At 50.5% G+C, this 134,513-nt stretch overlaps 11 protein-coding genes across 17 annotated transcripts; 5 read left to right on the top strand and 6 right to left on the bottom strand.

The window, feature by feature from the left end:
• Positions 1–465: 465 nt before the first annotated feature.
• On the top strand, positions 466–4,340 carry DIO1 (iodothyronine deiodinase 1; the record flags this gene model as incomplete). The annotated part of the gene is made up of 4 exons (XM_079536037.1): positions 466–796; positions 2,464–2,607; positions 3,595–3,794; positions 4,275–4,340. The coding sequence occupies 4 exons, from the start codon at positions 466–468 to the stop codon at positions 4,338–4,340; spliced, it is 741 nt and encodes a 246-aa protein (XP_079392163.1).
• Positions 4,341–5,385: 1,045 nt separating this feature from the next.
• IFT25 (intraflagellar transport 25) lies at positions 5,386–8,389 on the bottom strand (the record flags this gene model as incomplete). The annotated part of the gene is made up of 5 exons (XM_079536047.1): positions 5,386–5,493; positions 5,947–5,990; positions 7,059–7,127; positions 7,911–8,017; positions 8,292–8,389. The coding sequence occupies 5 exons, from the start codon at positions 8,387–8,389 to the stop codon at positions 5,386–5,388; spliced, it is 426 nt and encodes a 141-aa protein (XP_079392173.1).
• Positions 8,390–8,491: 102 nt separating this feature from the next.
• On the top strand, positions 8,492–14,350 carry LRRC42 (leucine rich repeat containing 42; the record flags this gene model as incomplete). The annotated part of the gene is made up of 8 exons (XM_079535174.1): positions 8,492–8,610; positions 8,890–9,365; positions 11,736–11,867; positions 12,914–13,032; positions 13,418–13,506; positions 13,584–13,697; positions 13,852–13,936; positions 14,094–14,350. Exons 2-8 carry the CDS (start codon positions 8,905–8,907, stop codon positions 14,348–14,350), a joined length of 1,257 nt encoding a protein of 418 aa, XP_079391300.1. The 5' UTR covers positions 8,492–8,610; positions 8,890–8,904.
• A 2,745-nt stretch (positions 14,351–17,095) lies between these two features.
• On the bottom strand, positions 17,096–19,886 carry LDLRAD1 (low density lipoprotein receptor class A domain containing 1; the record flags this gene model as incomplete). The annotated part of the gene is made up of 6 exons (XM_079536156.1): positions 17,096–17,241; positions 18,052–18,180; positions 18,339–18,476; positions 18,594–18,725; positions 19,408–19,459; positions 19,866–19,886. 6 exons carry the CDS (start codon positions 19,884–19,886, stop codon positions 17,096–17,098), a joined length of 618 nt encoding a protein of 205 aa, XP_079392282.1.
• A 4,441-nt stretch (positions 19,887–24,327) lies between these two features.
• TMEM59 (transmembrane protein 59) lies at positions 24,328–31,775 on the bottom strand (the record flags this gene model as incomplete). Its single annotated transcript, XM_079536585.1, has 8 exons — positions 24,328–24,483; positions 25,149–25,257; positions 26,056–26,140; positions 26,442–26,526; positions 26,797–26,949; positions 27,144–27,238; positions 29,060–29,165; positions 31,587–31,775. The coding sequence occupies 8 exons, from the start codon at positions 31,773–31,775 to the stop codon at positions 24,328–24,330; spliced, it is 978 nt and encodes a 325-aa protein (XP_079392711.1).
• Positions 31,776–31,965: 190 nt separating this feature from the next.
• TCEANC2 (transcription elongation factor A N-terminal and central domain containing 2) lies at positions 31,966–34,998 on the top strand (the record flags this gene model as incomplete). The annotated part of the gene is made up of 4 exons (XM_079535675.1): positions 31,966–32,067; positions 32,183–32,324; positions 32,793–32,986; positions 34,810–34,998. The coding sequence occupies 4 exons, from the start codon at positions 31,966–31,968 to the stop codon at positions 34,996–34,998; spliced, it is 627 nt and encodes a 208-aa protein (XP_079391801.1).
• Positions 34,999–39,892: 4,894 nt separating this feature from the next.
• On the bottom strand, positions 39,893–43,827 carry CDCP2 (CUB domain containing protein 2; the record flags this gene model as incomplete). The annotated part of the gene is given in 6 exon segments (XM_079535473.1): positions 39,893–40,207; positions 40,724–40,902; positions 42,234–42,587; positions 42,903–43,241; positions 43,323–43,716; positions 43,720–43,827. Coding segments are annotated over 6 exon segments (1,689 nt in total).
• A 6,003-nt stretch (positions 43,828–49,830) lies between these two features.
• On the bottom strand, positions 49,831–58,305 carry CYB5RL (cytochrome b5 reductase like; the record flags this gene model as incomplete). The annotated part of the gene is made up of 6 exons (XM_079535650.1): positions 49,831–50,034; positions 51,640–51,843; positions 53,253–53,357; positions 56,499–56,586; positions 57,747–57,895; positions 58,126–58,305. 6 exons carry the CDS (start codon positions 58,303–58,305, stop codon positions 49,831–49,833), a joined length of 930 nt encoding a protein of 309 aa, XP_079391776.1.
• Positions 58,306–58,537: 232 nt separating this feature from the next.
• On the top strand, positions 58,538–62,959 carry MRPL37 (mitochondrial ribosomal protein L37; the record flags this gene model as incomplete). The annotated part of the gene is made up of 7 exons (XM_079536604.1): positions 58,538–58,919; positions 59,691–59,874; positions 60,335–60,450; positions 60,952–61,137; positions 61,371–61,528; positions 62,066–62,269; positions 62,882–62,959. 7 exons carry the CDS (start codon positions 58,538–58,540, stop codon positions 62,957–62,959), a joined length of 1,308 nt encoding a protein of 435 aa, XP_079392730.1.
• Positions 62,960–68,103: 5,144 nt separating this feature from the next.
• On the bottom strand, positions 68,104–117,379 carry SSBP3 (single stranded DNA binding protein 3; the record flags this gene model as incomplete). Of its 7 annotated transcripts, XM_079536165.1 has the most annotated exons (18): positions 68,104–68,133; positions 68,773–68,874; positions 68,984–69,012; positions 69,137–69,215; positions 69,782–69,852; positions 70,387–70,441; positions 70,657–70,692; positions 70,838–70,886; positions 71,022–71,086; positions 74,289–74,365; positions 74,466–74,532; positions 76,409–76,468; positions 77,167–77,247; positions 84,346–84,435; positions 116,706–116,790; positions 116,903–116,964; positions 117,111–117,183; positions 117,324–117,379. In XM_079536165.1, the coding sequence occupies 18 exons, from the start codon at positions 117,377–117,379 to the stop codon at positions 68,104–68,106; spliced, it is 1,167 nt and encodes a 388-aa protein (XP_079392291.1). The 7 variants fall into 7 exon arrangements, with proteins under 7 accessions (XP_079392291.1, XP_079392293.1, XP_079392292.1 ...); XM_079536167.1 differs by lacking the exon at positions 76,409–76,468; XM_079536166.1 differs by lacking the exon at positions 77,167–77,247 and having other exon boundaries at positions 71,022–71,110.
• Positions 117,380–124,871: 7,492 nt separating this feature from the next.
• ACOT11 (acyl-CoA thioesterase 11) lies at positions 124,872–133,610 on the top strand (the record flags this gene model as incomplete). The annotated part of the gene is made up of 17 exons (XM_079535784.1): positions 124,872–124,894; positions 127,682–127,757; positions 128,742–128,931; positions 129,703–129,772; positions 130,108–130,168; positions 130,614–130,715; positions 130,968–131,103; positions 131,181–131,337; positions 131,572–131,691; positions 131,768–131,912; positions 132,197–132,252; positions 132,386–132,452; positions 132,531–132,614; positions 132,711–132,844; positions 133,042–133,173; positions 133,245–133,371; positions 133,455–133,610. The coding sequence occupies 17 exons, from the start codon at positions 124,872–124,874 to the stop codon at positions 133,608–133,610; spliced, it is 1,836 nt and encodes a 611-aa protein (XP_079391910.1).
• Positions 133,611–134,513: the final 903 nt, after the last annotated feature.

The following is a 134,513-nucleotide window of genomic DNA, read 5'->3' as shown; positions in this document are numbered from 1 at the left end:
AGGAAAGGGTTAAGGGCTGCGGCGTCTGTGTAGTAAGTGCGTACGTACCTGCGCGTATGGCTTACAGAGCTACGAGAACGTAGATGTACGTTTCAGTGCACCATATAAAAATAAACATGACACATATACACGTGCGTGCATATATAATTTGTACATAATTCGTACGTATGATCCAATTCTTACTTTTAACCGGGGAAAGCACCCCGCTTCATTAATGATGTACACACCTGTGAGCTGCACCAGGAACCTCTGCCTTGCTGCCTTGCTGTGAATGGGGGCAGTGCAGCTGCGGGCTCCTCGCTCAGGCAGGCGCTGGAGCCCACTTAAAAGTGAAGAACAGTTCGAGACGAGGCAGAAATTCAGCCAAACACTAGAAATTTCTCCCTGCCCCCTTTCCCACCTCACACTACCTTTGCCCTCGCTGTCACGCTTTGGTCACTTTGAAGCAGCCAGACCTCAGGCACGATGTTCAGCATCAGGGTGCTACTACAGAAACTCCTGATTCTTTTGCAGGTTACTCTGTCTGTTGTTGTTGGTAAAACCATGATGATCCTGTTCCCCGACACCATGAAAAGATACATCCTAAAGCTGGGAGAAAAGAGCAGAATGAATCAGAACCCAAAGTTCAGCTACGAAAACTGGGGTCCGACTTTTTTCAGCTTCCAGTATTTGCTCTTTGTGCTGAAAGTGAAGTGGAGAAGGCTGGAGGACGAAGCCTACGAGGGACACCCTGCTCCCAACACACCGGTGGTGGCTCTAAATGGGGAGATCCGGCAGCTCTTGAGTTTCATGCAAGGTCAGTACGTCACCCTTGTACCGGTTTGGGGTTGTTAGAAGGATATATGAGGACAAGAGGCTGCCGAGGGGTCGGGGACAAGCAGTGCATTTCTGCCTTCAAATGAATGCTGTTACCTTGGGCTGCTGTGCCATGCACTCTCAGCTCTCTGCCTCTTGATCCCTTGAAGTAACCAGCTCATTGTCCCACATACAATATCCCTGCATGCCAGTGAGCTCATAGAGATCTTGCAAAAGCCTGTCCCTTCCTAGAAATCCTGAAAGCCAAGATAATTGTTTCTCTTCAGAAGATAAGACCCAGAATCAGAACCATATGCAGTGAGTCACGACCGTTGGCTGGCATTGCCTGCACATAAGGAAAGTCCCAGAAGCCAGGCTAAAGCCTAGAAAGCACAGGGTGTTTTTGCAGATTTAAAGGAGCTAGAAATTAAGCAGAAGTTGCTTTGTACTTTGTCCTCTGCCTCCCACTGAAATCTCTGTAGAGCGTGGAATTAATCATTAAGCTGCAGTCTCTGTCTCCATGGGAGGGATTAAATCCTTCTCCAACTCTGCTTTTCTAATTTATATGTGTATATATAAAGACAGACAGAGAAATAAAATAGAGTTGCAAGATAGAAATAGCAGTACATACACAGTCCCTACAGGAAGGCACCCTGTTTTTCAGCTTCTTTAAGATGCAAATCTATGCTAGCAGCAGCTTGTGAAGCTAAACTCAGCCAGAAGGAACATCTTGAACGCACTTGAGATAATCTAGCATGACCACAGACTAAAAATCCTGCAAGTTTTCTTAAACTGAACCCTGCAATGAACAGATGCTCGCAAATGTGGGTATGCATGTGCTAAGTTGTAAGCAACTGCATAGATACTTCTGCCCCAGGCTTGGGTAGCATTAGTTTGATAAATATATAAGCAAAGTTCTGTTTGGACAGGAAATTGCAGAAATACATTGAAAGCATGCAAGCCTGTGATGCATGACTGAGAGGGCTGCAGCTTTCACTCAGCTCAGCTACAAATGACACCACAAAAAAATGTCTGGAAGGTTCATTAAAAGAATTCATAATTTGTGCTTAGACATCCATCTCTGAATCAGTGTCCTTCAAGAAACTTTCCAGAATGATCACATGTAATACTTTTTAAAATTCCTTCACATGAAGGATGTCAAGGAGGCTGTGAGGTGCCACATCCTGTACATCCATTTTTGATCCCTAAGCCAAAATGCTGGTAGCTTGAGAAACGGTTCTTGTGATGATAACACAAGGGAAGACATCTGTCTATAGGGTGTCTACGTTCATACATATATACATGTCTATATATACACACATATATATATACATATATATATATACATATATGTCTACATTCTGCCTTTGCCAGGTGTTACACAGGAAAGGATGCTCCCTGGTTAAGCTCACTATTGGATGGAACCTGCACCAGTCAGGTTCAGCTTAAGGAAAAGCAAGCATCCTTATGCTTGTTTTGTAGAGAAACCTGGTGATACAGATGTTCTGCTATCAGTTTCAATGTCCTAGGAAGAAAGTTACGTGACAAGTGATTTAGTCACACAGGAAACACTGTGGCAGAGGCTCTACTCAGTATATTAATTTAGTTCTGTCCGTCCTTCCTCCCTCCATCGATGTAACCACAAAGTGTCCTACGATTTTCTTCCAGATAACCGACCTTTAATCCTCAATTTTGGAAGCTGCACCTGACCTTCATTTATGTTACACTTTGATGAGTTCAACAAACTTGTCAAAGATTTCAGCTCTGTAGCAGATTTCCTTATCATCTACGTTGAAGAAGCTCACGCAGTAGGTACAGTACAAATAATCACATCACCTACCAAAACTTTTGATATATAACATTCCCTTTAGGAAGAAAAGTAATTTAGCAGAGGAGGGAACTGCAAACAATCAAGAATCAAAGACGGTAACATTGAATCTAGGCAGCAATTTTTGCCCTTGATTCCCCAAGGACTTCACTCACACATCTGACTCGAGGCGCTGCCACTGAAGACGCTCATCTCTGTAAAGGAAAGCACACAGTTAAAGCTGTGCAAAACATCCTCCCGGTCTTAGTACAGCTCCTTTGGGGAAAAAATAAAGAGAATAGAGCATACACGTATTTATCTACACTGAGCTAAGACACTGGCAGAGATTTTTAGCCCATGATTGAGGTGGTTTTCTAAAACGTCACTTTTTTAACAACACGTTATTTACAGTAGTTGAGATGCAAACTCCAGTCATTAAAATGGTTTACATGTTTCTCCTTTCCTAGGAACTTGTATGCAAATGTGTATCTGAATATTTCCGAAGAAGGAGAATGTGCCTTCTACCCAGTGTATTTATCCCAGATTGGAATTGTTTTTTTTTTATAGGCTTAAATGGTGGAGTCAAGCTGAATGAATGGTGCTGTTGCTGAAACTGTGCTAAGTGAGCAGGGAGCAGCTAATATCATGACTTCTTATTTAAAAACCCCCTTCTCTGCAGCACTAATTTTGGCAAACTTTATCCAGGTGGGCTATAGCTCCCATACCTGGTATCCTTCTGGGCTTAGGTGGGAAAATTTCAGCTAAAACACACCTAGAGTTTCTGAATCCAGGACAAATGGGAATACTGTTTGTTCAGAGTAAAGAAGCTTGGGATCATTTATTTTCAAAGCTGTACCATTCTCACACTCTAAGAAGGACTTCTCATTTCATAGCAAATTTTGTTGTCAGCATTAAACTGCAATACATGACACAGTACATCTCTACCCCAACACCTGAACTGCATTGCTAAATACCTTTCTCATTTGCTTTAGATGGATGGGCCTTCAAAAACAATGCTGTTATTAAAAATCACAGAAGCCTTGAGGATCGAAAAACTGCAGCACAGTTCCTTCAGCAGAAGAATCCCTTATGTCCAGTGGTTTTAGACACAATGGAAAACCTGAGCAGTTCAAAATATGCGGCACTGCCAGAAAGACTGTATGTACTTCAAGCAGGGAATGTTATCTACAAGGTAAAAACCACCAACAATAACGAGCACAACATACTGAGATCCTCAACTGTTAAAATAAAAATGTCTTACATTCTATTCAGCAGTCAGTATTTCACTCTGTTTCATAGCTAGTCGTTTCACAATTCATTGTAACCATAGGGGAAAAAAAGGACTTGCAGCAAAACCAGTCTGGGCCTTCACAATGTACATATTTAATGTACACCTCAGTCCTGCTCAAATATTTATCTTGTGGCTTATTAGAAAACCTAGCTACATCTAAATGCAAGATCCAGGCACACTCCCCAGCTCCAGGAGCCAGACACGGGCCCTGTCCCAGTTACACAGCAGGGTGTGACTTGTGCACACACCATCTCCTGCACAACGGCTGCCAAGCAAAGGAAGCCCAAGCACAGCCACCCGCCGTTCTGATTTAAGCACTGAGCTATAAAGGCTTCTGCTCTGTGTGTTTGAGCTTCACTGTATAACTTATTGCCTTTGCAGGGAGGAGTGGGGCCTTGGAATTACCACCCCCAGGAAATACGCACCGTCCTGGAAAAACTGAAATAGAAAAAGAAGAGGACATCAGAGCAAAGACTATCTGGATGTAAAAGCTCAATGGATCAGTTTTCATAGACCTAAGAGTTAAAAACCCAAAATCTCAAGATACTAGAAACAACTAGAAAGAGAATAATGTACGTGCATTTGAAGACCACCTGTAACGTGGTTCATCATCCGTGTGTCTGGAGATGTTCAGGTCTGTCACAGCCACCTTAGCTGCTGTGCTTATGTCCATCTTCCTGCGCCATTGGAATCCACTGAGCTGTTATGACTGGATGCCAACACCCACATTCCTATGGTGCAGGACAAGCCTTAGGGGTGGTGCCATTTGCAAGAGCCAATTTCATGCAAAACAACTGATTTCACATTATTAAGTTTCTCTCTCTTGTATACACACCATTTTTCTAAACACTCAGTTTCACTCACTTCAGAAGGCTTCTGAATGAGACAATCTCTTGACATTTGTTTCTATAATATTTGTTATGACGGTCACAGCATAAAGCACAGACAGCTGTGACCTGATTTTATAAAATATTTTTAGAAGCAAAGGATTGGTCTCAATCATGGAAACAAATAAACAAACAAACCTTTCAGACCACCGTGGTTCTCGCTTGTTTTTTTCCTCCTGGTTATTTACAAGCACTAGTAGCTTCCATTCATCCTATTAAACAGTTTGAGTTGATGAGAAAATTTCCAATTTAAGAACTTCTGAAGAGCTTCTTTGACATTTAAGGTTTTCGCACCTTTTCTACTCAGAATGCAAGGGAAACATCTCACAGAAAAATGAGTTTTAATTCATGTATTAAGAAAGCGTGAGCTAAACACAGTTATTTAAATCAGTCTGGTTACATTCAAGTTTTTTTAACACTCCAGGTTATAAAATCTGTTACTACAATTAATGAGAGCACTGTGTTCAATATAATAAACTGATGGTTAACACGTACTACCTCTGTATCTTCAAAAACACTTTAATACTAGCTTGTAATAAATATTTCCTTTGACAGAGATATCAAAATATAAAACCAAAAAGATGAGGTACAAATTTAAGCCAGACTTAAGTGTCTTCTGCTGTGCCCTCTGCCATCACCCTGTGCACCGATACAAAGTGATCGAAGGCAGATTTGATGATGAATCGCAAATAAGTGGCCTGGAAATCAGGAAGCTGTAAAGAAAAAACACAACGTCAGCTCATTCCCAGTAGTAACGGAACTATCAAACTACTTGCAGAAGCATGTTACAAAGATAGAGATGTTTATTTCCTAAATGTCAGGTAAGTTCTTCTAGTACATGCAGCTTCAGAGCTTCTTCAGACAAGAGCAATTCCAAACAGCTGTCCCTTCCCACCCTTAATACTGCAGCCCTCAAGACAACAGCTGAGGGAGGACACACTGCCACTCTTCTGGAGAGAGCTCTGTCACTCACTTAGGAGCAGAATGCAGGTGCAATTTCACACCATAGTCAACAGAGAAGCAGCAGCGAAGGCAATGACATTCCACAACTGATAAATCCCTACATCTCATGTCAGCTTGGCAACGATCGCGTTTTCGTCATAGCTTACACCCAGCTTAGACATTCTATCCCATGAAGCACCATGGTGTATCCCGTGTATACTCACTGGAAACTCTTCCATTTGAAGCTGTCCTTCTGTGTGTTGCAAATCTAGAAAATACATTTTTTTTTTTCAGCAAATAATAAGGAACAGGGTGCAGTGCTGTGAAAAATGTCCACCAGAATAAGAGTCCATGAGAATGTAAGGACCGTGAACTGATACAACACACAGCAATTGTTCTTTACAAGGTGATTTAAGAGAACAAATACTTTCTGCAATATCCCAGTGTAAAAATACAACTCATTACACTGTTTTGTAGGACATCACCCAAGGGGCATTTAAAAGAATACATAACAAAGCAGGAAAAGGCACTCTATTATACTATATGAGTCTGGTTTCAATTTTTTAAATGAAAGAGTGTGCAAGTAATGCCTGTAACCCTTGTACAGCATTCTACATCTCCAAACAGCTCAGCAGCCTATCAGCGTTTGTAAAATGTACTTAAATGTCTATTAAATTAACTTCTAACAAAATAATCAAGCCTGATACAAACGCCCAACAAACACACATGGAGCTGAAAGGACTCACTGAAAAATTAAAAGTGCTTCAGTAACAATAAACAGGGTAGTTTCATCTGTACGGATCAACAGAACCTCCCTAAAATCTAAGCAGCATAATTTTATATGCTGCATTTTTAATCAAAGGCATAAAATTAAGACTTGACCTTACAAGAAAGCAAAAAATGCACTGTTACCCAGTACATTTGTTAACCATTAGCCATCTGAAAAGGCAGTTTTCAAGCTGAGAAAATGGCACTGCACAGCATGAGGCTACATGAGAGGAAGCCCGGCTATTTTCCAGCATCCATGTTTTCAGTGGATGTTTGAGGATACAGATGGGGAACTCCAAAAATGTGACACTGTTCAGCGAGAAGAGACAAATCCCTCCAGTCAGCACCAAAGTGTTTCAGGCAACTGTTGTCAAAACATAAATACCTGACTGCAAGGACTACCCCGCAGTATGATGTCACCAAGAACTTCTGCAAGGAAAGTGGGATTCCTGTGAAATACATCATAGAAAAGACTAACTGAAAATAACAAAAGAAATGTAGGGGACAAGGCTCTACCAAAGCATGACACTGTTCTGGGGCTGGAACCACTTCAGGCCCAGAACCTTACCTTTTTCAATGCACTCTTCAAAGTCTACTGGGTCTTTTGATACGCTTCTTTCAATCCTTAAGGTCCGCACTAAAATACATATGCATTTAAAATATCAACATAAACCCTGAGGCTCACCGATCTTTAAGTTTATTGCATGATGTTTCATCTACAAAGCATCTTACAATTAATTCCTGCTCTAACATAGGGCACAGGACTATGAGACAAACACCACGCTCACGTTTGAGGGCAGACAACCAATGACAAGTTGCCAGCTGATGGCCAAGCGCCCGTCCCCATGCTCTGACCTCAGGTCAGTCCTTTTGGTCTTTACTTTAAGAAGTAAAATTATAAAAGTCAATGCTCAGAATTAATCATTAAAACAGTAAGTATTGCAGTTCTGTCTATAAAATGGATCAGACATCACTGTGCTACAGAAGATAACCTTAAGGTGCTGCAATAATACAGTATGCAGGTGGGGCCGATTTTCCATCTTTTCTGAAACATCTACAGAAGCAAAACAGATGTGGAGGACAACTGTTTTGTTAAGCTGTATCTTTATTATTCAGGGGAGGTTCAGGTTGGGTGTCAGGAGATATTTCTTCTTAGGAAGAGCAGTGATGCTCAGCTGCCCAGGGAGCGGTGAGGGGTCACCCTCCATGAGGTGTTCCAGAGCCGTGGGGATGTGGCACTGAGGGACGTGGGCAAAGGGGGGGTGGGGATCTGAAAGGTTTTTTCCCGCCTTAATGGTTCTGTGATGTATTAGTGTGCTAAATGTGACTGTTCAATAATAAGACAGCGCTTTGAGGAGGTATAGCTGAGCAGACATGTGTGCCCTGAACGTGAGCCACTTGCTGCTCCAGGAGCCCTTACCCAGGTAGCACTGGATCGCCACTTTGCTGACGGTCACACGTTTGGGAAAGCCAATGATGAACTCCTGTGGGAACATCCCTGTTGTCGTCCAGAACGTTTCGGAACTTCTGTGGAGAGAACAGCACAAAACCACCCCTTGTGGCTCTTTGCTTACGGCCATCTTCCAAGAGATCTCCCCCCTCGAGAAACGGAACAAAGAACGGGAAAGCCTCTTTCTTTGGGGTGCTGTAACCCCAAATCGGGCTGCGTGACAGCGGGGCCGCAGAATTCAGGTCACAGAAGGGCGACACGAACACCGTACAGCGCTACCACGCACGGCTCACAGCGATGCGGCTCTCCGCGCCCGCAGGGGCCCGGCCGGCCGCAGCCCGCAGCCCTCACCCGTCCGCCACGTTTCCGGCCGGGTGCCGCGGATCGCTGGAGGTGGCCATGACGAGGGCAGCGCCCGCCGCGCTCAGGCACCAGTCGGCGGCCGGCATCCTCGCCAGGGAGCGGAGAAAAAGAAGGGAAACCCGAGGGCAGGGCCCCGCGCGGAGCCGCCGGCACAGTGCCACGGCGCGGCTCCGCCTCCCGCTCCCCGCTCCCCGCCCCCGGCGCGGCCCCGCCTCGCCCGCAGCCGCCGGCGCCGCGGGATGGGCGGCGGGAACGGGCGGTGCGGCCCGGGAGGGTGACGGCGCGTCGGGGCGGCCCCGCGGGGCAGGTGGGCGGGGGTCGGGATCCGCGGGAAGCGATCGCCCCCCGTGCCACTCGGCAGCCTCCGGGCACGGCGCGGAGCGGAGCCCCCGGCGCTCCTCCCGCAGCCTCCGGCTGCCTCCCGCTCGGCCCTGCCTCCCTTCTCCCCCCCCCCCTTTGCTCCCCGCCGTTCCCGGTGGCGGCCGGGCCCCGCACCTGCTCGCACTCGGGGCTCCCGGGATCGCCGCGAGGCCTTTCCCGAGCCTCCCCGGCAGCGCTTTGCCCACCTCCGGCTTCTTTTTTGCAGAACGGCACGAGGGGAATGTCGTACTGGCTCCGCTCGGAAAGCCACGCGGATGCCGGGCCGATCTACGTGCGTGAACGTGGGCAGCTGCACGTGGTGAGCCCGGCTGCGGGCGGCGTCCGGAACGCGCGGCCTCTCAGGCTGTTCTCCGGGGGGTTCTCTGTGGAGCTCTGTCTGAACGGGGAGGACGACAGGGCGAGGAGGCCGAGGACCGATCACTTCATCTTCACGTACACCAAGGAGGGCAACCTCCGCTACTCGGCCAAGTCCCTCTTCAGCCTGGTGTTGGGCTACATCTCCGACAACGTTGACCACGTCGACTCGCTGGTCGGTTTCCCAGAGCAGATTGCTGAAAAGCTCTTTTCAGCCGCAGAAGCAAGGCAGAAGTTCACAGAGCCTGTGACGGGACTGCGAGCTCTGCAGAAGTTCACTGAAGCGTACGGCAGCTTGGTGCTGTGCTCCCTGTGTTTGCGGAACAGGTACGTGCATTCCGTGACGCATCAGCATCTGCTGAGCTTTTTGCTGGCTTGCTTCAAGTTCTCTTATATTCTCTCAACCACAAATTTATTCTCCAGGGCCACATGGTGCCACCTAATTTTGAGCCTTGCTTTGTCTAACACTGCTTGCTTCCTTTTGTACCATTCCTTTCAAGTGCCTCCTTAGATACTTCATGGGATGTTTCTGTAGCTGCTGCTTATGAGCATTTCATAGTTATGTGACTGCGCACACCTTTGCAGACCATCTGGGTTTATTCACACAGAATCACAGAATGGCCACAGAATGGCCAGGGTTGGAAGGGACCTCAAGCATCATCAATCTCCAACCCCCCCTGCCACATGCAGGGCCACCAACCTCCCCATTTGATACCAGACCAGGCTGCCCAGGCCCCATCCAACCTGGCCTTGAACACCTCCAGGGATGGGGCGTCCACAACCTCTCTGGGCAGCTGTCAGCACCTCACCACTCTCTCTGTAAAGAACTTCCCCCTGACATCCAACCTAAATCTTCCCTTTCTCAGCTTCAAACCATTTCCCCTTGTCCTGCAGTTATCAACCCTTTCAAAGAGTTCATTCCCCTCCTGTCTGTAGGCTCCCTTTAGGTACTGAAAGGCTGCAGTGAGGTCACCCGCAGCCTTCTTTTCTCCATGCTGAACAAGCCCAGCTCCCTCAGCCTGTCTTTGTAGTGGAGGTGCTCCCGTCCCCTGATCATCTTTGTGGCCCTCCTGGATCCTCTCCAATCCTGTTTCATTTTCTAGCTCATTTCATTTTCAGCAGAAGATGCAATTTTGTAGTGAGGTACAGCCTTTGTAGTCGGGCAGGCTTTACCTTAGTGATAATTGTGATTCTGTCCCCATACTCAACATACTTTAATGGTGTTCTGATTAGAATACAGCACCGTTTTTTCCACCTTGTCAATGTCCCCAGTTTCTTTTACTACTAGAGTGTCTCAAGAAGCTTAAAACTGGACATGCTTTTAAAGCTTTGCTCCTACTGAAGTCTTGGATAGTGATATAACGAGTCTGCCTTCTATCTTTGCATTTTAAAAAAGGGTGGTTTATTCAGTTTAAAATCAAAGGACAGGCACATTTATCTGAAGTGCCAAGGGTGCTTTAAGCACAGCAGGAAAGTTTGAGCAGAGGTCAATTACCTTGTTTTATCCCTTCAACGGAACTCCCTCTTTATTTTTAGTGCAGGTACTTTTTACGAGCTTCATTCAGAAATGGAATTACCTCTGGCATATTTTACCATTACAAAAAGATCAGTTAAATATAAAATCCTTGAAATCCAGAAAGTAAGACACTAAGACATTTTTTATGAGTCTTATTTCTAAGAGCCCACTCTTAGTAAGCCCTCTAGCTTGTATTACCTATCAAGAACTGTCTTGCATTCTAACTGCACGTGCTGCCTCCCACCTAGCTGAGTTGTGTGGCAAAGGGATTTGGTGGAGTGCTCTAACATGGATACCAGCACAGAGAAAATGCTCTTACTTGCATCGGCAAAAAGGTTTCAGGGATCATAGTTAGCACCCCTGATTTCACCACTCAAAATGTTATCCTCAGGGATTGCCTTGACATGGGGGCTATGAGGTAAATACAGGAGATATTAATGAATTGAGGGATTATCTTGCCATAAATGCAGGAGAGATGGGGTAACTCATATTGCTATGTATTCGTGCATGCCATTCTTCAGTGCATTCCCATCTCTAAATCTGCTGAATAGTTCCAGCGCAGATGCTTGCGTGGCTGCAGAGTGAATCACATCAGGGAACCAACACAGCTAAAAAAAACCCAAAACTCACTGTGTAAGTGCTGCCTGGGGTGTAGCCACAACTCTGGTTGGAGGCAGCCCTGTGGGTGTCACGATGGAGTCCAGCTAGTGAACTGCTTTACTTCTTTAGTGAAGTACTTTGTGTATGAAAAAAATAGCATTTTTATCATTTGGCAAGCCATTCTGATGCATCTGGAACAGATTTTATACCTGTTGGTTTGTCTATACACTTTCTGGATGCTAAGGAAGAGCAGTTTGTGAAGTTGATTTAAGGTAATCTATGTTATCCTGAAATTATATGGTAATGATCTGTAAATAAGCCTCTAATAACGATGCTTACAAGTTGAAGTCTTAATCGTTAGTCTGGGACATTGTCAAAGAAAGTGTGATATTAGTTGAAGGAGAAGGCTGGGAGCTCAAGTGTGTTGTAAGCAGAATGCAGTGTTCAAAGGTAGTTTCAGCAGCTGACTAACTTCTGTCAACTTCTACACAGATGTGTGAGAAATAACTGCATTGTGCTTGCATTTGAGAACCCAGGACCCTTGTTGTTCCTCAACAGTGATAGCTTTTTTGTTCTTACAGATACCTGGTTATCTCTGAAAAGCTGGAAGAAATCAAGTCTTTCCGGGAGCTGACGTGTTTGGATCTTTCCTGTTGTAAACTTGGAGATGAACATGAACTTTTGGAACACCTCACTAAAGAGGCTCTGTCCAGGTATTAATTGCTTGACATGTATCAAGAAATGACATTTGCTTTTGCTACTACTAAACAGTGCCAAGTATCAGGCTGTGACTCTAAAGGAAAGTTTCACAGGCAGCAGCACTTGAGTCTGAAGATTTGGGTTGTTGATAAAACCTGCACGTGAGGTAAACAAAATACAGAATTTAATGCACACAAAGCACATGATCCAAAGGGGACACTGAATCTCAGAGGTCCTACCAATGTGCAAGTTAAGTGACTGCTCATGTTTAAATCAACTTCTTGTAAATTTCAGTTGTCAGCTAAAATAAATGCACCTTGTGCATTTGGAACAGCTTCACACAGTTATTTCCTTCTTTAAAGGGAGAACTTTAATCAGCCAAATTTTTAACCAGTGTGCCAGATGGAGAATCCTGCAAGCACTAAACCTAATATTTCATTAATTGACAGTTTAGTATCAAACAGTATTGCAGAACTTATTTTCTAAAGATTAGAAAGTAGAAGACTTGGGAAATCAGAAGGCAGAAAAGCCACTGATGAAGGATATTGTATTAGTGTAAAAACTTCAGTGTATTTAGAGGCAAGATTTTATCTTGAAGTGCTCTGAAGAATGTTCTAAGGCTGTGGTTTTCCCTGAGTTGATCTGTGGTAATACCACATTGTTCACTTAAACATCATGACTATCTCCCTTAACAAATCTGTCCTCTTCCATTTCAGCAAGCACTTTTCTTTTCACAGTCTCGAGTGGAGATTGGCAGCCCTAATTTAAATAACTCCAATTAACAAACAACCTTCTTGTCTCTAGTAGTAAATACTCATGCTGTAGGGCTGGCTTGTTGCTGGAGCTCTGGGAGTAGCTGGTCAAGTGCTTCTATTGAGCTAGCAGAAGGAATGCGGCAATATTTGTTTCCCCCACCAACGCATGCTTCTTTCTTACTATTTTAATTATTATTAAGTTTTGATCATCTACTGAAGAGCTTTCCACATAGACTTTAAGACAATTGGTGAAACTGTCTAAATAACATGACTATAAACTGTATTTATTGTACTTCTCCTCTCAGTGTGAAACAACTCCTCCTGAAAGACAACGCTCTGTCAGACACGGGCCTTCGCAGAATGACGGCACCAGTACGAGTACTGAAAAAGGGACTTCAGAACCTTCTGGTGTTAGACTTGTCCTGTAAGTGCTTTGTGGTGTGGTAGTAGTAGCAAAACGTGTCTGATTTGGCAAAGAATTTCTGCTTAGTATTGATGGAATACATATAATTTAGCAATTCCCACAGGCCAAGTACCCAACCCCAGATTTCAGCAGTAACATTCCACGTGAGGTCATACCTCTAAGTGCAGCCATTTGCCACTTCACATGCTTAAAGATATTTACGTTAAGTAGTATTGTAAAACCTGTCTTTTGATTATTAGAGGGAAAATACCAGATTTGACTCAGTTTCCAAATAACAAGAAAAAAAAGGCCAAGAATGCTCAAATATTAGTTTTTGAACAAGTAGCTTCTTGGTGTTCTGACCATAACTCTCCACCTACTGCAACTTAACTAATTAACCTTACAGGTAACCCTAGAATCACAGATGTGGGAATTGGATACCTTCTTTGTTTCAAGAAGTTGAACTGTTTGGACATTTCTGGGACAGGCCTCAAGGTGAGAGAGCTTAATTTATTGGACAGGTGCAATCAAATGCTCCCCCCCTCTGACTGCTTTATTTCCTTATTCACTAGGATGTGAATGCTGTTGTTAAGCGGATGCAAACGCAGATGGGCTTAGTTCAATCAAAAGTGCCTCTGAAAGAATTTGATCATAGTAACTGCAAAACAGAGGGATGGGCAGAACAGGTATGGAGCTTTAAATCTATCTTACTCCGTGGAAATTGTCCTAACTTAATACCTGTGGGATATTAAATCACTGAATAGAATATTGCAAGGGATAGAGTAGTTCTTGGTGATATTTCCATGAACATTACAGCGACTCCTTCAAATCTTATTTCAGACAGTTCTGCAGTGGGAGCAGGCAGTTATGGAGGCCACGAAGCCACAAGAAGACTTGAGTTCCAGAACAGCAGCTCAGCGCTTCTGTACGTAACTGCATAGAGACCACATCATTTAATCGTTGTCTATGAGCACTCAGTATTCCAGGTTGGCTTAGCCAGAATAATTTGCAACATAAGTGTGTATTTTACAGCATAATCCTAATTTTCCCTAAATCTAAACTTTTATTTTCCCCCTCTCTAGATGGCAAGACACACAGAATAGAGGAAGTGGTCAAACGTAAGTTGGTGGAAGCAGAAACAAAAGTATCTGGAAACTTACAGTTTTATAAGGAAGACGTTCAAAATTGCCATTTACCTTTGAAAAAGGATGTTGCAGGCAGCCATGAATTAAAGAACAATAAAAAGAGAGCTTTGGCAGAACAAGAGAGAGAAAGGACTTCTAAACAGAAACATCTGTGCCTCACCGTGGAGGACTGGGATTTGTTAAATACCTACTGAGTCAGAAAGAACAGGGTCTTTTGTTTGTTGTTTTCTTGCTGATGACAGAGTTTAGATACATCCAAAGGCAGTAACAAAGGAGAGCAGTATTGTTACATCTGGTTGTTGTGATAGGCTTGTGGGTTAACCTATGCTTGGGGAGGAAGGGGCAGGGTCAATGAAGAGAATGGTGATTCTACTGTATATTTTCAATACATAATTTTTTTCAAATAAAGTTTTTAGTGTCATCCTTAACTCATTTTTCTGACACAGACGTTCACAAAATGCTGCTCCAATTCCTTCACCCCTCTTGTTACCTTAGGGTCAGAAGACTAATCAACCTAGCTGAAATAAAGGTGCACTATGCATGTTAAGTGCAGCGGGCCTTTAATAGTGCTGGTAGTACAGAAAGCTCAGCCTGTAAGCATGAAGCTGTGCTTGACAGCTCTGACAAAGGGAGGAAGCAAACAGGATAAGCACAGGCCGCAGGGGAGGGAACAAAGCAGAGACAGTAACCCCCCTTGGTTATGTAGTTACTGCAGAAATCCAAACAGAAGTCCCCTGTATCCCTCCTTTTAATCCTCAGAATCATTTTGCATTAGTGTGCACAAAGGCAGGAGTAGAGCTGTAGAGCTGTAACGCTACAGGTTTGTCACAGAAACACACAGGAATCAAATCAAAACTGAGTAAAATACACAGTGGCTGTGAACTGAGCCTGAGAGCTTCCTTGTGTTCTTTAAGGCTGAGAACTTAAACAGGTTTCCTCTACTGGTGCTTAGTTAGAGGATCTCTTACACAGCCTTTATCAGAGTAAGTGACAAAAGCAGCACATCATTGGAAATGGTAAAGATGCAGAGAAAGGGAACTTTGCCTCTAGAGTGCAGAGAGATGAGAGAAGAGCCTTTCTCACTTTGCTCCATTAGTGCTGAAGTTTCTTCAAAAAAGGACTGCAAACAAACAAGCATACTTATATTCAGGCCCTACATTTTTTCCCAGAAACTCAAAACTATTTATAGCGTCCACTGAAGACATCAGCCCTCATCTGAGGCAAATAACAGCACAAACAGTGACTTAGCAGAACAGCTTGACAGGCTGTGATGCTCAGGCCCAGCGCTGCTCCTGCAGCTGCAGTTTGGTGCATCAGCCAGCACGGATTATTTTTGCTTTGCTAGACCTTCCACAATTACCATCTGCTACTGTCACCATGAAGAGATGCCCACCTCTCAGAACTGTGTGCACCGCCTCACCTCAGTCAAGCAGCTGGGAGCTAGGGCTCTGACACACCAAATAGGCACGTTGTGACTTGGCATGGAGAGCCTGTCAGGTCACAGGAACAATAAAACAATACAGTATAGCCTCACTTTTCAAAAGAGGTGTTTTAAAGCACTGTGCTTGTGTTCTCCATCCCTGATAAAATTAGCCCTTTCCTTAGCTCTGCGTGCTGACTGGCAGACTTCCCCTTTTCAACACACCCTTGTGCACATTTTATCCAAGAATGACTCAAGCACGCTTACTGCTGTCCTCAACATCTCACTTTAGAGCTCTAAGGCACAGATCCACCACCAAAGAGGGGAGCTGCTGCACCAACTGACAAACATGCACTGGGAAATCCAGCAGCGCCACGTGGGCCAGCCTGACCAGCATCCTCCTCCCAACCACAGTGACTACAAGAAGCCAGGATTTACCAACCCCAAATCAGCCTTGTTGCAATGTTAGATGCCAGTGATTTTTCTAGCAAAAATGTGCAGCTCTCTTTTTTTTTTTTGACAGGATGGTAGCCTGAATGTGAGAAACATTTACCTAAGATACTTCCAACCACTCTTTGAGCTGCAGCACTGAGCAAACTGCAGTGATGTTGTACCAACACAGAGAAAGCAAGCCAGCCGTCCTACGTGGCATGGAAACGGACAGGTTATTAAACATGGCTCTAAACATCTCCACAGTACCATTGTGCTGAGTTCTGCCGTTTCATTCTAGGTAAAAGCATGAGTCAGAACACAGTGCAGCTATTTTTAAAGGATCTTTCAGAGCTATGGCTGTATCCCAGCTACAAATTAGAACAAACATTCACTATTTATACAAGTCATGGAGAGATGCCGAGTTACAGATCACAGGACAGAGAAGAAATGAGTGAACCGGGATTTATTTTTGAAGATCTATGAGCTGGCATGCAGGAAGAATAGTGCCCAGTGGTTTTTTGGGGCCTGGAACACTAGATCTGGGATTGATGTTTCAGATACAGGCAAGGTTTTCAAAAGAAGAGAGAAAGACCACAGCTTTCTTACATTTCAATGACACATCTGTACCTACGTGTCGTGGGTGCTGTGAAGGCAGCTGGCTGGTCCTGCAGCACTGGCAGAGGAGCAAACTGAGCAGATCCCATGTCATCCCATGGCCTGGCAGCAGCTCTTGGTTTTCCTCTGCTCGCAGCTCCAAGGATGCAACAGACTTCGTTTCCCTCCTTTTTTACTTTCTAACTGCTCTACAACACATCTCAGTCCAACAGCTGCTCATTAAGCACCAAGCTGCCACTCTGCACCCTCAGAGTCCCAGGAGGTGCTCAGGAGAACCCACGGAGGTGTCCCACAGCTGATGCCCGGCCTGCAGCACCGGGATGCCAGCAGCACAGCACCCATCTCTGCTGCAGGCCTTTTGGAGCTGCTCACCTGGGCCTGCCTGTGCCAGAATTTCCAGGGTGGTGGCACAGCAGGAAGTGACAGTGCAGGAAGCACCTCGCCATGTCAAACACTTCTTGGTGCCCAGACCTCACGGCCTGCAGAGGTACTCATCCGACCAGCTCACGCAGTGCTGCACACCATCCCGACACAGTGCCCTGGGCACACAGGAGCAGTACTTGTAGTGAACAGGGCTGCAGCTCCACCACGCTGGGCCGCAGGGAGGGCAGGCAGCCACTGCGGGGACAAGAAACCAGGAAGAAAAATGCTGCTGCACTCACAGGCACCTTCTCCCTTACACCATTTAACTCCACAGCTGCTACTGAGGAGCCACCAGGGATGACCCTGAGTCTATGAATCGACCAGAAAGACACTGCGATGACCTCTGTGGCAGAGATGGCATCCTGGGAGCAATGACCAGCTGCGATTTGTTTGTTTAGCAAGCCACCCTAGAGAAAGGTGCTGTCTGAGGTTCAAAATCTCAGGGGTGATTTAGGAACAAACCTGCTACTCGAGTTTGAGCGGAGCTGGATTTAAATCACAGAGGTGCACACTCAGTCCCCCTCGGTCTTACAGACAAACTTATCTCCTGACCAAAGATCAGTTTTGAATAATTGGTGCTGCCTACAGATCCACATTGAGATGAAATTGCTTGGTGCTCAGCAAGTCACAAAGATGGAATGACTTTTGGGGCTGGGAACAAATAATCAAAAAATCATCTAGGTTGAAAAAGGCCTTAAAGATTACCAAGTCATGTCAACCTGATAAGTCCCACCACTACACCATGTGCCTTAAGCATCACAGCCACAGAATCATAGTGCCATTTAGACTGGAAAAGCCTTTTGAAGCATGGAGTCTCTCCCCTCTCAACTGCCTCCAGCCTTTGGCCACAGATGTGAAGAAGCCCACGCGTTTTGTCTCTATTTTGTGTTTCAGAGAACACCAGCCTCCAGACTTTTCCAGGAGCACCAGTGAGCACCAACCCCAGAAAACCTCTTCAAGCTATCAGCAGATCTTTCACTAAGCACAGCCCAAAGGCAGACTTACAGCTCCCCATCTCATCGGAGCAGTCTCCACAGTCGTTCATCCCATTACACCTCTGGTCAGCATAGACCCAGTGCTCAGGGTTACCGCAGTGGAAAACCAGGTATGCCGGCAGGCTGCGGGGCAGGTCACCTGCAAGGGCAGAGGCTGAGCTCCTGCAGGTACAGATGTACCTGTCGGAACAGGGACAGGCAGCACCAAAGCGCTTCACGAATGGCCCCGTAGGTGAGGCAGATCTTTGGAGATCAATAGGAAGACCAGTATGGGAGGATCATAACAGAACAGCTCACCACAGAGTTTCTCCTGCTCATCCTCTCCATTTCTACAGTCGGCAGTTCCATCACAGACCTGGCTGGCTGGGATGCAGGTCACTCTGTCATTGCACAAGAAGCCTGTCCAGTTATGGGTGGCTACACAGGGGCGGTTCACTGAAAGGAAAGCAAGAAATACTATCTTCTGACACTGCCATGTTCACTGGTATGGGGAACAACCCCCATAGCAACAGGCCTCCTTCACTGTGCTAATAATGACTCTTGGGGACCAACCCGGTGCACGTAGCTGCAGTCCCAGTGCGATTGCCAGGCCCACGATGGCTGCTATGGCAGCCACGAGCAGCAGCACAACGCAGGCCCGTCTCGGTGGGCAGCACAGGTGGGCACAGCATGGCCGGCAGCAGCCTGTTGGGAGGCAAAGGTGGGAGGCAACAAGCTTTGATCTAAAAGCCAGGATTTCTTAGCTGTACCTCATGTACTTAATTGCTATGTGTTGTACGAGTGTAAGACACACCATTTGCTCAACTGCAAAGGGATTCAAAGAAGCAGTAACCATCCCCCACATCAAACACAAGTAAGAATCAAAGGCAGAACACTGCAGCTTAAAAGGCAAGTGGTAGACACAGACATGCTGCAGTTCACAGGACAATACCTTTGACCAGTAGGCAGAATGGCTGCAAATAGGCACGAGTATAAATTAATGGTAGTGAGGAAATGCTGTTGCAAGCCAATCTGCAGACTTATTATCAACTGCATGTGATCTCACTTTCTTCTTAAATAAAATTTGCTGAAGCCTAGCTATTAAAACATATAGAAAGCCTGTAGAAATTCCATAATGAGCCTCTTTCGTAAAAGGTAAGAATACATATCATGATGCTATACATAAGTCTGCCACCTCCAGGCCAGCAAAAAGCATCTTAAGTCTATTAATTTTATAGTCAAGATGTTTAACTACAGAGGGCTGGGGAAAAGAAAAAACACAACAATCTCAACACACCATAAATACTTCCTGCATTTTACATTACAGAGATAGGCTCCACTGATTTAGAATTCAATAACAAAAATGTTAAGCTCGGCATTTTGTTACCTTGTTCTTCAGAGGACTTGGCTGAATCAAAAGTAGTTACATCACCATTTCTCTAGAAGTGAAAGAATAAAACACCATTTCCAGACGTAGCACGTGAGCACACCATGGTTGCTTTTCTGGTTCTGGTACCATTTCATCCAGGAATGGACAAGGATAAGTACTGATATACATATTTTACATACAAACAAAAGTTGGCTTAGTGGAAACACAGCCTGCATTTGGTTCACAGAGCAATCAGATTGCTTTTCAGATTTCAGTAACCCATTAGCACAACAAACACTGAGGCAAGTCCAGCACTTGATGCCAGTAAAGCTGTACCAATACCCTTTCATATCAAATTAGGTGAAGTAGACAGGACTGGAAAACTTAGAAGCCACTGATAGAGAGATCAGACAAACAACATTATCAAGAACACGTGAATTTTAGAGAACACAAGATGTTCATGAAGAGGCCCGTACCTGGGGGTGAGTTTTGTTCATTCCTCCTGGAGCTACAGCCTTCAGAGCAGCTCAGAGGATCACAGAAAGCTTTCTGCACCCTAAAATGCAGCCATGTTACCAACATATACGGTCTCTAACATAAGCAACGTTACCAGGACACAAAAAGCAACAGAGGGAGGGAAGCAAGAAGCACTGTGCTGCCCAGGCATGTGGACAGGAGGACAGGGCTGGCAGGCTGAGCCCCTTCTCTGGTTGGAAGCAGGGCTTCTTTTGCTTCTCCCTCCTCCCAGCTTCACCTTGGCTTCATGACAGGGTATGAGGCAAACGGGAACTTCCCATGCTGACAACCCCACTGCTGTCCTGCCATGTGGAAGATGAATGCCCACCACCCAGCTGACACAGCTTGCACTCACCTTAATGCCAGCCAGGTACTGAAGAGAATGAACTGAAAGCCTGAGGAAATGGAGTCGGATCACCCTCACCCAAAACACCTTTCCCCAGCTCCTTCCCAAACCAGGGCTATAACCCACTAGTGTTGTAGTAACATAACCCCAGGCTGCTGCAAGAGCAGGACAGGATATACCCATAGGCTTTGGGGGTTGGACTCGATGATCTCAGGAGGTCCCTTCCAACCCCTACAGTTCTGTGATTCTGTGATTCTGTGAACCATTAACTTTGCAGTTTTAAGGACAAAATAGCATCGGTTCATGTCCCACTTGCTGACAGAAGAATTCGCTCCTGCATTGGAGACTCAAGCACTCTGAATTATTGCCACCCTGGAAGCAACATGCCTCCCCCATCCTCAGCCCAAGCACTCAAAGAACTACTTTACCATGACTTGGGAGAAATTGGCAGCTGTTATTACCTAAAAGCTGGCACCAAGACAGTCTCACTAAATTAACTGATTCAAAACAACAAATGATGCCTGACACAGCAACAATTGTTGCTACTTCCTTCTGCATCCCCAAACACACAAATTATTCCTGACTGAGTTATTACATGTTTCCTGACAACACCTGCCAACCCCATACACACCCACTCAGAGAACTTCCAAAATCAAACACAACCTTGTGGACCTCTTCCTCCAACGTGGCAACGCTCACTTGTCCCAGTTTCTCACAGGAAAGTATCACTGCTAAACTCCGTGCCAGGAAGCTCTCCTGTTCAGAGGGGATTCTGAGTACACCAGGCCTGCAACTCTAGGCACCCACACCATGGAACAATACTAGATAAAAGGTTAAAAGTGCTATCAAATTCCAGATCTGCTTCTCTCTACGGAGAAAGTTCAAATTCCCAATCATCACTATAGAATGAATATTTTAAGCCTTAAAATAGCTTTTTAGGTGATAATGAGCTTGGTTGGAGTCACACGTAACAACCAGACCAACCAGGCTTCCCATGCACACCCCACAAAACAATCTGTAATGAAAATGTTGAAGACATGGAGTAAACCAGCTTTCAGAGGGAAATGCCTGTGAGACCAGACACCCACCATGACCTATTTCCTACACGAAGGTTATCAAGCTCAGCTGTAACCAAGCAGGTAGTTGGGTTTAGAGCAGTTACACCACATCCGACCATGAGTTCAAGAATTTAACGAGAACACGCTAACGAACACAAGCAAGACTTTCTGAAGTTGAAGATCTTTGCCAAAGATCAGGGAGGCTGACAGGGGAACAAAGATGAACATACCATGCATGATGTAAGACTATTGCTGATTCCATCACCTAAACCACAAAACCTAACCCCCTCCCCAAAACGTACCGTAGCTGTTTCTTGCAGCAATTAATTGCACATGTTGAGATAGATGCCTTTGCTCATGTCAAGATGACTGAATTTAAGAGCTGAAGCAAGTTCAATGGAACGTATGCCTAAAGAGAACAGAAAATGCTTTCCTCCTGCAATTTCAATCATTTAAGGCCCTTCATTTAAATAGTGGTCTTGGGCAGAGATCAAACCCAAATTGCAGCCTCTAAGAACGAAGACGTTAGGAACTTAAACAAAAAAAAATAAAAATAGGACAAGCTGTTTTGCAAAGTCCAACACTAAAACAGCTTAAATACTCCATTTAGATTCAAAATCTTGAGAAACAGCTCCATTACTGCAACCTAATGGTAGTATCCAATAATACTAAAGGAATATGCTTTGACACGAGCTTACAAATCCTCTTAACAATTTCTTTAGACCTGGTGCACTTGGCAAGCAGCAATGCTAAATGTCAGACTGTACAGGCACAGCTTCCTGTACCTAACAGCACATTACTGAATCATGGGTGACACTGTGCACACTACTGAAATGCCATTAAACAGCCAACAAAAGACAAAACACACAGAACTTTTATTTGATCTATTTGTTGAGTTTTCTCCCTTTGTTGTGGACCTGTAGGCAGACACAATGCCAAATGAAAGCAGAATTTGTTTAATTCAAACCTAGGAATGTAAGCAATAAAGTCAGACATTTTGGAACAGGAGGGAAAGTTTCATGATCATGAGAAGAAATCATCAAGGTAACAGAGGCTGTAATGTACATATTTAAAACACATAAATAGCCATGGATTAGTGAAGCCATAACACTCCCTCTGCAACTACATGCAACAGTAAGTTCAAATATTTTAACAGACTCAAACACATCTATATGTCACTTACTCAATTACAAGAACTAAAGGGATTGCTAAAGGCTTTCCAGAACAAAGTATTGCTGAGAACACGGGCTACAATCACCAAGCCCATGCTTACAGGTTGTTAAACAGCCATTTGCACACATCACACCTGATCCCACCGGCAGCAGAACGCTGGCACTCAGTAGTGACACAGGGCTGCATTCTGAGGCTGTGTGTCTCAGCCCAGTCACTACAGCAGGGATTTCCCACTGCTGTTACGCAGTGGAACAGCATTCTGAACACACACATGGTTTTCAGAACAGGAGGGTTTGAGGCCTTATCGTAATGCCACCAACACACAAAGAAAGGTACACGTCCATGGCTGCCCACACTCAGTTTTCAGGGCTGCAATGTTGCTCACTGAAGAATTTAACATGCAGAGGTACTACTAAGTTAAGACTTCAAATTACAGTTACTACACCCATATGTGCCTGTTTAAAACAAACCTCTGCGTACTCTTATAATTCACTGACAGAAAATTTGCTTCAGTGCACCCAGGACACAACTTCCAGCAGCACTGTATAGGCAGCCACCACGTTCCTGCACGGATCATTACCTGCAGCTCACACAACCAGCAGCCACATCAGCCATGGCTACTGAACTAGATCTAACAGAAAGGGAACAATGGACTGCACTCCCCGGAATCTCAGATTTTCACCAGAACTCAAAACTTGAAGACAGCTGTTTGTTTGCTTGTTTTTACACTTTCACCAGAGTTGGTACAACCAACAAACCATGCTGATGAGATGGGCATCATGCATTCTAGTCAGTTTTCAAATGCTTACAAAGAGACCTTAAAATAAATCATATATCTGCTATAGTCAAATCCTCAAAGAAAAGAATGGTAACAAAATACATTAGAAACGTGAAGGACACTGTTAGGTGTTGTATTAGTGAATCACACACAGCAAAATCAGCTCACATTGCCAACGGGAGGAAATCAGCCTTTCAGATGGAGTAAAGCAATAACGAACCACAGCAAAAGGCTGTACAGTCAGTAATTCCTATACAGTCGTTTTTATTCATCTGTTCTCATTTCTCAGGAATCACCTTGTTTCTGTAAATGAAGTTACAAGACTAGAATAGTTGATCAAGAACAGAAAGTAGAATTCCTTCGGAAAACACAGGCTCTAACTTTACAAGCAATTTGAGATGTAAAGGCTACAGTCTGACATTTAATTAGCCATGTAATGTTCTGTCTGTGAAAGCATATGCCCACATGTTTTTAACACATCTTCCACCTTCCACAAACTGAGTTCTAGCCTACAGTACTTCACAAATGCTTTCCATCCTGGATATTGCCACACGGTAGAAAAAATAGATTTCTGTTCTTGGAGAAAGGGTTGTTTGTGCAGGAACATTCACAAGTACCCCCCACCCCCCAAAAAAAGAACAGCAGATAATTTTATAATATTTTCTCTTAACTACAACAGAAAGTGCAACACTAAAAAGGCATCTCCTGCCTACTTAAAATTTCTTATATCTTTACAGAGCTAACTCTTGAATGTACACAGTATATCCTAGAATACACAAATAAGTTTGAAAGTGTCATGGCAGAAATATGGAAAGCGTGCTTACAGCTTCTGTAAGCAAAAAGACACAGAGCAAACACCAGTGGAAGGTGATTATGTCTGGAAACAAATTCAAGGTGTCTGAATCTTCACTACTAGAGGGGAAAAAAAACCATGACATCTGTTGATTCTGTAATTTTATCTGCATTTAAAGACTTGCTGCTAAGCTTCTTATCTGAAGAACCACCACAAACAATCAGGAGTTGCTAGCACAGTTAGAATTAGTCTATTCAATCCAATGGAGGCTTATTTAAATTGCTGATTGAGCCAGATTAACTTTTGTAGGAAGAGGTCCTGCTTCTTCATGTTCCTCAGTCTTGCATCTAACCACAACAAGTGCAGAGGATGGATATCTGTTCAGTTTTTGTTCATTCATGTATTCCAGATCTCCATAGATGCTCAGTTTCTGAAATATTTAAATGAACTACTTTAAGATAAAGACTCTTCATATATGAATCAATTGCATTTTGTTACACAACTACCCTCTTTCATGGCTGCAGCTCTTCAACGCAAGCTAACTCACACTTTCTGCAGCATCTGAAATTCATGGCTGAGACTAGATTTAAGTCCAAATAAATGCATTTCATCTGCCAGAGGAAAAAAACAGTACATGCAGTGCTTGTGTACCAAACTCTTTAGCTTGCAAACACTGCAAGCCTTGCTCTCTTTGGGCTGTAGGAATGCTAGTTCAGTTGGTTCCCCTTCATACAGACTTTCTGCAGTCACCAACAACACGCTGTCACTTCTCTTCTCACCACTGATGCTCCTGAATTAAATCCCTACCAGTTGCCACCTGCCCCATCCAATTCTCAGGGAAACCAGAAGCAACCTCCATTTGTGAAGAGTAACCCAGAGGTTGCTAAGAAGGCAGGGCTATAAGCCAGAAGACAGCATCTGTGCTTACTGAGCAAGGCTCAGAGCATCTATCAGCCACAGGGACGGACAGACGTTCAGCTAGAAAATCATTCAAACAACAATTTGTTTGCTAACCACATCTGCAAAATAAAAAACTCTAATTGACCCCCCATGATGCTTATGATTCTGTAGAAAGCTGTAACATAATAGAGTTACCTCAGATGGAACATACTGCTCTACAGCTGTAGCTACAGTTGCACAACAAATCCAGAGGAGCACCAGCACCGACAGGACAAGTGTAGTGGTTAAAATCCAACTGGAATTTCTGAAATGAAACGGATGTTACTAGATTTCATATACCAGAATACAAAATAACGGGTCTAGAAAAGGTTGTGCCCAATTTTGACTGTATTTCATGCTTGTTCACTAGTCTCTCCCCCAGCTGCACAGCCTAATTCTGACACCTGTGTATATAACATAGCATCTAACACTTAGTATCTAACTTGAAAGATACTAAAAGACTACTGGATCCTGGTTTGGGGCCCTGAACTTCCTCCCACTTAAGACGGTAAGAACAGATTTTTGTTATGCACGTAAGGTGCAGTTCACTGATCCACCACATCTAAGCTTTTAAGGAAACAGTCATCAGTGACTGAAAGAAGAAAGAGGCAAGATGCTGATATGCAGCAAAACTTCAATATATACTGGGCATTTCCAGGCTAGACACGAGACACAACATTGTCTTTTGCATTTAAAAATACAAGTGTTTTGTCCTGAAACATATCTAGAGCTACAGAACAGGCAAAACACAGAACTGATGGAACAGTTTGCTGAATATACTCAAAAAACGAGTATAAACATCATGTTCCACATAAAAAAATAACCGTAGGAAATTATCAGTATCACAGTTAACTAAAATGGGAAAGAGAATGAAAGTTGGCAGGACAGCCCATAGATAACACAGGGCAAGCAGGGAACGCAGCAATAGCAAATGGTCAGATACAGAAACTTGGCTGCTTTTCTATCTGAACCTAAAGGACTCGTAACACTGATTCCCTCCCACAGGGCCACCACACACGTAGGAAACACCACTGTGCCCTGTTCCAGATACTGACATACATACATGGAAAGACACTTGAAAAAGCTCTCGTTGCCTTGCTCTTCAAATAGTCCTCGGTACGTCTGTGAGCTTGCTGGCTGTGGGTCTGCTGAAATTGAACAGCAGAAATAGCTGTCAGAAAAGCAGTAAAGGTAGAAAACCCAAACTTTATCCAGTTTGTCCACAGAAAGCATGAAAAGAATCTTTCACAGTGGCCCTAGCTTGCATGCTTCTATTTCCAGGAGAGCTTGCTACTACCACACACCTTGCTAATACCCATTGCAACCAATTACACTTCAGCTTTCTAAAAACTTGCTTTCATATATCACCTGCAACTTTGGCTCTGTTGGTTTTTTTGTTTGTTTGTTTTTTTCCTTGCATGCTCCTCCAAACCAGAAAGAAAAACTTACAAGCTGTTTTACTCAGGGACAAGGATCCTCTTGTACCTTCAGTCTCCTGATCAAGCTGTGGAACATACTGCACTTCTGGCCTCGACTAAAACAAAACAAACATTAAGAGATCCTGTTAGCAAGCTTCCACTAATCTTGATCGTCCGCATTTTCAGAATTAATATGGAAGCTGATCATAAGACATGCTCCATTCACATAATTTTATTCATTTATTACCCCTGTAATGGCACTAAATGCAGCAAAATGCTACCAAAAACTCAACACTTCTGACAGCGACCCACGACCATTTTCTGAGACTGGAAGGAGCACAGATAAGTATTCAGCACCCAGGACATCTCAACAAAAAGGCAGGCACCTGGAATATGACAATTTTGCCATCATCTGCTTGAAGGTAGAACGTCCATGAGGATGTTATGAAGCTCTGAGCTGAATCCATCACATCACTCCAGAAGGATCTCACCAGCGTCAGAGGAAAGAGGAGATGAATTCTTGGCATCAGGGACATTAACTGCAAATACAACATTAACTGGCTTTCAGTTTGTTTTCATATGGAGAGGGTAGAACTTATGTTCTTGCTCACTCATTTCCCCATGTCTATATTTCAGTTCTTAAAAAGATTTCATTTGAAGAATTTTAAAAAAGAGAAGACGTGCTGAACAGAAAACAAGTAGGTGGTATTTGAAAAACATGTCATGTACTTACTTGCTCTTGTCTTAACTCAGCAAATGGCAATTGGTTCTGGCATCCAAGATGGCAAGCATATTGTTCATCAGACTGGGAGTACGCCTCAGTACAGGCTGCAAGAAAAGTTCCCAAAATGAGAAGATAAATTCTGCATTTTAGTTAAGAAAACGTTTTCAACATAAGTTGGATCAGAAACAAAGCAGCAGTTAAAAGATTGACAATCCCATTTGTAGGGAAAGACACAAATATCATTCCAAGGTTAGCATTTGGTGCCAGGTCTAACGGAGGTTAAGGAATTGGAGCTCACACAAATCACATATTTTAAATCTGAATGCTGTCAGAGCAACCGATCAGAAATGTTAGACTGGGCAAACTCAAGGTTGCAAGTTTTCACTGATTCTCCTGCAGCCACTGCATTTTTTCCTCTACAGATCATGTAAAACATTTTTACTACTTTATCCTAGAGAACAAAGCTGGAATACTAAACAAATAGAGGCCACAGATGTAGTGAACCTCTCAGAGGTAACAGTAGAAATCATGGTATTCCTTAGGAAGACCTAAGGAACATTTTCCTGCTAGCACAGTAAGTAACTGTGTTGAAAGCACTGATAATTTTGAACAAGAATTAAATGAAGCCAACTCTTTATTTACATGTATCTTCTATTAATTGTTCACTAGAAACCTTGAAGACCAAGAAATCTAAACTATTCATGTTTATACATGGAGAACTCAGGTGGACAATACATGGGCATAGCTCTTTCCCAAAATACTAGAGCTGAGATGGATGATGTTACAGCTCTACTCCACCTAAAGCCTCCACTTAAGCAGCAACACGGAGTGCAGCAGCTCTCCCAGTTTTCCTACAGGAATAAATGCACCTTCAGAGAGGCTGGAAAGCTGGCAATTCACACAGCATCAGCAGCTAAACATTGGAGTATTTGGCTCACAGCACCTGAACAGCAATTCTACAGCAAAAGTGCCACCAAGCTAGTGTTAGGAGACATGCAGAGACATCAGGAGACAGAATTCAGCAAGTCAGCCAAGGTACATCCTGCCTGAGTAACTAGTCAGGGAACCAACCAGTGCAACAGATTACAGAACATAAGCCAGCAAAAGACAACAGCCTCAGAAAGGAGTTAAATCAGAAAGTAAGCAACTGTTCAATTACCTCTACGTGTGCCTGCTGCTACATCACCCTTTTTATGGCACGCTTTCTTGTATGGTTTGACAACTAGACTGACATGCTGTATCACAGCAGTACACACTGTATGACAGACTAGAGCACTAGCCCATTTCTAGAGCATTTAATACGGCTTTGTATCGCTGTAACATCTTTGCATTTCAGGCTTTCTCCTTGTGTATCTTCCAGCAGCTCCCCAAGCTAACCACTAGCCCTCTTGTTTTTATGAATTACTGAGAAGACAAAAGCCTCCTCTGAGAGCTGATGTTGTCCTCATTGTATTTCAGAAACAGAAGGGAGCTACTCTGCTGATTTTCCTGCTTTGGCTGGTTACATCCCACTTCATCTCTGAACAAAACTGTTAAGCAGCCACCTCAGCATTATTACATAGAAGTTCTGTACAACTGCAGAAACTGTGTTAATTGGCTACAGCATTTATATATTTCACCTTCACTATGAGATTATCCCTCTAACACAGATCTGAGACAATTAGTGGTAAGTATTTAGATCCCTATTTCAAACAAAACGTAATTATTGCTGTGTTGAGAGTTTAGCTTAGACCACAAGTTACAGGGCAGACGTTCATTGTGATAGTTGCTCTTCATCTGAACAATTCACTTCTATAAATGAGCCTGAAGTTGCATGGAAGCAATTGAAATAATCCCACCATTTTAACAACATCCTTCAGATGCTGCTGCCGTTCCCTGCATGCATCTCCACATTAAGGGATGTTAAAGGAGTTCTGAATTCTTACCAGAATCACATTCCAGTTTGGTTCGATTCAGATCGATGCCATCATCCACAAACTGACAAATGGAAAACAGTCTGCAGCCTCGCTGGCATGCATACAGTTCCTCTTCCTGGGGAGGCACAAGAGAAGACTTACATTCATTTCTCCATTCAAGAATAAATAGACCAAAAAAAAAAAAAAAGAAACCAAAACCCCACAACTTTTTTTTCAGAAGTGCTACAAAAAGGCACCCAGCAGAGCACCGCAATCCTTCCCTCCACCAGACTTAGAAGTCAGAGAAACACGACAGTCTGGATCATCTGGAATAAAACACAGCCACAGTTCTGTAACACTGTGATGCAGCCTGATCCATCTCAGACAGAGCTCTCAGTCCTGGGGTAAGCCAGACCTGGAACAGCAAATTCCGTTCTGCAATTCTGTTCCTACAAGTCACAGCAAAGCCACGCTGCACTTCTGAAAAAGCACAGGCCTTAAAAATAAGAGGTAACATTGCAAAAGATTTAACTGACATTAACCACAGAACGACTACACCGTCATCCACTTCAGAACTTCAACAGAACCCAGTGGGTGAAGATCAAAACAGACTTTGTTGTGTTTTTTTGCCGTTTGTTTTTTACACTGTGTTACAACGTACTCACCAGTCTCTAATTAGAACTCCATCAGAATCGCCAAAATAAATGATTAACTTCTGATTAATTTCTTTAGCAATACCACTGCCAATCGTTTACCTGCCCAACTAGTTCCACAAAACCACATTTTTATAGCACTGCAGAATGGTGCTTTCTCAGTGCTGCTACAACACAGATGGTACACTATACACCCATAACCCAGTATTTCTTCTGACCACAGCACAGAGGGGTGGAGGTGCACTTTCCACATATGCTGGTCTCCATGTTGCAGAGTTACAGCCAGCCTCCTTTAAGTCAATCAGATCCACCAAGCCTGGTACCTACACAGCCACCAATGTGATGGCAGCCACTTTCTTCACAGGGGGAAAACAGACTCTAAATTAACTGCACCAAAAACAAACACACCACACCTTACTGTACAATCTACTGTAAGTGCACTGTCATTGTTTGAGAGCACAAGTTCACATGCTTTAAAAGCAGCTAAGCTGAAAACACAGATAAAACTTAACACTTAACACAGACAGAATGGCTAAAACAGTTATGCTGTTACAGAAAATATGTGCTGTCCGTTAATATCACACAGAACTGGCTGTAGCAAATGGATTTCTGTGGCATCCTTCCACAGAAGCCTTAGTAAAAATCAACTTACTCTCCAACTAAAACAATTTCCTTCCATTCACCTGGTGGTTTTGTGAGAAATCAAACAAACTGTGACAAAACAGGTGGTTGTATTATTCAACATTCCCAGCAACACAAAATGAGTTCACAGGCAGATTAAAAATCACAGAAGCATCAGCTTTACCTGAAGTGCCAGCACAGTATGGACTTTCTCCTATTTTAGGAGAACGTTTAGCCTAAATTTCCCAGGTTCAGGTCTTTCTCCTCACTATCATCACACATAGGCACCAAAACACATCACACATCCAGATCTAATTTTACTGTGCTCCACACAGCTCCCCATTACTTCCCTGTAGAGATACCAGAATCAGGTGCTGCACCGCAAGCACCAATTTTAATTTCATATGAAAGCAGACAAAGCCCTGCTACCTCATATTAGCACCACTTCCTTCCATTTGCCTGCTGCCCTGGCAATCTCAGGAACAAGAGAACTCCCATCATTCAGAGTTCAAGCTGCTATACAGCTGCAGTTAGCAATGAAAAACATTCCCAGTGAAAGAAAAAAAAAAAAAAACAGGATCACACAGAATGGCCCAGGCTGGAAGGAACCTCAAGGATCATGAAGCTCCAACCCTGCTGCCACAGGCAGGGCCACCAGCCTCCCCATTTAATACCAGACCAGGCTGCCTAGGGCCTCATCCATCCTCCCCTTGAACACCTCCAGAGATGGGGCATCCACAACCCTTCTGGGCAGCAAACGTTACATTTAAATTCTGAGCTGTGCAAACCTTTGAACCAATAGCAAACTCCTGAATATGTAATTATATCCCTGTTAGATATTATTTGACTATCCTGAGATGGACATTTTCTATGCAAGTGAATCTAAACATCACTGGCAGCTCTGTTAGGCCACTCGCTTGCCATCTTTGATGCTTCATCCCCCACAGTTCGAGCACCATGTCGCGTCTTGGCCCAGGCCCCTTGGCTATGGACACAGCACAGCGTTAGTCCCCAAAACACGGAGAGTCCCAACGCAAATAACAGCTGCCTCTTCAGGAATAGAAGGAAAGGAGAAGCAACCCCCAACCCCACGGAACTGCCACCACTAAAACGTAAATACTCTTTGAAAGCTGTATTTGCCACAGCCTAACAGCCAGTTCAAAGAAGAAGCACGTCTCTGTACGAAGCACCGCGCTCCGTGCTTCAGGAGGTGACAACGTCAGGCGGGCCGGGAGGAAGGAGAGGGGCTCGGGGCCGAGCCGCGAGGCGGGGCTCAGCCGTACCTTGGGGTAGGTGTGCAGGGAGTAGGTCAGCTGGCAGGCGCGGTGGCAGGAAGCCGTGTTGCCCAACACGGAGTCAAAGGCCTCGGAGGAGCTGGCGGGCACGGCTCCTGCAGCCCGAGCGCGGCCTCCCGCCCACAGCAGCAGCAGGGCCGCAGGCAGGCAGAGCAGGCCGGCCCGCCGCGCCGCCATCTTCCTCCTCTGACGGGACCGGCCGCCGGTAGCCTCTCGCGAGATGATCCCTCGAGATCGCAGCTCTCCTCCGCGCGGTGCCTGCCGGGAGCTGTAGTCCGCGCCGCCTGACGGGCCCTACCGGCCGTATCCGGCGGCGGGAACTACGCAGCGCGCAGGGCGGGGCGGGGTGGCGGCTTCCGGCGGGAGGATGGAGCGGTTCGTGGTGCGCCGGGCCCGCTCACCGCAGAGCCCCCGCCGGGTCCGGTCGGAGCCCCGCGCCTACCGGCAGGCCACACTCGAGTCCCTGAAGGCGAGTCCCCGTGCTGTGCGCGCCGGTTCACGTAGCCTACGGCGCGTCGGTAGCGGCCCCGTTAGCTGCGGGGAAGCCTCGTTCATAAGAGTATTTCCCATTGGCTTTTTTCCAGAGGGTGGTCGTGGTGGAAGACATAAAGCGCTGGAAGGCGATGCTCGAGCTCCCCGGGCAGCCTAAAGAAAACCTGATGGAAGCTTTGGGGGAACTGAAGAAGAAAATCCCTTCCAAGGAAGTGTTACTGTCCACAAAAATAGGTACCGCGGTCGCAGAAGCCGCACAGCGCCACCTGGTGGCCAACGGTGCTGCCGGGCGGGGAGCGGCGCGCTGGCTGCGCTCCCAAAGGAATCTGTCTGCTTAGCAGGTCCGCGTGCAGGGCAGGAGCTCTGCGTCCTCCTCTAAAGGGTTTCCAGTTTAAAAAAAAAAGAAGCAGCACATGTAGGCCAATTATACAAGCTTTCACTAGACCCAGTATGTCTCCGTACTTGAGAAAATAATTTTCAAGTGTTTAGCTTCATTCCTTGCTAATTTCTCTAGCAAAATCCCTGCGGGAGTCCAGGAGTGTGAAGTTCAGGCTTCATTCTGAGTAATTTTATGCTTACATTTGTTCCAATACTCTGACACTGCCTGAATGTGATGTGATCTGATGATGTGTCTGGCTGCCGAGCACCAATGTATGTTTTGTCCACTTACCAAAACTGTGTGACTTGTTGCCTTTTTTTCAGGTCACACTGTGAACAGGATGCGCAAACATTCCGATCATGATGTGGCCAGCCTTGCCAAAGATGTTTACATGGAATGGAGAACTTTCATCAAACACCACTCAAATAGGCCTTCAATAGAAGTCAAGAGTGATCCCAAGACTGAGGCTTTCAGAAAGAATGCACGGAAGCTGCTTTGTGAAGCCCTGGATCTAGAGGTAGTGTTCATCTCCACCTCAAAGAGTAGCTGCTCATAGGCACAGGTTAGATAAGCCTTCGTTGGCTTACCCTAAAACTGGTCCTAGCAGCAGAGTGGGGACAAAAGTTCCTGTTTACAGTGATGTATCTCGCCATTTGTCAGTAGCTTTGTGTTAAAGGTAGATTTGTGGGGTTTTTTTGTTATTAAACAAGTAAACACGCTAATTGTACATTGTACATGTGATCTCATTTACATCACCAGCCAATAGAGTAGCTGTGTATGTACTGTAGTTGGGTTGGGTAAGAGAAGGAGGAAGTTAGTAGAACATAAAGTTTTGACTATTAGTTGTCAGCAGTTAAAGCAACACTGGGACCTTTGGGCATTTCATATTTAAGTAATTAAACATTTGTAAATTGAAATCTATTGCAAAAACATAGAGGCAAGTTTGACAGTATGTAAAATGGCAATAATTACTAGATCCCTCTGGTGTCTTTAAGTAAATGAACAGAGTTTTGCTGTGAGGCTGAACAACTTGCTTGCTTGGTCTATGAAACACTGTAATAATTATCTCTTTAATTTATTCATTAGTTGTCCTTTAAACAGCAAGAAAAGTGATAAGCACTCAAGAATTTCACAGCTATGTGTTTGCCAGCTATGAGAACAACCTCTCCAACTTCCCATCCATCTGGGCTGGGGCAGAGCAAAAAGGTCATTTAGTGTGAGGGTGCTTTGGGATGATTATGTGAGGAGCTCCCTCTTGGGTCAAGCACAGCAATAAGGCTGGCGGTCAATTTCGAGCCTAGGAGACATGAAGGCTACAAAGCCACCCTCAAATAGGGGGTACTGGGTAAGGTAGGACAAGGCAGAATTAATTCTGAAGGGGACTTACCTGAAAGTACGGCAAGGAAATCTACCCTTGTGGCTTGCAGCTGCCATTGCATCTACAAGTAGAGCTTGTACCTGGAGGATGGACAATTTTTAGAGGTAGGGGAGCCACAGAGGTTAAGCAAGTGGAAAGCAGGCTGATTAGAAGGGGAGAATGGGGCTGAATGGATACAATAGGGCTCCAAGTGCTTTCCAGCAGAGGGGTAATTTAGTTTTGGGTAGCAAAAAGAGAGTGAAAGTGGTGAGCAAAGGACTTGGAGGAGTATGGGTTGACACACTGGAATCTCCTGTATGAGCAGCATGGGAGATTCCCTGTCACAAAAAGCAGAAGTGAAATTAAAACCATTTCTTGATGGGCAGGCTGTTTTTTTTTTTCCTAAGCTCTTCTAAATTACAGGTTTTGGCACATGTTGAAGCAATAACTACGTAATTAACATTTAGTAAATCCCTTTCTGCATTCTTAATTATACCTCCTTTTACACACGCAGAGCCTGCATCTCCCTTTATAGCACCAAGCAGAGTTGCCAAGTGTTTGGCATGTCTTATAGTTGCTATTGGAATTGAGTTTAAAATAGCATCCGAGGTGCCTTATATCAGCAGGATCAAAAAGTGAGCTTCACAGAGACAGCACAACACACAGAGCACATCATAGCTTCTAATTGTGGTTCCACTTGGAACCCAAGGCGAGTTGCAGATTAGTTTCCTGTCGTGATGGCAAAGCACTGCCGCCCAGCTGGACGTGTGAATATGTTCCCTGCTACTGACCATGCTGCCTTGCTCCTTAATTGCTAGGGTAGAATTAAATTGTTCTTCCTGTTGCACTTGTGATGAGAAGTAGATTTCCTTGAATCTACGCTGATTAATGAAGAAACACCGAAAAGCACCAAACTCCAATTTCAATCAGTTGGTCTCCTTATTAAATGTAAAGATCTAATTTTATACTTTGCTGTTTTTCAGATTGATCACCCACTGGCTGAAAATATTGAGCGAGAAGCTTTTCATCTCTCTTCACGTCTCATTAGCGCGCCGTATCGCAGAATGGTGCGAGCTCTTGTCTTCTCATTAAAGCACAAACCTGAAACCCGAGCAGAAGTCAAGGCTGGCACGCTCACCGTCCCCGCGTTTGTGCAGAGCCATAAAAAGTGAGGTGTCGTGCTCAGTGCCGAGCGAGAACTTCATGTGCCTGCGTCTCTGCGGAACTGGGAGCCCTTTCTGTCACAAGGGGATTGCCGAAGTGCTGACAGCGTGACTCACTTGGCTGAGGACAGGAACTTCTAGTGATGAAAGCAGTGCTTTAAATCTGCGTGGGGTTGCTGCACAAAAAAGTTTCTTCTGCTCTGCTGTGTATTTTCCTGGTCTAAAGCCGCCCCCGTTCACTCACCTCTTTCTGTTGTCAGTTTGTCATACCTCGGTTCAGCTCCATCTCTGTTGTGGATCTTCAGGTGTAATTAGCTGAATGGCATAAAGGACCATCTCTGTGCTGGTGAGAAATAGTGGAAAATCGGGCCGATTGCTTCATGGGAGGAGGTTCCTAATGGATAACTGCAAACCCTCATTGATCCTAAATCAGCCAAGTCTGCTGTGGCTGAGCCCTGTTTAGCCAAGCCAGGTGATTTCCCCTGCATCCACAGTGGGATACAAAATGAGTTTTGATGATTTTGTTGTGGATGCCCCATCCCTGGATGCATCCAAGGCCAGGCTGGATGTGACTCTGGGCAGCCTGGTCTGGTGGTTGGTGACCCTGCACATAGCAGGGGGGTTGAAGCTGGACGATCACTGTGGTCTTTTTCAACCCAGGCCATTCTGTGATTCTGTTTTCTATCCATCCTTCCATAGGCTCAGTCATCCTTCCATAGGCTCAGTGGTGGGCATTTTCTGAAACCCTGGGGTGACAACCGAAACGCCCTGGGGTAAAGGTGCTATTTAATACCTCTGCTTAATGAGCAGCTCGTTCTGACTTCCATACCTCACTCATGATTGAAATGTGGTGCTTATTCTTAGTGTAACGTTAAAAAATAAACCCCACCTTGAAATGAATTTTTAAGATACAATTATGTTGTGAGGAAAACATTCCACATCCAGGCTTTTTTTCTCTGTAAAGAGCATGTTTCAGAATGATGGTGTAAATAGATTTAAGTAACAAACCATTGTTTGAATTGCTGCTAGTTATTAAAACCTGGAAACCTTGCCTTTCGTATTCTGGTTTCTTTAGTGCCACAAGTCATCTTGCTCTCTCTATGCTGTTATTAAGGCTGTGTGACAGGCACAGTCTTTCTCTAGTGGTGGAGAATAAAGTGCTCTCTGTTCTCTGTGCATGTACAAAGCACTGGTCACAATCCATTTTCTGAGTTAGCGGGGTTGAAAGAGTCAAGTGCTGGGATGAGTGAAACCTGCTTGTTCACAGGCATGGGAACTGAAGGGTAATGCAGCGTAAGGAGGTGTGCTTTGATCAGTCGTGGTCAACGCTGACCTCAGGGGAGTCCCTTAAGAACAAATAACGTGGTGTGAAAGTGATGCAGTATTCAGATCTTCATCTTAAAACAGGACTGGGTGTCAGTAAGTGGGTCTGCTAAATACTCCTTTGGACACTACGACATCCAAAGCATGGGTAGGTGTGTTGGATACAGAACCTGGCAGATGTGAGTGGTGACTGAGGACAATGCATCAGCAAAGACCTGACACTTTATGACCAGTCTGGAGCAAGAGATGTGAAAACCTTCAATTTCTTACAAGTAATCAGATCCATTTCCCACTTAGCTTCAGGCTGTAATTGAATTCACCCACCTCGGACTGTCACAAAAGGAGTTCAGGATCAATGAGTGTCGTAGGTTTTGTTTCCATAGCTGCAATGCCAATACCTGCCACATAGAGGAAAGAGATGTGGATGCTTACCAGATGCTATCCGTAGTAGTGCTGTAAAATTTGAAAACAAGGTCACATAGACATGAACAGGGCTGTACATGGCCAACTCTTCTGGGTGACTTTATCTACATCTCTCTTGGCCCCTGACACCTTTCTTTTCTGAACACACTTGAGGGAGAAGCAGTTGTTGTTCCATCTATTTTGGATGCCTTTCAGCTCTTTGAAGCACACGTTGCAGAGAAGATATTTTTTGGCCTCATTCTCAGTACATGCTGAGTATTTCTCTTTTGGGAATTAACTCCAGGAGTGCAGAGTTACTGCACACCAGTAAACTCGAATAAATTTGGTCTATTTTATGGCTAATACTTTCACAACAATTTTTCCAAGGGACCCAAGCGCAGAGCTCTGGGTCCAGCTCTTGCAGGGTGATGTTAAAGCTGCAGGGACACGTGGGATGAAGATTCACTGAGCGGGGGAATTGGGAGAGCTCCCCAAGAGCTGGGCTGGGGGCTGCAGCAAGCAGGAAGCACAGACAACAGGGGAATGGTTTAAGGACTTCTGAAGAGCAAACCCACAGGTTTAGGAGGCAGCAGTGAAGGAAAGCCTCACAGTGCTGCAAATTGCTGGGGCGAAAGAAGAAGGGAGCAGGTGAGACCCTTCCCTTCCTTCCTGAAAAAGAGAGTGCAGTGCCTCAGCCTTGCTTGTCTTTTAAGAGGCTCTTCAAAGGTTTCTCCACAAAGAACCCAAACTTTTAGATCTCTCTCGCTGTGATCCGAATGCTTTGCTGAGCTGGCCCTGGAAGAAGAGATGCTGAGACAAGGAGCAGCCCCAGATGCTCTCTCTCAGCCCCCAGGGCCCCAGCTGCTTCTGGGGGCTGCAGAACCACAGCCCCAGTGTTGCACCAACCTTCCACTGCAGTACTGCCAGGGTGGCAAACCCAATGCTTGGCTTATAGAACCAAAAAGGAGCTGTGAAGACCCAGCCAGGTGGCTCCTGAACACCCAGCACCCAGATTCAGGGGAAACTGAGGCACAGAGGAGCTCAGGCATCCTGAGGGATGTCACCAGGGGAAGGGCATGCCAGGGTTATACTGCAATTAGCACTGCTCTAAATTCTTCTGCTGGCAACATTTATGGTCCCTGTCAATTAGACTAGATTACAGGATAATCCTTGCTAATTATATATTATTATACACCAAGCAGTTATCTCCCTATAAAAGGTGCCCCTATCATGGACAGGCGCTCTTCCCGCAGCACAGCCTGCCCAAACAGCAGGATTGCTTTTGTGCAGCCACTGGTTTGCCTAAACTGAAATTTTCACATTGTGACACCAATGGAGGGAGGAGGAGAAGGACGATGCCTCAAGCCCAGACCTCCCAAACCCACCACAGTGCTGGCTTTGGGAGAGAGCTCCTCCCACAGCCAGAGCCCAGGAGATGCTTGGATAGGGCTGCGGGCAGCACAGATTTAGAGTGATCCTTAAGGCAACACCATCCTTTGAACGTAGCAGCTTCCCGTGTTCCCTGATGCCCCGTTTCATCTCTGCACACCCAATCCCCAGGAGCACGGGGAGGATGACCTCACTGTCCTCTGGGCTGCGACGACCGAGAAATGGGAGAGATGGATGCTTAAAATAAGCTGGGAAACAACAGCTCCCTGCAAACGCTGTCCTTGCATTTTTAATCGCCCATATGCTGGATCCATTATGCTTCCCCAGCTGGCGGGGCTGGTGGCTGCTGCCTGCTCAGCTGTGCTCCATCGGGTACCTGCAGGGTGGTAAAGGGGTGGCAGTGGGCTGCGGGGTGTGCAGGGAGCACAGATTACAGGAGCAGAGCTGCCTCACTCCAGGCATTACGTGAGAGAGAAGAAAAATAATGTAAGGAGTTAAAGCAGGTTCAGAGCTGGACTTCATGGCCTCCGAGCAGGACATGACCTTGCTGGGGCCACAGTGTACAAACCCTGAACATGTCCCATTTGGGAACACCTGCATCTGCCCCACCTTTGAGGAGCATTTCCTCTAACAAGCACCTCATCCCTGAAGCAGACTGCTTTCAGCCACGGGATGTGATGGAGAGAGAAGAAAACAGCCCTGGAGGGAGTCACTGAAGCAGTGGGGTCTGCACCCAGTCCACTGAAGGAATAAGCTCAGTGCTCAATATGGCATCCCAGGGGTGGGACATGCACGTTTCTCTGGACAGCAGTGCCAGAGCCTCACCCCCTTAGTGAAGAGACGAACACAACATTCTTATCAGAATTAACTTACAAGAGCAGCACAGCTCCAGCCCCCAGTTACACCTCTCCTTTCTCCTGCCAGCCCTCTCTGTTAGCTCTCTGTATAGCTCACGTACTGCACTGCATCACTTGTTGCAGTGATGAGCAAACCCCCAGCACCACCATCACCCTCACAGCTCAGTGAGCACGGCACACACAGAGCCCCATTGATGGAAAAGGTTGCCCGAGGCCAGGAGGGTGGCAGAGAGCCCAGCACCCAGGCAGCTACAAGGGACTTTTGTCCAGCCTCGAAAGCACTGCATGTGACCTGCAGCATCCCATGGACAGGGAGGTGTTCCAGAACCATGCGGATGTGGCACTGAGGAACATGGGCAGTGGGCATGGTGGGGTGGGTTGGATCTCAAAGGTCTTTTCCAGCCCTAATGATCCTTTGAGATATGGTGTAAGGGCATGTAGAAACACCACCCAAAAGCACCCACGTGTGCTGTACCCATCACCGCACACTGAGGGGAGATGCTGATGTCTGCAGTACAGATCCACAGTACCCACACCAGTACAGATGGGGAACAAGGAGAACGTTTGTTACAAATATTGCTGTATTTGGGGGTAGTTGCTATGTTCAGGAATTCAGCAGTTGACAGGATTACTTCCAGCCATCAGCAAACAGCATTACTTTCCCGAAAGTAGAGGCACCAGCGGGAAAACAAATTGAAGCAGGTGTGGGAATAGTTACAGAGCATAAGAAGTGCATTCCTGAGCCAAATGGACAGATTGAGAGACAGAGGAAAACTGATGGGAAGGAAAATGGCTGCCTACCACCCAGATCTCAGGCGTGGGAGGTGGAGGTTGGTTCAGGCTTTGTTTCACCATCTCCATTTCAGCAGTTGTGTTAGCACTAAACTTGGGGCAAGGGTGGTTTTGGAGACCACGTTTCCAACTTGAGTTTGCTACAGCAGCACAAGCCCAACTACAGCAATGACCATAAGCAGCCCAGCCAAAATGCAGATGCTGATGAAGACGATGTCACTGGTGTCCTGGCTCTTGGTTTCGTGGGCATCCATCGCTCCCACCCCTCTCTGCTTCACGTCCACCATATTTTCTGCCTGGCTCAGCCTGTGTGGGTCAGGGCCAGCAATGAGGGACACGGAGGCTTCCTTCCTCTTGGGCTCACACTGCACCTCGTACCGGTGGATGTCCTCCTGGTCACCCACCGAGAAGTCGATGTAGAGCGTGCTGACAATGATGGATGTGTTGTTTCGTCTCTGCAAGGCAAGGCTTGAGACTCCTCAGGGCTCATCTCCACAGGCTTGTGGAGACAGCTCTGAACATCCAGCTGGCAGCAAAGCCCAGCATCCACTGGGAGCATGGGAAAGAGGCCAGCAACTCCTTCCCACAGCTGGTGTTACCAACAAAATGTTATGGAATCACATAATCATTAAGGTTGAGAAAGACCTCCAAGATCACCCAGTCCAACCCCAACCCCTCCCCACCAACCATGTCCCTCAGGGCCACATCAGTTCTGCAACACCTGCAGGGATGCTGACTCAACCACTCCCTGGGCAGCCAGGGCATCACTGCTCTTGCTGAGAATTTTTTCCCTGTATCCAACCTGAACCCCACCCCCAGCACAATTTGAGGCCATCAGCTCTCATCCTACTAGCAGTTAGCTGGGAGAAGAGACTGACCCCAGCTCACTATAACCACCTTTCAGAGAGCTTAGGAAGAGATGTCAGCCCACTGCCCAGCTTGCTTTGCAGGAAGGTTTGCCAAATCTTTACCTGAGACTCAGCGCCGCATGTGTCAAACCGGGTGTGTATCCTGAAGTGTGAACCGACCACTTGAGCCATGCAGGAGGGCATCCCCAAGTACACCTTGCTCCTCTGCAGCTGGGCCAGGGCCTGCACGGGGATCTGGATGTGGAAGTCTGTCCGCGTGCAGCTGATGTTCATGGGTACGACTGTCAGAACCGAAAAGGAGACACGGGCGAGCTGTCATCACTGCCACCTCTTGAGCTTGCTGTCCCCGTGACACACGCAGCTGGTGGTGGTGGGGACAGCAGGGACTCCAGCCTCATGGCTGCTATGCATCGTGCCACAGCCGTGGCTTGGGGACTGATGTGACAAGTTGTGTTTTCAGGAGGAAAAAAGAGAGCTGTTTCATACAGCAGTGGTTTAGCCCTGCCTGCACTGGGTCTGCATACTGTGGGTTCCCAGGTACTGGACAAACCCCATCTCTTTGAGCAGAAAGCAATGGATGCAGGAAGGAATCAGGGAGGAAAAAATGCCCCTCTCCTTTGAAATTCATCCTCGCTGAGCTCAAACCAAGCACTTGGACAGTAATGAATTATTGAATTATTCCAACTCCCTCCGAATCTCAGCCTTATGAAACTGGTAAGATGCAATAAAATCAATATGAAAAAACAGTGTCAGTTTGCTACACTTAGTGCATTATAAAAACCATTAGAAGATTTACCAAATAACTAAAGTGCATTAGATGAAGAAGAGGAGGAGGAGAAAATGGATCCTCTCTCCTTGCATGAAGGCTCTCATTCCAGTGGCTGTAAATCACACAAACCCCACCCAAGTCACCTCGTGGGCCCAGACAAAAGGAAAATATCTGCAGGAATGAAGAGTTACGAAAATTGAGAGATGCCCCTCTCTCATGTTTCTGTGGTCCTGGGAATGAAACATTGCTTACTGAGTGCCTGGTACAAACCTTACCCCTCCCCAGCCTGTAAAGGCTTAGGATATAGCTCCATCCCCTCTCACTGCCATGGCTACTTTCTCCAAAATCCCTTCTGCTGCTCTTCCTATGACGTATGATTCTGCTGCTGAGGGATTAAAGCTCCTGCACCCAGCTCAGCTGCTGCAGCTCCAGTGCTGCAGTACCAGCAGCTCTGCAGGCAGGGTGCTGGGCTGGGCTGCACACAGATGCTGCAGCTGCTCCTGCATTCCACAACCCCAGGCTCATCCTGTGCTGAGTGCAGGCATGAATTATGCCCGATACGTGGGTCAGCTCAAACGTAATTATCCTGAAATACAGCAAACGTGGCACTGAGGTGTGATGGCACCAACACAAAATGACTGAGTTATGGAAAGTGGTTTTGATGCATGAGAGGGTACCCAAATGCCTGGCCATCTCTCTTCAGACTTTCATCCCTTTGTCCCCATTCACTGCAGGGGAGTTGGACTAGATGACCTTTAAAGGTCCCTTCCAACCCAAACAATTCTATGATTCAGCAAAAAATCCCATGGTTCTTACACTCACTGGGACGAGTGGATGCCTTACCTCCAACGTAGGCAAGGGAGAAGCCCCGCTTGGCCGTGCTGCGGTCTGTGTGGAGCACCAGCAGCAGCTGATGGCTGCGGGAGGTGAGAGGCGCTGGGCTCTCCCTCCCACACCATGTCCCCAGCAGGGAAGCGTTCTCAGCTCCACCATCAAAGGCATCCAGGCGGTCATAGTCACAGCCACTGGTCAGGCTGCTCCGAGCCTCCAGCTCCAGGTCCAAGAAGAAGACTTTGATCCGGTAGCCTGGGGGTAGCTGGATGCTCCACTGACACTGGAGGTTGTTGGGGTAGAAGTTGGGGTACTGAGGGCTGGAGAAATTTCCCTTGATGGTGGTGTAGACTTCCTGGCATTCACCTGCTTGGGGAAAAAGCAGAGAGGGGAGAGAAAAGGATAACTGAAGTCTCCTGGCTGATGAGTGCTCATCTATTTTGCTGCTAAAGCTTGATCTGCCCTCTGTCTCACTGCTACTTAGTGTCTGGCCAATGTTCATCCAAAGGTTTTAAGGAACGGCAGCATCTGAGGAGACCAAGGCCATAGACTTAGAACATCCTAAGTTGGAAGGGACCCATGAGGATCACAGAGCCCAGTTCCTGGCTCTGCACCCAAACTCTATGTCTGAGAGCAACACCACACCTCCACACCCTTCCCGCCACCCCCCAAACCTTGCACCTGAGTAGAAACGGGCCTTGAAGCCCCTGCCCACGATGTTGAAGTCCGATTTGAAGAGGATGAAGAGATGTTGGGTAGAGGAGATGACGCGGGGCGGGCGGGTGCTACCGCAGTAGCGACCCAGGTGGGGAGCAGCAGCGGTGGGACCATCAAAAAGAGCCACATAATCAAAGCCACAGCCTTGGCCACCCTCTACTTGGAAGTCAGCAAAGATCAGAGTGAGGGGGCCATCAGTTGCCCTGATGCTCCAGCGGCATTCTGCATCATTGGGGTAGCTCTCGGGGTACTGCGGGCTGGCGATCTCCCCAGACAGCCCCGTCAGTTGCCCACCACATGCATCTGCAAGGAGGTACAGCCATCGAGGTCAGTGAGTGGATGGGCACGGATGGACACCCTCATGGCCACCCCCTTCCCCACTACCTTTGTGGTAGGTGGCAGCAAAGCCACGCTTGGCCACGTGCCGGTCAGAGCGGAAGACCACAGCCATGACGTGCCAGGCAGAAGCAAAAGGTGGTGGGGCACTGCGGCCACAGAAGGTGCCCAGAAGGTTGCCCTGGTCCCGGGATGCCCCATTGTAGACTTGGAGATAATCGTAAGCGCAGGCGGTGTGGTACTCCAGCTCAAAGTGGCTGAAGGAGAGCAGGACGGAGGAGCCCTCGGCCACCACGATCAGCCAGGTGCACTCCGTCTCGTAGGGGTATGGCCCCGGGAAATTGGGGCTGGAGAAGTTGCCAGAGGGTGCTGAGAGCACCCCGCCACATTTGATGCCTGATGACAGGAAAGAAGGGTGGGAGGCAGATGTGATGAATCCCTTCTAGGACACACCTAAAAAGATGGTGGGCAGTGGGACAGAACTATAGGGGAGGCACTTCCTCCTCCACCCCCCTGCAGCCCTGCTGAATGGTGGATTCCCACACTTGACCATTTCCATGAGCTCGTCCCACTGGTCCACCTACAGCTCAGTGGCAGTATCTGTTTCTTGCTGGGAAAAAGTAAAAAGTAAGTTTCAAGAGAGCAGTGGTTACACCCTGGCTGGTCCTCAGCCAGGAATATACTTTCCTTTTCCTAAAAGCTGCAGGGGGGGGAAATGTAGCACCTGCAGGTAAGGCAGCATGGCTAAGGCAGCCCCATCCTCAGTCCTGTGCCAGGAGGCAGCTGCAGCATGCTGCCCCACACAGCCTCTAGGGGTGCTCCTCAGCTCCCCGATTACAGGGGCTCTAAAGACAGATATTAAATGTAGGGTTAAGCCCATGGGCAGCCCATCCCTTCAGCTTTTTGACACCTGCTCAAAACATTCCCTGCATATGAAGGTGGTATTGGTGAATTCAGGCTAGGAGATATAGGGATGAAGGGTTCAATGTGCTTCACAACGAGTAGTGCATGTAGGGATTGATTTTCTAATGAAATCATTATAGTGAGACATGGTTATAATGAAACAAGGCAGGGAGGGAGCCAGGACTGGGTGCATATGCTGCACAGCGGGCACAGACATCATATCTGGGAGGGGAGCAGGCTCTGTGCAGCCTATGGGGAACACGTGCTGGATCCCAAATATGGCTGCATGCTCACTGCCATCAATCTGGGTGAAGCATGTGCAAATCAATACTCAGCCATTGCATACTGCTGTCCATTATGCTTGTCAGTGTGGTGACCTGGCAAGAGAGGGAGCTGAGGACATGCACAGTGCTGCACTGTGAGCAGATCTGGTGTGCATGTGTGCAAGAGCAGCAATGCTGGTGGATCTCCGCACCTTGCTAATTACCAGCGATAGGCAATCAAGCCATACAGGACTGTGCTAAAAGCCTGATGTTACTGGAATTCGTATCCAAGAGGGAATCCTGCAGGAGGGGTGGGTCACTGAGGATGGGGTGCCTGGGCTGCTCCGCATTTTGGGGAGGGATATTGCCAGCTGCCTGAAACAACTGGCTGAGCTGTCCCACCCCAATCCCATGGAATACTGTGGCCCACGCCCAGGGTCACACTGTACAGATAACATGTGGGTTTTATCACACACAGCAAGCTGCACATACATACATACAAACACATACGTGTATACTGGTGCATATGTACATATATATGCACATAGAACTGCAGAAATTAACAAACCCTTCAACAAAGTGCCTATAACCACAAGACAGTGCCTACCTACCACCTAAAACAAGCGTGACCTAGGACTCACCACCCCACGTACCTGCACGCCCAGTGCTGCTGAGCCATCCCCAACCCCCGCCATGCACAGAACCTTACCTCCGCTCGGGGCCACCCTGAGCACCATGCAGAGCAGGGCCAGAACCGACGTGCAGCCCGTGGCCCTGTGCCCCATCCTGCTGTCACCACCACCCGAGCATCTCTCTGGAGCTGTCTGTCCAGGAGGGAAAAAATAAATACGGGGAGAAATAAATAAAAAGCAGGAGGGCTGCAGAATTAATAGTGGAATGAATAATTCATCGCTTGTTTGAATTAAGAGCAGCAAGCAACTTGATCTATTCCTCCCTTCCTTCACTCGGTTTTAATGATCTGGATCAAATGTCCCAAGGATTTACACTATAGCAGATACCTTGTCAATACACTATATTTAGAAGAGATATTAATGCTTCAGATATGGTGTATAATGGCAGTAAGTCTGGGCTGACAATATGCCCTTAAGGGGCTATGAAAATAATTTAGTTCACCAGGCAAGACAGCAAACCAAAATGGGAATTTCAGGCTCACCACGGAAAAGTACCTCAGGAATTAACGTGATTTATACTGGAGCACAAGCCAACTGTTGATAAAAGCTGGAGACACCGGCAGCATCCCAGCATTGGGCTTCTTGCTGCCTGCCCAACAGCACAGTGCCTTCACAGCCCGTGCTGCACACAGCCGCAGAGGCCTGGCAAAATAAAGCCAGGCGTGGGAGAAACCTCTGCTTGAAAAAGGCACCTTCCAGGCGGTGGGGAAAGAAGCAGCCAGCATCTCCAAACCTCAGCCACGGAGATGAGTTGCGTTTATTAATTAAGCAATGAGGATCGATGCCTGAGACATTTCCTGTGGATTAATGATGGGCTGGGAGGAGCCGTTGGCCCGAGGTGCTGCTAAGGACCATTAACGCCAACTGGCCATTAATTCCCAGGAAACGCTCCATGCCAATGTCATTAAGTGCCTGTATTTACGTATGGGTAATAACAATAATGTTTGGCTGGGCTCTCTGCCCCTGCCCAGCCTCATTGGAGCCATGCAGAGCTGGTTGGCACCAGACATACATCCCACTGATGGCACATCCACCTCCTTGGAGCTCAATTAGCTGGTGCCAAATGAGCTGGGATAGAAAAGATCTGTCCCCACGCTGTATCAAGGTGTCATCAGGACCAAGACCCCAGCCAGGACAGTTCTCTTGTCTCAGAAAGCCCACAGGTCCACCAAGAAAGGAGTTCACGGCTTATCCAGCACAGTCACACCAGGCTCCTTCCACCGCCATCCTCAGCTCTCTGACACCTACGTGACCGCTCATCTCCATCCCTCCAGCTGCGCTCCGTGTCAGCAGTACCCCCAGGAGACGGGGGCCAGGGCTGTGCAGCACACCAGCTGTGACCCCATCCTGGGGAAAGGCATCCATCAGCCTCGGGCACATTCACCCTCTCCTGACCTGGGGATGGCAATTCCCCGGCCGGGCCGAGCCCAGGCAACACCATCAGTCAGCAGAGCAGAGGGGATGGGGGGAGGATGAGAACAGCAGTAATGCTGATGAGAAGCTAGGCAGCCCTTCACAAATGGCTCTGGCTCAGGCCGGAGACATCATGGGGTGCTGTTTTCTGGTGGGTTTTTTTTTTTTGAGGCTGCTGAATCAGGGCTCCCCGAACTCCTTGGTGGGAAGATCTATAAATCATGAGTCAAAAAGGCATTTGATCCATTTAAGCAGAAAGGATGTGCTCAGGACCGCGAGTCGTCAAGAGGAGATCAAAGTTTTAAACACGGTCCCCCAGGAAGAAGTGGAATTATTTAGGCAGGGAATAATGAGATGAAATTAAGAAGGTATTTGGGCTGCCCACGAGGAAGAGAGGAAGCAAAGCTCCTCTCCCTGGCACAGCACTGCAGGGGTCTCATGGGGGACTCAGTGTCCCTGTGACCCTCGCTGGGGTGGCCAAAGCAGCCGAGCACCCCGCAGGACAGGCAGCAGCCTGCCTTCTCCTTGGGGTGGGCAAGGACCTTCCAGAGCCCTCCATCCCACTGCTGCCTAGCAGTGCCCTCTGCACTGGGCTGTCCCCATGAGCCAGGAAGAGGGACCCATGGCACATGACATCCAGCATGAAAAATGACAAAAGGACAGTGGGGAAGGGGGAGGGAAGAAAAAGAAGGGCAGAAAACGCAGAACAAAGCACCGAGGGCTGTTTAAAGGCTCCTTTGAGTTCATCACGCCAAGGACTCGGTCTCCCCTATGGAGAATTTCTCACAGCCCCCATCCCCTCCGGCACAGCAAATCGGGCTGTCGGCTGCATGTCGTCTCCTCCCGCTGCCCTGCAGGCTGCCTTTGCAGGATTGCAACCCGCAGCACTCACAGCTTGCTCTGTCTCTCACCACCCTCCCTTTTAGCCACGAACAAAGACAGGAGGCTTCGCAGCAGAATGGCCAGACCAGCTGGGTAAGGTTTAACCATCGTGGCCCATATGTGCTGAAATACCCAGACATATTGGGGTTGAGCTTAAAGGAACAGTCCCAGCTTTTGCTTGAAAACGCGCTGCTTTTCCGAAGCAAGCGTGAAGTTTTACCTCAGGCCTTTGCTAAAAGGCTTTGTGGGTTTTTAGCAGCATCTCCAAAAGGCAGGATGCTTAAAGCAAGAGGTATATAAATATGGCTTTCAGAGTACGTAACATCAGAGGAAAATATTTCCTGCATTCCCAGCCAGGAACAAAATAGTGAGAGCAACCAGAGATGGCAGCTGTTTATTTTATCAGCCCCACGCTGCATAGAAGCACCTCCACTACAGTGTGGGTTATGGTGGCTAAAACACAGTTTGAAGAGGCACTAAGGATTTGCCTTGGACCCTAATGTGGGCAACATCACTGCATCCACCTGCAGTAAAAGCCAGAACTCTAGGCTATGAGAACAGCCCTCAATCTAAAGAAGTTAGCTTAAAAGCTGCATCCACACTGGACTGAGTCCAGGCACTTGGTAACTGGAGACAAACCTCATGTCAGCAAGGGGAACCCATGCCATTTAAGACTATGTCATGCACTGTAAACATGCACCTTTGTGCAATTGCAAAGAACTTCTTGTGGTTTAGTGGCAACCGTGGCAGACTGTGTCTGCAGGGCCCAAGCTGCTCAGAGCTCTGACCCTGAACCACGTGAGAGGGCAGGCACATCCCGAGCTTAGATCCAGCTCTGTTACAGATCTCACAGGAAAAGACAAGAGTTCTCCCACACCCAAGTGGTACAGTGGAGTATATTTACTCACCAAACACACACATTGTTATGAGCCAAGAAAAGGTGTCAGAGCCTTCCTGCTGCACTGAAGGAGTCAAAAACATGGTCAAGATGATCAGCCCATCCTTCACATGATCTCACCACCAGTGTCACTCCTGGAGCAAAGGCAAAGCTAAAACAGCAGAAACAATGCAATCAGTCACTGTCTGCAGGACCTCAGGTACCCACACAGCTTCCCAACGTGAAGCAGCACCATCCTTTTGAGCAGCTCTCGAGGTACGTGCCCCCTTGTGCAAGGAGTATTATTTCAAACAGGTAAAAATAGGCAGAGTGATGATGCATCATCTGCCACAGCCATGGAAACCCTGTGAAATCCCAGCACAGGATGAACAAGGAATGAATGGCAAAACAGAAAGGTGTGCCAAAAGGGTATATGTCCAGGTGCAGCTAGTAAACACTGAGGTCTAAGAGGTAAAAGAGTGGAGAGAAGATAACTCAGATCAAAGGCAGAAGCACTGTGCACTAGAAGGAAGGGGCTGGAGTGCTCTGCTGTGCCCTGTAGAGCAGTATCCCAGCAAAGCCCAGTGGAGCTTTCACTCCTCACATGTTATTCTTGCACGCTCAGGGGTGCTCAGGACACTTTCACTCTGTGAATATCCTATGACAAAAAGAAACAGCTGTTTATTTGACAGTAACTTCAATTTAATGAATCAGGACTCTTACACAACACTTAGGAGACATGGAAAGCAGACAACCATCTTTCCCGATAGACAGCAGCTACACTGATGCTTCCCCACAGACTTTTAGGACATTCTCCTCCTCCCTCCAGACAGTATTGCAAGGGTTAAGGCTCAGCACAGGCAATGCAAATCCTCCTTGAGCACCACGCACAATTCCACCCTCACATATAGGAGGTCTCTTTTTTGTACACAGCTGGAAAGGCTCTTTCCACAGAGCAGCACCTTCATCCCCATATTAATGTATTAGAGGACAACTGAGGCACAGGGAGGCTGAAGAGACCTGCCTGGCATCACCCAGCAAGATAACGACACTAAAATGAACCCCACAGACACCAGAGTGTCACGCAGCGCTCTGCTGCTCCTGTGGCCTTATTATCTTCTCCCAAGAAAGAAATCTCTCCAGGGTACAACCAACGGGGCACAATACCAGTACATACTAACAGACTTCAAAGCAAGACATTGCTCTTCATATTACAGCAGACGTGTACACGTGGATGCTTCTTAATATCCTTAAGAGGTGTCTCTCAAAATTGCATGTAAAGGCTCCCACTAAAAAGACTATGCAGTTCCTTCAGGTATGGTGATTGTAGCAGCCACTGTGGAAGATCACCTGATCTTTAGAACTCTCAAGATTGAGAACCATACCGGCAAAATATATTTAATCCAAAGGCCTATGAAACTATAGGCATAAGGATCTGAGTCTTTTGAGATGACTGATTTCGAGCAATGTCTTTGAACAAGATACCCTAGTCTTGGCCTGACGCTCCTTGGTTCAGGAATGCTTTGCTAAAAGGCAAAACAGGAATCTTCTTCAACTCCCGCAGCTTTCAGATATCTGTTCATGTCTTCAGTGAATGCAGAAGATCCACAGATTAATACAAATGGCTTTCTTCGGCAGGAATTTATTATTGTCTTTATCAAGTCCTCATTTAGACGACCAGTGTATGTGTTTTCCTGATAGCTCCAAGGAAGATTTTCTAGTGAAGTTTCCTGAAAAGGCAAAAAAGGACAGTAAAAAGGACAATAAATTGCTTACAGCTGTATCTCCCTCTTCCCCTCAGAGTACTACACGGGGTGTTTTTTACCCTTGGGACTCCAACCTGGATAGCAGTGATCTATCCCAAGACCTGTGGTCCTCTTGCAAAGGCCAGATAAAATACCTCCCTATCACCAGATCTGGCCACTGAGCCAAACAAAACTGAGTGTAACTACTGCCAAGTAGCACTGCAGGACCTACTCCTTTGGGAGCCACTACCCACCATGCCTTCTCAATTCCCAAGTCTTCAGTCCCAGTTCTATTCCTCCCCACTGCCTCTTCCACTCCCCCAAGCCTCCTTCAGTTCCATCTCCCTTGCCAAAGCAACTGAAGAAAGCCCTGCTCCAGACACAGCTCCGATCCCATGAGCAATGTTAGATCCCATGACATCAGATCTAACAGGACCCCCTACTGCTATTAATTAGAAGCGCAAGGTGTTTAGATCTGATGGTGACAGGGGACAGACACATAGAATCCTAAAAGGGAAGATGCACCACTCAGCACTGGAGTACAGCAAGCCTGCTAAGAGAGGAGAGATGTGTACGCAGGGCAGGCTGTGTTGACAGGGGTCAGAGAGGGTCAGATGGGTTTCTTACTGCCCTTCACTGGGTTGAATTTCAAGAGCTTCTCAGGCTCTTGGGAAAGCACTGTCCTGAGAAGAGCATCTAAGCTATGTCACCAGATCACACACCTACAGAGCAGTTGAGGGGATGCCCAAGCACAAGCACTTTTCCCTCTATATCCAACTTGCCAAGACCATATGTGGAACATAATGTATGAGGCAGAACCACCATGAGATACAAAAAACGATTCATCTGAGAAGCTAAAAATGCAATGGGATTCATTCCCTCAGCATAAATAATTCTTTCTGTATCTTCCCTGCAATGAATCCTCATTGCTGAGGGAACTAATTTTCATCTACCAGATCTGTGCAGAACACAGGCAACTTTGGGACCAAATGAGAACGAAAAAGACCGCTGAAAACATAAGACCACTGAGAGGTATGCCCTCATCCCATGAATTCGGCACAGAAAATCGTTTTACAGAGGGGGCCACAACTTCAGAAAGTTTAAAAATGGGTCAACTAGGGGAAAAAAACTGCTGGGAAGTTGGTGCTAATGTACTAGAATAAGGGAGGTGTAGCCATGAGCAACAAATGGAAGATAAGGACAGACTAAGGCACTGGTATTAGGAAAGGAGAAATAGTTTATCTGCTGTGAGGTTCCAAGAGTAAAGCTTTCTTGGCATAAATGTTTTGGTGCAGCAACATCTGTCTGAAGTGAAGGGGGAAATGATCAACAGTGAATATGAATCAGTGGGTCCTTCCTGACAGGAGAACTGCCAGCAGGGTTGAAGAGGGACAAGAAGAGAGGGTTGTTTCCCTAAAACTCTTCAGGCTGTTGGCAGCACAAGAAGCCATTTAATAGATCTAAGAACAGCAGCAACAGGATCAACAATAGCTTTGATAGCTGGGAAAGAATTAGCACCAGACTGACAGAAAAGGTTCATCCAGCACAACAGAACAGTCACATAAATGTACTTCATATTCATTTATTTACCTGGCTTAGGACGTAAAATATTCTGATGTTCCAGTATCGGGCCAGATCCTGGAGAAGAGGTTTCAAATAAATTTTTTCAAAGGTACAAAAGCAGCCAACAAGAGTTACAAAGGTTTCATCCTCTTCATTATCCGTTATGGACTGGAGAATGGGAAGCATTGGTGCAAGACCAGTGCCAGAAGCCAGCATGAGGAGTTCTCCATGCTAACAAAGGAACACAGAATTCTGAATTAACCATCATGACTGGAAACAAAGGTGCTCATTGCCAGTTCCTCCTTGCTGCCACACTGCTAGAAGGTCCCTAGAGAGGGGAAAACATCAGGACGTGAACTGCTACACACAAGTCTTCAAATGTGTTTTTCTATAAACCCCATCAAGGGCATTTTCAAGACTTATATATCAAATTTAAAACTGGATTATATCCCAATAGAAACATCTATCCTAACTTTAGTTTCAGTTCAACTGTACACTTTGCTGACCCATTGTTTGTTGTTTTCCTGCTGGAGAAGATAGCTGTTTATTTTGGATGCTGCAAAATACAGTCCTGAAGGTGCACTGGAGGGAATTGTTTCTTCTTCACCTTGATCCACACATCACCCTCGTGCATTACCTCACTTCTATCAGAGACCCACCAGTGCAGCACCCAGTGCTTCCCACCTGCAGCATGGAGATGTCTACTCATTTACCTGCACCAAAGGAGGCCCACGATGGGGACAATTCTTCTATAGCAAGGAGTTCTAAAGATTGCTCAGGTACTCTGTAAACTACACGCATAAAGATCACCCACACAGTCCCTGAATGAGTCACTTCTAGGCAGAGCTGCAATGTTTTGTCCCAGATGACCTGGAAGCTTTTAAGATCAGAAGTGAACAGTATCCTCACACAGCAGGGAGGATATTCCAGGAAGCACAACACCACTGCTCTGCAGGGAGCTTGGCCAGTGGGATTTTACAGCCCTGCTTTTGTTGGATATTTAAAATGAATTAAAAAAAAAAAAAAAAAAAAAAAAAAGACTTTGGGATCTTAATGGCCTATGTTTCAATTCTGCTTCTCGTTTGGAAGGTCAGAATTAAGTAACGAAATTAGTGTGCGTGAGAAGCCTTCCCCTGAAACTGGATCTGCCTTTCTTTGCAGAGAGCCTGGAATCAGTAGATGGGAATCAACATTTGCAGAGTGTCTGGGTGATGTGACACCTCACTGGAGCTGCTGTAGTTCAGGGAACACCCAGGAGGGGAAAAGATCAACACCTCTTTTTCACTTGTGCTCAGTCACAAAATAGCAGCATTGCTCAAACAAGGCAAAAAAACAATCCACACTCACTGCTGGGGCAGAATAAACTTCCTTTGTTAAACACATGCAAGTGATGAACAGAGAGCCTTGCTAATTTTCTAGTCTCCCACCCACCTCCTTCTCCTCTTCCCTCTTACATATGCTGCAGTTCAATAAGGTGTACTTTCCCCAATTGACTGCTAATGCTGCAGCACTGCACAATAACCCAGGAAGTCCCTAAAATAATAATGAAAACAGTAATCAAATTGATGTCTTCCCTTTGGATTATTAAACAAAGCTAGCTGCCACGAGCTGAAACATCCTATGTCTCTTAGGAAACTAACCTTATTAGGTCGATATGGGAACCCTCCAAATGGCCCACGCCAAAAGGCCGTGTCTCCTTCTTTCCAAGTCCTTATGTATTGTGACATTAGCCCAGCTTCATAGCACTAATAAAAAACATTGCACAAAAGAAAGGAATAATTATACTCTGTTGGAAACTTTCCCAGCTTAAAGTCAATTATAAAGTTATCTGCATTTAAACAAGAAGGGGGCAAAAAAAAAAAAAAAATATTTCATGCATTTAAAAAGAAAGAAAGATCATTCTATTTGAAAAATAATTCAAAGTTATACCCAAAACAAAGACATTTAAATTAAATCATATTGGATTCATTCCAGCTCGACTATAATGTAAACACAACCCACTCCTATGCAGTCTGAATTTCCAAAACTGGAAAAAGCTTATCAAAGTTCCTGCTTACAAAGCACACGGAGAAGAGCACCTTGAATGCAAAGCACAGCCCCAGCCTTCAAGCATTCTCCAAAGCTCAGGGTGTGGGATCTGTAAAAGCCCTCTGGGCACTGATAGTTACATAAACACTGCACAGCTCTTCCTTTGTTTCAGTCTCTCCAATGCTGTGTTGATACAATTAGTGACCAAAGGAGAGGCTTCTCATTTATAAAACTGTTTCCAGAACAGATCATCTGGATGCCTTTGTGTTTTCAAAAAAATATGTTAATTTGGGCTTCACAGAAGGAAAACATTAGTCAAAAAAAAAAAAAAAAAGCTTTACTTTCCACTAGGCACAAAAAAACCCCACCATTTTGGCTTTTCCTCATAGGAACGCTAGCCTCACTGGTGACTGATAAGAAAGGGTGAGTGCTTGTTCAAAAAGAGAATCATAGAACGGTTTGGGTTGGAGGGGACCTTAAAGCCTACCCAGTCCCAACCCCTGCTGCAGGCTGCTTGGCACCCACCAGATCAGGCTGCCCAGAGTCCCACCCATGTCAGCCTTGAAGGTCCCATCCAAGCAGCCTTATTGCTGTACGTAATGTGCCATAGGCATATACATGTCCTACTTGTATGACGGCCTGATGTTGACAAGAATACATGCAAAAGAACTGTCAGTATCTATGGGACCTGCTCAGAGAACAGCTGGCCCATCCTGCAGAAGCAGATAAGCCTAACAGCTATGGCAGACAATTGGTCTTGCACAGAGGCGATGCCACTGATAAGCTTGAGGAAAAGCAACACAGCCAGAGGTCAAAAGATGGAATGCAGTACAAGCCTTCAAAGCCTTCAGCCCACATAACTGAGAGAAGGGTATCTGGGGGTATTTTCTGCACTGGACAAAAATCCAGCTCCACACCCCAGTGCCTGGACCAGCCACCAAGCAGCACTGCAGGCAAACAGAACTGATGAACTGTGCACCGAGAAGCTAAGGACAGGAGTGAGCGAGTGTGTGTCTGTGCTTGCAAGCTTGTTAGCTAACAAAGAGCACAGATACTCCTCCCTTGTAACAAGCTCACTTAAATAAGATATCCTGGCTATTAAGACCTATTAGCACCGGTTGTTACATTGAAGGCAAACATCACATGCACACATCCAGATTCTGCCCTGCTGTCAGAAACATTTCATGCTCAGAAGGCTCTGGGCAGGTACTGAATCTCATGCAAAGAGCGTCGCATCAAAGGACCAGTATTTGATCCCTACCTTCTTTACCTGCACATGGAAATCTGAGACGAGAGGACAAAAGTCAACCCCTCTCTAAGACCCACTCCCAGTGGACCATGGTAATGGTAACTAAAGCAATCCTTGCTCCAAAATTATTTCTGAAAATCGGAGTAAGAAGTGATTGAGTGGGCTTAAAATGAATTTTTCTAAATAGAAAGAAAAAATAATTATCTCCTGGGGGGAAACCTCTACACCCAGTTTTACATGGAGAGAAACCCTAACATTATAAAATCACTCAAAAAGAGGGTTATGCTCCGTAAATGGCAACTGCTTCACTCTTAACTGTAGTATCACAAATGCAATGCTGTAATAACAGGAGACAGAAGGGTTTGAACAGTGCTGGGATTGCATAGTAATAATAATAATATAGTACTTTCCAAAATTGCTTGAATAGTGTGAAATATACCACAACCTACAGAGTGAGTTACAAAAATGGCTGCTTTGCACTGGGTGTTACCAATCTCTTTTGTCACTGCCAGAGAATAACTATAGCTCCTTTTGGGATGAAAGGTTCTACATAAAGGAAAGGTGTCATTACAATCATTACTATTATTACTGAAATGCAAAACCTGTGAGTAGTAAGCAAGTATACATGAAATTTCACAGTCATCCTGTGAATGTATCCTATTAATACAACTCAAATGCAACATTTCTCTCCCCTACCACACGCTAATTGCCACAAGAATGGTGAAACGACCCTCCCACAGGTATCTTATACAAGCTATACACATTTCTAAAGAACAGGGCAGACATTCAAACATACAATACATAATAGACCTCCAGAACATGAAATCCTGGAAGACTGGCAGGGGACAAACGGTCATTTCCTGGCAGACACCTGGGACACCCAGCATTCTGTGTCTTACAGCTACACTGAAGGCTGCATCTGCCCTGAGGAACCACTACTGACATACAAACACACGGCAGAAAAAGATTTTCACTTTGGTATTTTCCACACAAACTAATTACGCATTTGCAGGAGCCCTGAAGACTACATTCGGAAATATTTCCAGCCCAGTTCTTATGGAACATCCTTTTGAATTCCACCAGCTCACCCAAACTGGGGCTGTCACCAAACACACTGATTTATTATTATTATTATTTTTACCAAAAATAAGAGCTCTTATGAGGAGTGTCCTTAACGCAAAAATAAGGAGTGGGGGAAAGCAACAGCTGGGCAAAGGCTTCCCAAAATCCAATGGTTCCACTGGACTGGCTACTGAGTGTGACTTCAAGATCAGACTGAAAAGGCAAAACGAAATCAGGGACACGGAATGGGCATCTCCTCGCACAGTGGCAACTGCAAGGCTCCTGAGAGGGCCTAGTGTTTAGTAGAGATTGTGCTGTGAAGCACTTGTTTGTGTGTCACCTTCCTCTACTTCCAGCTTCGTGGAGGAAAAAAAAAAAGCAGCAGTTTCTATCAGCAAAGCACAACTGCTTCAAAACAACAGAGAAACCGTCCACGAGGGATTTGACAGTGCCTGCCTTGAAGTGCTGACAGTGTGCTTGGTTCCTAAAAAGAAAACACAGTTCCCAGCACCTCAGACTCTAATCTATATTGTATAGACTGACTTACTTTTATTAGAACTTCAAAGTAACCTTCTGCATTCCCTGGGCTAATGGGAGTGTAGGCTCGCTGGACCTCCAAACCATTCACCACTCCTCTGAGAAAAGAAATATAGGAAACCACTGTAACTTGTGTCATTGACAGATATTACCAACACTTCTGCTTTTCTCTGGGGAGATCAGGCAACGCCAAGGGAGGCAGCAGAACCCCTCCTCAGTGGCTCAGCCTGTGCACAAATGCAAAATGCTCCCCTGTGAGAGGTAAAAATCCACGGGGGACATAACTTACGATGCATCTATTGTTTTCCTGCTGGTGGCCCCAGCTGTATCCCACATTCAGCTATTGCATGCATTCCTGGAAGGAGGCTTGGGAAAGAGTGGCAGAGGGGACAGAAAATGCTCTCTGGTGTGCTACACCTTTCTTTTTGTGTTTGGACAGCATCTGACAATTAAATAATGACATCGGGGCACAGCCTTAAGTCCAACTCTTGTCTATATTCGCTGTATTTTCCTGCAAGCCTTCTCTTTCCATTGAATATACCCACAGTGCTCTTCACTACTGACTAGAGTAACTGACTCAAATGGCCAAACCTTTTCCTCTGCTGCACTGCATGAGAGGGCTGAAGGGAAGGCAGCCAGCCAGCTGTGTACATCAGCTGTTAACGCACGAGTAACATCAGCAGATACAGATCAATGGCATCATAACGTGACTTCTGCTTTCTGGCAATGATCACCACAGATGGCAGGGAGAGAAACTTCTCCCAGGTGGCCACTTTCTGGTGAGCCATTAACTGCACAGGAGGGTTGTTTTCCTAGAAATCAGTCAGAAAATGCCCAGACAACAGAAGAAGCACCATGGGTGCTGGGTTACTTCAAGAGACAGAGCCTAAAATACCCAACCAGGAGTTGAGCACAGCTCATTGTCCTCCCTGCAATACACAGCAACAAGCCATCTATTGTAACACCTATTCTTTTACTCTTTCTTTCTGCAATTTATTTATTTTTTTTTTTAAATCACACCCAGTTCTTTCTGACCCACCGACATGAGGATAATGCTGAAGGAAAAAAAAACAACAGAGCTTTGCAATGACTTTTGCCATAAAATTAGCAGAGCTAACAAGCTCACGGGGCCTTTCATCTGTGTTACTGCACAGCTATGGAATTATGATTTGCCTGGTGTGAAGGCTTTGTCTATGGACAAAAAGCTATGGATGGGGTTACATAATGCGGGCTGTTTAAGCAGCACAGCGAACAATACCTTAACACGATGTGTTGTCCCAAACCCAATCGCAGGCTGCCATTTCCTGGTAATTCAAACCTGTACTGGTAGGTGTCCTCTGTTAGCTGCTGCACCGAGCTTATGGTGAATGCAGTAAATGCATCCGGACTGAGCTCTGAATTACTACTCTGCAAGAACAACAATAAATAATTACTCGGTTAGATGACCGCCTTTTGTTACTTCATGTCTCTCCGGAAGCCAATTTAGCGCTAGGGACGCGCCATCAGCGCAGGCACGGAACGCGAGGCCGGCGCGGATGCCAGCTCTGGGCCACACGGCACAGCTCTGAGCGCAGCGCACCTCCGTTACACGGCACAGCTCGCAGCCCTGCCTGCGGGTGCCACGAAGCCGCGCTGACCTCCCCCTGTTTCTCCACGAGGAGGTTTTTGTCTCGCGCTGCTCTGGCCCGCTCCCATCGCTCCAGTTCCTTCTCGTACACGTCGTAGACGCACGGCTCGCAGCCGCCGCCGCAGCACTGCGATGGAGAAGGCTCCCGGGGCTTGAGAGCCTGCCACTCCTCCTCCTCGCGCCCGCTCATCGCCTGCAGAACGGCAGCCCCGCACCGACAGCGCGGAGCCACTCGCACCGCAGGCCGCCCCCCAGGGCCCCGGCCGCCCCGGCCGCCCCTCCCCCCGTCCCGGCACGGCGCTGCGCGCACCGCCGCCGCGTTTATCGCCCGTCCCTCCCCGCGGAGCTCTCCCATTGGCCACCTTCGCCGTCACTCACGCCGCGGTCCCGCCCCTACCGCCGTCCCGCCGGCCCGCGGCAAGATGGCGGCGGTGGGAGCCGTGGCGGCGAGGCCTGCGGTGCTGAGGCGGGCGGCGGCCCACAGCCGCGGCATCCTCACCCGCCCTGGGCCGCCCCGTCCTCGCGGCCCGCTGCCCCGCACGCCCTGGACCACCCGCGGGCCGCCGCCGGACCAGCTGGCCCAGGTGGTGGAGCGGCGGCCGGTGCGCGAGCAGGTGGAGCTGGACAGCATCACGTACGCGGGCCGGCAGTACTTCGTGCCCGGCCTGGCCCGGCCGCGCTTCCCGCCCTGGGACCGCGGCTGGAGGGACCCGTGGCACAGCCCAGGGCCGCGCTACGAGGACATGCCGCTGCGCAAGGAGCGCGGCTGCTTCATCTGCCACCAGCGGGTCCGCATGCTGGAAGGTACCGCGCTGTGCGGAGCCCGGGGGCGGCCTCGATGCGGGGACGGCGCGTCTGGAGCGCTGCGTCCGGGGTGCGGCCCTTAGGGCAGGAGGGACACGGATAAGGGACGCGGATCTGTTGGAGTGCGGCCACCAAAATGGCCCCCGGAACAACACCACTGTGATGGGCCGAGAGCTGTGGGTGTGCTGCCTGGAGATGAGAGAGCTCCGGGGAGACCCGAGGGCAGCCTGTCAGTGCTTCAAGGGGGGCTGTGAGAAGGAAGGGGACAGACTCTTGAGTGGGTTCCGCTGTGATGGGATGAGGGGAAATGGTTTCAAACTAAAATGAGAGAGATGCGCCATCTCTGGAGACACCCAAGGTCAGGATGGATGGGGCTGTCAGCATCTGGTGGAGCTGTGGGTGCCCCAGTTCAGTGCAGGGAGTGGGACCAGATGGCCTTTAAGGGTCCTTTCCAACTCAAGCAATTTTATGATTCCATGAATGATTCCATTCGTCAGCCTGCTGCACTGCACGCACCCATTGCCAACCTGCCTGGTGGCTTAATTCATAGAATCATTAAGATCACCAAGATCACCAAATCCACCGCACCATTCCCACTGACCACGTCCCTAAGTGCAACAGCTGCCCTTTTCTTAAACACCTCTGGGATGGTGACTCCATAGCTTTCCCAGCCTGTACCAGTTCCTCTCCACTCGTTCTGATAAGATTTTTTTCCTAATATCCAGCCTGAAGAAAATTCACACCTGTGTGTGTTTTTACTTTTGTTTCGAGGGGTTCGGCAGGCGCAGTGGCTCACCAAGACAAAGCTGGTGCAAGGCTTGCCTGCAGCGGTGCTCAGCATCGCCGAGAACCCAGCATACCAGCTCCAGGAGCAGGAAGAGGCTGTGCACCGTGCAATTGCACATGCACGGCTCTGGGAGACCACAGAAGTTGCTCCCAGAAGAGAAAAATATTGGTAAGTGTTCACTCAGGTTTCGGTGTAAAGCTGTTCATCAGTGGGAACCAGAGAGTGTAACACTAGAAGGAAAACTCACACATAGAGCTGCCTTAGAGAGAGCCGTGGTGCAAAACTGTCAGAGCCTTTGTCACCTTGTAAACAGAGCAAAACAATGCAGTTCTGGAGGTTGGCAGTAGTTACACAACGTTACACATACTCCATATTGAAGCTTCTTTTAGGCCAAGGACTGTGTTCTGCTTAAGATCGAGTTTTAGCTGATGCACAGCATCAGTTTTTAAAATAAGTAATGCTAAGCATTACCTCTGCCAGCTTGGAACAGGGATGGTTTGCTGGGTATTAATTTGAGATCTGTGTTAGCAATAATGTTTTATAGCTTTCGTATCCCAGAAGCGTCTGCCTGCCATTAGCACAGCACATTTACTTCATGTGACCATTTCTTTTCCCCCTAACTCTAAAGCCCTGTATTGTTTGAAGACTTGATACACTTATGCCGGTCAATGTCAATGAAGTATCCTTCCCTGGCTAGAAGAATGCTGGCTCGAAACTACCGGATTGCAGCTACGTGGGAAAGAGGTTGGTTGCTGCTGTGCTTGAAAGCAGTTGGCTCTTTTCCTTATCGTGAGAGGGCTAACAAAGGCATTCAAAAGCTTTAGACTTAGAAAGACCAGAACAATTTCTAGAACCAGTTCTTGAGTAGCACTGTGTGGATAGGCAGCCTTGATTGTTGGTAGGGTCCTTGCCCTGAGGAGATTATTGAGGTGTTAGGCAATACCAACAAGGTGGTGGGAGAAGAGAACCAAGTGTCTTAACTGGTTGCTTATTTTTGGCATCCAAATCTGCATAGTGATCTTTCTAAATGCGCTTAGTTAACAAGCGAACACCAGTAATCAACATTGCTGCTTTAGGAAAAGAACCTACGGCTGTGCTATTATTTAACGTCAGTTTGGAGGTGAGGGGCAGAAGGAGCCTTGTAGAACAAAGGGCTGCATGAGTGCTGTTGCCCGGAAGCAAACGTAAGCCTTTGCCTGATGTTATTTTAGTGATGTTTGAATACAGCCTGATTTCCCTTCCCAGAATCCACTCTCCTTCAGATCCGTGGCCTGAATGGAATACTTATGAACTCTATGACCCCAATACCGCCGATAGCCTCCAAGGAAGAGATACTGGCCACAAAAGACCATGTTCTGGAGACCTTCTATCCCATCTCTCCTACAATTGACCTTCAGGAGGTGAATGTATACCAAGAGCTCAATGACACAGGCAAGTGTTGGAGGTGGCAATTTGCTAGCAGTCCTTGCCTTTCTGCCTCACGGCTCTGGGGAGGGGGAGGATGGGAGTGGGGCAGTGGGTGTGCAGTGCAGGCACTCCAGTGGTAGGACTGTGGAGAAAAAAAACCAGGCAAATTGCTTTAACAGATCCTGAAGATAAGGGAGAAAACATTGGCTCTGTAGTCTCTTAGTGAGCGATTTCTGATGTGGTTATCTGCCGTTCAGGTTTCAAAGATGGTTATCCGTACTCTCATCCTCACACTCTGTATTTCCTGGAATCGGCCAACAATCGTCCTAACAGGTTCAGACCAGAACAGCTCCGTGCTAAAATGCTGATGTTTGCTTTTGGCAACGCGCTGGCAAAGGCGAAGGTGCTGTATGGGGTATGTATTGGAGACTGCTGCTGTCTTGCTGGGCCTTTGTTCTTTCCCTAGCACCACAGCCAGCAGGAAGGGTTGTGGAATTCCCTTGCTGTAGCATGTTGGAATAGTTTTCAAAGCTGCACTGAGGATACTGTATCACAGCTTCCCACTCCAGAGCTCTTAGTCTAACCTTCAGGTATGGCTGCTGCTATCTGCTGATCCAGTGCACCATCTCAGCAGTGAGCACGTTCATGATGTGACATGCACTGAGGTGGTAATAGGTAGGAGCCAGGGAGAAGGTTTAACTGTAAAACTCTAACCCTTCCCACATCTCAGTATGCAAATTGATACCTCACTGCTGGCTGAGGGAGGAATTTTAATTAAAATACCAAATCTACATTCAAAACTTGTTTGACTAGAGTAATTTTCTGGGCAATGTAACAATACATTTATTAAAATCTTGGCTTTAAACCAAGTAGAATATGCGGAATCAGCAACTACACGTACAATTTCTGTGGTAGCTGGTTTTTTAAACGTTCTCCTTCCCTTCTTTCCTAGAATGATCCCCAGGTTTTGGAGCAGCCAATAGTGGTGCAGAGCGTTGGCACAGATGGCCAGCTCTTCCAGTTCTTGGTGTTCCAATTAAATACAACCGACCTCGTGTCTAACGATGGCATAAAGAATCTAGTCTGGATTGACTCCGATCAGAATCTGTATGAAAGTGCCCAGTGTGTTCCAGAAGTCAAGAAGAGAGTCGTTACAGTAAGTGAGCGGGGGCAAAGCGCTCCTGGGCTGGGAGCGGTCCTCGCTGTGCAACACTTTCACCTGTGCCAGAGGTCTGGGAGGTGGCACGGAGCTGTGCTGCGGGTTTTAAAGCAGCTGAGGGGACTGAGGCTGGCACTGGCGCCGTTCTTACAGGAGAGCCTGGAGCAGGTGTTACTGCCAGGGAGTATTTGTACTGCTGATGTACCGCATAGCATACAAGCCGCACGCCAAGCTTCATATGAACTCCTACATAAAGATATCCCCATCTGTAATATACCATCTCATAGTACGCTTGCTTGAAATCAACTCGTGCTCTGACGAAGGAAGAGCTTCCATGCAACTGTCAGCTTCACTGCAGAGTAAACAGAGCACCGTGCTGTCAGCCCCAGTTACACGGGGAGGGCGTCTCAGGTGGATGGACAAAGCGTTCCCGCCGCCTGAGATTGATGGCAGTGGGAGTACCTCCACACAGAGCCACCTGGGGAGGGCAGGGGGGGCACAGTTTGGAAGGCACCGCCTTTGAAGCCTTATTCAAGAGTGTTTAAAGCTGTTGTTTGTCTGCATTAATCACTTCACTGCAAACTGAGCATCCGTGTCTTTTCTCTGCAGAAGCCCACTGGAATATATGGCTTACAGCCAGAAACATTCAAGAAGTTTCTGGCGCTGTATCTGCATGGAACTGTGTGAAATTCAGCTCAAATGAAAATCCTTCACCAACTGTACCTGCTGCTTCTCTTTGCCAGAACCATCGCATAGTGAAGGAAAGGTGGACTGATGTACTTTCAGAAATAAATTATATTGCTGCAGAAAGTAAAATTTTTTTTTAAACCAAATTGTGCCTGAAGAAAGTTCAATTTGAGGAGCTCACCTCTGTGAGGCTACAGAGTGATCAAGTGCATCCTCCTGGATGTTTCCACGGTTACCTAGCAGGAACATAAACCCGTCGCGGTTCCTTTGCACAGCTGCTGTGCTCCGTGTGCTTTTGCACAGACTAACCTATTTTCAGAGTACCTGTGAGTGCAGTGTACATGGGAGGTACCCGAGGAGCTTGAAGAGGGGAGCCTGAGTCATGCCCTTCTCCTTCTGTGTGGGTTTTTCTTTGCTTTGCTCTTGGGTGCTTTGGGGTGTTGTGCTGCCCTGCTCTTAGTTCCCAAAGTACTTAATCAGGGAGACTGGTTTGCTGAACCTGCAGAACTGCCGTTCTTTTACCCCTCCCAATACTGATGAAGAGAAGTATCCATTTTGGGAAAGCGCTGTGGAGCGTAGCATGAAACTTTGGTGCCTGGTAACTGGCAGTGGCTGCTAGAAACACAAAGAACTTCTTCCTGCCACACTGTGCTAGCTGAGCAGGAAGCATGTTCTCTTAAAACGGGGGGATTAAGTATGTGTTTTTTTTGTAAGATGAAGGTTAAATTAGCTTCGACCACATGTAAAATGTTTTCCAGTTCTGCACTGTTGCCCTTCAGCACATGGGAAGGAGTAGGACAGCCTGGCTTATGTTAAGGAGTGGAAGAGCACATACATTTCCAAGAAATTCGTATCACGTCAGTCTCTCGTGTCGGAGACTGGTCTGTGCTTTGTGATCTCGTCTGACCATCTGGATGAGCACCTCCGTTGTGTGCTCCAGTCTCAGGCTATCAAACAGCTCCACTCTGCAGATTTCAGAAAACAGATCCTTGCTCGTCAAACTTGAGATCAGCTGTTGGGCTCAGTGAATCCGGATGTGTCTTCTGTGAGTTAAATTAATAAATCTCTCAATGGTTAGGAGAAAATGCTTGAAAGAGAAATAATCCAGTAAGTGTTGCGTTGATCTAAATTATGTTAATTCCGTCTGTTCCAAGGGCTGCTCAATTCAGCTCATCTGTTTAAATCTGTAATTTGCACCCGGCTATTTAGGAACATCTTTTGATAGTTGAGCTTTGCAGAGGCTGTTCCAGGTGGTGGTTCTGTCTCTTCAGGCTCGTTGGCTCTCTGCTATGTGGTGGGGGCCCTGCAGAACAGCTGGAAGTGACATTGCTCACCCCTCCTGTCATGGGTCATCGCCCGGCACAGGGAGGCAGCCCTGCTGAGCAGCCAGCCCTGCACTCAGCGCTCGCATTCCTGAGCAGAACAGCTCTGCTGAGGAAGCTGTTAAAAGGTTGGTTGTGGTAAAGAGGGGGCATGAAGAGGGAGATGAAACACCTCGAGTGCTCCTGGTAGGTGGGGCAGCTTGTGGAGGTGGTCTGCACGGGAAAGAGCCAAAGTCCCTTCAGCTGCTTTTACCGCTCCACAAAGAAATCACTGCTAGTAAAGGCAGCTTCAGGAAGGCTGGAGTCCTGCCTGCACCAGTAGTTAGAGACAAAGCATGGGAAGGGATGGAGGAGGGCAGAACAAAGGCAATTTTAAAAATGATGGCGGCAGTGAAACACTGGACACTCAGTGGGGAAATGAGGTCGCTTCAGGTACCAGCTTTGGTCACTCAGAAGCCATGTGAGCTGCCAGCCCCAGTTCGTGCTCATGTTGCTGGGGGTGCAGCAGCCCCATGTCCTGGGTGAGCTCTGAGGTCCCAGAGGGAGGTTGGGGTGGGCAGAGCTGGGCTCCTGGCATGGCTGAACCCTACTGCAGGTGTCCTGTGGGCGCACTGCATGCAATCCAGTGGAGCCACCCTTTCCTCTGCTGGAGTCGAGCTGGAGCTGGGAATGGGGCACAGAGGCACATCTGGGCGGGCATCAGTAAGTCATAAAAGCTCATCAGCAGCTAAAGGGCATTACCTCAGCACGGCCCGAGAAGCAGACATTAACATTTCATGAACGGCAGTCGGGAAGCAGAACGTGGGAGAACATGTTGGCTGTGCCGCCAGGGAGAGCTGCAAGAAGAGCTCCTGCTCCCTGCATTAGGAGCAGCCGCCAGCACCGTGAGCCTGCTGAGCTGTTCCTGGGATCCCCTTGTCTCTGAGAGCTGCACAGGCTGCTCCCACTCACTGCAGCGGGCGCTCAGGCCGCAGGGCAAGTGTGCCGAGTCCCTCACTGCTGCTGAAGATGAGGACTGTTTCTCCAGCACTGCTTTCCCCTGGCTCAGACCCAATATGGGCCCAACATCCGGGGGCTGTTAGCCAGCAAGTACACTCTGTACCTGGCTGGAGCCCCTGCTCGCTCACCTCCTCCTTTAATTTAATGAGCACCGACGTGGGAGACAATTATCCCTGGGGCCGGGCTTGGGAGGCTGCTGGGGAAGGAGCTTGGCAGCTCTGAGGGCTGTGTTGAAAGAAACAATCCAAGAACTGGTGAGCACGAGGGTCCCTACGCCTTGAGGGACAGAGTGCAGAAATCTGCCTTTCTAGCCCCAGAAAGTGCTTCTGTGCACCCCCAGCCCCCCGCCTGGCTCTGCCATGAGGAGCTATCAGGCGCCCATCGGCACCCTTAGTGCCTGCAGCACAGGGCCCCATCCGCAGTGCTGTGCCCAGGCTGCGGGCCCCCAGCTCAGAAAGATGGGGAGCTGTTGGAGAGGCCCAGAGGAGGGCCACGAAGATGCTCAGAGGGCTGGAGCACCTCTCCTACAATGAAAGGCTGCGGGAGCTGGGCCAGTTCAGCCCAAAGAAAACTGCGGGGAGACCTCCTTGTGGCCTTTCATTGCAGCACCTGCCCTGGTGTTGCAGCCAGCCTGCAGCAGGGGTCGGAGCGAGGTGAGCTTTGGGATCCCTCCCAACCCAACCGTTCTATGCCTTTCCCAGGCTAAAAGCTGAATTTGCTTCAAAATGCTCCACAAATCCAGGAAAGCAGCACAAAAGCAGCCTGTCTCAGGCACTGCCAACACGTCACCCTCACCACTGCCTAAGATGGCCTCCAGCAGCCCCAACCCACAGCGCCCTGGCACTGCACCGGGTCAGAGCCTGCATGCAGAGCTCACAGCCATACCCACAGCCCGCGCCATGAACAAACAGCTGTGCACTGGATTCAAATGTTTATGTTGATATTTATTACAGCATGGGGGGGGGGGGGGGAGGGAGGGGGAGGGGGAGGGGAGAGAACCGTTTCATTCAAAAAAATCCATCCCATACCAATGAAGACAATAATTTAGCTATTCATTTTTAAAATACATTAAAACCGGTCCTTTCATTTCCTCGCGTCAGAACAAAAAGAAACAAAAAAAAAAAAAGATGGAAAAGCGGAAAAAAAGAAAGAAAAACGGACCCCTTGCGGAGCCCACGGGCGTATCTGCGACGCAACGGATCTTCATTCGGTCGTTCCTAGCGTTACCTTGAAAGCAGTAACCTGACTGTAAGGATGAGTGCCCCCGCCCGCCCCTCCCTACCCCTACAGGGAAAACACAATGAATGCCTAGGAAAAAGAAGGCAAACATTTAAAAAAATTCGTATTACACACTAAAAAAAGTTCTGTCGTCATCTCATGTCTCGCAGTCAGAATAATAAAAACAAGCCAAATGTTCCCAAAAACATTTCAATGAAGGGGTGCGGAAAAAAGACATCCCTTTAATAAAACATTATCAACAAATATCGTACACAAACTACAATGTATAATAATTACTTTTTTTTTTTTCTTTTTTTTTTTTTTTCTTTTTTTTTTTTTTCCCCTCTCGGTATTTTAGAACCAGACTACAAGGTAAGAAAAAACACTGAAACAAGATACAATGCTTTCAATAATCCGCACAAGGGTCAATCCAGGGAGATAATATTTTACAGAGTATGATATACACGGAGCAGAAATGGAGATTGAGAAAAACGAAGAGCAGTGCAGGGGGTGCCGAGCGGCCCCCCACCCCTCCCAGCGCGGGGCCCCTTCCTGCTGCGTCCTTATGACAGAGTACAGAGTAGCAAGGATACATCGCAACAACAGTCACTGCTTAGAAAAGATCTCCATCCAGTTCCAGCTCACAGAGAAGTGAAACCCCGACAAGAGCACATCTTTAAAGGAATAACAAAGCAAAAAAGACAAAGCAAAAAAAAAAAAAGCCCCAAAAGAGCCGAGGTTGGCTGAGATCACAGCTTCAAAGTCCCAGGGCGGAGCAGCCCTTTGGTTCTCCTTTCTTTCGGTGGATTTAACAAGTCAAATCGGCGTTGGTGGCGAACCAGCTCGAGGAAGGGAGGGACAGAGTTCTTGGCGTACTCCGGGGGGGGGGACAGACTAACACAGTGCATGCCACAGCCACGGGGAGGGAGATCACAGCGAACCCAGGATGTGATCCTACGGGGGCCACCCGTGTGAGCGCCTCTATCACGAGGTGGTGGAGTCTCTTCATCTTGTTACTGGAGGAGGAAGCGTTGTGCTGCGAATGAACACAAATAGAACCCAAAACAAAAAGGAAAAAAAAAAACAACCAACCAACAAAACCGAAGCAAAAAAAAAAAAAACCAACAAAAACCAATCAGGCCTTCCAAACGAAAACCACCATTGTAAACTGTCCAGTTTATTTAAAAAATGACTACAACAGAGACAACATGAGATTTCATATCTAGACTAGCTTCCTGGTGTCGCACGGCACAAACATACAACGGGGTTCTGTTTCTGTCTTTATTTAAAAGAACAAAGCAAAGAGATCGGAGTTGGGTGCTAGAGGCTTCCATTTGTTTCCAAAAAGAAGTGTCATGTACATATATAAACCCTTCTGCACAAAGAAGGATCTTGTCATCATGTCTTGAAATATTTTAAGTTTTGTCCTTCATGTTTTATGGAATAAAAAGTTCAGCCTTTTTATTGCATGAAACTAAACCTGGGGTGCTGGCCCCGCCACGCGTCTCCCTGCCCATACACCTAGCTTCTTCTTGCATAATTCTTTGAGATCCTCCGAACGGCAGCTGACTCTCTTGATCCTGGAGAGGAGGAGGGGGAGGGAAATCACACACTCATCGTCATGCTGGGGGAATACTGCAAGAGAGACAAAGCCTTGGTGAGCGCCAGCCCCGAGCACCGCGCTGCTCCAAGTGGAGAGGAGACAGAAGAGTGAGGCTGGGGCTCATGGAAACTGTAAGGCAACGGAATGGGAGCAAATAAATCAGACGGAGAGAGGATGGTGGAGACTCCTTTATCAGGATATAATCTGCTCTGCAAGTTGCCTTTCCAGAGAGGAAATAACCACAGCAGTATGGGGTAAGAAGCAATTGAACAAATAAAACAATTAAGCTGTATGCATGTATGTAATGCTAATATAGTAAAAGCAGGCGAGGCGCCTGTGCCCATGCCCAGCACTGCGAGCAGGCTGCAGGTCTCACCCTCACCTCCTGTAACTCTGGAGGAACCCCAGCGATTCCCGACAGCAGTGGGGAGTGGAGAAGGTGGGAGTGGAGCTGCATGTCCCAGCTGGCTGCCATCCCATGGGAGCCTCTCCCACAGCCTCCTTACCTCCATTCCCCACGTCTCTCTGCCCTGGGAGAAGCTAAGCTCGCTTCCACCCACGTCTGCCCCACGCCTCTCTTCCTTCTCCACCTTCTGTCTCAGAGCTGCTTGTAAACAGCTAAACGGAGAGCAGAAAGGATGGAGGGCACCCATCCTCACCCCCAGACTCACATTGTCGTTTTGGAAGGAATGGAGAAAGTTGCCTCCCAGCTCCCCGTCGTCTCTTGGAGTGCCCGGGGGATTGCTAATGCCACTTATGTTGTTTGGAGAATTCTGCAGGAGAGCACAGGGTAAGCAGTCAGTGGGTCCCCGTGCACCCCGGCCCGCCCCGCTCACATCCCCAGGGAAGGGAGGTCCCACAGCCACCCAGCAGCTCACTTACTTTTGGAAGTCCATCTATGTCTCCTGACCCTGCAGGGTGGGGACAAACGAGAAAAGCCTTACTGAAGATGCAGCCACAGCCCCGCTCCCCTCCACAAACCCCACTCAGCAGGACAGCCACGGGGGCTCTCTGAGGCGCGGGGCGGGCGCTCACCTAACGATCCATTCATGTGATGGGGCTCCATGCCACCCATGCCACCCATGGGGCCGTCGGAGCCAGGGCCCATCGGGAACTGCGGAAGGGAAGGCAACAACACCGCGTCAGCCGAAAGGTAGCAACACTGTCAGCCAAAAGGCAACACCCAGGCCGTGGTGGCGCCGGGGCCCCATCTCCCAGCCTGACTGTATCTGGATGAGTCCATCTCCGAAGGCTGCAGGACACTCCTGGGGGCTGTACTCATCCACATCTACCTACAACATTTGGCCAAACCCAGAGACTGTGCCAACACCACAGGCTTGTGGTCCTCCACATCCCCCTACAACATCTGGCCAGACCCAGGCCATACCAGCACCAAGGGCTCTCTCCATATATATAAGCAATTAAGGCAGTTGATGCTTGAATCCCTCCAAACCCAGCAGCTTGCCACCGCCTTGACCAGAGCAGCAGGACCGCCGCCCTCTTGATGAGCATAAAAAATTAACAAAGTCGCCGAAGAGTTAATCACTTTTTGATGGTTTGTTTTATTTCTGTTTTGTAACAAATGGCTGAAATCAATTAAACTGCTTTACTCTCAACTGATGAAGTTAATTATGATTTGTTATGGTATCTGATATGTAAATTATTAGAAAGCAGACTTACATTCGATCGACTGCCTGCGGGCGGTACTGGATTAATCATTGTGTAGATGTTGTCACTTGAATTTGTTGAATCTGTGGAACAGTGAAGCCCAGTAAGTCTGGTGATTAATTCATTTCTTAATTAAAACAAACTCATGCCACTTGAACTCATTCTTTTGTATTTTATCACCTAAAATTCCCTCTAAGTACCACCATTTTCTGGCTAATTTGTATTTAATGAAGATCCACAAAGTTTTTAATCACAGAAATTCAACTGTGAAAAAATAATTCAACTTCTAACCGGGAAGCACGGGGCTCGCTTGTCGGGGGATGTGCAGAGAGATAACGCGCAGCCACGCACCCTACACCACGAAACCTCAAATCCATGAACACATATGGGATTATTCCAAAATACGGGGCCGGGAGGAAGGGGCCTGGCTGTGAGGTCGGCGAGTTTTGTTAGGACCCAGCCAGAAATGTAGGTCAGGGCTCCTCATCAAAATGCAGGAGGAGAAGGAGCAGCCGCAGCCGCGCCGCAGCTCCTCCCCTGCAGCTGTGGCACCGCGCTTCCCCCAAAGCCCCACGGGGGGAGCAGGGCCGGCCCCGGGGAGCGGTGTGGGCTCCTACCTGCGGGGCTGGGCATGATGGGTGTCCCTGGAGGGCCGCCGCCACCAGGAGGACCCTGCGGAGAGACAGAGCTGGGTGAGCCACGCCGCTGCCCCGACGCAGCCCAGAGTGCAGCTCCAAAGCCATCTGGTTGGACCCCAGCAGCGCTGAGTGTGGGGAATGCTGTGGAATATCCCCGCTGCCCCTCATTTCCCAATGCCCTCCCAGCCCCGAGGCCAACCCCACAGGCCCTACTTTCACCCGTGCCTGCACAGAGCTGGGAGGACTCACCACATATGTACCAGGCGATGAAGAAGAGTATGGGATCTACATGGAAAGAAGAGCAGATTTTAGCAACCAGGGCCGGGGAAAGCATCCCCAAGCCCCACAGACACCTAGGCTGTGTGTCCCATGTTAGGGACGCCCCCCAAGCAGCCGTTGTGCCTTAAACACAAGGACAGAGCATACTCACAGAGTTAGCACTGCTGGGGTTGGGCCATGGTCTGCCAGCTCCCGGCCCCCTGAGGACAAAATGAAACAGAAAAATAAAGTTCTGCTGTTATCCATCACTCTGCACGTCCCGGGGCAGCCGGGCAGCACCCCGGGTCCTGAAAGTGCATGGACACTTTTGCCCAGTGTGGGCTGAGGGAGCTTACATGTTAATTCCAGGCATGCCAGGGCCTAAGGAGTTGGGCGGAGGTCTCATGCCGCTGCCATAGTTCTGCAACGATAACCAAGGATCAGTCTACCATAACGAGAGGGGAAACCGGAGAGGGAAAGAGAAGGGAAAAAAGACACAAACAAACAAAAAAACAAGAGGGTTAGTTTGCAAAAAAGAACGCTGAAGATAATTAGGTGACGACGGTAAAAAATAACAACTTAAAAAACAAAACCACAGTAATGCAAAGCCGTCTGCTCCCAGCAGGGCAGGGCAGAGCAATGGGGTTTGTTTTTCTGCAGCCACGTGGCTCTGCCAAAATCCCCCAGGAGCTGCTCAGCACCCATGGCCACACCGGCACCCCATAGCCACAGGACACCCCAAGCCCCAACCCTCGGGGTCCCCCCCAAGCCTTCATCTCGTTACAACAGCCCCAGCACAAGGCCCAGCCCAGAGTGCTGCAGGAGGAGGAATCCCCCGCATGCTGCGCTCCACTGGATTTGTGCTGTGCTCGCTGCCCTCTGGGCGATGCACAGCCTGATTTAGGTCGCGCTGCAAGAGCAGAGCCGCTGCCTTCCCCCACTCTGCAAGCCTGCTCCCAAACGCCGCTTTGTAGCTTTTGTCTTTTTTTTCTTTCTTAAGCAAGGCAGGGGAGGAAATGGCATGCTGTGGTCCCTGTGCCCTGCAGCCTGCAGCTGGAGAGGAAAAGGAGGAAGAGGAGGAGAAGGAAGGCATCATAGTGGGCAGAAGCTGCAGTGCCCGCTGGCTGCTGGGGCGCAGTGTCCCCTAGGAGCAGGCTGCCCGCAGCCCCAGAGCTCCACTGACACCCATGAATCTCAGTGCATCTCCCATCAGGTCAACCATGCCATGATGCATCAGTTCTGGCAGCATTTCTGCTATTTAGAGCAGGAGAGGGGCACAGCTCCCCAAGCACTCACAGCTAAATTTTAAGTTCATACTTCCTGGATTTATGCACTGCTTTGTTGTGAGCATCTAGGAAGTTTGTTTGGAGGAAGCAGACAAGGGTTTCCCCAAACAAATTACAAGCAAGGCCGTAATTGATCCAAATTCCAGCCATTTGCACTGAATTGCAGTATCAAACCTCTAGTTAAAAAAAAAAAAAAACAAAAAAACCTCAGTGCATTTAATTGGAGCTGAAAGGGAGGCAAAGGGAGCCATCTGAAAGATGCTGGAGGAGGGTGGGGAGGAACGCAGCTGTGCTGAGCGACCTGCGTGCCGGGCAAGCACTGACTGAGCCAGAGAGCTGCAGAGACTTTAACAGAAGCACTGAGTTATGTGATGCAGAGTTAGAAGTGTGGATCCTTGAGGGGAAAAGCAGTAGAGCTGGGTTGTAAGAGGTGATTCAGAGTTGGTCAGTAATTAGCAGTTGTCAGGACGCTGGGATGTCACGGCTGGGTGCTCTCTGGGCATTTGGAGTAAATTTTAAGCCATGTTTAGGAAGGCTCTGGTGCAATGCTTTAACAAGAACAAGGAGAAGTGCTGGGCAAGTGGGGAGCTAAGGGCTCTGATCTTGGGTCAGTATTTTTGATGGCTGCTCCCAGCTTTGGGAAGGAGCGCCAGGTCAGGAAGGCAACTGTTGATCTTCACAAAAGGGAAGGGCACGCTTCTGCAAAGCTCTCCCTCATGTACGTACACAGGGAGCGGCAGAGTAAAAAATAAAGCTCTGAGAATTTCACAGCTCCTCCCGGCTCCCAGACCTGCCGCCAGCCCACGCAGCGCTGCCAGGCTTTGCAGCAATCTCAGCAAGTGGGAAGCGAGCAGCTCAATGCTTTCCTTGGCGCTGGCCGTGCTGGCAAATGCCATTTACAAAACTTTTTTGCAATCCCTCACAAAAGGAGCACTGCAGGTGCAGCAGCAGGTCCTGCATCCTCAGCCACGGCAGTGCTAACACAGCACGGGCAATATTGCTTGGGGGTGTCCTCCCCCTGCCCTAGAATGGATGCAGAGCCATGGATTCGGGCACTCCTCCCTTCCTCGTGGTAGGCAATGACACAACTCCCTTGACGCTGCACTCGCTTTCGCTCGACAGTCTCGAGGGGAAAAACAAAACAAAACTCCAACACACACGTTTGTCTCCTGACAGACTCTGAGCCTCGCGCTAAAAACCCAACGTAGGCGACAATGCAGAGAGGATAAACCTACAACCAAAATATGGTAATGTGTTTTTGAAGTCTCTTAGAAGGAACAAACAGAAGTGAGTCAACAGAGCAGCATGCAAATCCACTTCAGAAAATGAATCAACAGAAAGGCAGAATATATTAACCCAGATCTGCTTAATTTAAGAGTTTGTTCCTCCTTGGGCTGGCTGTCCCCACCCCACCTCCCCTTTCTGGAGTAGCTGAGCAGGATTTGGTATTACTGCAGCCTAAGAAAGAACTTTGATTTAGTTTGAGCATCCTTCTGAGCTGCGGTTGGGTAAAGTGAGAGCAGAGGGAGCTGCGTTGTGTTTGCACAGTTGGGAGCACACGTGAAAAATCAGGGGGACAACCAGCACCGGCTGGGACTCTCAGGAGTCCCGAGAGTTCAAGGTTTGGGAGTACTGAAATGCCTGTGAAAGGTCTGGAGCTTCTGAAACACACTTGAAAAAGCCAAAAAATAGGTGACCCAACTTCTCTGAAGCACAGAGGGCAGTGAGGATGAGGACCTTGGCGTGCAGGTGGCCGAGCTGCAGGTGAAATCAGCCCCGCCAAGCACACCTTCCTCCTGACTGAGTCCCTCTGCACAACCTTTCGCTTTGCCCCTCCAAAAAAACCCCAACCTGATTAAGAAATGACTGAAATAAGAAGGAGCTCAAACGCTCTGCAGATCAGGGCACGGGGGGGAGAAACAAGCAAAGGGAACAGTTATTCCCTCACTAAAGGTATCTTTCCATTTGTTTTTTTTTTTTTTTAATTTATTTATTTTTAATGTAGGCATCCTTCCCCTTTCCTGCTGTTAGGGTCATAACTGTTTCCCAGGCCTGCTGCATAATGCACTCAAACACCGCTACGGCTCGGTGCTAAGTGGCATCCCCCTTCAGCTGAAGGGCAAGGGGGGCTGCAATACCCTTAATGAGGACATGCAGCCCTGAAGACCTCGCTACCGTTAAAAGGAGGGATTTCCAGATGCAAGACTAATGTAAAACGCATTAACACTAATGGGGGACAGGAGGGGAAATCTCCCAGCCTTTCCTGCCCCTGGGGGTTGTGGAGATAGTGGTTGGTGTTGGCAGAGCTGTGGATGCTCTTTGGTGCTGCTGGGTTACCTGCGGACCGGGACCCATGGGGCCCATCCCTCGCGGAGGATTCATCCTTTGCATGGGTCCGCCCATGTTTGGGTGCCCTGCCGGGAGGAAAGAGGCACATTAGGTGGGATGGAACCCCAAAGCAACAGCTAACGAGGCGAGGGAAATGTCCAAACCACCACAATTTTTAAGGTTTACCTTGCTGTCGCGTGGGATCCATCGAATTGGGCAGCAATGGCTGTGTACCAGGAACGGCCCCCGGAGGCTGGGAAAACAAGGCGGGGGAGATTACACAAATCAGCACATGGCCAAAGTGCAGCCTAGGTGTGGGGATCTGAGCCAAGGAGACTCCGGTTCCCAAGGGGAAAGGGGTTGCTCAGGACCCAAAACCCTCCTGTCTTGTAGAGATGCATCCCACCTTGCATTGCACTGGATGCCACATCCCTACAACTCCTGGCACTGTTCCTCTTTCCCTTTGCCAATACACCCTAGAACCTGACTCAGACACCAGTATTTCAGGAGCCCCACGCTGTGCAGGGCAGAGGTATCCTGGCAGGCCATGATGGCAGCCCAGCAGCACAGCCAAATCACGCTGCCTGCAGTGATTTATTTGCTTACAAGAGGCTGCATTTGGGTTCATCCCTGCATGCATGGGGCCCACTCCCACGTTTTCAGATGCGCTTGCTCCCCCTCCCCTGAGCACAGGCTATTTAAAGTTCAAAGGCTGCCTTCCCCACACTGCTCTGCGCAGATAAAGGGGGAGAAAGCACAGATACTATCTGCCTTGGGGAAGCAAACTGCAAGCCTTTCTGCAGTAGAGCTGCCTTTTATTTGAATACCACCGTGAAACTGGTCCCCCTCATGCAGACACAGGCCCCATCCAACCCAGCAGCCAGGCTGACTTTCGTTCCCAATATTTTACATCTTGGAAGATAGTGGCAGGAGGAAGACAAACAAGAGCTGTCGTGGCTGTGAATATTTAGACTTCTGCTCTCTGACTTGCCTGCCTTCCTTTTATTCTTGTCCCACTGGATGTGACCGTGACAACACCAAGCTCTGGGTATGCACAAAGCTGCATTTTAGACACGGTGTTTGGGGAAAAAAAAAATCTCTTTAATTAACCTCACAGTCAAAATCAAAGGTTAAGAGATGTGGAAGACCTGAACCCCACTGCTGCACAAACCCTCTGTGGTCCCTGCTTTGCCAGCACAGGGGACTCATCTGTGCAGTGCATGGTGGCGTGAAACCACAACTGGTTGGTCTCAGCCCTGCTAGGTGGCAGTTTGGGTAGGACCTAACAAAACAAGCGCTGGGAACAGCAGCAGCTCCGCCTCCCCCAACGCCTCCACCAAAACCCACAGAGCCACATGCTGCACCGTGCCGTCCGTCTGTCCGCATCGCTGCCACCCCCCATCCTGCCTGGTCTCGAGGTGTTCTGGAAGACCCAGTGGCTAAAGCCTCCAATCCAGCAACCAACAGCATTAAGAAAGGTGCAACATCCTATTTGCTAGCTGCTCTTCTGCCAGGAATTGTAAAACTGGATATTAGGAAAAACCTCCTCAGAAGGAGGCACTGGCACAGCTGCCCAGGCAGGTGGGGGGGGGTCACGGTCCCTGGAGGCGTTCCAGAACCGCAGGGATGTGGCACTGAGGGGCAGTCAGCGGGCATGGCGGGGTGGGTCGGGGTTGGGCTTGGTGATCTTTTCCAGCCTTAATGATTCTATGGTTCCAAACTGTGCTTTTCCTAATAAGAAGAGCTATATTAGAACAACGTTACTTGTAAGAAGTGTTAACAAAAGCAAGCTCCCAAGATAATTTTTCCGAGGTTATTTTGCTACTCCGAGGAATTGCATGCTTCCTTTAATTTCTCTTTAATGAAAAGCAACCCGTGATTAGGTTACTGCCACACAGACCTGATGTCAATGCCTCAAGGCGATGCCACACGTTTTGGCAGCGCGTGGAGTGGGAGCTGGCAAGGACAGCAGCAAACGGCCGCCGGTTAAGCCGAGATAAGAGGATAAACCCAACCCCAAAATTCAGGAGCGACCTGCCCCGCCTGACCCCACAGCAGCTGGGATTATCTCCATTGCTTTAATTTGCAGGGATCGCAGGGAAAATCCGCCCAGGGTCGGGGAGCAGTACCTGGTTTCCCATCCGGATGGGGGGCCGGGGACCTCCTGCATAGCGCGGTGACATGAAAGGCTGCAATGACACAGAAAGCAGGTCAGCATCGTGCGACAGGGGGACAGCTCGTGCCCCACACACGCCGGTTAGACCTTATAGACTTTGTTCTGGAGAAATCCTTCTTTCAAAAAGTTGAGTTGAAAAAGGAAAAAAAAAAAAAAAAAAAAAAAAAGAGAAAAAAAAAAAGAAAAGAAAAAAAAGAAAAAAGTGTCCGGAGTCCGTTTTTATTTAAGGTTTTCTGTAGGTTTATTGTTTGAGAGTGTTTGACATACTTCGGCTGTACTATGTGAGGCTGTTACAATTAGTGCACGGGTAACCCTGAGTGTTAGATACTGAGCTTAAATATATGTATGTATTTCTATATGTATAAAAGTGGGAAATATGCACATACAGACACGCACACACACAAAAAATTCCCCAACGCTAAGTGTGGAAAAAAAGAAGACTTCAGGTGCTCTTTTACAACTGCTGCTACCAACAGAAGCTTAAAAACCCACATCCAGCTCCATTCCTCAGGCTGCCTGGGGGAGGTAAACCACTCTGATACCCACGAGTGAGTTCTCAGTCCGCCGTCACCTGCACACCCAGCAAAAACAACCAAGCACTGGGGAGAAAGCAGCGCCCCATGGCAGAGCTGGGGGCAGCGGGCTCCCGCTCCCAGCGCGCTCGCAGAGCGCGTCCCGATTCACAGCCCTACCCATCACTAGTGCCGTTACCTGACTGTGGGGTCCCATCATGCTGTTAGGGTTGTGGGGTGGAGGCTGTGCGTGTGGCGAGGGCTGTGAACCAGGCGGTCCCTGTGAGGTCAGACAGTAGAAGGAGGTTATAGATTAGCACATGAAAGCGCAGAAAGAGCTAAAAAGGATTCACGGGTGGAGCTGTTTTGGTTTTTTTTTGTTGTTGTTGTCGGGAAGGCAGTTTGCCAATTGTTTTTAATGCTTTATTTTTTTTTTTCTCTCCTTTTAGTTGAGTTTCTATTCATTTTGTAACTGAACAACGAATAATGATAGATGCAAAAAAAAAAAAATTACAAAAATAAAAAAATTCAGAACATCTGTCAAAGTACAGCAGCCACATTACAGTAAACGGTCCAGTAGTTCAACCACGTCTGCAATGATAAACACACAGGGAGACACTTGGCGAGGGCGTGCAACGAGGAAGAAAAATATGCAGGAGAGGGGGTCAGAGAGGTTGGGGGGAAAATACAAAAAAAAAAACCACCAAAAAAACCACCCCAAAACAACAACAAAAAAATCATGTTCTCCTCTCTCCTCCCACATCCTGAAGGCTGGAAATACCTCCCAGGGTTTGCCACCCCAGGGTCCGCTGCGTGGTCGGGTAAAGTGCTACTAAGGACGTCTAAAGAAAAAAGGAAAGATTAGTTGCTGTAGGTTTTGAGCACTGCAATGCAGCAGTTGCTGACATTTTGGGGTTGAACGCCCACTTTTTTTTTTTTAAATATTTCCCTTTAAAGCACAAAATGAAAGTTTGCTTGAAGGAACAGTGAGTTTGGTGCAAGGACGTATCGGTGCATGTTAACACAGGGCAAAAAAAAAGGTATTTTTGGGTCAAAGGACGTGTAATTGGTACAGAAAGCAAGTAAGCTCGGTAAGTGCGTTATGCGAAGCGACTGCACACTCCAGGAAAGGCACAAAGCAGATGTTCTCTACCTGCCTTGTTACTAATTTCAACAAGTGTTCGCCTTCTAGCTGCTGCCAGCAATGGCATGGTTTGTTACCATGAGCAATTTTCTTAATTAACAGACATTAATTAGCCATTTAGCAATTTTGCAAGCATTTGTTTAGCAGCTTTCCTAAACATGAATACCACTGTGATAATGGTACTGATTAGAGGGTCCCCTAATTAACAGTACAGGGAAGGAAAATTGAAATCACATAAATTAAAAAGGGAGGGGAAGTTAATGAAGGCAGGACACATTTGCACCTGCAAATCTTTTGTACCGTGGAAACTTGAGTGCAATGTAAATAAAGTAAGAGGGCTTTTTTACTTTTTTTTTTTTTTTTGCAGACTGTGATGTGGGGACATGCAGCCAAACGCTGCGACAGGACTCTGGTGGCTGTAGAAATGAAGCCATGCTGTTGGCACCAATGGCTCTGCGGGCTGGCACTCGGAGCCACAGGGCAGCCAGCACTCGGGGCACTGCTGCTGGGATGCTCCTGCCCCAGCGGGGCACAGCGTGGGGTGGTGGAGTGAGGCCGAAGGCCTGCGGCCATTTTGTGCCGCTCTCCCTTCCCCTCTCGGAGGGGGAATGGAGGCCCGGCATGGGACCGCCGCTGGTCGAAGTGGGTTAGGGCACTTCACAACTGATTCCCTCTGGGTGGGGGAGGACGGAGAGGTGGATTTGCTCCCTCCAAGCATCGAGCATCGTGCTGAAGTGAGCAGCACATCTGAAGCGCCGGATCCTTCCTGCCCCAGGCCCGGCGAGGCCCCCGCCTGCGGCTGGGCCCAGCACTCCTCAGTCAGAAACGCAGGGCTCTGGATGCAGTTATCTCCATAAACATCTGCAGATGTCCCGGGGCCCAGGCCTGCCCCTAAACCTGCCGATGGCTGCCTTTCCCCAGTGCGCTTCCCTCCCTACAAACAGACACGATCCTGATGGAGCGCAGTGCTGGAGACGAATGTTTTGCAGATATGACATGTGGGCTCCAATCAACACAACAACTCCTTCGTTTCCTTGAAGCACGTATTTAGCAGTCATTAAGCAGTGCTCCTATAGCCTCTGCAGGCCTCACCGACAGGGCTTGGATGGCCGTGTGGGACGGGACTCTTCCACACTGCTCAAAAACCCCACAACCAACCCAACACTTAAACCAGTGTAAGAAGAAATTGTTTCCGACAGTGCTAGGTGTTCCAGCCCGCCCACTGACCTCCTCTCTGCTTCATTTTCTTCCCCCCGTTTACTGCAGGGACCTTACAGACAAATCTGGACTAGCAGATGACAGAGGGCTGCTGCTTTACCACAGGAGTTTCCAAACGATCCAATTATTTCCACTCCGTCTTTCACAAGCTCAACTTCTCAAACTTCTTGTAAAATATTAAACATGGAAGATTGCACTAGCGATCATAGTTCGGCATGTGTCAATTTATGTTCCGAGCGTAATTCACCACAAATGGATCATGTTTTATGGGCTACATACTTTCAGCTAATGGTGGAGTTTTTATATTTAAAAACATTCTCAAGTACCTCTGGGGGTGGCAGAACAATGAAGAATGGTATAAGAAGGCAAAGCACCAGCGCAACAAGATACCAACAATTTGGAGTTAGCAAGAAGAAGGCATCTTGCATTTAAATGTATCTGCCTCTGACTTGCCGGTTTCAACGTCAGAAAATATCAAAATAAATGAAATGGATATTAATTAGAGAAGTGCCTGAGTTTACTGGGTGGGAATCTGGTGTTTTATTCTTGTAAAACGAGGTGGAAATTTTGTGACATGTAAACAAAAGAATGAAATATCCCTTGTCAAGCTTTAGGGAGGATGCTCCAGGCTCCTTGGTAGCTGCCATCCTTGTAGCACCATGACCACCTGCAGCGCCGTGGGGCACCCACTGGCTCCCCCAGCCCCACGGGCACCTGGTGCTTCCAACCCAGCCATCCCAGCCCTTAGGGAAGGTTTCAGAGCCCTGCCGTGCCCTCTCTAGGAGGCTGAAGAGCAATAACCAGCAACTCGACATTCTCCTGCCCTGCCAGCTTCGTAACAACATCTTCTCGGCACCGCAGCCCACGCAGTCTGAGGGTGCAGGAGGAACTCAATGTGCAAACGGTGCTTGAAGGGCTCTCAGAGCTTCCTGCAACACCCCCGAGCCCACCACAAAGCCCAAACCCTCAGCTACAACATCAGATGTTTTTATCACACAGTAGACAGTGCCTGGAGCCCACCAGGCTGGACAACAAGCAGGGACAGAGGGTCACCTCCTGCCTGCAGGGCAGAGAATGGCAATACCAGAAAGGCATGAGGTGCTGGGTGAAGGCCCAAATTCACCTTCCTGAGACCGCAACATGGCCAAGCTCGGCAGCAGCCAGGAAGGGAGCCGTGGGCAGGAAACTGCCTTGCCTGCAGCTGGGGCTCCCGAGCACGGAGTTCTGGTTTGAAGGAATATGTTAAACACAAGCTCTTCAGGAAACAAACCCATGTCAGCCGAAGCCAAGAACAGTCACCTCCATCTGGATGGAGCACCCGAGAGAAAGTTGACTGCAAATCCCACCATATGCTCCAGACATTCGGTACAAAAGCCTCGGGCATCCTGCTAAACTTCCAGAAAAAAAGGGGAAAAAAAAAAACTTTTTCCAACACTTGCTATTTCTTCTCTCTTGTAAGCCATATTCCTTCAGCTCTTGCCTAGAAGAAGCCTTCCCCTACAAAAGCAGCCCTGGGAAATCTGACAGCATTAGGTCAGCCCAGCTGCCACCCACGCCAGTGGGGTTTTGCAGCACTAGCAGCAAGAGGCTCAGCCATCAGTCTCTTCCCATGGGAAGCTCCATGGGAAGAGAGCCTGGCGAGAGCTGCAAACTAAGGCATAACACTGCAGGTCTCTTCCCAACCAGCCGGGAGAAAGGATGCCCCCGGGATGGAAGACCCTGTCCTTCCTGGCTCCCGAGGCTTCTCTGCATTAGGGGGCAGTGTAGGAACAGCGAGCGACCGGTGCTTTGTTTTGGTGCATCTCGCAGGCTAGCTGCTGATGCATAGCTAACACGGCCACAGACATTGATTTATGTGCAACTTTCCATTTCATCAGAGCCAGCGTTACCGAGCCAGGCAGGGAGCACGCATTTGGAAGAGAGGCAGGGCCATGGGGGGGGGGAAGGGCTGGGATGAGCAGCCCCCACGTCCTACGCCCCCCTGATTTACTACAAGGAAGGTCTTGTTCTAATAGCTTGCAATTTTTAATTTTACCTTGTGCATTTCCCTGGCACTCCCCTTCCCCAGTGCTGGAGCAGAGGAGACTGACGCGAGGGATCTGCAAACGGGCATCAATTCAGCTTTCAAAACAAAAGCAAAAATGATTTCGATGACCTTTAGGAGGATGAGCGAAGGGTTTGTTTACTCATCTTAAAGAGACAAAGAGCGAGATTTAAATAAAGGAGTCTACCCACGCTAGCCACGAACTGGCCCCCCATTAGTCAGGAGCATGGCCCGATGCCAGGCGCCACAGCCTGCTGGCACTGCACGGTGCCCAGGCATCCAAAGGGCGCCCAGGGCCTCTCCTTTCCTGTCGGGCTTCAGGAGACGCCGAGGGCTGCATTTCCCTTGGCCTTGAGCCTAAAGGTCGCTGCTGAGCTGCAGCGCAGGGAAGGCTCTGCCTGCGAGCCGGGTGCTGCAGACAGACTCCTCTCCTCTTGTCTCTGCTCCTCCAAGCTCATGCTTGTGTTTTTCTGGGCCATCAGCTCCCGAGAGCTGCCTCTCATGTTTTTTCACTTTGCCACCTTCACTCGTGGGGCTGTAGGGGTCCTTGCACCCTGGGGAAGCAGTGCAGGGTTTCTGCAGCCAGCACTGGAACAGGCTGGTTTGCCGCAACTGCCATCTCAGCTCCTGGCTGGTTGCCACCACGATGCCAGGACACGATCTGTCCCTGCACTAGGACCTCCAGAAGCATTCTGTGCCTGCTGTCCTTAGGCAACCTGAGCCCTCCAAGTCCCTGGTGCCTGCAGTATGGTGCAGAAGGGTGCAGGAAGCTCTGCACTGCCAGCTCCGCACTGCTGGAGCAAGATGCTGATGCTCCCCGATGCTCACATTCCTTCCAACCTCCATTTTTCCCTTGCAGGAGATGGACTGACCAGATGGAGATCTCACCTGGCTCCTGAGGTTGGCACGTAAAGGGTTGGGGAGAACCACTGTAACTGTTTCAGTCCTCTGCATCTCCTGTGACCTTTTTGGTTTCACTCTCTTAAGTTCAGTGCTTTAATTTCCTCTAGAGATAAGAAATTAACCCTGAGCTGCAAACAGCTCGATGCAGAGCCTCCAGCCCACCTCTGCAAGAGCTCGTCTCGAGCACGTCTTGAAGCTGGAACGAGCCAAGCACCCGCAATAAATCAGACGGATTTTCATGGGGGTGATGTTCTGCCTGTGTTAAAAGGTGGGATTTTTCTTCTCCCCTCCTCCTCTCTTTTTCCAGGGCTGGGAGGAGAAACCAGATGTTGGAAGGCTTTCAGGAAAGGCAGTCTCTCGAGACGTCACATGTGATCCATATGCATCGGCACCCAAACCTCCTCCGCACCTAATCCAAGAGCAGCGACCACGCTCCCTCCCTCTCTTCCCCAAGCTCTGGGGGTGGGTAGCAGCTCCACGCATGGTCTGCTGCTATTTCTGTAGGGTTTTCAGGAAGCCCCCAGCAAAGCTCCTTAGAAAGAGGAGCTGCTTTTGAGCCTCCATCGCAAAGGCAGCCCAGCTCCTGGTCCAGATGCACCAAAGTGGAGATGTGGGATGGGCTGTCTGCACTTTGAGCAGACCCTCTGTGCCAAAACACTATGAACAGCCAAAAAGGAAAGCGGGGGGAGGCCTCGGAAGCTGTCAGTGGGAAAATGTCAAGACCCGAGCATGAGCTGGGGCATCACAGCTCCTCTCCCTCACCTTCTCCTCTTGGTGAAATCCAACCCAGGCTTTTGAAGCTGTGCCCTAACTTCTTGCCAATTCTGTAACCCTCGCAGATCTGTGTGAAGTGGGAGCTTGAGAGGACAGTCATCTTTGCAACGGGATGAGATCAGGACTTTTGGAAACACATTTGTTGGAAGTAGCGACTTGGCACTTGAATTGCTGGCAGCAGCTATGACCTGCGAGATAGCATCTCTTCTGCTCGCTTCATCCCGTGTCACAGAGCACTGCTACAAGACTACCCTGTTTTAGGGTTAGCACTCAATATCGGATACTCTTTATTTTGTCATACGCAAGTTCAGGAAATGGGATCTCTCTAAAAAAAGCAGCAGCCCTCCTTCCCCCTTCTCCAGCTCCACGCACACAAGTTGTGATACCACGCTGATACCGCTCCCATAAATCACAAGCACTTTATCAAGTTTGCCTGTCTACTGCCCAAGAATTTCTCCCATATACAAATCACAAACCCAGATAAAAAAAGCAGCTTGCCAAAACAAATATCCCTTTCAACTGTTATCCCATTTGTTACACAGACAAGTGCTTATTCCTCAAGAAGGAAGATCTTAAATGCACCATGAGCTTACGGTGCTACGAACCACTGCGTATCGTGACATACAAAGAGATTCCAAAGACATTAAAAAAAAAGCCCCACACTTAAAGGTTTGATTTCTAAGTGCCAGTTGGAAACCCTTCCATTAGCATCATCCAGTCATATGTTACCCTGTCTTCTACCTGAGCTCAGCGTGGGAGAAGGAACGCACAAGAGAACTCTGGGGACTTTGCTAGGTATTGGCTTACAAGGTGCCTCCATGGCATTTGGGGCCTTGCACTTGGATCGAATCCGCTTCTGCCTGCAGCCACGGCCCCCGCCAGCATTTGTTAATGCTTTCGGTGATTGCATTTGGAAAAAATCAAGTGGTTAACCAGAGGGGGAAAAAGTTTCAGGAATCAAAATCCAGAATGTTTTCAATTACGCACGTCTGTTAAGACCAAAGAACAAATACAATCTCAACTCAAACACAAAACAAGCAGCTTTGGAAAAACATCAATTGCAAATATACAGTAACCTCTTCGAGCAAGATAAATTCGCTTAGGGCCACGAAACCCAGCATGTAAATGTGGAAGGAGAGCGGGGCACTGGGTATTCACAAACAGGTCATCTATAGCACAGGGCTTTGCGAGGCTCCCCGTGGGGACAAACACACGGTGCTGACGGCAAGGCGCGAGCGGCTCGTGCATCCATGGACGCCCCATGGACGCGGGTGCCGGGAGGAGCAGCAGCCTACCTGGAAGAAACCTGGTGGGATGGGGCCCCCAGGCATCCCGTCGTTCGGGGGAATGTTTCCAAGCACGGGACTCGGGGCGGCAGCTGCGCTCTGCAGGGAACAAAACCAGGACAAACACGTTGGGTTCGAGTTGGAGTTCAGGAGCTGTGTCAAGGCTTTTCAATCACTTCTCTTCGCCCACCTCCCCCTGTCCACTCGCTGCTTCAATTCTGCACCACAAAGAAAACACTCCCCATACTACAACCAGGGGTCTTTGTTATAAAATCGCACCCAACCTGCGGCTTGTGCATCCCTGCTGCAAGCCCCAGCGAGGGCACGAGAGGCTTTGCCACAAAAAAAGGAAGGGGCCAGCTGCGGGTTACCCAGACAGCCCTGCTTAGCAACTGGATTAATATTTACTTCCCGCCCGCAACGCAGGCCGATGGACGAAGGCAGTGCTCTGGCAGGGGGACCAGCAGCAGGGCTGGCCATGGAACAAAGGGCACCTGCATGGCACGGGGGGCATGTGGCCGTGGCACCGAGGAAACATCGGTGCGGTGCAGGGCTGTGCCCGGGTGGGAAGGGGGAAGAAACGGACCTTGCCTAAAAATTGCTGATGTCAAAATGTCTCTACCGGGTCAGTAATCATCCTAAGGAATAGAACAAACAACTCGACTCTTTTCCCTGACAGTCACACTACTGTTTGCCTTTTGAAAATTAATCCCTCCATTTCTGGGGAGGTTATAAATGAGCTGTGGTGATGTTAACTGGTTTGAGTCTGCTCGATCACTATACCAGCCCCTCCTCTAGGTTTTACGATGGACTTCATACCCAAAGCTATGCAACAGAGCTAGCACCCCTTCCTCTGCTCATCCCAACGGCACCTCAAGGAAATCCCATGGGCAGGGATTGCTCCATGTTATTCCAAACCCAGAGCTTGGGCAGGGTGACCCCACCAGACACCGTGTCCCACCAACAGTGGGGACAGCTCCATTCGCCCACCATAACCCAGGTGGGATGGACAAAACCACATGCACCAGCTTCTGCTGTGCCCACCCTGCACCTGAGAGCTGTGAGCATCCTTCAGGACAGCATGGGCTGGCTCTCCAAACAAGGAGCCTGTCTGTAAGAACTGACCCCTGCCTGTGCCCCCCATCCCGCACCCCACCGCGGGGCGAGGAGAGCAGGGCATCCCAAGCAGCCTTCCTGCAAAACCAGCGAAGGCCAGATCTGAGTGTTTTTACAGTTAATAAAAAGAAGTCCTGGCAGGAAAAATAAGCCTACCCATTCCAGGCTCTTTTTATACTTCAGACGGCAGCAAAAATAGAAAGAAGAGGGAGTGAACCCATTTCTCCCCCCTTCCATCCCCCCAAGTGGGTCAGCTATAAAAGTAAAACCAAATCTTAATCCAAGGCCATGAACATATTGCAGTTTCTCTGCAAAGCAGATGAATGTTCTTAATGCAAAAATATATAAGACCAAGCCCCCAACTGCAGCGAGCCCATTTGGAATTTCCTTTATTAAACCCTCTATCACGCAAAACGCTGCTCTCCAAAGGCGGCGAGCGGCGCAATAAAGCTGCCAAGGTGATATTTTATGGTTTCAAGAGATTTCCAGCACACCATAATCTCTTGCTGGGGAATCTCCTGCGGCAAGGCAGATCCCAAGGAGCAAGGGGACCACGGGGATGTCACTGGCGAGGCACAGGGTTGGCACTGCACAATGAAGGCAACAGCAGGCCCAGAACCTGGCCAGCAGAACCACCAGGAAGCCTGGTTTGGGTACGAAGAGTGCCTGGGTCTAATAAAACAAACACAGCTTTTATGCCTTTGTGATGAACTGAAGTATGCTGCACTCCTCCTCCCTCTGCAACAGGGAGCAGGGGGAGGAGGGCGATGCAGCCAAAGAAAATCTTTAAGCAAATGCACATTTTTCCACAAAACCACAGAATATTTTTCCGCGATAAACACCCCGAAATCTCACCTATGCATTCGCCGTGTAAACGTGGATTTAACGTGCCTTGCACATGTGGCGCTTGGCAGGGCTCAATAATTAAAAACCCACAAGTGCCCTGAGCATATTGTAGGACGGGAGCCAAATTGGTCAGCCCTTGATGAATGATTTACAAGGCTGCGAAGTGACATTTTATTTCTTTTTATTCCCCTCCCTATCACCACCACTAAGGTAAACACCGAGGCACCTTTCGTCGTGCTGGAGCAGTGCTGCAAAAAGCCTGGACTGTGCCCAGGAAGAGGGAGAAGGCGGCAATTGGAGCACCAGGAACAAAATGCCTGAACCCAACGCTGTTCTCCCCAAGCCCAAGGGTGCACACCCCACACCCAAGCTGCTCACCCCAAACCCAAAGGGTACGTGCCCCAAATCCAAGGTGCTCGCCCCAAGCCCGAAGGTGCGTGCCCAAACTCAAGGGTGTATGCCCCAAACCCAAAGGCATACACCACAAACTCACGGAACCCTTCAGCATCTAATTCCTGAAGAACCCTTCATACCCTCTTGGATTACTTTCACTGCTTTAGCTAAGAAACTTTCATATGGGCTTCTCCCATTCACCCGCAGAACTCTGCTCCCTTCCACCAAACCAAACATCTGCAAGAAATGGGACCCTGAGGAGCAAAACCAAACCATGGATTCAATGCCTGGGAGAGTCCAAGCCCATCCCTGCTCCAGGGCTGGGCTTAGTGCTGCCATTTGGCTGGAAAGGGATCGAGCTAATTCACCTCGGCACAGGGGGGCCAGCATGCCTGCACATTCACATTTTATTAGATGGTTAATTTGCTCTGTGCTGGAAAGAAAACGCAGTTCCTAGGGCACGCATCTATAGATACACGCATACATATATACATATTTCCTACCTACATCGGATTTTTTCCCCTTTTTTGGTGTGATGACAATCTAGATCTCCACATTTCGCTCCCAAATCTCGGCGCTCGGTTAACACAGCAACTCGGTACGCCAGCAGATGCCGTCTAAGCCTTTAAATCGTGCACTAATTGCACTAATTGAGCTAACAGTCTCTGTTTCGTCTCCCTACCCTGAGTCAACCAGCGTCTTCTGGTACTGCTGTAGAGATCCAAGCTGTTGACTGCAGTGTTATTTTGTCAGCCATTAAATGATTCATCAGAGTCATTAATTGATTTATTACTGCTGCCTGCAAGTATAGCTTTGCAAATAAAGAATGATGTAGGTCAGAAGGCAATAGAAATTGGACAAAACAACACAGCCAGGAGCTGGATACTTAAATTATCCGTAAGAGTCCACTCGCGGCAGCCCACCAACATCGGGCTACAGGGGGAAGAAGCAGAGAAAAAGAGCGATGCGCTGCGCAGCCAAACCCAGCAGCACCTCTGCCGGGATGCGCTGCCAGATCTCCCCACCCTGGGGACACAGCGGCGACGGGGAGGTGACGGCCACCACTGCTGTCAGCACGCGGGGTGCCCTGTCGTGGTGCCTCCCACCCGCAGGCAGTGCGAGGTGCAGTGGGATGCCGGGAGGACGGCTCCGGCCGGACAGCGCGTACATCTTGTGCAGAGATGTGGGAAGTGAAGGCAGGAAACGGCTCTTCCGAAAGCGAAGCGTAATCGCAGGCAGCGCATGAAATTCATGTGCGTTAATGCAGCAATACGAAGCCTCGGGGCAGGAGGCTTTAAATCTTGGTTAGTTTTTTCAGCTAAAATCTATCTGGGATGTAAAAGGGCTATTAAAACAGTCTTATTTTCTTAACCTAATCCTTTGGAAGAAGCTAAGTTATTCAACTCTATTAATTGCATTTAATAGCGGAAGGGCAGGGAGGTGGCACAGCCACGCCACGTGCCCTCACTCTCCCACCCCAATGCCCCGAGCTGCTTCATGCCACTCCAGCGTCACTGCAGCGTGGGGACACTCAGCGACCCGCTGCCCCATGCTGGCCCAGCTCCACTCTTCCACGCCAGAACAGGGATGCCGGGGACGCGTCCTGCCGGGACGAGGACCGGCGTTTCATTTATTTTCCTGAATGTGGAGCTGAGCTCCGTGCTGAGCTCGAGGGCTTGGCAGGAGCGGGTGCTATGTGAGCCCCTCCCGGCGCCCGCCGCAGCCGGCGGTTTCCTGCCCCCCCCCCGGCAGATTCAACCTGCGATCAGCATCCTCCCTGCGGCACCGCCCAGGCTGACGGCTGTGGGGCTGCTCAGACCTGGGCTGGGAGCACAGCACAGCAGAGCAGGATCTGCAAGGCAAGGTTTGCAGCAGTGGCCAAGAAGTTAGGATACAGGAGCAACTCACATTTGCAGACGCTCCACTGGCAGGTTCTCAGTGTGCCCTCTGTAAGCCCTGGCATGAGCACAGCCCTCTGGTGCAAGCACGCAGAGGTGGTGAGCACAGAGCTGCGAGCTGGTACCTACCCATCTGCTATTTATTATTTGGCGTGGAGGAAATAAACTAGCGTGCAGGTCAGGACTTAAGCAGGTCGTGTAAACAGGTACTACTGAATTAAATTGGACTCTAGTTAAGCCTTTTCATCTCATTAAAGCTGCCTTCATCTCACATGGTGAGGTTTTAAATTTAATAACAGGACACTCCCACACCTCACCGTAACCTGATTAACGGCGGGGGACGGCAGCACAACGCCTGTGCCACGGGGGTGGCTGTTCTGCATGGCCCCACCTTGGCGTGGCTGCAAGCATCTGAGCTGCATCGATGCAAAACCAAAAGCAGAAGCATGGCGGGGAGGCCAGGAGGATGCTGCTGGACATGGGGGCACCTGGGCATCCTCCCACGTTCCCAGCCAGAGATGCTTTACAAACGCAATGCGGCACACAGATATCCCTACAGGGACGGGAGGCACCGGCTCCATGGGCGCCAGCTCTCTGCATTTACGCAGCAATGCTGTTTTACCACGTCCTGCATAGGGCTGCCCCCTTGTAAGTACAGATCTGTAACAGGTTGCTGCTTCCTTGGAGGAATGCTTCCAAACTAAGCTGTGAGCGACAGCAAAATCGGTGCTTACGTGATTTTCACAACTTTCCCTTCCTGCATCTCCCAGCACAGCGCACTCTGGCACGTGCTGCCAGGGCTGAGCAGCGGCGAGGCCACAACTGGCTTAGATGCACCCGGTGAGCTTGTTGTGATGCCTTGAAATGCATCGCCTGAGAGCACACGGAAGGAGAGCAGTCAGGGGAGCGCATGGGGCGACTGCTGTCCTCGCTCCTCAAAAAAGAGAAAGAAAACCCTACCCCTATCTTCACATCTGAAGGCAAAAAAGCCAACAACAACAACAAAAACCACCCAGCAAAGCATTCAATGCTGTTTCAAGCTTATACAGTTTTTTTTCCCCCCTTGTAAAGGATAATCTGAGACAGCAGCTCCAACAGAGCAGCTCCAGCCACAAAACAATAGGATTTTAATCTCTTAAGTAGGCGGCCCCCTTATCCCCGGGAAGGAAACCCCTTCAGTCATTTACAAGTTTGTAAATAAGGATCTTGGTAGCATCTCGCGGACATCTGCTCCGCAATCCTGACAGTGTTACTGCTAACATTTACAAACATCCTTACGCAAACACACATCACTCTCTGCTGATCTTGCTTTATCTAAATATATCCCAAGGAAATAACTTGGCAGGGCTGCAAAATTTCACAGCAACCGAATTAAAGGGGAGAAGGGTAAAAAAAAAAAAAAAAAGGGGGGTGGGGGGGGAGGAGAGGAAAGGGATAAAAGCAGGAGGTGCAGGAGGCTGAACACAGCCAGCCTTGGTTCGGTGTGAGTACAGAAAGGTGACGAAGGGGAACTTGGGGGAAGTTCAGCAGCGGGCTCCTGGCCTTGGTGCGGGCTCACAGATCCTCCCCACTGCCCCAAGCTGGACTGGACACCCCTAATTAGCTGCTGTAAATACGCAGGTATTAATTACTAGCTATTCTCCTCTAATAAGTCCAGCAACAGACGTGCCAAGCTCTTTTCCAGCAATCGATACTATCCATTTGAGGGTCCTCCTGCCAAAAAAGTTATATAAAATAATTATATAAATTTTTCATTAGATAATGCAATCGCTTTGGACTATTAATCTACCGCCCATCCATCAGCACGGGGTGCTCGGCTCCTCTGGTGGCCACGCTGCTGCAGAGGGAAGCAATCTGTATTTTTCTCCCACACCAAACACAAGCTTTCTTCCCCTGGATTTGCAGGGAAGGGAAAAAGTGCTGGCAGCGACGCACTGGAGTTTGCACCGAAGTTGTGTGTCTTATACCAGATGGCCACATTGAGTCACATTGGCCACAGTGAGTTCTCCTGTTCACCAGCCTTCGTAAAACCAGAATTAAGGGAAAATTTCAAGGAAAACCATCCCCAGCTGCTCCCAGGCCATGGGAGAGCCATGCCAGAATTTGGGAAGAAAGAGAGGGATCTGGGGGCAGGTTCCTTCAAAGACATGTTTCAGCTCTAAGCCCATCGAGACCGGGACCAGATCGTGTTTGTGAGTGCCACGCAGCTCTGACGCTATGTAAACACTAATAAACTGAAAGCATGCCACGCAGCTTTAATTTTGCTTTCAACCAGGAGGCTGTTGGCTTTGGCAGATAGGCTTCTGTTTCACAGCGCCTATACAAATCGCTGCTTCTGTTTTTTTTTCTGCCTTGTTATAGTTTGAAATTGCCAAGTAAATTTTGGAAAGGGTTTTGAGCAAGGCGAGATTTCAATCGGTTATTTAATTGAAAAAGAGAAAAAGGCAGATAATCCACGGCTTTAGGAAAATGCCACACCGCTGCACCAGGTGCACTTAAGAGCAGATCTTTGCCTTGTCCCAAGGATGTACCAACAACCAGTGGGGACGCTGCCAAACTCTAGGCTAGACAGCACAGCACAACGTGCCTCCAGGGCATCCAGCACACAGGAGCGACTGCCACATGAAGGGCGGGTGGTACATGTTGGAAATATTTTCAATTTCTTCCTACTTTTGGCACTTTGCATTCCAACTGGCTGATCTTACCCATGAAGCCCAGTCACAGCAATGCAGCTTTAGCTGAACGCCAAGCGATACACGATAGATTGGGTTGGAAGGGCACCTAACCCTCACCCAAACCCCCTTGCAGGACTCCTGGAGGTGTGGTTTTTTTTGTGTGGTTTAGCAGGAAACAGCGTCATCTCCACCAAAGCCAGCCACTTCCATGGCTGGGAGGCGGGATGCTCCCCCATCACAAAGCAGGACGGCCCCCCGTGCCAACCCGACTTTGTGTATTATCTCCTGCCACAGGGAAAGGGGAAATTAATGCAAATACTATGGACATTCTCCCATTCTTGTCGTGCATTTGAATGCCAAAATATCACATTTGCTTAAGCCTATTTTACTGCTAGCAGCTGGCTGTTATTATTCCCCAACACCAAAGGCAAGGGCGAGAGAGTCGGTCCCGAGCAGGTGAACGCCATCTGCCCGTCCCCGACAAGATGCCCGCTTCACTAAGACAAAAAGCCGGCAGCTCAGCAGTGATGCTGTGCAGAGCCAAGGGCTGAACTCAGCAGTCCTCGGGGGTCCCCTCCAGCCCCCACCCGCAGCATCTCAGAGCACCCCAAAGCTGCACTTGGGCTGTGCACCCATCCCGCTCCTCCAGCACGCTCCACCCCAAGATGCCCCCCTGCAGCAGGACCCCAGCAGGGCACACCCCCACGTTTTCAAGGGGAAGCTCACAAAAAAAAAATAATCATCTTCAAACGAAGACGAGCATAACTGCCCGTTTCTGTTTTCTCCCCCATTGTTAGCAGCAGAGTTTGTTTATTACAGTTATTCGTAGGGGCTGCCCCAAAAAATACTGTTTCCCAGGTCCAGTAATTGCTTGAGGCATTTGAAAATTAATAGAGCAGCTCAAGTGCAGGACAGGAGGAGTAAATCTGACGTAAGCTGCCGTGTAATTCAGCACGGCGTGCGCTCACGGGTGGCTTTCTTCACACCCAGTGGAGCCAGAGGCTAATGGAGCCTGGAGGCCGGTCAGCTCCCCAGCACCAGCACGGAGGGATTTTTCAGGTGAAGCAAAAGCATTTCATTTGCAGAGTGTCTGTAACTATGTTAGGCATGCTCTGCAAGAGGATACAAGGTGTGCAGCCCTGGGACGGAGGTAGAATTCAGCATATAAACCTATGAAGGGAAAGGCAGTACATCCTCGTCTGTGTACCAAAAACACACAAGAATACCGAGGATAAATAACTACAGTCTTTCCTAGCTGCTCTTAGCCAAGGACAGCTTGCTGGTGTTACACATCAGCTGAGCTCCCAGCCCAGCATACCCAATGGGGACTGGGCACCTCCAAACCTGCCTGCAAGGGGCTCTGATAGAAGTGCCTTTTGTTCATCAGTCACTCTATTTCTGACTGCTCACTGAACACTTTGGCGGGTTGAAACTCCAAGCTGTGTTTCTCTTACAGCTTACAAAATGTAATTATTGCACTTCTAAGAGCAACTCTCTCCATCCAAAGGCGGTTAATACAAACTCTGCATTTATGAACTGGGAGCTTTCTGAAGCCGGCACCGGAGGAAGTACCCTATAAAACCAGCGTGCAAACCCCTGCCCCTTGACCCAACCATAAACTATTACGCGAGGCAGGAAAATGTAAAGTCTTGGGAGCATAAGAAAAAATGCACTGCTGGCTTTCAGGCAGTCGAAGTGGGAGAAATGATGCAAGAGTGCTGGGTATCACTGTAAGGTCTAACGTAGAGTTAAGAAAATCCTGCTGCAGAATGGCTGGGCTCAGGGTCCACCAGACCAATAGGGACGAGGCACTGGGGTGAGCCTGGCAGCTCCAAGGGGTGAGGATGATGGATGGGTTAGTGATGGTGATGGGAGCTGTGCCCACAAGCGAGCGGCAATTTGGTGAGGATGGAGATCTGAGGGCCACGAGCTGCTCATGGAAGGTCCCTGCTTGGGTTTTTTCCCCCCATTTTAACACACTGCCTGATTGCCATAAAGAAGAGCTGTCCCTCTGAATCACCGTCCTGGGAAAACTTCTGCCAGCCCCAGCAAGGAAGTGACATCAGGGCTGAGGGGCTTTTGTGCGCACAGCCCCCTGCCAAGCTGCACAAAGAGCCAGGAGCTTTCTAAAGGCTCCCGTGGCCTGGAAGGGCCTCTCTGTCTTCCCCCAGGCTCCAGCTTTTGTATGGCCCTCAGATCCATCAGCTCTGCTCAGAGTCCAGCCTCTTCTGCCTACAGTGGCTGCAGATTTTACCTCCGGGTGAAAGCGGGGAGAAAGGAGAGGGCAGAATGGGGGCATGGGGAGAGCTGGGAGAAACAACAGAACGCACTCGGAGGATAGATAGGCAATGGCTCGAAAAAAGTGCATCGCCGAGGAGACGCTGGGGGCTCTGCCAAAAGGAAAAAAGTGTCTTCCCATTTGAAAACAAGAGTTAATTATAGAAAGAAAGAAAAAAAAAAGGGGGGGGGGGGGGGAAGGGGAAAGAAAGAAAGAAATAGGAAGAGGAAAGCGTTAAAACCATCTGTGCCACAGGGAAGAGGCCGGGGCTGCGTGCGCAGGCGGCAGCGCCAACAGCTGTGCTGGAGCCGCCGGCACCGCAGGGACCGGGAGCAGCGCGGTCCCTTCCCTTCCCGCCCCGTCGGCAGGGCCACGGCACGGCGTCCCCCGGCCCACCTCGCCCCGTGGTAACCGCTGCACAAATATTTACCTAGCTGGCTTTTAAACAAAACCGAAAAGCCGGAGAGTTTAAAGTCCATGTCCCGAACTGCTCCGGTCTCGCTCTCGCCTCGCAGTTGCGTTACCACCGCCCGCGCTCCCGGCTTTTACAGAAATTCCTAGCAACTGGCTGAAATAGCACTCACAGTTCCTAAAGAAACGAGCCAAGCAATTAAGACCTTGTGTGATGTCGGCAGCCCGGCGCTACTGGGTTTTGGAGGAGAGCGACTGCTCCTCCAGCATCCTGAGCACACGGCGGGTACCGTGCCAGCAAAGGAAAACCCGCACGATGCTCTCCCCTTTGGGGGAATGACTTTTTGGCACACGACTCTGCTGGCAGAAGAGATGGAAGGGCCTGTTAGAGCTGGAGAGATGGGCATGGAGCCACGGCAGGACGGGCAGCAGCACCATTGCTGTGCTGCATGGTATTTTGGGGGGACGGTGGGGCTGAACGATGCCTGAACACGCAGCCAGTTCATTGCAGAGGAGACCTCACACTGATGAGCTCGTATATAGATTCACCGCAGAAAATAATTAGCCATAATTAAGGGCTTCTGGTTTATGGCTCAAACAATTGTTTAAACAGCAGAGCCCTGTTCAAATTAAGTTCAGGACTTGCCAATAAATATTTCTTTACTGTGTTACAGCTTAGTTTCAAACTCCTGCTCCAAGCTCTTGCTGGAGAGGGACTGCTTTTCCTGCAAGGAAGCGCACAGCCATCACAGACATGCGAGCTGCTTGGCTGGACCCAGCACAAACCTGCTGGGGGCAAAAGGGAGGAGAGTGGCAGAAAAAAGCCTGCCGGAGCTGGAGAAAATGCCAGCAGATGAACCATGGTAGAGTACAACAGTTTGGTGTAGGGACTGCAGCAATAGAGCTGTGCTCACCAGTCTGTTGGGCACCTGTGATGTTCGGCACCAAATGGTAATGCCTTATTCAGATTCCTTAATAACTGGGAGATGCAAACAGTGAGGGGAGCAGCACTACTCAAACCTATTCTCAGATGGACAAGTATTTTGGCTCAAACAGCAGAAGCAGCTTCAGGCCCCTCCACACAGTATCCACCACTGCATGTCCCCCTGCTCTCGCCCCACCTGCAGCACTCTCCCTATGGAGAACATATGGCACGTCGCACGTAATTAGAGACATAACGAGCAGAAATAATAAGCAAGTTTGGTTTCTCCTTCACCACGCGCTGCTCCTAGAAAGCTATCGCTCCTCGATCTTCAACACAAAGTCCAGAACATCACACCAGAATGAATTCTTCAACACTCACCTATGGGAGCCCCGAACACTGTGCATCTCCTGTCCCCTCCCCACAAAATACCCCCTATTCCCAAATTTGCAGCAACACACAGACATTTCCTATCATCAGGCCAGAGAAGTCAACTCTAACTAAGTTCAAGAACACCTCTCTTGTGCTCATAAGTTTTGTATTTTGGAAAGACAGGGCAAAACAGAGTTAAACGCAAAGACCAATATTCATATTGAGACAGCTTCTAATAGGTTTCAGTTGGTTAAGTAGCTTTGAGATTTTTGCCTTGAAATGCCACGCTGCAGGCACAGCCATACACTGTCCAGATGCACTGAGGGTAATTTATAGAACTGTGCTCTCTGGAGTAAAGAGCCATTGAAGGAAATATCAGGTTAGTAGGATAGCTAGAAGAAATCTGGTCTGGGTAAAAACCTGGAAGCTGCTTCACAAACTGGAAACCACAAGGGTTTTTCCCCCCTTTTCTACTAAAATCAGCTCCATTAACCCTATGTAGATAGGCAGGGATCTGTAGGCGTGCCACTGTCACCAGGGAGCCGAAGCCATCACAGTCCTGCAGCCCTGAGCAAGGCAAAGCCACCACTAACTAAAGCCTGAGATGCTGGGCAGCCTCACCTCTTTGCACCCACAGCCCCTGCAGGAGATGGCTCTCGGTGCCACTGCCCCTTTGGGAGAAGCCTGGCTGTAGGGATGGATGGTGCACACAGAGCAACTCCAGGGCCAGAGATGCTCTGCCTCAGGCAGGCAAAGCCACAGTGATTTAGCACCTCAGAACTAGCATCTACAGAATGCCTGTAAATCTGCCCAGTGAGGATGTTTCCCAAGAGCTGTTTTTAAGATGGATTACCTGAAATCAGGCCAAATTGGTCTCACCAGTTCAGCCCAGCACAGAAGAGCCTGGTACAGGACAGGGGAATATCACGGATGGGGAGGCCACTGGCAAGCGGAGATCTGCGGATGGCAAAGCCACTCTGCAAGGCTGGAGCAAGGCTCACAGCCAGGGAAGAGAAGAAAGCTCAGAAACCCCTGGAAACAGATCCACGAATCTACTTAGGAGCTGGGAGCATCCTCCTGCTAGCTGCCGAGCCCAAGGGGACCGCCAGCACTGGTGGCTGGGGCTTGTCACAAGCGTCATCTAGCAGCGCTGTGGGAAGCATACACAGAAAATGACCGTACCATAAACCAACTCAACTTTATGACATGAACGTTTTAAGACGTAGCAAGAGCCTTTGTACTGTGGACATAACTGCAATATATCAGCTAGCGATCACTTACACCAAGATCTAGCACTCCAGATTTTGCAGCAAAGGCTGACTTAAAGACCCATATCAAATACATTATGATACCACTGTTTCCTGTTACCCATGCTGATGATTCAATTAATTTGAAAACATCAGTGAAACTTAATTTCTCCATTAACCCTGCAGTCCCCAGCAAGAGCAGACATGGGACAGAGCAGCAGCCTGCCCAAGTTTGTCTGGGCCCGAGGGAACGGAAGGGAACGCAGATGCAAGAGGAGCGAGACATGGAGAAAGCCTGGGCAGCACACGGTCTTTTCCAACTCCTTTGTAGGAACGGCAGGAAAGATGGAATAGGGACTAGGTTAAAGACTACAGGATAGCATCTTTGAAGTGCTTTAGCCTAAAAATGCTTTTACACAAACAGCTCGCTCTTCAGCTTCCACTTTCTTTGCACTAGCGCAGCTCAAATTAAGCTGGAAAAAATCAAACATGATACAGAGCACAAGATGCCCTGGATGCCCCTATCCTCCCTACCAGCCTTGACCTGCCGCCCGTGGATCGAGCAAAGAACAGCAGTAACACCATGAACATGAGCTAGGCGACCGAGCCACCGTGGGATGTGCAGCCTCCTGCTGCCAGCATCCATCCTCCCGCCTGCCACAGAGCCACGGGAGCCTGCCCAGGTCTCGCCTCGCAGGCATCAGTAGGGCTAAGGGTTAACGGGGACCATCGGAAGGAGCATGAACTCAATGAAGGCAAGCTGTTCTTTTCGGAGGGATGGGGGAAAAGGTTGCCCTTTCAATATCTGCATTAATGGCTTCCATAAAGCGACCGCCTTCCGGATGGCCGAGCGCACGTCCGTCCGCCTCAGTCCTCGGGTCAAGCAGGGCTCACCCGTGTCTTCCTGGGGCTGCAGAGCTCGCTGTGGAGGAACAAGCAGAAGTGACACAGCCGCCTGGCAAGCTTCCCTCCTTGACACGCAGCCGGAGAAGAATAGTCAGCCTTAACCAGAGCCCTCCCATCTGCTTTTGTTTTCCAACGTGTGCTTCAGTCCCGGGCTCCGCTAAGCCCCTGAAGTCAGCGGGCATCTGTTCTCCTCCACCCATCGCAATCTGCCAGAGACTGCCACTCTGACAGCCATCAATCACGCCGTAATGTGCTGACCACAAGACCCAGTGGGACATAATTTTCAAGTCAAATGCAGCAGTTAGCATAAAATAAAGCACTGCCCTGTTTTTATGATTCTGCAGCTGCAGCTAGGGACTCTGTATGCAACAAAAGTGAGGGGGAAAAAAGGCACAGGAAAATGGCAATTCTACTCTTCTGAGTCATAACAATTATGACGTTGTGATAAGAAACGTTTTCTATGAATTTTTAAGTACCAGTAATCCTGTTTTGCAATTGTCCCCTGGGAACAAGGCGACAGATTGAATGGGGCTGACAGTTATTTCCATCCTGACAAACACGGCTCCGACTCGCCGTCTCCTCCCTCGCCCTCCGTGCGCAATGCTCAGCGCAGAACTTCCCGGCCCCTTTCCAGCACAGAGCCTCACGGACCCCGAGGAGCAGCACTGCGTGGGGTTCTGCTCAGCAGTGTGTCCTGACAGCCAGAAGGGCCAATGGGGCCTTGGGGAGCAGCAGGACCATAACAGAGGGGGCTGAGAGGAGCCCTCATGGCAGCCACAGCTCCTCAATGGGAGCAGAGCTCTACTCTCTGGGGATGGTGACAAGCCTGAGGGAACGGCACGGAGCTGCATCAGGGGAGCTCAGGGAGTGCTGGGACAACGCTGTCAGCCACAGGGTTCAGGTGGTCCCACGTGGAGCCAGGAGCTGCTCCTTCCAATTCAATTGTGTGACTCTATGATGAGCTGCTCTCCGTGCCCTCTTGCACCCAGCAGACCTGCAGAAGCAGACCTGTCCACCCAGCACAAGCCAGACCCAAAGTCCGTATTTATTTGTACACGCACAAAGCTGCCTTCAGCTGTGCACATGGGGAGGAACGGAGCGAAGTCCCTTTCATGCAAACCTTTCCTTCATAAAAGCTGCAGCTCTGTGCTACGAGGAGGGTCAGACGCTTGGGATACCTTCATTCCATCCATGGCAGCCACCCTCACCTGGGCCTGGGAAGCTCGCAGGCACCAAGCCAGGGACAGCACAGACCCACCATTCAGAGTGCTTAAAAACACAACCAGCCACCCTAAAACCCTGCAGATTTGCCTCACTCGCATCGAGATGGACCACAAAAGAACATAGAAAAAGGTGCCTTTTCATCAGAGTACTTTAAAGCGGGAACAAAATCACCTCCTTTGTAAAACGTGCACCAGCGTCAGAATCAGCGCACGCCAATGACTTTGTTTTGCAGGGAACCAGATAAATAATGGATGATGAAGGAGAGCTGCCTCAGCTCCGCTCTGGGCAGCCCTTCCCCACACACTCGGCTCGCAGCCCTGAGGCAGGCACCAGCCCCAGCTCTCACGCTCTGATGCAGCAACGGAGCCCTTTCCAGCTGCAGCCATGAAGAACTCAAAGATACGTCCATAAAAACCCCATAAAAAGGAACAACTAAGTTTCCCCATCTCTCCCTGCACTCAGACCCGTTGCAGATCCAGGACAACACCAACACTCGTCGTTCCCCTGTGCAAACAGGGCCCGTGCTCCCCTCTCACCTACAAAGGAAGCCTGGGCCTTTAAGCGTTATATAGCCAGAAGACATTAAAAACAGCCTGTCAATTTAGATGCAAATTTATTTTAGATGCGACAGAGGGCTTACAAAAGAAGGTGCACTATATGCTGTTTTCTTCTGCTAACACTATTGTGATGTGGCTCCCAAGTGTATTAGAGCGTATTAGGATGGGTGACTGGGTAGCTCGTGGGATTGGTAATGGGATACTGAGACTTTCACCTCCAGGTCAGCCTCCAGAGCAAATCCAGCCCGGCTCAGCAGCGGTGGGAAGCCTTCACAGGCTGCCCAAGTTGGTAGCTCTCAGTGGGGCTGGTGCAGAAGTGTGGTCAGAACTACCGTTGCTCTAAACCCCCGCTTTTTCACCACGCGGCTCCACACCCTGCCTCATTGCACTCATCCACACTCTTCTAGGCAAGTCATCCCAGGTCCTGCATCCCTCCCTTTCTGCTTTGTTTCCCTTTGCCTTCCTACAGCCCAACACCCAGAGAGATGCTGCCTGCAGAGAGCCGTGCTTCCCCGCCTGTCACTCTTCCAAGCATTTCGGAAACAAGCAGGGCTGGTAACAAGAACAAAACCTCTCATTTGCTTGGGCTTTGATTACACAAAGGTACGAAGTATATCACAGAAGCTGCCTGACAGGAGTTTTATTTAGGTCTTATTAATCTCACCAAAACATCCGCCTCGCTCTCCGCTTCCAGGCGCAGGACACACAGACACATGGCAACGCACCCAGAACGGAGCCCCACACAACCCCACTCGTGGGGCACCACCATAACCATTTCTGCAGAAAGTTTGGCTCTGGCTGCTCTAGCCAATGGCAGGCATCTCTTTAATCAATTCAAATCACATTTTCTGGAGATAAGTGTCACACTCTCAGCTGCCAATAAAAAGCAAGCTGGACAGCAGCAAAACACCCCATGCATGCTACAAAGTCACTGTGCAAGCTTGCAGGGTGATTATATATAGTGTTCTCCTCTGCAAAAACCAAAAATAGTTCCAGCCCAATTACCAAATTTCAGACTGCTCTGCTCAGGGGGAGCCACTGCACCCCAAGCTGCTCCCCACCTGCTCTCCAGGGCTGCCCTTCAGGATGGTGTCTGCAGAGAGCCAGCTGTGTGCAGGGAAAGGTGTCGAGTGTGCCATCAGCACAGACACAGGGCATCAGCGAGGTGGACTTGTTTTATGGATGTAAACTTACAGACAGGTCCACAGTGTTAAGCTGGAGGCCCAAAAAGGTTCCTACCAGCACATTTCCAAACAAAGCGCTCAGCCAAAAAGCTGGTATTGAACACCTGAATCACAGAATCATAGGGGTTGGAAGGGATCAACCTCTGCCAATGTCTGACATGCATACAAAGTGGTATATAAGCTGGCAACACACATGGGGAAACACTGTACAGAGTTCCTTCAGCCTCCCCTTGAAGGACAGTGAGTCAGTTCAAGGGCCTTCTTCAGCCCAGCACACCTCATTTGGAAAAGGCCACGAGAGCTCACCTTGAGAGCTTTCACATGTTCTACAGCTGAAGTTGTCCTCAGGTTTCCCATTTCTCCTTAAAGGCCCTTTGGTTTTGTTCAGAAAGTGCTTTCTTCTCCCTCTGCTCAAGCCACCCACTCCTGCCTTTTATATCCCCGGTGAAGCCATGCAGAGAGAAGTGCTGGTGCTTCACTGCAGCCATCTCCAGCAGCCAACGCGGAGGTGAAGCACACCCTGATCAGGGGAAAAGCTCCAGGTGCCTGCCGACACCCCCAGCTCTGAACACCTTCTTCAGCACAAAATCAAAAATGACGTGTATGCCAACAGCCTCACCGTGGAGCCAAGCCAAGAGGCAATTCAGGACTACTAATGCTGCAAAACCACTGTGTTTGCAGGCAAAACTCATCTTGAATTTCGGGTTGACCTCCTAAATGCAAGCATTCTGGGGATGCTCACGACCTCTTGCAAAACTGATGGAAAAGCACCAATAATCCAGAACAACCCTCACTGGGAGGTCAGCACATAGCTGCAAAGAATCATAGAATCACTACGGTTAGAACAGATCCCTAAGATCATCAAATCCAACCTCAACCCATCTCCACCACATCCCTCAGCGCCCCATCTCCAAGGCTCCTGAACACGTCCAGGAATGGTGGCTCTACCACTAACCTGAGAGGAAATTTTTCCTTATATCCAACCTGAACCTCCCCTGGCCAACAATTCCAGTCCTATCTCAGGCACACCGGGGTCCCAGCACAGAACCTGCACAGGAACCCAGAGAAAACCCTCACAGCAAAACCAAACACACACATTTCTCTTTAAGAGACCACCTGACATTTTGCCTTGCTGGGGAGGGAGTTTGCCTGCAGGTTGCAGAGAAGGGAGCCAGCCCCAGCCCTGCACCCAAGGACCGGTGGTACAACAGCAGAGCCGGGGGCACCGCTTGCACCCAGCAAGCGCTTAAATCCCTGGCGAGGCTGCACGAGCTCCAGCCGTTCCCTCGATCCAAGCGGAGCAGATGGCACTCACAACACTTGCGGTTCCGCTTCCCAGCCGCCATCACAGAGCTGCTTCTCACAAGGGTGGAAGCGGGGGGGGGAGACGGCGTGGTGTGGGTTTTTTTTTTCCCTGGGAATTTTGATTTTTCTTTGGGGACGAAAAAAAAGGAAAAAAAATACATATATATATATATATATGTAACATTGTGTGGTTAATGTGCCCTGGCAGTCAGAGCGCAGTACTCTGCAGACAGACCGTGTTTGCCAGCTGTCCAGCAGTCTGTCCAGTGACCCATAAGCTTGAGGCTGACCACTGGAAACCCCTTATCAGGAGAGACAAATCCCAGAAAGCCTCACAACGCAGAGATGGAGGAAAGAAGGGATGAAGTGATCAAAATAAGGGCTTTCTAGGGATTTTGCCTACTTGCCTGGATTTTCTCCCGTTTGATCACTCATCCCTGCTCGCTGAGGGGCACCTTCTGCCTCTACTGCCTTCATGAGGAAGGCAGGGATTTGGGAGAGGCGTGCTCCAAGGGGGAGAGAAAGGCAAGCTGTTTCAGCTCCCTGGTGCCTCAACCCTCCCAACGCCAGCACAGAGGAAAGCAGTGAGAGATGGGGGCCGGATGCTACATGCCATGGATGAGGTGGCACACCACTGTCCTCCCCAGGGATAACCAGCCTCTGCCAGCCAGCACGACTGCACAGGAAGGAAGCGCCTCACTGGGGTCATGTTAATTGCTTTTGCTTTCTTATCTGGAGGTGGAGCTCTTTAAGCTGGGGCTTCACCCCCAGCAGCACCGCAGATGGGAATTGGGGGCAAGCACATCTCCGAGCACTCTGCTCTCCAATGCCCTTCTGTGCACCAACCCAGTCTGCACCTCCTTCCAAAGAGCAGTTAGGAGCCCAGCCCTTTCCATCCACTGCAAGCCTCCAAACTGGGGGTGCACAAACTGCACTGCCTGGCAGCATCAGGCTCTGAAAGCAGAAGCCAAAGGACCACAACACCACGGGGCTGAGCCCAGTGCACTCCTGCAACATCACCACCAGCATGGAGGGATGCGAAGCCCCAGCTGTCCTGCACACTGCGGTGATGCTGCATCCCACCACAATGGCCCCAGCCAGGTTCTTCTTTCTAGTGGAAACCAACACCTAGAGTTACACTTTGGAAGCATAAATCTGGGCACCACAGACACCAGATTGTGTTCAGCAGCTGCATTCTGCACAGCTTAGTTACACATAACAAAAGTACGTGCTCCGCGCTGCCTCTTTCTTGCCTGGGGATGAATAAAATCTGAAAGATGACAGATCAGCACCTCCATCCCAGCCCAGCCCCACGCTCGCTCTGCTGGAGATGCAGATAAACAAAGGCAGCTCTCCCCGCTGTCCGCACGCAGCTGCCGGCACCAGGGCACGCCGCACAAAGAGGTCTGCAGTGACAGGGTCGGCAGGGCCAGGCACCTTCTCTGTGCACAGCAGCACTGCTCTGGGGTTGCCTGAGCTCATGGCCCCTCGGCGCACACATAGATTTGAGAGGCCAAGGGAGTTTTCTGCTGCAGTTTCTTAATTTAAGTGGCAGCTGCAGCTTTGCATGGGTGCTCGTAACAGCGAAGGAAACAGCGTGCTGCAAGAAGCCAACTTCTGGGAGGCTTCCATTAAAACACAGCCTAGAGTAAGTGTAACAACACTGCACCGTGCTGCCCCAAAAGCTGTACTAAGAATTGTGGAAAGGCTTGGGTTGGAAGAGACCTTAAAGCCCACTCAGTTCCAACCCCTGCTGTGGGCTGGTTGCCCCCCACCAAATGCACTGCCCAGGGCCCTATCCAACCTGGCCTTGAAGGTCTCCAAGGATGGGATATCCTCAGCTTCTCTGGGCCACAGTGCCAGGGCCTCCTCCCCCAAAACATCACAGCTGGAGTAGGACATCACTTCATCACTTTTTCCATTGCTGCAGCCCCGTTGTGCCCCAGCCCAGCTCCCCATGGAAAAGGCCCATTTCTGGGCAGTAGATGAGGGTAGAACAAGAGAATTTGGGTTTCCGAGGTTTCAGAAGTGCCCATGGGAACATTTCCAGCTGCAAAACAAGGGGGGAGGACACATGACACTGCGATGCCAAAAAGGCAAACCCTTTGGAGAGAGCAAAGCAAGAAAGCGTATGTGCCACCTAAAAGGTAGCACAGCCACCACCTGAGCTCCCCACCCCCCCCAAAAAAAAAATAAAATAAAAAAAAAGATGCCAGGGAGGCAGCAGGGCTGGGGCAGGGCAGCTGGGGCCAGGGGGGTGGCAGGGCCCCCGGGGCCATGCCGAGGAATGCCCGCGGCGCCGGGCGCTGGGAGCCAACCAGCTGGAGAGCCGCAGCCTCATGAAATAATGAAATGCCAAACCGAGCCCTGCATCTTCCACAGTCTCTCAGGTCACCTACCAGATTAGGAGGCCTGTTGCTAAGGCAACCATATCTTGCAAGTGCTAGCTGAACTTCCCCATAATTTTTAACCCTTTAAGGAGAAAAAAAAAAATAATAAAATAAATTAAAAAGGTTATGCTGACAGCACAACCTGACGGGGTGCAGGGAGAGGGGGGGTGGGGGGAGTGGAGAAAAAATGAAATGAAAACTGAGCGCCCCAGAGCTGCCCCGCTCGCTGCACGCCGTGCTGGCTCCCTTCCAGGAGGCTAATAAAATTATTCAGCATATGCACGCGCAGGCGAAACCCAGCAAACTTTCTATGTGCCTGGCAAGGCAATGGACAAAAAAAAAGTCGGGTTGTGCATATAAAATGGGGACAAACAATTCGGAAAATAAAAATTAAGAAACAAAAAAGCCCCAACAACAACAACAACAACAAAAACTTTTTAGCACCCCGGCTGCCTTGCAGACGTGGGGTGGGGAGGGGACAGATGGCCGACGCTGCACCCCAGGACGGGGTCTCCTCCCTTTGGAGTGCCCCACGGCTGTGGCTGTGCAGAAAGCAACATGCCATGCACGGGAGGGAAGGCAAATCCTGCCCGGTGCTGGTGTCAGCGGGGGGATTTTAGGAGGCTTTCCAGGAATTCAGTGCGCTGCAGGGAAAAACGACCTCTTGCACGTTAATGGTATGAAGGGCCTTGGGGAGGGGGGGAAATAACATGCTGCGCACTCAAGGCGTTTTCTTGCTCTGCGAGAGTGAAGTTGAAGCATCCCAGTGTAATGCACAGGTCCTGGGAGGGAGGATAACAATCCACGAGGGGCAGACAAAAGCAGGGAGCATCGAATATTAGGAAAACGAGAAAGGCTGGCAAACAACAGTGGGGAAAAAAAAAAAAAAAAAAAAAAGGAGGAAGGCAATGCACAGGCAGCACAAGGGGGAAAAAAAAAAAAAAAAAAAAAAGAGGGAGGGGAGAAAAAGGCATGGAAACGAGGAGAAAATGTGGAGCAGCATAAATCAGGAGCGCGGGGGGAGAAGTGCCTGGAGGAGAGGAGGGAAGCAGGGCCAGGGAGGCAGAAAAGCACGTGCTGCCTTTTCAATATAAGAAAGGGCAGGCAGATGCAGCTCGGCTCCCCACACCCCTGTGCTGCTAGGGAAAGGCCCCCGGCTGTGTCCAGGAGCTCGTGGGGTGCATCTGGGGCCAGGAGCGGTGCTGGGGGCTTATCAGCGGGCTGCACGCGGGGCTGGGTGCGGATACGGCCCCGGCAGAACCCTGCGGGCAGGCGGCTGCCGCCTCCCCCAGCATCTGCTCCGAGCCAGAGTCGGAGTCTCCTTAGCAAAGGAAAAGCCTCCGCTGGCACCGGAGCAGAAGACGCTCGATGGAAAAAATTAACCGTGTGATAGCCGGGCTTCGCGGCACATAAACCCCGCTGCACAGCAGCTTTAGGCGCTGGTTTCACGTGGCTTCCTGGCTCTGCCCTGCTGCAGGCGTGAACAGTAGGCAGGCACGATGCTCTGCACCGAGCCACGTGCTGAACATTGCTGAAGCCTCCTTTCTTCATCCCCTCCCCAAGCCTAGCACAGGGCAAGTGCAGCAATCCCTGCTGAACCCCCACAAATGCCGGTATTGGGGTGCTGAGACCCCACGCGCTGCCTGGGCTCCTGCAATCACAACTCTGGGGCGAGATGGAAACTTTCCCTTCTTCCCATCAGCCGCAGGAGCTGCAAAGGTCCATGCAAATCCCTTAGAAGGCTCTGTGGTGCCTCCCTCCTTGCTCTCACCTGCCCAATACCACGCCAAGTGGCTTGCAGGAGCTTCCTTAGCTGCGTCTATCAACACCAAACATCTGTAACCGGCAAAATTTACAACCAGAAATAAAGAGGAGTGACCTTCTCTGTGTTGAAAGACATCTAGGTTCTTGTATTACAACGATGGGGACAGGCAAAATTCATTATCTCTAATAGCTGTCCTTATAACCAGATTAAACACAAAGGCATCAATTTCATATTCCTTGACCCGCCACCGTTCCCACCCTGAACCGAGGGGAGCTCCCCTCCGCTGCAGCAGAGCTGGGCGATGTGCAGACAAAACCCATCAGTTCAAATTAAGTTCATGTTTATGCATGCAAAGACCTCGATCCCTCCTCTCTGTGTGGAAAGAAAACAATACCCCAGGTCGCCTGCATGTACCCACCCTGTGCCACTGTCCAGGCACGACCCACAAGGCTGGGGGAAACCAAGCCGGTGCCCTGATCCTCCTGGTTCTTCTCTGGGCACATGACAGCATCACCAGAAGATGTATACATGTCCCCATCCATCCCATGTGGCCAAGTGAAGACCTGGGGCTACAGAAAAGCTGCCCCAATGCCACAGCACCCAGCTTGGTGTCAGCACAGCAAGAACAGATGTTTGTGCACAGGATGTATAAGGCAAGAGGAGAACACCTGCTTTCCAGCATGCAAACAGACACATCCAAATCCTCCAGAATTAATCATCGTTAAACCCAATTGCACCCACATTCCCCAACACAAGCTCCCTGGTGGAGCGATGCAGCAGGGCTTTTGTCCTGGAGATGCAACCTGCACATACAGCCCCCTCCCAGCAAGATGAGCACAATGCCAATCACCAGCCAGGGAGCGACAGCCTGTTATTTTCATCAGAGGATGTTATCCATGGGGACCTTCAGCTGCCAGCCAGGAGAAATAAGCCACTGGAGAAAAGTTACTTTCAGCACAGCCTCCTAATGGCTTTCTGCACCCCCTCCCCCTGGCCCCCAATCGATGCACGTGCGAGGGCAGCTCCTTCTCCAGAAGATGAGCACCAGAGGGGCCAGCTGGCTTCTCTCGCTTACAGCAACAAGTCAAAATGCTCCAAGAGCTGGAAAACAGTTATGGTGGCAGGGAATGCTTCAGATGGACCAGGAGGACAGCGTACCATGCTGAAGCAACAGTGAAAGTTAAAATTAATTAGCTGGCACAATGACAAAGAACCCATTGTGCAGCACGGTGGAGCAATCCAAGTACAAAGGCTTTATATAAGTCATGTTGAAAACTCCTTGATGACTGCAGGTAAGGACAGACAAGCTGTCAGGACATGCCATGACACCCAGAAGGGCTCCGGGACAACCATGCAAATGTGTTTTTAAATGATGAAAAGAAGCCCAGGAGCCCCAGCCTGGTCCTACTCTCCGAGACGAGTGGAGCAAAGGACTAAAACACCTGGGCATCAGCAGCACAGCCAGCACGGAACAAAACAGCAATTGTTTTTTCATGGAAAATTGCCTTTGAACCAGACTAAAGATACCCGTGTGCAGTGTGGACTGTCATTTGTTTCCCTGAAGCTCCTACCTCCAGCAAATACACATCTGCTGAAAGCCACCCTGAGGTGACCAAGCACCGGGAAGCACAGCTCCCTGTTCAGGTTGGCCCCAGTGACACCAAACATGCCTTCAAGTTCATGCCTTGCAGCCTGCTGTACCCATAGGTGGAAGAGAGTCCCCAGCAGCAAAGCACCATGATGACCCCAAAACAGACAGCATGCAGCATCAGGCTTTGTTCCTCAGGAAGGAGCTTACATGCTTCCAGAACTGCCTCTTTCCTCTCCCAAGTGCACAGGAACCACTGACCACAGGAGTAAAATGCAACAAGGGCTGCTACAGAGAACTTGAGCAGCATCAGTGGCAAGCAGCCCAGCAGCACTAGGAGGACAAACCTCTGCTCTTGGTCTGGAGCAGGGCTAAAACATCCACAAACACCACTGGACAAAGAGAAAAACTCATGAAAAGAGATGGATGTGATTCACACCTTGCCAGGGGGCCTGACAGTACCCATAGTGAGCACAGCACTGTGCTGCTGCCTGACCAGCCAGCCCCAACACAAGCAGGAGCCCATAAGGAAGTACCCTGCCCCTTCCCCTGCACATACAGCCTTTTTCTAACATCAAAGAACATCTCAAACCTCCCCAGCTGCAAAACCCAACTACAGGCAGGCAGTTGATTCCCAGGGCTGCCCACAGGGTCAGAGACGCAATGGTAAAAGACGAAACTAGCCCAAGCACGAGGAACTCTCACTCTTCTGGGGTGCAGGATCAAACCCCTCCAGGCACGAGGGATTTACGTTCTTCTGAGAAATGAGCACCAGCATCACACCCCTGGCATGGCCAGAGGACACACACACACCTCGCTGTGGGGCACACCTGTATGCCAGAGCCACTGCAGCGCATCCTTCGCTTTGGAACCTTGTTTGTATCAAAAAAAAAAAAAAAAAAAAGAAAAAAAAAAAAAATACTGATCAGAGGTGTGAGCTCAGCCTGGTCAGGTTATTCAAGATCTGGAAAAAAGGGACACAAAAAGCCCAACCACCCAGAAGCTATGCAAGGCAGCCAGGCTGGGCAGCAAGAGCTCATTTTCATTACAGAAAGCTGCTGCACCCTGGGAGGAGAGACGCTCGAGATCAAATGTGTAAGGGTTTATGCAGAAACATTAGAAAAAAAAATTAAAAAGAAAATGTTAGCTTAAGACACAGCTAGAGGCCTTCCTTTGGACTTATCTTGACACCACAGGCTGCGGTGGCACTGCCTCACACAGCACTGTGGGGCAGTAGCTCTGGCAGGCTCAGACCCAGATGGATAGATGGGCACAGGGAGAACACGCACAGTGTGCTGGGGGGCTCCTGGCCCTGCCCCCACATCATGACATGGGCTGCACAGAGGCTGATGAACCTGTAGGTTTAATTGCATCTGCAGGGGGATGAGAAGGGTCCCAACCAAGGCCCCACATACAGAGCTGCGTCGCTGTTACCCTGCCGACGGCACAGAAACCAAGTCAAAACACCCAGATTGGTGTTGTGACTGCACTTGTCAGAGGCAGAAAGAGCAGAAAGGCAGAGGGGGAAGGAAAATAAAAGCACTATCAGAAGCTGTGCGCTCACTCCAGCACACCTTTAGCATGGGAATAGAGATGCTTCGCCCAAGCCAGGGGGCCCCACAGGTCTGTGTGGGGGTAGAAAAGAGCTGTTACAGCCATCTGCCCTGCCACAGCCATTTCTCATTAAGCAGGGGCACGGAGCAGCTTGCAGCTTGGGCCCATGCTGGAACCCCAGGCCTTGCTGCTGGGCCACCCCATGCAGCCAGGCCCTGACAGCAGGCCCCATGTACGCACAGATGTGCATTAAATACCTTGATTTATATATATTTTGCTTAATTTTGACATCAGGAAGACTGGGCAGTCCTCCTCCATAATAATAAAAGCGTAAGCACGTAGAGCTGAAGGGCAGCTCCCACAAGAGGCCCAAGGCAACTCCTCAGTGCCCCACGGCCACCCCCCAGCCCTGATGGCACAGGCTCAGCCCCACCATGCGCAGGAAGCAGCCAAGAGCCTGCCCGTGTTTTGGAAATTCCCTCCCCCCCCCCCCCCCCCCCGCCCAACAGCACAGCTGTAGCTTTGAACTCATCTCCTGGCATCAACCCCTTCAGCAAACAGCCCCGGTGCTTGCGGCCACAAGCAGGAGGAGTTTTGAAAGGAGGAGAAAAAAAACACCACCCCATCGAGCCCACAGTGAGGTATTTGTTTACTTGTTCAAGAGCCGTTTTCTCCCCCCTCAGCCAGCCCAGGGCTGCTCTGTAGAGGAAGGAGCCATTTCCGCCCGGCAGAGCCCACCACCCCAATGGAGCCCCATGTCCCCCAGCTGGGCTGTAGAAGCCACTCTGAGAGGCTGCTCAGCACCAGAACCAGCCCTGCCCCACAACAGGAGCCCCCCAGCACTGCCCCAAGAGACCGCTCAGGAGTGGATGCACCAACCCTTCCCGTGGCCTGGAAACACAAAACCCAATTACTGCCATCTCCTCGGGGCGCACAGGCGGGATATTTTTATATTTATATACATTTTTTCAGCAGCCAGACTCCCTACAGGCACCACGTCTTCCACTGACAGCAGTCTCCCTCCCCAGCAAGAAGACAGCACGTTACATACACCAAGCCATGCCACGGGCATGGCCTTCACCATCTCAGCAGCAGGGGAAGGGTCCACAGCAGGGCTGGGCACAGCCCAACACCGCCATGCTGGGGATCTGCCCCCATCGAGGTGACCACATGATGCTGCTGGAAGAGCAGCAGCTTTACCATCCCCACCAGTGGCCGCAGCACTGGAGCTGCAGCTGGATGGGAGTACACCAAAGCAGGCATCACCTGCGCCTGCATAAGCAAGGATTTTGTGCAACCAGTTGCCATTTAATTTGGCAGGGCAGCCAGGAGAACAGTGAGTGGTATTAAGGAGGAGAAAGAGCCCCAGCTCCCAGAACCGGCGTGGCAGCTGTTTCCAATAGAGCCAGGGGCTGCTTTAAAAGAGAAAATATGGAACAAAAGGTAGGAGAAAATCCAAGTTTCCAAGGTGAGGAAGGAAATGATCAGGGGAACAGGAAAGCCTCACTCGTACCCAATACACGCTGTACCGACCTCACGCACCTCCCTGTGGCAGCCATGGGGGGGGCTCTGACCCTTCCCCACACGCTTTGAAGAACCGAGGTGCCTCGCACACCCTCGCCCTCGCTCCCTTTGTTTCTGTGTGAGGACCCCAGGAAGGAAGCGAGGGGAAGGTTTACAAGCCTCGTGTTTACCCAGAGCCACAAATCTGCCGGGGGCCGTGGCCCCCCCGCCGCAGAGAGGGCGGTGCGGAGCTGGGGGCCGTGGTGCGCGGGTCCCCTCGCACGTGGCCGCAGCTCCGGGCAGACAATGGGATCGCACGCGGCCGCTCCGCCAGCTCTACATGGCCTTCCTCCTCCTCATGGGCTTCGTCTCCACCGGAGCCAGCCCCTCTCGCAGCGCCATAGAGGTTAAAAACAAAACAATGAAGGAAGAGCACACACACAAAACCCAGTCAGCTGCATCTCGCTGCTACCCATCTCTCCGCTCCACGTTGGCTCCGGCTGCGATGCCGAGCAGCACGAGCGCTGCCCCACAAATACATGAGACACCCGTGCCTGTGCCCCCCCCAGGATGCACGAGAAGCATCCAAACCCACCCAGCCTCCCATTGTCAGGCAGAATTAAACAGCCACGCCGTGTCTTGGGCGGCTTCCTCTCCTCCCAGCCACCCCCACTTTTCAGTGGAAATCCCTAGTGAATTCAAGCCAGAGAAACTTTGCATCTTCACACCATTTGTTGACATAAAATACATTCCAGTGCCTTACTTTTACAGAGGCACTCTGAGCGGAGGGGGGGGAAACGTCTGTTTCCATTTGAAACTGTCAAAATTAGCATGCAGTAATTAAAAATCACACCCTTTCTCTTAATAACCTAACCAGCATGATACAATCAGGTTGTGCCAACTCTTTAATCTAATTGACTAATTACAGATTTTAATTTAGTCAGTTACTGAACAACTGTTGACAATTTGTTTTCATTAGGGACAGAACAGGATAAATATTTAGGCTCCCCAGTCAAAGACTAAGACATAAGCTCAGTGCTCTGACCTCAAGTTTAGCACACTTGGCTTTTCCATCAATAGCAACTACAGGAAGGTACTGCTCCGAGACGGCATGTTTCCGTCACCCTCTGCAGCAAGAAGTGCAAAAGTGGAGGTCGTTCTGCACCAACATCGGGTATTGCTTAGAAAATAAAACTCCAGCTTTGCAGAGCTCCAGGAAAGGCACCACTGTGAGGGGCACCAGCACTTGCACGCAGCACGAGTGATCCAGTACCTGTCCCCAGAGAAGGATGGGAGGCTGAGCCCAGCACACTGCAGGAAAAGGGAATTTCTCTGTTCCCCCATCACACACTTTTTTTTTTTTAACGATTTGGAGTTCTGCAGCTGTTCCTGGCAGCCTGCCACTCCAGGAGGAAACTCCTCTCTCTGGTTACCTATGGGGATCCCTGCCCCTGCAGAGCGGGTCTGGATGCAGCCCAGCTGTGCAGAAAGGGGCTGGAGCCATGCAGTCACTGCTCATGGCTCCAGTGACGCCCGTGGGGCTGGCAGGGACTGCACAGCGCTGTCCTCAGCCCACATCCCACACCCTGCTGAGCCTAGCCCAACAGCACCAGCCCTCCCACACAATACATTTTAGCAAACCGGCTCCAAAGAACACACCGCAGAGATACCTGGAGATCACCACCTCCACCACGTGCCAAGATACCTGCAGACTAACACCATGCATACACAGCTGGGGATCACCTCCACGAGGCAGCCAGTGATCAACACCACCACCACAGCATCCCACACCCAAACCCATGCAGCCACCAAGCCACAGATGCTCAGAGCACCAACCTTTGGTGAAATAACAGGACAACCTGGTTTGGGAGAGTTGACAACCACGCTTGAACCCGGCACAGATCTCACCCACCAGGTGCCCACCTGCACCAACCACACACATTCATGGGAGCAGCCAGCACGGGACACAAAAAGGAACTGCCCCACAGCCCCAGGATGTCTGAGCACACCTTCCTGCATGCCACCCCCAAAGCACAGCTGGAAGGCATCTTCCACGGGAAACTGGGTTTGGGATTCAAAGCCCTGGATGACACCGTGCTGCTGGCAGACCAACATCCTTCCAGATTCCCCAGTTATCATCCCACCATGGCTTACACCACACCAGCTGCTACATTGCTCTGGCTTCAGCAACTTCACTGAGATCTGAATCCAATGGGAAAGGTTTCACATATTGGGTAAAAGGTGTTGCCAGCCAGACACAGATACCATGCTCCCCATCTTCTCTGCAACCAACACCACCTTCCCCAGCTGCAGCACAGCATCCTTCCAGACAGGAGGAGTTAGAGAGAAAGAACTACATCGGTTTCCTGAGGTTAAAAAAATAAAATAAATCAATGATCTGCTCTAACGACCATGTTGCATGCCTAAAAGCAAGCTGAAGCTGCTGCAACGTAAATCTTCCAAAGCAAAGACATAATTTTGAATATGAGTATGGATTCTTTTTCCAGGAGGGAGCTGGGTATAGCAGAGGAGAGGAAGGATGAAGTCTCTGGCAGCTGAGCACCACTCTGATCCTCCTCTCCTGCAAGTTGCACTCAAGCTGGCCGCACAGGCAGAGCAATGCCACAAAAAGTATGTAGCAACAGTCAACTAGATTTAAGTTCATTTTCTGTAGCTGGAGGCCAAAATCGACTGAAGTGGTTCTGGTGATCAAGTTTTCTGCAATTCCCCTTTCTATGTATTAGCTCTTTGACAGAAATTCACTGCGGTATTTAAACTGGCAGTCATCACCGCTAACTCAAATTGTATTGGCTTTCACAATGTTGAAACGCTGAACTGCAACCATCAATCGGCCAATTCCGAGATAACGCGGTGGCTGAAATCCCCTGTCATGCTGCACGCTCCCTTTGTAGCTCGCTGGCCGTGGGAGGCACGAAGGGAGCGGGCACTGCATGTGCTGCAATACACAGAATCAGCCAAACGGGAAGCGGGGAGGCAGAGCGGGGAGGCAGAGCGGGGCTGCCCCCTGCCCACAGCATCTCAGAGGGCCGGAGGATTGAGCCAGCAGCCTGCTCAGTTGGATGGGAATAGGAATAAAGCAAAAATCAAAACCCACCCGAATCAATTGCCATGGGTCAGGCAATGCCTGTAGAACAGGTCAAGTCTTGGATGGCGGCCGGGGATCAGCACCGTGCTGCTGTAGGTAACCAGAGCACCGCAGTTAACTTCTGAATAACTCTGATACAGGTGGTGGAAGAGGCTGACTAATGAAACTGCGAGCGGCACGGCGCGTTATCTGCGTTAACAGTCAGATCTGCACACGTGCTGAGACAAAAAGGGAAAAACACGGTGCTCCTCCCCAACACAGAGACCCACAGCCCACTCCTCCCAGCAGCCTGCTGCCCTGCCCTAGGAGAGGAACCACAGGGAAAGCCGGGAAAAAAGTGCTGCTTCACCACGGCGAGAGCCCATGGCGCTCACGGAGCACCCCCTGCAAGAGAGGTGCCAATGAATAAATAAATAAATAAAGATTGGAAGGGGAAATTGATAAATTACCCTGCTGCTCCTAACAGTTCCCATACAGTTAGGCTGGGAAATGAAATGGAAATTACACAGCATGCAAATCCCAGAGTTAACACTCTGCTAATGAAGCACACCGCCCTGCTCCCAAGTGTGCAGTTCTGCAGCCAGCGTCTCCCAGTGCCGGCACTCCCCAGACCCCGCAGCATCTCCCTGCTTTGTGCCTCGGGTTGCAATGGCAAAACCCGCTGCCTTGTGGTAAACAAACACGGCGCTTGGCGCAGACCCGGGCGACCGCTGCACAGCCAGTTCTGCGATTGGCCAGGTTTCAACATGATGCTCTACGAATCTGGGGCAAAGCCTATATTGGGATATTTTTAACCACAACCAACAGATGAAATTACTCACTGGTCCACCCAGCCCGGGGCTCGCAGGAGGCCCAGCATCACTCTGAGCTGTTGCACGCTGCTGATACGCCGTGGGGTCTGGAGTTTGGGCCGTTGGTGATGCGCTCCTCACCCAGAGCATCGTCCAACACGGGACACACCAAGGCTCAGCCCAATGCTGCAGGACCATGGCCACGTGCCGGCCCCAAGAAACAAGGCACCATTCACAAGCACCAGTTATCACCTGGTTCCTGGCTTTGGTCAATATTTAAGTTTGAGCCGGGCAGGTCCCTGCCCTGCAAAGTACACTCGGTGCTCCACGCAGGGAGAGCACGAGCATCCCAAGCCAAACGCACGCACCTGAAGGCCAAACAGACCTGGGGACACCAAAGCGGTGGGGCAAAGCGAAGAGAGCACCGAAAATCTTACGCGTCTCTGCAGTCAGACCCAAAAGGTGAAGCACTCGGGGGTGCACTGTTACAAAACTGCATTACACTGAGAATTAAAACAATCAGGATTGTGTCTATTTACTGTAAGCTTAAAGCTACATGCATTAAAGAAGTTTATGCGAATCATTTAATGCACTCATGCCTATTGTTAGAATTATTACCAAGCTAAAAAAGATTAGTTTCTCTAAATACACTAAATCCTCAGACATTATTAGGAGGTTGCTGTCAACGTAGCACTACTATGCCTTGGCTGCTAATGTCATCTTTAGCAAAGGCTTTACTACCTAAAGATCCACCTCTGCCTTTCTCCATCCTAACCAGACTCCAAAAAAGATGGGATTTGGCCCAAACAACGAGAGGAGGGGCAGCAGGCGCTGCCAAGTCGCAGAGCCCAGCGCTGATGGATGTGCTGACAAACTCCAGGTTGTCAGCCCTCTCTCACCCTCGGTTCAGGAGTTCAACATTTTAATCCGACCCAGTAAATAAAAAGCAGCTATGCAGGAAGCAGCACAGCACAACCAGGAGCGGAACGGTGGCCACAAGACAGATGGACAACCAGCACAGACCTGGATTGGCTTCTCCAGGGAATAACTGAGCTGCCCACCCCCACGTGGGTTCAGCTCCATGTTACATCCATTGAGAGAAGGACATGGGACTGCCAGCAATGCAGATCTGGGCTCTGCTCCCCAAGCAGGAACTGCAGAGAAGGTCCCCATGCTGCTCCCAGCCCAACCTCACACATCTCCCAGCAGCTCAACCCAGGCATGTCGAGGCAGCGAGAGGCTGGGGAAGGGAGGAAAAATGGTTTCCATACCATAGGCTCCCATGAGCAGACAAAAACAGCTCCTGCTACACAATTTAAACTCGCTTGACTCTGCTCCAAGCCCACAGCCAGGTGACTAATCCTTTGATTCAAATTCCTCCCGCTGCAGATCAGTGCTGCAGATCTGGGTGACTTCAGCAGGACAGAGCAGGCAGCCCACCTGCAGCCAGCACCAACAAGCCCTGGGCCACGAGGAGCCACATTTTTCAGGAGGACAAAAAGCCCAGAGGGCCCAAACACCATCAGGCATGGCGGGATGAGGTCCACACCATCACCACCAGCTCGTGAGTTCCTCCATGCTGCTGAATTCAAGGAGCTGGTGCTTTTGGGAAACACACCTGAAGAAAAGCCTCTGCTGGGTTCCACCAACACCTCTGCTGAGGACAATTACACGAGGTCCTGCACACACAGGACGGTCCGTGATGGCTGCCACCAACCAACTAAGGACCTGCACACACAGGATGGTGGCGGAGTCCAGCAGGTTGTATGCAGCTCCTCTAGGTTCGCTCCAAGCAAGCGAGCGGGTCCAGCAACTCACAGCTGGAGCAAAACAGTTGGAGGAGCCACGTTTTTCATGAAGACAAAAAGCCCAGAGGCACCAGCAGGCACAGTGGGATGAGGTCCACACCATCACCTCCAGCTCGTGAGTTCCTCCACGCCACTGAATTCAAGGAGGGTTCCCAGACAGCCAAAGCAGCCCCACAAACCACGAGGCTTTGGGATGACGTTCTGGGGAACCTTCCCTCCATCCCCAGCCGCCTCCATGGCATTTACCAACAAGACAACCTCAGCACCAGGCCCGCAGCCACCGACCTCCACCACCGCGCTCGCGGCCAACGCTTTGTTGCCCAGCGCCGGGTCCCACCGGCGGTCCCGACGCCTCCAAGTGCTGAAGATAAAGCGCCTGGGCTCATTTGCATAATTGCAACGTTATGAAACGCCGTTCGGCCAAAATCGCAGCGCCGCTGTTTGCAAGCACGCTGCTGCCGGCGCGCCGAGGAGCCCGAGCGCCCCAACTCCGTCATTACCGCGAGGAGCAGAAACTTGTTGTTACTCACATAGTCATGGAAGGCTTTCGCTTCGCTCGAATGCTCGCAAGTGTCTCGCCGCTCAGGGGCTGCGCAGTACAGGTCCCAGAACACGCTGCGTGGCACAAACACAGGGGAGGGAGCCCCGGTTACCGGGTGCCCCCGCAGCGCCCGGCGCAGCCCCGGGGCTGCTGACTCACCGCGACCCCCCCGCGCCCCTCACTCACCACCACCAGGAGTGCAGGAAGCCGGGGGGCTCTCCCAGCGTGATGTTCTTCTCCCACCGGATCTGCGGGCGAAAGGAAGGTGCCGCCAGTGGGCTGCGGGGCCCCGACGAGCGGGGGGGACCCCGCCGGCCGCCGCCGCTCGCCCGCCCCGCACAAGATGGAGGCCGGGAGGCGGCGGCGGAGCACAAAGGGCGGCGGGGGGGCTCACCTCGGACAGGAAGGTCTGCGCCGACTTCTGGGCGCCGACGTGCAGCAGGTACTCGTAGACGTACAGGGCCAGCCTGCAAGAGCCCGGCGGCGGTCGGCGGGGGGGCGGCGGGGAGGCCCCCGCCCCGCACAAAGCCCGCAGCCGGGCTCCTCCCGCACCGCACCCCCCCCCCCCCCCCCCCCACTCCCTCCCTCTCTCCTCCTCCCCGCTTACTTCTCCCGCGCCTGCCCGTCCGAGGGCACGGCCGAGCCTTTCCCCTTGGCGAACATGTTCCGCGCCGAGCTGGGTGGGGGCCCGCCCGCCCGAGCCGCTCTGCCCGCTCCGCTTCGCCGCGCACCGGGGGCTGTCAGAGCGCCGGCCCCCACCGCGCCCCCATGGCCCCGCTGCCGCCGCCGCTGCTTGCCGCGCCCGCCCGCCTGCCGCCGCTCGCCGCGCCGCGCACCCGAACGTGGCCGCGCCGGGCACCGCCCCCTGCTGATTGATGGGCGGTCCCGCCAATCGCTGAGAGGCGGGGGCGGGATCTCGAGTGGACACGCCCCCTCCGCGAGCGGCGGGCGGGCGGCCTCCCGCGGTGGAGAGGGAGGAGGGGAGAGCGCGGCGCCGCGCGGTCCTAGCGCCGCGCTGCGGGCGGGGAAGCACGGCCGGGCGGAGGGGAGCACTGCGCCTTTAAGGTGCCGAGCCGCCGCGCGCTGAGCGCTCCGATTGGGCAGCGCCGCGGGGAGAGCGGAAGGGGGGCCTTGAAACCGCCCGCCGGGTTGCGCGGGGGGGCGCGGCGGGCGGGCGCTGCCTCAGGACGCGGTGCTCGGGCGGGACCCCCCCGCCTCGGGGAGCGTGGAACCCGGTGCGGGGCTCCTCGGGGGGAGCCGCCGGCATCGCACGCTGGGGGTGCGCCCCAGTACCGCGTGAGCGCTCGGGGTTACCGCGGCATTAAGTCGGGGGGTCCTGAGGGGTCACCCCCCGAAAACTTTCTGATCTAGCAGCGTGCAGTGACACAATGAAGCCCCCCCCAAACATAAGGGAGCGGGCCCCTAAGCGGGGTGCTGCGGGGACTCGCGGCCTGAGCTGCGCTCCCCGCCTTGTCCCACCTGGAGCCCTGCGGAGCTCCTCGGCCCGGCGCTGAGCGCTGCGCTGTGTGATCACTGCCCTGCGCGGCCCCGCACCGAGCCCCGCTCCCGCACCGCCTCCGGCTGCAGTTTCCACGGGAACAGATGTTGGAGCGGCGCAAAAAAACAGGGCTTCAAAAAGCTCTTCCCACCCCGGCCTCACCTCTGCCACCGCTGCGCTTTGCCAAAGGGACCGGCAAAAAAACAGTGGGGACGGAGGGCTGCCGAGTAATGAAACGCTAACGGTTCAGACGCGGGCGCTGAGCCTGGTCCTGCAGCTGCGCGGCCGGAGCGGGGCCGTCTGTGGGAGCTGTGGGCTGCAGGAGGAACGGCAGCGCCAGGCAGAGCTGCTGCCGTGGGAACACTCGTGGCCATCCGGAGCTGTGCGGGCAGGGCCCGGCTCGCTTGGAAAGAGCTGACCGCAGTGCAGATCGGAAAGTGTCAGGCTGCGAGTCGTCGGGTCCTGCGTGGAAGGAGCGAGCGGAGCCTGGCTTTGTGCCGCGCGCTCCTGCGGCAAGGCCGGGCTGAGCATCGGGTCACGGCGAGGCACAGACCTCGTGCCTCCAGAGCCTTCGCAGCCCGCTGCTCCTCTGCTGTTCTTATGGGCTGGGCGGTGACCGGGAGCCTCTCCTGGGATTGAGGCCGTGGAGGGCAAACCGCCTACACGAGGGTAAAGAGGAGCTAAATATCCCCGTTAAAAATAATACCCTCGTATTCAGCACATTTTGCACGGAGGAGGAAAATGCCGGTGTCCCCAGGGTGATCTGCGCTGTGCTCTTGGCCAGGAACAAATGAAATAAAGGGCCTTTCTGTGCCCGCACCATCATCCCTTCCCTGCCCCACGCAGATAAAGTGGAATGGCCGCAGCTGCTTCTCTGCTCCTCACATTTTGCAGCACATCAAGCTCTACATTCACTCCTCATCAAGAGTTTATTTCCCTTTAACTCATTGATCATCTGAGATACTGAGCAGACAAAAACCAGTTCCCTTCTTTCTCCTGCCCCTCAGGTCACTGGGGATGAGAAATTCAATAGGAGTTGGGATCTGCCCCTCCTTTGATGCATCCCAAAGGTCGGTCTGCAGGTACCCAGCCTGGAGAGGAGGTCAGGGAGGATGTCCCCAGCATGGGGACAGCAGAGGATGGATGGGGACAGGCATCTTCCCGGTGCTGCCCCTGCCTCAGCTTCTCCCCCATCCCCCGGACCAGCTCTGTTTCTCAGCTGTTGCTAGGGGAGATGGAGAGCAGTTGATTGAAAGCTTCCTGCAAGTGGCACCAAGTCTAAATATTGCCATTCCTATGCAAGCGAACCCAGGAGCATGACTGCAGGACAGTGAGGGTGGAATTCCCATCCTGTGTGAACTCCACCGCTCCCTGCAGCCCCAGCCTTGTGTCTTCCACCACCCGATGGTGAAACGATTTGAGCAAATCATAAGACAGTGCTTTGGACCAACTTAGCTCAAGATCAGAAGGGAGGCTAATTTCATATCTTCACCACCGCAGAAGGCAATTAAATGGCTCTGCAAAGTTTGAACACAGGTTAGGACAAGAAATTTTATAATCAGAAATCCCAACACCTGCAGCCAGCAGCACAGACTGCTCGAGTCATGGGAGGACGTTGCGAGCCTCCTGAGTGCTCCCAGGGCTTGGAGAGGTAATGTCCTCAGCTCAGGTTTCTCTCTGCTGGGTTTTCCTTGGATTTCTGGCAGTGAAGGCACCAGAATTCATTAAAAACTCAAACCAATAACCACCTGCCTGAAGCTGTCCTGCGTGACGGCTCACAGAGCTGGGTGCCTCCCTCTCCGCATCCCGCAGTACCTGCCAGGCAGGCACCGAAAGGGCCCCGCTCTGCTCAGCTCCAAGGCAGGAGAAAATGCTGCTGGGCAACCAAGGGGCCAAAGGCAGCAGCCCCTGGCACAGCAAGGCTGAGGTGTGAGTGCTGCCGCAGGCTGAGCCCAGGCTGGGTGGGATCCCCGTGGGCAGGCTGCTGTGGGCAGGGATGCGCAGCAGGACGGGCAGGTTTGGGAGGGAGTAGCTGTGGGAAGAGTGGCCTCACCATGATGCATATTAACGCTCCGCGGGCTTTAATTGCAGTGGGACCTATGGCACGGAGCCATTAGTGTGCAATGTGGAGGAACACGTATTTTTGGGAGCCCTGCCTGTTTTGTGGCCTTGTGGTGGGGGGAGGCGGTGGGATGCAGGGAGAGGTGCCTCGTCCCCCCAGGAGTGCTGCTGGAGGTGCAGCTCCTTCCTCAAGGCCCTGAATCATCCCTGCTGCCATCTGCTGCACCCTCGCTCTTCCCTGCAGATGTCCTTCTTCCTTCCCCAGAAGGAGATGAGAACTGAGGATGAGATGCCAAATGCAACTTCAAACAGCATCTAATAAAACACGGGATTAATTTCTTCTGACTGCTGTTCAATGGCTTTGATTAAGCAGAGCAGAATTTAATTAGCTTGTTTGGACTGCCTCTAAACCTGTGCCAAAGGTGGGGGAGCCTCAGTGTCCGGGTCCCCCAGCATCCATGAGCTGCTGGGGTTAGCCTGTGCTGCTCCACTGAGTAGAGCCTGCTGCATACCCAGCCTGGTTGGCAGCAGTTTTGGGATCCCCAGAACCTCCATCATCTCTGCAAGCCCCCCTGCAGCCAGCATGGGGGCTGTTTGCTGGACGTGCTGCTGGTGGCAATAGGGATGGGAACATGGAGCCTCTCAGCATTAACCAAACTCATCCTGCTGAGTCCTTGAGTTCAAGTAACCCTGTTCTCTCCCTGATTTACTACGACTTGCTGGCTCCTCTTCTCTCCCTCCTCCTGTCTCCTTTAACCCATTTCATTATCTATGCTAGCTTAGGCTTGCCTACGTGGGAACATCACACTGAGGTTATTGCAAAATAGATGGGCTGTGAATGCAAAATGCAGCAGCCCTCCCCAGCAGCACTGACTCCCTCCCTGCCATACCTGCGCTCGGCACGCTGAAGGACCCAGGCTCCCCGGCTCCCCCACTGCTCCTGGGGTCTGAGGCTGCAGCTTCCCCTCCGTGCAGACAAGCACACACAGAAGGCATGCATTTCCCTTCCAGCAATGTGTTGCAATTAAGCATCCCCTCCCTACGCAACCCAACGCCCAGGCAGGTAACTCCAGGCCAGAGCCACAGCCCCAAACTGCTCATTTTTAAGCTCTTTATGGTGTATTTAGTTTTCCATATAAAAAAGCAAAGAGGGCAGGGAAGATCTGCTGGCTGAGGCGAGGAAGGGACCCAGCAGCTCCTTTTCTCCCTGCAGACGAGGCTTTATAAGCTCTGTAGAGTCACCCCAGCACTGCTCCTCACCCTGGGGCCGTATCACTGACTGCTCCCTTATCAGCCACCTGTGGGTATCCCCGCCCGATACGGGGCCCTGGGTGGGCTTGGGGCATATGGCAAAGCAGAGAGGGAATGGGGTGGGTGCCCCCGAGAAGCCCATCCCTCTGATTTCTGAGCAAAACTAGAACCAAAGCAGGGGAGTCCATAAAGGGAATAAGAAAAGACATCTACTTTTATATGTGCACTTAAGTATTTAGGTCAGTATTTTTAGAATAAATAGCCGTGGGTTGGTTCCTATCTTTTCACTTTCATTTTTCACACTTCAGCTTCATTTTCCTGACGCTGGGTAGCTGCAGAAGCGGTTGGATTTCTGCAAGCCCTCGCACCTCCCGGCACGCCGACCTCACTGCCTCTGGTTTCCCTCAGTCCCTCTATCCCATTCTTTTTCCTGGAGCCATCACTGCATGGTCCAAATCTCCCAGTTTTCATGGCTGATGGTGATAAATGGAAGGCTCGCCCCGCAGCCGGGCCATCCCACAGCGATGCTGCCTGCTTCCATCCCGCTATTAAAAGCAAAAGCATCCAGAAGGGTCCTTCAGAGCAAAGCCGTCTTCCCAGGGAAACATTGGCAGCCTCGTTTGGCAGCAACAGTGCCTGGATTTGCTGAAGGCCTCCAAAATTAGATGAGGCTTGGAAACTTGTGATGGATGTCACTGCGGCAGCGTGGAGGGGGGGCTCCAGCATGGTGCTTCCCCCAGCCCGGGTGCTGCTCGGTGCCTGCTTGTCCCCAGGGCTCACTGCAGCACAGCACAGGCACACGCGGTGAGAAGCAGCAATCCCAGGGTGCTAAATGTGCTCCGCGGGGGCTGCTGTGATGTGCCAAAGCGATGGAGCTCCTCGTAAACACGCTGAGGATAGGAAACAAGCCCTCAGCGTGTCAGCAGGGAGCTGGGCAGGGGCTGCTCTGTCCCCGTGAGCTGGAGACACGGGGGGCTCTGGGGGCACAGCGGACAAGGAGCACTGGGGGCACACGCTGGGGCTGGGCTGTCAGCACGGCGTATCCCAAAACAAAGCTCCCCTCCTCCCCGGCTCCATGGTAGCGTCACCTCCAAGAGTTATTCACAGATAAACTCCATAAATTCGGGGCACAGCCATTTTATCACTGCTGGCAGCTCGGCGAGCTGCTTGCTCCAAGGTGAAGGCGAGGGAGGTGGGAGGAGATGGCAACGAGCTCCCAGCACAGCGAGGGGCACCGTGCAGGGCCGCATCCAGCCAGACCCTCACCGCCCAGCAGGGCTTTGTTGGCCAACGCGAAAGGCAGGGCAGAAAACCACCTCCTCTGCGTGGGATGATTTATTTTGCCACGCAGCTCCAGCCTGTTTTGCTGCATCATTCCCGGTGTTTTATTGCCTCCGGCCGGGGCTGCCGCCATCCGCCGTGCAGCACCCAGCCCTCAGCCCGGCGCTGCGTTGGCTCTGAACGCTGCCGGGCCCGCCCTGACCCCTGGGCCTGGAGAACAGCGGTGTGGATCGGTGTGGAGCGGGAAGGACGGCAGAGGCCAACCTGGGGCTTCGGATGGGGAACGATGCGCGAATCTCTGCGGCCGGGAGGGACACCCCACCTCCCTGCCTGACAGCACCGCCTCAGCTCGGAGGCAGCCACATTTCTCCTGCCAGCAGGGAACGGCCGAGGGCTTTCCCCGTGTGCGTGCGCCTGCAGGAGCCCGGCAGCACGGAACCAACGCGCGGGCACCGCCAACTGCTCCGCATCGCCAACCCAGAAGCGTTCTTTGTAGGAGGGAACGGGGGATGCCCCCGCCGGCAGAGCCCGGCAGCGAGGCACGGCTCCGGGAGCGCTGCGCTGCCCGTCGCTCCGTGCACAGCGGCGCACATCGGCGCACGTCGCTCCCTGCCCGCTCCCGGCCGCCCGCGCTCCCCCGGGGCCGCCCGCCCGCAGCGCGGCGCCGCACGGGGCGGAGCGGGGCGCGGAAGGGGCCTCTTGAAACCGCCGCGTTCTGATTGGGCTGAGCGCCCGCTCCGGCCCCGCCTCCCCGAGGCTCGCGGGGGCCGGAGCCGCCCGGCCCCCACCCCCCGCCCCGGCCCCGCAGGCGGGCCGCAGCCGCCGGAAGGCCGCGCCTGGGCGGGCGCCACGCCGCGCCGCGCCGCGGGGAAGGAGGGGGGAGGCCGCGCCGCCGCTCGGAACAATGGCGCCCTCTGGCGGCGAGAGGTGGAACAGCGCGCTGCGGGTCCTCGGCCCGCGGGGCGAGCGGGAGCGGCTGCGGGGCGAGGAGAGGCGGGGGCCGCGCGCAGGGCGGCTCGGCGTGCGGGATGCCGCCGGCTCGTCCCATCCTCACCTCACCCTGCTGTGGCTGCCGTGCCTCGCCCAGGCCACTGGGTCCCCCAGCTTTGTCACCGCGCAGTAATTAACGGAGTAATTAAGCAGCGCGGCCGCAGCTTCGTGCCCTGCCTCCGCCTCTACGCGCGGCCCTCGTTATTTACTCTTAACGATTTTACAGTATTTTAACACCAATCCCTGCGAAATTTCCCTCGTCCCAAAGAGAATAGCTGCTTGTAACCGCTTGCTAATTACAAGGAGGGATGTCAATTAATTCGTTTAGCTAATTATCCACTCGCTAAGCGCCTCGCACCGAGGGTCCGCGAGGGACGGGCGTGCGGTGCCGGCTGGACGCACCCTGCAGAGCCACGGCTGCGAGCTGTAATTACAGCATTGCGCTAATTGTGCTGGGATGGGCGGCTTTTCGGAGGGAGCTGGGTGCGGGCTGAGCCCCGAAAGCCGCCTCGCCCCGCACCTCGCGGCCCCGAGCCCGACAGCAGCGCTCCGCCTGCCCTGCGCTGCTCCCAGCTCGTTGCCAATCTCCAGGCCCCGCTTCCTGCTGAATTCCTCGCGTTATTTCACTCCTGCCTTTCCAGCCGCAGCGTGTGAGGGGCTTTGATCAGTGCTTCGTACCTCGATTGCCAAATGTTCCCTGCTAAAAACACGCAAACAAAACACAAACGGAACAACGTCTCCCCAAGAGCCAACGGGCGGTGACACGGCGATTTGCATTTCTTTCCTTGTAGTGGTAACTTTTTGTACCATCCCCATCGGGGCCGCTTCGTGCGCAGCAGCTCCGGGCTGAGAGCACGACCTTAAGAATTGCGCTGTGATGAAGGGCTGAGCTCTGGCTGCTTCCCAAGGACGCAGGGCTGCCCGCTGCCGCCGAGCCCCGAGCTGCACGCAGGTGTCCGCACCCCTCCTCCTTCTCCCTCCCTCTCCTCCTCCTCCTCCTTGCATTCTTCCTCCTCCTCCTCCTTCTGCTCTTCCTCCTCCTCTTCCTTCTGCCGCCGCCACGACACGCTGCAAATGCTCAGCTTCTTCTGGCTGAGGTGAGGGCAGAGGGGATGCCCAGGGGGCGACATGGGGACAGTGGCATGCGAGTGGGACCACGGAGCTGGCGCGGCAGGCGTGGGAGCAGTGCCTGCTCTGACTGGATCGGTGTTGGGAGAGGTTTGGGGCAGTGATCTGGGGGGGAGTTTGGGGTGAACCAAGACTCCTTGCGCTTAAAAGTGGACAAATACTCAGGAAAAGTGGGCAGTGTGGGCAGGTGGATTGTGTGGCAGCTCGACACTGCGGTGCTATGGACCATAGTGAGCCCAGCTGTGATGGTCCTCATAGGGATGGTCCTGACTGTGGTGGTCTCAGCCATTGGGGTCTTGACCACAGCAGTCCTGGTGGTCTCTTCCCCAAGGAAGCCATGGGAGCAGGTGGGCATCTGCTCTGGGCAATGCTGTTGGATGTCCCCATGTTCGTGCAGTCTGACCCCTGCGCTGCTGGCACCTACAGGGGCTCACACAGCTCTGCTCCCTGTCTGGGCTGGTGGCAGCGGTGCTGGGGACCTTTGTCCCCCACTAAGCATTCAGAGGACTTTGTTCCCATGCTGGCCTCGTTACCCATAGCCCTGGGGATGTACAGGAGCCATGGGAGGAGGATGAGGACGGAGGGTCCCAGCTATGCTCGCAGCACCAAAAGTTTCTCATGGCTGCAAGCATACAGCCCTCAGCAAAGGGATCCAGGTTATGCTTTCCGGGCTTGATACCTTGCTCTGCTCTGTGAAACCCCAGTAGAGGGCATGAAATGTGTTCCCCAAAAAACTCTTGCATGTATCTGGCTGTTCCCTGTCCCCACTGTGCTGTCTGTTCCAACATGGGCACAGCCTCTCCCACCGCCAGGCTCACCTCTCCCACTGCCCTGTTGAGGTGGTGGGATTTCCCAAAGTAGGTCAGGTTAATTTTTCAGTGCGTGCTGATTTGCTCGTTACCATGGATATTGCTCAATTATACACCAATAATCCTCCCCAGAGAACTTCATTGTTGCTGCTTTCCTTCCCCCTGCTTTTTTCTTTCAAGATTCCCAGGAATGGGTCAGGATGTGTCAAGGGGATGGAGCGGGAAAGAGAGAGCAAAGATGGATAGGGGAAATCTGGGCTGGGCTTTGGGGAATGCTCATCTGAGTCAGTGAGAGTGGGCACTGGAGGCTCAGTGTGTCCATGGCTACACTCTGCCCTGCCAGGACCCAGCACCATAGTCCCCCAGCATCAACCTGCTTTTTGGGGGTGGCTCAGCCAAACACCGTGTTCCTGGGGCTCAAGGACTTGAGGATCCACGCAAAAGGAAAATGAAAAAGCATCTCTCTTTTCCTCTCTCGATCAATTGCTCCCAGTTCAACTCAGCTTGGCTTTGCGAGTGCAGCAGGAGGCAACAGAAATATTCTTCCAAAGGGTTTTTCTTTTTGTAATGCAAACTTTATTTTTTTGGTAGAAGTGGGTCACTGGAGGGGTGACAGAGTAAGAGCATCATCGCCTGGGTGATACATCTTGTTGCCATGGTGACCTGGGGGCTGCATCAGTCAACAGCTTTAAACATTTGACAGCTGAGTAAGATGGAAGATTTTAATGAGGACAGACACTTGCTTAGTTTCAATAACCGAATTCTCTATAAATACCCTTGGTCTGAATGGCTGCGGGTCTCCAGTGTGCTGTGAGCAGTGTGGTTGGGCACTCCCCTTCCCCATGTGTTCCAGGGTAGCGAGTGCGTGCCCACATCCAAAACAGTTGAGGGATGCAAAGCAGGTGGCTCTTTATAATTCTTTTCCTCTCCTGCTCATGTTGGAACAAACAAGGTAACACGAGTGCAGTTGGGGAGCACAGGCTTTGGGTTTCCAAGGCACGTGCTGGACCATGTGTCCTTGACATTGGTACCATGGCTGTGGGGCAAGATGGGGCCATCCCCACCACTGCCTGCAACAAACCAAACCTGGGGAGCAAAGGCTGCTTGCTAGGAGCAGATGGACTCTTGTGCTGTGCTCTTGCTTGCAAGAGGTGAGCCATAAGCAAGCTCCCAAGGTTCAGCTGCAATCTGGAGAAGATGTGGGGCTTGGTTAAAACAAAGCAAGGCACTGCTGGAGCGGAGACATCAATCAGGCATGGATATTGGAAAAAATTTGTTCTTATCCCTTGCAATGCCACTACCACACCAGGTGTTCCCAGTGCCTGCAGTGCTTCATTCCGGGCCCTGCGCCGGGCAGAGGTGTGGCAGGGATGGGAGCTTCCCATTTGCTGCCTCGCTGGCAGCCAGGCACAGTGTGAGCCCCTCCAGTGCCAAGGGCATGCTCCTCGGGTCTTGTGACTGCACTGGTGTCACTGTGATGTCCGCACCTCCAAGCACAGCCCTCTGTCACATGTAACAGTGTGGAAAATCCTCAGGCTGACCCCTGTGGAATGGCAGGCTTGGGACCTGGCTCTGCCCTTGGGCTTTAGACCCGCAGCCGTCATGCTGGATGCTGTGTTAGAGAACAGGGCTGGGCTCCAGCTCTCCCTGTTCCCCTGGGGTGAGCTGTGGGGTTGACTGCGGCCAGGGCCACCCTGCGAGTGCTCTGTGCTGAGCCCTGCCGTCACCTTTTGTCTGTTTACAAGGTGCTGGCAGCTTCCTCCCCACGCTGCTGTGTTCCTACACATGGATTTAGCCAGCTCTTCCCAAACCAAATGGTTGCGTGCATCCCAATGCAGAGTGCTCCAGCACTTGGGTCTCTCTGTACTGCTTCGTATCCCCCTTTATGGCAACGTCCCCACGTTCTGCCATCCCTCTTTTAACCCTAGCTGCTCTTCTCCTTTCCAGGTGTCTTTTAAAAATGGTCAAGGGGAACATTGTAGTCCCTGAAGACATCCTGAGTTTCTGTTGCAATGGCCTCCAGGTACCCAGTGTGCTGTGCCAATAACTCTGGGGCTGCCGGCATGCAGTGCCCCGTCCCTATTAACGTCCCCAGCCACTGAGATCATAACTGCGCTGCAGAAAGCTTTGGAGCTCTGCGTAGTGCTGGCTCACGCCCCAGAGCCTGCTGCCTTCCAGAAATAGCTGTGTCCTTGTGCTGTGGACACCCGGGGGGTTTGTGGGGGGCTCGAGGCTGCCGGGACGGGTGCCCCTTCCTTAGGGCTCACTCGCTGCCTTCGATAACCCGAGGTTTGTGCCGTTCCTGGGATGCTTTGTACCAGTAGCTATGGAAACAGAAGGCTCCTGTTAGACCAGTGATGGAAAATGCTATTCTGAGAAGCGAAGTGGTGTTCGGTGAGCCTGGGGTAGGAGGGAAGGCTGTGTTCTGAGAATAAAGCATTTACAAAGGCAGCTGGAGAGAAGCAGAGGGGAAAGAAGCTGCTGTGAGTGGGATCTCGCAACAAGTGCTATAAATGGGGGACATTGTTAGAGCAGAAAGCGGAAGGAAGCGCTGTAATGAAGCCCAGACTGCTCTCATGGCTCCTCAATTACTCACGGGGTGCGCTGAGTTCAGCCCTTGTGTAACACGGCCCACTCCATGCTGAATCTTCTCTCCTGACAGCACAGCCACAATCACGGTCCTTCTAAAACACCACTCTGTGCCTGGTGAGCCAGGGGCCAGGCAGGAACAGTGCTGACCCCTGCATTCATAACATTTTATTCTTCTCTCCCCAGCGGTGCACTGCTGGAGCATCCTGCCCTGCCAAGCAAGGTTTCCTCGTCTCCTGGGAGATGTTTCTCCTATTTGTACAGAGCCGAGGAGCAGGTGCCCTCTGTGGCACCAACATTTGGGATGGGAAAAGCAAACGATGGGGTTCCAAGCATCGTGGTCCCCATGATCCCATCCCACAGGCATGTTTGCTAATCAGGCTGGGTAATGAACCGTATCCCTCCCCTCTTCCCACAGGGCTCGACCTCACCGCCGTGCACCCAGGACACAGGGGAGCAGCAGGAGGAGGCTGCGGGGGCCATGGGTGGCCACAACCCCACCGAGGTGCAGATGAGCCAACTGGTTCTGCCCTGCCACAGCAATCAGCACGGGGAGCTCAGCGCCGGGCAGCTGCTCAAGTGGATCGACACGGCTGCTTGCCTCTCGGGTAAGCTGTGCCTGGGCATTTGTAGCCCATCAGTTTGGGGAGCTTGTCCTGCATGGGGAGGAAAATGTGCTGGTTGAGGATGCTTGCAGCAGTGTTTGGTGATGGAAAGGAAAGCAACAAGCAATGGCATCGTCTCATGCGGACAGCAGGGGTGGAGGGAGAGGGCTGGGGTGGGGAGATGTGGGGCTGCGTGCGGGCAGCAGCGTGCCATTCCCTGCCTGCTGCCCACAGAGCTGACGGCAGCTGGGCGCCGTGCCATTCTGCTGAGTAATGGAGCAGCCAGCAGCAGGACAGGGGGAGGTGGCTCTGCTGCACACAGCTTCTTGGTCTGTGTCTGCTTCCCCCTAACCACTGCCTTCCCTGTGGCCTCCGTGCAGCCAAACCCACACCAATGAGACCAGGAAACGGGGGCAATTCTGCAGTTTGGAGATGCTTTTGTAGTCTAGAGGGGAAGCTAAGCCAGCAGCTGGCTTTACAGTAGTTGCTGTGTAGGGATAGATGGTATCAGTTGTTGTGCATTGCTGAGAAAGCATCATCAGGGCAGGGCAGACATTGAGGGTGATGTGGCCAGGAGCTGCCCCAGGGGTGAACCCTGGGCAAAATGTCTGCAGAACAGAGGTGGGGAAACCAAAAATGCTGCTCTTAGTGGGCACAGATGGGAAAAGGGCAGAGACGGGAGCAGGGTTTTGAGGTTGTTATCACCCCAAACATTGGGCTGGCAGCTCCGTATGCTGCTGCAGGCTGCTGACGCTGTTTGCTGTTCCTTCTCAGCTGAGAGACATGCTGGCTGCCCGTGCGTCACTGCCTCGATGGATGACATCTATTTTGAGCATACCATTAGGTAAAGGTGCCGCTTTCTGCCCTCTCTCTTGGCTGGGTGTGGGGCTGAGGCAGAGCTGCGCTGTGCTGGAGCTTTCCTACCCATATGCCTTCCAGTGCCCTGCTGCCAGCCCAACTGGCTGCCAGGTCCTGGGCACATCTGGCCCTGGTGAGGTGCTGTTCAGGGTGCAGGGACCCTGTGGCCATCCCGTTTCCTGTTGCTATTGCCAGTAAGGCACATTTGCTCGTTTGGCACCTCAGCAAGGAGCTGCTCAGCACTGGAGCATGTGCTCTGCACACTTGTGGGACCTCGCCCTCCGCTCACCTCTTGTCCCTTCTCCTCTCTATGTTTTCCAGCGTTGGACAAGTCGTTAACATCAAAGCCAAAGTGAACCGAGCCTTCAACTCCAGCATGGAGGTCTGTGTGCTGCAACCATGCTTTGCCCCCTGTGTCCACCCTTGGCATGTTGCTGTCCCTGCCAGCTGCACCCTCTGTGCTGTGGCCACCTGCAGAATACCTGCATACTGCTCTGTTCTGTGGCTCGGAGGCTGTGCTGTCTGTTCTGCTCACTCTGGCTCAGCCTGGGGTGATGCTGCCTTTACACATGCACCTGCTGCTGCTTGGGCACCAAACTGCTCCCTTTCTCCTGTGCTTGGTTTCAAGATCCCAAACTACACTAGGCATCACTGTGCTTCACCCGCTGCTTTCAGCCCCCTCCTTTCTCAGGAGGAAATATTTGGGGTGAGGAACCCCTGCACGGGCTTGCAAAAACTTCCTGCTTTGTGCTGGTGGTGCTGGCTGAACATCAGTCCCTGCCACCCATACATGTGGCTCAGAGGCCCTGTGCTGTGCCCTCTGTCAGGTGGGCATCCAGGTGAGCTACGAGGACCTGTGCAGCGGGAAGCACTGCAGCATCTGCAAGGCTTATGCCACCTTCGTGGCGCAGGGTCCCCTAGGCACCAAGGTAAGTGCTGTGCAGTGAGCCCCGTGCCCAACCTGCAGGAAACCACCTCTGCAATAGGGGCTGGGGGCAGGTGGGGCTGTGCCTAAATTTTCCCGAGCCGTGGGGACATGGGCAAGCAGGAAGAGTCATTTCCCTCAACACAATCAACTCAGCCAAGCATGCAGAGCTTGCCTAGCTCTGCGTGTGACTTGGGATGCATGCCACCCCTTGGAACCCTACACAGGGCCCACCCCATCCATCACCCACACCTAGGTGAAGCTGAAGCCGCTGACCCCGCAGACAGAGGAGGAGAAGATTGAGCACAGCATTGCTGCCGAGCGCCGTCGGATGCGGCTGGTGCACAAGGACACCCTCAAGGACCTCCTCACCCGCAACACCAGTAACACCGGTACTGCATGTCCACAAGGGAGGTGTGGGGTCAGGGGTGGGGGTGGCCGTGGCACTGAGCCCCGTGCTCCCTGGCAGAGATGGAGACGAGGGATGGCAGTGCGGTGGTGCCGGCTGAGAAGACGCGAGTGGAGAGCGTGGAGCTGGTGCTGCCGCCGCACGCCAACCACCAGGGCAACACCTTTGGTGGGCAGATCATGGCCTGGATGGAGAATGTGGCCACCATCGCAGCCAGGTGCCTGCAGGGGGAAGGGGCATCGGGGCGGGTGGGTGGGCTGGGCCACAGCTGGGTGGTGGGGGCCTTCTGGAGATGGTGGAGTGACAGGGACCGGCACGCAGGGATGGCACTGGGAGTTGGCAGTCCCGCATGCACACAGTGGTGCTAGGGAAGGACAGGCACACCTCCCACAAGGGTCCCCTGGCTCTGGCTGTGATGGGGATGGTGCATGGAGTGACACCTGCCCTGCAGCCGGCTGTGCCATGCCCACCCCACGCTGCGTGCCATCGAGATGTTCCACTTCCGCGGGCCGTCGCAGGTCGGGGACCGCCTGGTGCTCAAGGCCATCGTCAACAACGCCTTCAAGAACAGGTGCGTGCTGGTGGCAGCACCTCTAGTCTTTCTCATGGCTCCCCATGCCTCACCCCTTCTTCTTCCCCCCCCCCAGCATGGAGGTGGGGGTCTGCACCGAGGCCTATGACCAGGAGATGTCTGTCAGCCGGAGGCACATCAACAGTGCCTTCATGACCTTCGTGGTGCTGGATGAGGAGGGCCGGCCCCGCACGCTGCCCATGGTCGTGCCCCAGCCGGGGGTAAGGACAGCAGTCCCCCTGTAATCCCATGTCCCCGTGTCGCTGCTGCAGTGGCACACAGCTAACATCCATCCCTTGATCACAGTGCTGCTACCAGAGAGGCACTGACATCAGCTGATGGGCTCTTTGCCTTCTCCCAGCACACTGAAATAGCTCCCGGTTAATCTCTGGAGCACAGGGCTTCACCTTTCAGCCCTTTGCTGCTGAATGTTTTACCCACTCTACAAAATACATATTTTTTTCCTCCTTTTCCATTAACCTGGTGTGCTTTTCCCATTTATCAGGATGGAGAAAGGCGGTACAGAGAAGCCAGTGCTAGGAAGAAGATTCGGCTGGACCGGTGAGAGCAAGTGGGATACCGGGATGGAGGGGGGAAATGGGAGATGGGAAGAAATGGGAATCTTCTTGCTTGGCACTGGGGAGCAGGGACTCCCCAGCTTTTGCCCTGCTGTAAGGAAAACTCTTTCCTGCAGGAAATACGTTGTCTCCTGTAAGCAGACGGAGGTGCCGCTGTCTGTACCCTGGGACCAAAGCAATAAGGTGTGTGCCTGCAGGTGGCACTGCCTCCTGCCTGTGTTTTGGGGATACCCCTGGCCCTGATATGCTGCTCTGTCACAGGTGTACCTGAGCTACAACAACGTCTCTGCGCTGAAGACACTCGTAGCCAAAGCCAACTGGGTGCTGGCCAGGGAGAACGAGAAGGTACAGCACTAACCCAAGTACTCTGAGCTGTGCCAAGAGTGCAGGCATGCTGGGTCCCATGCACGTCCCAGCCATACTATGTTTGTGCTCCCCAAGGTGCAGATCTACACGCTAGAGGAGGACAAGTTCCTCTCTTTCCGCATTGAGATGTCGGTGCACATCTCGGCCAGCCAGGCCTTCTCCCTGCTCTCTGACCTGCGGCGCCGGCACGAGTGGGACAGCCACTATGAGTGAGTGCTGCCGGGATGGCGTGGGAGCAGACGCCCGTCCCTTTCCAAAAGCACACCCTTTGGGCTTCCCTGGGGCCTAGCATCTCACCCCAGAGCTGTTTGCATGCCTTGAACAGTGTGTTCCCATCCCTGGGGTTGATGGCATTCTGTGCACAGCAGCTCTCACCACCCATTGCCGTTCTCTCTCCCGCCCGCAGGAGTGCCGAGCTGGTGCAGCAGGTGGATGAGGATGATGCCATCTACCACGTGCTGAGCTCTGCTGTCAGCTCTGAGAACAAGCCGCAGGACTTTGTCATCCTGGCCTCCCGGCGGAAACCCTGCAGCAGAGGGTAAGCAGTAGGTGATGCCTCTGTCCCCATCACCTGGGCTGCACCCCACTCACCCTGCTGTTCCCTGCCAGGGACCCCTACGTGGTGGCCTTTCGGTCGGTGACGCTGCCCACGCACCCTGCCAGCACCAACTACACACGGGGTGAGACGCTCTGCTCCGGCTTCTGTGTGTGGCCGGAGTCAGAGGAGATGAGCAAGGTGAGGGCTGTGGCCATGCTGTGCACTGCTGGGGTGTTCAGCCTCTGTGCCCAGCCGTGACACCCGTCTCCTGCTCATCACAGGTGGCTTACTACAACCAGGCGACGCCCGGGTACCTCAACTATGTCACCACCAACGTGGTGGGGCTGTCCTCCAACTTCTGTGCCACCTTCAAGGCCTGTGAGAAGTTCCTGTTGAAGAACAAGGATGACCTTATTGCACTGCTGCAGGACCTCTAGGCCTGGGGCTTTGCTGTTATCCATGGACAGACGTGGTCTTGCAAAGAGGGGTGTGGGGACAGAGTGGTGGCACTCAGGCCGTGCCTTGCTGGGGCTTTGGCCTGAGCAAGGTCAGTGAGATGGGGACGGAGGGGTGTCACAGGGATGCACCATCTTCGTACTGATACTTCCAGTCCTCTTTTTTTTCCCCTAATTTTACAAGCTGCTGAGTAGGACTTGAATTTTAGTTCAACTAATGCTACTTGATTCTTTGTACAATCCCAACTCTTCCTAATACTGATTTTTTTTAGTTGTTTCTTAATGAGAGAAACTTTTTTGTAGTGGTGTGGATAGGGACTGTGCTGGGGGATGTGCTGCTCCACTGCCCCAGGCTGCAGGGCAGGGCTGGGGCACAACCACACTGCCCCTTGGCTCTCACCCAGAGCAGGGGGAGATGCACCTGCAGGGTGGGAAATGGGCTGCTTGTGCACCCACAGCGGGGGTTTTCTCTGTTCCTGCAAGGAGAAGGTTGGCTGCCACCATGTCCCTGCCTCACATTCACTGATTTGGGTTCCCAACCCAAGATGCTGATGGGATGCCCACACTGGGCTGAGATCCCAATCCCATCACACTGCCCTGCAGTCCTGCTGCTGACTACAGCTCTGCGTGGAAGGAGTGGCAATAAAAGTGCATCAGAAGGAAAAACCTTTACCTGCCTGAAGGTCTGCTTTGGGGGCTGTGGTGCTGCTGCCCTGGCAGTTAGATCTGTACCGTACCTTGAATTATAGTCATCCCCTGCGAGCCTCCACCTCCCCTGCCCTCTTATCACCACCAGATAAAGCTGTTTCAAGCTAAACATGGCACAAAACACTCAGTTTTTACAGTGACTCCTTATCTCTCAAAACTCAGGGCAATCCTGCCTCT

The sequence above is a fragment of the Tetrao urogallus genome, assembly GCF_951394365.1.
Source record: "Tetrao urogallus genome assembly, chromosome: 5".
Taxonomy (NCBI): Eukaryota; Metazoa; Chordata; class Aves; order Galliformes; family Phasianidae; genus Tetrao; species Tetrao urogallus.
The sequence above is the reverse complement of the archived record's forward strand: the minus strand, read 5'-3'. Positions and strand labels throughout refer to the sequence as shown.